General features: G+C 49.2%; 6 protein-coding genes and 2 long non-coding RNA genes across 17 annotated transcripts in view; 4 read left to right on the top strand and 4 right to left on the bottom strand.

Moving 5' to 3' along the window:
* PRXL2A (peroxiredoxin like 2A) overlaps nucleotides 1–12339 on the bottom strand; it is a 20151-nt gene extending 7812 nt beyond the window's left edge. The window contains exons 1-3 of one of the 5 annotated variants that reach the window (XM_077895206.1): nucleotides 12322–12339; nucleotides 9426–9527; nucleotides 1699–1861 (exon numbers count right to left, since the gene is read on the bottom strand). In XM_077895206.1, coding sequence (XP_077751332.1) covers nucleotides 1699–1843 — 145 coding nt within the window. In that variant the 5' untranslated portion in view covers nucleotides 1844–1861; nucleotides 9426–9527; nucleotides 12322–12339. Of the gene's footprint in view, nucleotides 1–1698; nucleotides 1879–6590; nucleotides 6744–9425; nucleotides 9528–12106; nucleotides 12260–12321 lie in introns of those variants that run through there. The other 4 variants (XM_077895207.1, XM_077895204.1, XM_077895203.1 and 1 more) reach the window with 4 other exon arrangements.
* A 24144-nt stretch (nucleotides 12340–36483) lies between these two features.
* DYDC2 (DPY30 domain containing 2) lies at nucleotides 36484–46241 on the bottom strand. The gene is given in 5 exon segments (XM_077895198.1): nucleotides 36484–36996; nucleotides 41007–41129; nucleotides 41484–41640; nucleotides 41970–42308; nucleotides 46094–46241. Coding segments are annotated over 4 exon segments (549 nt in total). The 5' UTR covers nucleotides 41978–42308; nucleotides 46094–46241; the 3' UTR covers nucleotides 36484–36735.
* DYDC1 (DPY30 domain containing 1) lies at nucleotides 46150–61196 on the top strand. Of its 4 annotated transcripts, none has more exons than XM_077895202.1 (7): nucleotides 46150–46165; nucleotides 49996–50151; nucleotides 50629–50730; nucleotides 56561–56653; nucleotides 58180–58236; nucleotides 58694–58798; nucleotides 61115–61196. In XM_077895202.1, exons 2-7 carry the CDS (start codon nucleotides 50005–50007, stop codon nucleotides 61142–61144), a joined length of 534 nt encoding a protein of 177 aa, XP_077751328.1. In that variant the 5' UTR covers nucleotides 46150–46165; nucleotides 49996–50004; the 3' UTR covers nucleotides 61145–61196. The 4 variants fall into 4 exon arrangements, with proteins under 4 accessions (XP_077751328.1, XP_077751325.1, XP_077751326.1 ...); XM_077895199.1 differs by lacking the exon at nucleotides 46150–46165 and adding an exon at nucleotides 46187–46322; XM_077895200.1 differs by lacking the exon at nucleotides 46150–46165 and adding an exon at nucleotides 46347–46499.
* Nucleotides 61197–82947: 21751 nt separating this feature from the next.
* Nucleotides 82948–85066, bottom strand: LOC144312454 (uncharacterized). The gene is made up of 3 exons (XR_013377931.1): nucleotides 84781–85066; nucleotides 83980–84125; nucleotides 82948–83167 (listed from the first exon to the last, which is right to left on the bottom strand). It is a non-coding gene; the product is annotated as an uncharacterized LOC144312454 (long non-coding RNA).
* Nucleotides 84655–101231, top strand: MAT1A (methionine adenosyltransferase 1A). The gene is made up of 10 exons (XM_077895197.1): nucleotides 84655–84928; nucleotides 85012–85360; nucleotides 88834–88911; nucleotides 89687–89809; nucleotides 92148–92260; nucleotides 92522–92665; nucleotides 96832–97050; nucleotides 98060–98242; nucleotides 98492–98625; nucleotides 99377–101231. The coding sequence occupies exons 2-10, from the start codon at nucleotides 85267–85269 to the stop codon at nucleotides 99477–99479; spliced, it is 1191 nt and encodes a 396-aa protein (XP_077751323.1). The 5' UTR covers nucleotides 84655–84928; nucleotides 85012–85266; the 3' UTR covers nucleotides 99480–101231.
* On the bottom strand, nucleotides 89560–96050 carry LOC144312455 (uncharacterized). Its single transcript, XR_013377932.1, has 3 exons — nucleotides 95732–96050; nucleotides 95234–95387; nucleotides 89560–90203 (listed from the first exon to the last, which is right to left on the bottom strand). It is a non-coding gene; the product is annotated as an uncharacterized LOC144312455 (long non-coding RNA).
* Nucleotides 101232–117429: 16198 nt separating the features above from the next.
* LOC144312452 (pulmonary surfactant-associated protein A) lies at nucleotides 117430–121934 on the top strand. The gene is made up of 5 exons (XM_077895196.1): nucleotides 117430–117581; nucleotides 118348–118542; nucleotides 118823–118942; nucleotides 119873–119950; nucleotides 120399–121934. The coding sequence occupies exons 1-5, from the start codon at nucleotides 117518–117520 to the stop codon at nucleotides 120773–120775; spliced, it is 834 nt and encodes a 277-aa protein (XP_077751322.1). The 5' UTR covers nucleotides 117430–117517; the 3' UTR covers nucleotides 120776–121934.
* Nucleotides 121935–127677: 5743 nt separating this feature from the next.
* On the top strand, nucleotides 127678–132006 carry MBL2 (mannose binding lectin 2). Of its 3 annotated transcripts, none has more exons than XM_077895194.1 (5): nucleotides 127678–127831; nucleotides 129385–129560; nucleotides 129926–130042; nucleotides 130828–130902; nucleotides 131547–132006. In XM_077895194.1, the coding sequence occupies exons 2-5, from the start codon at nucleotides 129395–129397 to the stop codon at nucleotides 131918–131920; spliced, it is 732 nt and encodes a 243-aa protein (XP_077751320.1). In that variant the 5' UTR covers nucleotides 127678–127831; nucleotides 129385–129394; the 3' UTR covers nucleotides 131921–132006. The 3 variants fall into 3 exon arrangements, with proteins under 3 accessions (XP_077751320.1, XP_077751321.1, XP_077751319.1); XM_077895195.1 differs by having other exon boundaries at nucleotides 127796–127943; XM_077895193.1 differs by lacking the exon at nucleotides 127678–127831 and adding an exon at nucleotides 128498–128602.
* The last annotated feature ends 7603 nt before the right edge of the window (nucleotides 132007–139609 follow it).

Raw genomic sequence — 139609 nt, 5'->3', positions numbered from 1 at the left:
AGAGATCCTGCACTTTGATCAAAAACACCCTTAACTTTTATTTATTTTTTTATACCCCTAACTTTTAAAAAAAAGTATTCTAAATAAATAAATAAATAGATAAATAAATAAATAAAAGTATTCAATGGGAATAAGTTAACAAATTTTTATGAAAAAAAAATTTTTTTTAAGATTTTATTTTTAAGTAATCTCTACATCCAACATGGGGCTTGAACTTACAATCCTGAGATCAAGAGTCACATGCTCCACCGACTGATCCAGCCAGGGACCCCAAATCGATTCTTTTTTTTTTTTTTTTAAAGTAGAGCTTGAAGTCATGACCCTGAGATCAAGACCTGAGCTGAGATCCAGAGTCGAACACTTAACCGACTGAGCCCACCAGGGGTCCCCTTACAAAAACAATTTTTGATCTAAATATGTTAACTGCGCTATTTACAGAGAGGATAGAGGATGCCCAACATGGCAATGCCTCAGGGCAGTACGGTTCTGCACCTCAAGCCAGGCCGTGGTCAGACAGGGGCTGCATCTGGCGGGCTGGTCTTGGAGACACACCAGCTCCTCCCCAAACCTCAGTTTCCTCATTCGTAAGTGTAAACAGCTGGCAGCTCCACTGTGACTGCAGGGGGCATCAAGGGATGGGTAGAGGAGTGCCCCCCGCGGTGTCGGCTAACACAGAGTTTGCGAGGGCTCGGCAAGTACTGACTCCTACTGTCTTAGCATTTCTCAGAGGAAGCTGTGTTCCTGTGGGATGCTACATGGAAAAAAAAGGAGCAGGCTGGGTCCTGTGATCGAATGAGACCAGGAAACCCTGGGATGAACACAGCCAAACGGGGGTCCCTCCACAGGGCTTCTTCGTCCTCCAGAAGGTGACCTAAGCCCTCATTCTGTGGTCACAGTCCCTGCCTGCCCTTGACAATCAGCTTCCTCAGTTACAGAACAGGTGATGATGGCCTCCCTTGGAGGGGCCAACCTGGAGGCCCCTTGGGTCAGTGAGCCCCAAGTTTCATCAAACTCATGCCAACTCTATCCGCACCACTGGCATCCCTGAGCTACCAATGCCACAAGCACACAGTGGGGCAGCAGAGGAACCACATGCAAACCTGTGGCTCTCAGGTGTCCACCAGGGACTCCAGGTGGGCTCCCCAAGAGGGAGACAGGTAGGTCCATTCTCAAAGTGTGACCTTGTGCTCCCCACCCCGCCGCGTGTGTGCGGCAGCACAGGTGAGGAGGGCTGCCCAAGGCTGTACCGGTAACAACCCAGACACTGCACTTCGGTAAGCAGGGGCCTGTGCTGAGCATCAGGAACGTGGAATTGCATACAGTGATTCTCAAACGTAATGGACCCAAGAGCTCCCTTTTTATGAAGATCCAGGAAACAACAGCAGATAGTGAAAAATGCTTTTGATAAGAGAAAGCTAAATGTAAGATACCGTGTCCAACAAGATCACAACTGCATACTGTGTACACATGGAAAGGAATGTGCAAAAATAAAAATGAGTGCTGTGTCCGGGTAACGGGCTTATCAGTAATTTAAAAGATGTTATCAAATCTTTCCTAATGTTGTTATAGTGCCTTCTCAATTAAAAAAGAGAGAGAGAGAGAGAGAGAGAGAGAGGGACCTTTTATAAGGAAAACAATGAGTAAGTCTGCATCCCGGCACCTTGGAAAAGTACTGAGGCCCGTGGGATCACCGCTTACCCTTCTCCAGGGTTTGCAGGTCTATGTCTTCCAGATACTCCAGCGTCGCCTTCTGGGACTTAGACAGAAACACGTCTGTGTTGGCCAGGAGCAGGGCCAAGGCAGCCGCCCCCAAGGCCCCCGCGCCAATGGACCACATGCCCATGCTGAAGAAACTCGGATCCTGGAGGAAAGACATTTCTGGAGATTGAGAGGAAGGAAGATGATGTTACTGCTTCCACGTTGAAAGAGCTGGAGTCTGGTCTCCGTGCAAGTCTCTGGCTGGGCAGCCGAGCAGGAGCCCAGAGGCAGAGGACGGGCGCAGGGGCGTCAGAGACGGGGCCGGACCAGGGCATCTGAGCACCTGCCACTGCAAGAGCTTGGGGTTATAACAGACACGCGGAGGCTCCTGCCCCGAGGAGCTCGCACACGCATCTGAAGTGAGAACAGAGAAACGACAGCCCCCTGAGCCGCCCGGCCTGCCGTCCGTTCTCCTGTGCCCAAGGCCGGGGCTCCAGCTCTGTGGTGTGTCCACGCCAGGTCCCCTGGAGGCAGCCTCCTTCCCTTCCCCTCCCTGTCAGTGGCTGCTTTTCCTTCACAGTCCGGGAGTCTCTGCTATCACCCCCCTTGGGGACAGGCAGCTTTCTCTTCTTTGATCAAAAAAGCACTCAGAACACCAATCACACTGTTTTGTTACCTTATCCTTCTTCCTCTTCCGATTACAACTTTCCTCCCGTACCCTTCCTTCAGCTCCCAGACAGTGCCCAGCAGGCCCTCACTGGTGGGTGGGAGGGAGGGCAGGCAATCTCAGTACTTCCTTGCAACTGAGAATAGCTTTATATTTCATTCATTACACAAATAAAATAGGCTCATATTGAAAATAAAACAAAGGTCAAAAAAGAAGCAATACCGGGCAACCCCAGTGACCCAGTGGTTTAGTGCTGCCTTCAGCCCAGGGCGTGATCCTGGAGTCCCGGGATCAAGTCCCATGTCAGGCTCCCTGCATGGAGCCTGCTTCTCCCTCTGCCTGCGTCTCTGCTTCTCTCTCTCTCTCTCTCTCTCCATGTCTGTCATGAATAAATAAGTAAAATCTTAAAAAAAAAAAAAAAAGCAATATCTAAAACCAGAGTCAATGAGAAAGTAAACCACCCCAAGTGTCTACCAGCTATTGAACGACACAGGTGAACAGCGGTGCCCACCACTGAACACCAGTGTCTAATCTGATGTGCCCCCTGCCATGGCAAGAACTACACAGCTGTCTGTCGAACATAGGGGAGTGGACAAGAGCAGGCGTTACGTAGGAGAGAGCACGCTGCTGGGTATCTGGCACGAGGTGGCTGCGTGGGTCATGGGGCTCTGCAACTCAAATGGGGTTCCAGGCGGGTCCCACAGAGCCCAGCCTTGCTCCAGCTCATTCCTGGGGGCCTCCCTAAGGCTTCCTCTGGTTGGGAAGCCTCGTGCTTCTGAGCGGGAGCTCCTCGAAGCAGCACACCCCTCAGACAGCAGCAGGTACCCCACCTGGCCCTCCTCCTCCTGGCAACTATTGAAAATACCTGTCCCCATGGCCCTCCAGCCAGCCTAGGGTCTTATACCGGAGCCTTCCTTCCTAAGTACCAGCATGACTGCGTGTGGAGATCACTGGGTACAGACCCGGTGTGTAGGTGTGTGGCACACCTAACCAGACATGTGTCCCCTACAGCACTCAGCTGGGGAGAAGATTTCTCCAGGGGATTACGCAAAGGCCCAGAAATCCACATGCCACTGCCAGAGGATGGGCTTTGAGAGATCCTCCACCATAAGGTGGGGCTGGGAGTACCTGGTGGTAAGGACTTTGGGAAGAGAGGGCAGGCCAGGCTTATGTGGGGCCAGCGTGAAAAACTGGAATTTGAGTTAAGAAATAAAAGAAATGGCCCCCCAGGCAGGGAGGTAGGGAGGAGGAAGGACCACATGCAAAGAGCACCACAGAAAGGAATCTGGCATCTGCACGCTAGGGAAGGGGAGAAGCGGAGGCCGGTGTGTGCTGCCAAGAGGGACCGGACTGGAAGTTTCTCGCAGCCTCACTTCTGCCGGCCCAGCAGCATGGGCATCGCGTCGAGGTGCAGATCTCAGGCCTGCCCTCGGACGAGCGAATCATCGGCTGCCTTTCAATCGGACCAGGCAGGCAGTTCACAGGCACACGAAGCCTGAGAAGCACAGTCTCAGCACAGAATCCAGGACTTTCCACTTGGGTGGCAGGAAGCCAAGTACAGGCTGGCTCCCTTCTCCCAGCTCCCCGCGGGGGGTGGCGGGGCTCACGGGGGACACAGCTCCTGCCTCCTCCCCGAACGGCCCGCCTCGCCCGTCCCACCCCCCAGACCCGGGCGGCCCCACCAGAAGGCTTCCTGGGACTCTGCTCGCCTCGCCGCCGCCAGCCATGGCACTGCCCACGGGCCCCACACGAGACACGGACCTACGGGCTCTGACTCAGTTCCCCTGGACTCTGCCCCTCGGTTCGTCTCGGAACTGCCGGGCCCACACCTGCCAGCGTGGGACACGGTGGGCACCTGGAACTCAATGGAACTGAATGATGAGGACGATGACTCATGGAGAGCCCAAGTTCTTGGGCCAAGTGGGAAAGAACCTTCCAAGGTCGGCTTCCAGTTCTTTTGTGAAACAAAGTTACACATTACTGGATTAGAATTCACAGAACAATTAGGGGCATTCATGGCTCTCACCCGCATGCTGTCAACAGGAGATCCCCCAGAGCCTGGAACAATTGCTACACCTTCACTGCAACCCAAACACGCCTGGATCTCCTACATGTGTGCGTGATTCAGGAGCATACAGCGCGGCCTCTGATCACAGATCTGATCATGTTTCTGTGGCAGCACACAAAGACCAGCTTACGCCTACCCTACCCGACACAAGGGCTCGCCTCACCTCCCGAAACACTTGGGTGCGTTGCAGGAAGTCCATAGAGCCTCGCACTCCGCTCCACGTCCTCCCAACACACCACGGCTGCTCTTACCGGCCAACAGGCTCCATCTTCCCACCAACAGCCTGTTAGCCTGTCTGCTCGTGACTCAGGGAACAGGACTCAATGAGACTCAACATTTATTTCCCATCATTGATTCAGCACCAACCTGTTCAATAAATGGCAATCTGGGAGGACGTACAACGGAATGATACCCAATCCTCAAGGACACACAGGCCTAGAGCACAAAGAATAGAAATTCAAGTGGAAAGGGAAGCCACCTTGGGCTGGGTATGAACACAAAGCTGTAGGGGTGAAAGCCAGCTCCATCTGATCTGGAAGCACCCAGAAGGAAGTGGCTCTGGGGCTGCTGTGGGACTCAGGGGCTGAATGGAAGGCCTAGGCCTCGCCTGGGCTGAGTAAGCCTGGGGAACACCAGGCTGGCTGGGGGTGGACATCAGTGCTCAAGGCACCAGGAGATTGCAAGCTTCCATGTCCCAAGGGCCCCCCAAGCCCTTACCTCAAGTTTAAGACAGAATACAAGATGTGGATGTGGCTTACCACCCCACCCCACCTCGAGCTGTGACCCAGGAGCATGGACTTCACTCTCAGGCCCAACAGCACTAAGAGGTGAGAGCGGTATTAGCTCCAGGGGTGAGTCAGGCCTCCCCGTGAACGTGCGCTCCCCGTGGGCCTCTAGCAGCTGGCTCTTCTGCTGGGGTTAGCGGTGAAAACTGACCCCTGCAAACACCTAGAGAATGTGCAGGTCCAGCCCCTCAGCCAAGCCTCCCTGAGCTACGAAGCGATTCCCATCCTGGCGCGTCTTGGAGCATGGACCGCTGCAAACGCTGCAGAGCGAGACTGACCGAGGATCCTGGATCACAGCTCTTCCCACGACAAAGAGAGAGGGGAGGGGAGGGGAGGGGAGGGGAGGGGAGAGGAGGGGAGGGGGCCTCACTCCCTCAACAGAACAAAGCATGTCCACATGGGCCTCTAAGCTACTGGGGGAAATAGGGAAGCCAGTAAATTAGCATCTATTTGGTGTCACTTGACACTCAGGGCCTAATTTCATTCACACAACAGTCTTTGATGCAGGTATTACCCTGTTTTGCAGTTGACAGCACAGAATTCAGAGTTCAGGACTTTCTCCAGAAAGAGAGGGCCAGCAAGCAGCAGTACTGTGGCCTGGACCCAGATCACTAGGGTTCTGCAGCCACACTTCTACTACTGCCGTACCTTGCCACCCCGCGCATTCATTTGTGGGTTTCTGGGGGGTCAAGGGGGATGATCCCCTCTGTCTTAAAGAGCATTAAAACAGACTGACTTGTTTTCCCAGTCATCAAATACAGCCAAACTGTTAAAGGAAATTTACCATATGGCAGATGTCCCTTCTCCGTCCGCCCCCCCATCCTCATCCGTTCAGAAAAAGGTCAATTCTCTGAGAGGCAAGAGCGAAGTCATTTACAGAAGCCAGCCCCCCACCTGACCCGGCTGCAGCCCTCAGTTCCCAATGTGGGGCTTCTCTGGTCTCATCCTCTCCCACAGAAGGTGGTGAAGCATGATAAGACCACAGGCAGAAACAACAACGGTGGCAGCTCAGAGTGGCCGCTCTGGGGGCTGGGGAGAGAGCATGGTGTTGCAGGGAGAAGACCCAGCTGGGCTCCCTAGGCTATGCTGGGGTGCCCCCCTCTACCAGCCTCATTTTCCTCCACTCCAAAATGACAGGGTGGGACCAACTGAATGCTAAGGCTCCTTCAAGCTCCCCCGGTGCCATCATGTGGGTCTATCACTAAGAGCTCCTTCGGAGTCGCCCCCTTCTTGGGTCCCCATCAGAACTCTCCCAGTCCATTCCAGTTTCCACACTGTCTCTTCCCTGCAGCCTAGAGCTCCCCAAGCCACTCCCCACCACGGTCCCTGATCCCCAACCTGGGCAGTTCAACCCTGGGAGCAGGGCACTCACCATCCACAGCGTCCACACTCGCGCTTCTGCTGACAAAGAGGCTGACCCAGCAGGAGCCTCGGGAGGCAGGCTGCCGGGAGGGCTGGGGGCGGGGCTCTGGAGTCCCGCCTCTGGCCTCAAGCTCTCTCTCTCCCACCATGGGCAGGACCTGGCCACCCAGAAACCCTGGGGCTCCTTCAGCTGTGAACACTCAATCTCCAGAAAACATCGAAATGGACAGCTGCCAAGGCCCCCAGCCCTTCAAATAGCTGAACACAGTTTGAGTCATTTGCAGTCATGCAGACTGTAACATTTATCAAGTGCCAACAGACCTTCCCTGCTAGCCTATCCGGCGCAGATGAACCAAGTGAAGGCCTTAACACGGCCCACATGCCACGCTGAGAGCAGTGGGACATGTCCCTCTCGCTGCGGCTCATCGCCCCACACCCAAGGAGTCAGCTGGCACCACCCAGGCCCCCCACCTGCGCTATCAGTTCTTTCCCCTCCCTTTGCCTTCCCTTCTTGCTTCCCCGCCTACGCCTACGTGGCTCCCCTCACCCTCACCGTCACCCCTTCCTGAGGACCTCACCTACCTCCAGCTCACCACTCCCACGCCCTGGTATTGACTTCCAGGTTCTGACTGCTGTTCCTGACTCAGAGTTTGCACTTGGGGGTCCTGTAGGTCAGCTCCTTTGCACCATGTCCAAAACTGACCTCCACCAGAGTCAGGGTTTCTTCCGGAGTTCCCCAGCCGACCCAGGCATCTGGCTGACCGCTCAAGCTAGAAGCTGAGAGACACCACACTCCTTCTCCCTCGCTGCCCACCTCTAATCAGTCAGGAAGTTCAGTCCATCCCATGAAACATGTTTGCCTCCCGACCCCCGGGTCCCTCGTCAGCCTCCCTGAGCCAGGTGGGCCCAGGCCCCTGTCACTGCGCCGGCCAACTCTGAGAACTACAGAACAGGCTTGGCCCAAGCCAGGGCATCTCCTGCTCGCTCTCCAGGCTGCAGCCAGACTCACGGTACAACACCTTGACCTGCTCGAGTCCTCGCCTTGTTCTGGGCTCTCAGAACTCCTCAGCGGGGCCAACGGGGCCCTTCATAGCTTAGCTGCAGGCCACTGTTCTGACACTCTGTGAGGTGCAAAGACTGTGACGTGTCTTGTTAGGCCTCCCAACTGTTGCTGTGTTGTTTCCTTCGCCCAGGATGCCCCTCCCCGCCATGCAAACCATGTAAAGGCCCCGCACAAGCAACACTCTGTTCTCCAAAGTGTCTTCCTGAAAGCCCCAACTATCAGCTGTTCCCTCACCTCTGATGATAGAGCAGGCATGTGGAAAAACACACACACACACACACACACACACACACACCTCTGCACACCACACAAGCAAATGAACTCCGCATGTTTTAGTTACTGGCACGACTTTGTACACAGTGTGGTAGAGCAATCTGAGGGCAGGGGCTGCTGTCTTATTCACTCGTGCACCCCCAGCACTTAACACAGATCCTGCTAATCAGCAGCCCTTCGAGGTCTAATGAAATTATCTGAACATTATCTTTTAAACTCCATGTTGGAACAGACTTGGAGGCACCCAATTTCAGCTCAGTAGCAGGAAGTAATTTTGCACAGGGCTGGCTTGACCTTAAATAAAACACTCAAGCCTGGGGTTTAGGTGATCTTAGGTTGGGTGCTCGCTCCACTGTTCAATGGCAAGGCAATCTGACATAAGCTATGAAGACACTCTGTAGCGACAGAGGAAGGAACTAGCAGCAAATCTATGAGGTTATCCCGGTTCTGACATCCAAAGACTCTAAAGTACCGCACGGCTGCAAGTCCAGGGTTCTGACATCCAGAAAGCCTTGGGGGCACCTGCCACCACCGCTCTCCTGCTGGGTGTGCAGTCTCACTCCCTGTTTCCCCAGGACTAATTCCTGCCTGTTCAAGGAGCTGCCTCTGGGCAGGAACTGATAAAGTCTTCATAAAACAAAGTATCAGCACTGGGTGGGATAATTCATGCCTGAAACAAGTAGAGACAGCATCATATTCTATATACAGAGGGTATATCTGCCCAGCCCAGCCCCACCCAGGGAATCCTCCCTCCCCAGAATGAGCTGGCTTGAGACAGGCCAAAAGGAAGAAAGGGGTGCTGAGGAAGGCAAAGGAACCTAAGAGTGCACATGGGCCTCCTTGCCTCCAGCCCTCAGTGAAGAGGCTGGAGGGACATTTCATCTTCCTTCTTTGCTCTCCTGTCCCCTCTCCTTCCCTTAGAGCTCTGATCAGCCCCTCCGTCACTGAGTAAATGAGGAAACTAAGGCCCAGAGAAGGGGCTGGCTAGTCCAAGGTCACATGACTGTGCTGGGACTCAGGTCTGGGTCTCCCAACCCCCAAACCATGATTATTTATCCTGCATTAGACACTCCTGCAGAAGCTGAAACAGGGCGGGGCGGGGTGTTGTGGGGTCCAAGGTTCAGAAAGACGGGGGTGAGGGGCGGTTCCTGAATTCTGCTCACTGGCCTGAAGAAGGCTGAAAGCAAAATTGCTCCTGAACAGGGCCTGGGAAATCTATGGCTAGAGGGAGCACCAGTCTTTTTCACAGGCCTAGTGCTTTGCAAGCAGCTTACAATGCAAAGCCCATGTTTTTGCCCACTTCGAGCTGAGAGGCCATTCTGCATCTCTCCTCCCCATAGTAACAAGGTCCTGTCACTCCTGGAGGATACAAGGACAGGCTGAAATATGCCAGTTTAGCAGGCTGGTGACCTAGGGCCCCAGGAGCAGTAGAGGATGCATTCCCGCCCACCCTTGTCATCAAGGACCATGGACCTAGCCACATGGAGCCGCAAGCTCTCTCCTACTTGCCTCAGTCTCCAACTTCCTGTTCTGCTCCGTGGGGTGATGGTCTGTCAAGCTCTGGCTCAGCTGTCCTCTCAGATGCCAGAGCCAGGAAGTTCTGAACAGATGCTGAAAGCAGAACAAGAGGACATAATCGGCTACTGAGAAACCGTGAGACAAAGACAAAAATCCTCTCATCAGTGATTGAAGCTACAGAGCCCCCAAAATACGTGGCCATTCTGTCCCTTGCTTGCACAGCCTCCTGACTGGGCTCAGAACACCAGCTCTATCAAGTTCTATGGGTGCTGATGGGAGGGCAAGGGCGGTACCACAAAAGACCCTGGGCTTTGGGATGAAATTCCTGGGTTTCCACTCTTTGAGAGGTCACCTGTCCTTCAGTATCTCCTTCCTAAAAACAAGGGAACTTTAAGGGGTTGTCCAGAAGAATTTACAAGAGCATCATACAACACGATAAAGTACTGCAGGATACTTTGATTTTTTTAGTACTGCAGAATTTGAGGCATGCTCTTTCTCTTCTTTAAGGGGCTCAGATTCACTCATTCTCCGCAGGCAGGTAATTTGAAGAACACAAAACACTGAACAAGTTCTCCAGCTGTGCCACTCTGGCTGTTTTACTGCAGGCCTGCCTCCTGGCTGTACCTCTGGGCCTGGAGGGAACCATGGCTGGTCCCAGGCCCCTCTGGCCTAGCCGTCCACTCTACGAAGCATACTCCCTGCCGTGCCTGTCAACACTGTCTTCCAGACCAACAGCACCAGGGAAGGCAAGGGTACTGTCCAGCTGAAACCTCCTGGGCCAGAGGCCACTGAGCCCAGAGGTGAGGCTGGTTCCCCCAGCCTCTGGACAGTTGTTGCCACACAAGCCTCAGCAGAGGGAGGCTTGGGAGTCTCTCAGCTCCACATTTCACAAAGAGGCAAGAATTTGGCTGGCAGGAGAGCAGTATTCTGAGATACTGACAGAGCCTGGGGTTTCGAGCCCCAGAAATCTAGTTCCTAATCAGTGACACAAGCTGATAAGACAATCATCAGAAATGTCTTCCGTCAGAACATGAGAGACTAACTAACTTCCTTCCTTCCTTCTGTCAGAAAATGAGAGACTTCCTAACTCTGGGAAACGAACTAGGGGTGGTGGAAGGGGAGGTGGGTGGGGGGTGGGGGTGACTGGGTGACGGGCACTGAGGGGGGCACTTGATGGGATGAACACTGGGTGTTATATGTTGGCAAACTGAACACCAATAAAAAATAAATTTGTAAAAAAAGAAAAAAGAAAAAAAAAGAAAAGAAATGTCTTCTGTACTCCTAGGGGACAATGTCTACGATCTGAACGCAATGGCAAGCCCTTGCACAGGGGGACATGGGAAAAAGTCACACCAGGAATAAAAACCTACATCAAATTCCTACAGGTTGTAGAACCTGGACAAGGCACCATTGTAGAACCTAGACTCATGCACCGAATAGTAGTAGATAAAGAGTACCCGTATCTTTGTGATTACTGGAAAATAGTCAATGGTGAACGATTCCCGAATGACCTTCTACCGAGTTGTAAGAATCAGATTAAAGGTACAGATGGTGCCTGGGTCGTGCAGCTGGTTAAGCAACAGACTCTTGATTTCAGCCCAAGCCCTGATCCTAGGGCTGGGGCCCTAAAGTGGGGTTCCAGCTCTGCACACCAGGCTCCCCTCGCAGAGGGCTTGGGATTCATCCTCTCCCTCCCCCCTTCTAAAAACAAATCTTTTGCAAAAACGTATAGATGGTGCTTTGTAAGCTACCTCACTAAAGCGCAACACAAATACAAGGTATAATTCTTGCTTCTAGATTAGTCAAGCATTGCCCCTAAAATGTAGTCCATAAACAAAATGGTAGCTTTCTGATGACTGGGTGTGCATTCAGAATCCCAATTCTTGGGCTCCAGGACTAAGCGAGAGCAGGAGCATCCAAGCAGGTTCCTAGACAATGTTTTTCAAATAAATCCTAGATGATTCTTTTTAACCATCTGCCAAGTTCAAGGGAAAACACACTGAAATAGAAAACTAAAACTAAATCGAAGTCTAAGAAACTGAACCGCGGAAACAGCATGGTCTTGAAGGAAAAAAGGCCCAGAGTCAGCTGGGTCTGAACCCGGGCCAGCCTCGGGCTCCCTCCACCACCCCCCTCCCGGGAGCCCGGGGCCTTCACCCTTTTGCTTCCTCTCCTTCACCTCCCTGCACCTGCCACAATCCGGACAGGGTCAGATCTGCGCCTCGTCCATCTTTTCATTCCCAGACTTCAGCACAGGGATTTTACATGCACGCTTGGGACTCTTTCCAAGCCTGGCAGGGGCGTGTCACTTGTAAAAGGAGGGAGCAGGTGCATGTAAGAAAGAGAAAAAGGGACCCTAAGGGAAGGGGGGGAACTGGGTGGGGAGACATCAGAGAGGGAGACAAACCAGGAGAGGCCCCTGACTCCGGGAAACACACAAAGGGTCGCGGAAGGGGGGGCGGGCGGAGGGAGGGGGTGCCTGGGTGCCGGGCACCGAGGAGGGCACGTGATGGGATGAGCACCGGGTGTTATAGGACCTGTTGGCAAATGGGATTTAAATGAAATATTAGAAGAAAAAAAAGGGAGGGAGCAGGTGCCTGAGATTCCGAAGGAACCGTGGCCCCATAAACCCCGACCCCACGGAAGCCGGTCGCGACCTCGGGGGGGCTCACCTGCGGCTGGCCCGCCCGCTCCCCCGGGGCTAGAGCCCGCTCACTCGGGGCCTGGGGACCGGAGGCGGCGGCGGGGCGGGGCGGGGCGGGGCTGCGGCGCGGGTCCCCCGCTGACCCGGGCGCTGGGGGCGCTGGGGGCCGCCGGGGCCTCGCAGGTGCGGCCGCGCCCCGCGGCTCCGAGGAGCGCGCACCCGGCCCGGCCTCGGTTTCCTCACCTGCGCCGCGGACGTCACGTGCGCGCGTGCACCTCGCCCCGCTCCCCCCGCCCTCCGGGGCCCCGGCGCCCGCAGGCTCCCGCGCCAAGCCCGCCCCGCCCCCGGGGTCCGGCCCCCGCGCCTGCGCCCCTGGGCGCCTCTCCCACGTGACCGGCCCCGCGCCTGGTAGGAGCCCGGCCTCCACGCCACCCAGGCCCCGCCCCCTGTGGGCGGAGCCTCGGCCCCGCCGCCGTCCTGCTGCTGCGGCGCCGCGCCTCTCCCACGTGACCGGCCCCGCGCCTGGTAGGAGCCCCGCCTCCACGCCACGCAGGCCCCGCCCCCTGTGGGCGGAGCCTCAGTCCCGCTGCTGCGGCCCCGCGGCGGGTGCGGCTGGTGCGGCGGGTGCGGGGCTCGCTTTTCCCCCGCTGACAACCCTCGACCCGCCGCTCGCGCGGTCCCTCGTCGCTTCGTTCAGTCCTCCGTGAGCGGTGACCTTAGGCCCCTGACCCCTTCCGTAGGGGCACTGCCGTCGCTGCCTTCCTTGGATCTGAAAGCACCTGCCCTGGAGCCCTGGGCCCAAGACCTTTTCAGCTCGGGGATTTTTTGAGCAGGTTTTTTAGGGACTCTTGAGGAATCTTTCCGACAGATGCATTCCGATGAGGGTCCCTTCAAGCTTTAGGGACGAATTCAGAATTGCTAGACCGTAACTCCATTGCACATTCTCTTCACACACACACACCCATCCTGGCCATTGGGCAGAAGATAGGGGGCGGTGGCCTGGAGCGCGCGGTGGCCTGGAGCACACGGTGGACTGCAGCACGCAATGGCCTGGAGCGCGAGGTGGCCTGCAGCACGCGGTGGCCTGGAGCTCGAGGGGGCCTGCAGCGGTGGCCTGGAGTTCGCGGTGGCCTGCAACACGCGGTGGTCTGGAGCGCGCAGTGGCCTGGAGCACGGGCTCCTGGGATGTTAGTGGACTCCTGGGAGTCTGAGTAACATGGTCTGGTTTGGCCCATACTCCTCTCTCCATTCGCTCATTCTGTACTCCTCATATATTAGGTGTCCACAGTGTTTCATGAAAGAAGGCAATTGGGAGAACACCTTTTCAGAGACAGGAAGAACTGACTCACACATTTAAAATATCACTGGGACAGTGGGGTCAAAACTCACAGTGTTGAATGGAGTAGCAAAGCGGGTGGACAAGCCCCATCTGCCTGCAGGGTCTTCCCCTCATTCACCTAACGCACCACTGACTGGTGTGCAAAGTTCAAAGGCTTCCCTGATTTATCTTGGCCTCCAACTCAATCTCCAGGTTCTTTGTAAACTTATAGACCTGAAGGGCCAACTCAAAAGTTCTCTCCTTTACCCAGATTGTGAGTTCTTTTGCTCATCTGTGGCACCCCAGAGTCTGGCCCAGGGCCAGCAGCACCAGGACATACTTGGGAAGCGTTATGAAAAAGAGAGTGTTTCTAAATTGGGAGTGAGAAGGATCACTTTAGGGGATCATGCAGCCTTCTTGCAGGAGTAGGTAGATATTTAATTCGAAAGCCTGGAAATGAGGAATCCCTGGGTGGCTCAGTGGTTTAGTGCCTGCCTTCCGCTCAGGGCATGATCCTGGAGTCCCAGGATCGAGTCCCACATCAGGCTGCCTGCATGGAGCCTGCTTCTCCCTCTGCCTCTCTCTCTCTCTCCCTCTCTCTCTCGCTCTGTCTCTCATGAATAAATAAAATATTTAAAAAAAAAATATATATATATATATATATTAGAAAGCCCAGAAATATTTGGTATAATTTGGTACAGGGTAGGTATACTCATGAGACAAGACGCACGTTCTCACTCCTACCTCATTCCTCCTCACCCCTTGAGGGGGAGGGGATAAAGGCCCATTATCTCCACCCTGCAATAGGATCATCAACAGTAGGAAGGTTGCAAGGAAGAAGGGCCACTTGGAACAAAACAGGAAGCCATTTCCTTTGGGTCTGGGTCCCCAGAGACCAGCCATTAATGACAGAACTATTCAGGAGTCAGAAGTAGCAGAATCCTGAGGTGGGAATCTCCCTGAGGTTTCAGCTGAGATATAATTAAGAAATGCAAAAAGCCATGATTGTATTTACACTTCTGTAACATTCCAAAGCTCTGAACTTCAAAAGCCAGGCTAGATCTGATAGCTAATTAACACACTCCTGATTTGTCCAAGAAGGCACAGACTGAACTCATTAAAAAACAGTCATCAGACCAGAAGAATAAGTTATGGGCAAGTAGGCACAGGAAAGAAAATTTACAAAGCTCAAGGATTAAAAACAAAAACACCAATCTGCCAAGTTTTAAAGAAAAAAGTAATTCCAGCTTTGTAAAGGCCATAAAATAGCCTAGATTTTGAATTTAAGGGAGTAGACATCAAGGTTGACTAGCTTTGTGACAACTTCTGTAACTTTGGTATATTGTCCTCCTGACGGGGACTAGGAGAGTGTTTTGTCCTTCACGAACCCCATAGGGAAGGCAGAAAACGTTGCTAGCAGGAAGGAGACGTGGGTAAAGACTTGTGATTCTTACAGCATCGCAACTACTTCTAGATTCAGCTAGCTTCGTCTGCTCACTCAGCAGCGATCCATGCCAGCAGTGTAACACAATTTTTAAAGCTGATTGGTCCTGCAGTCTGTCTGGGCTCTGTGAGAACAGTTTGGGAAGCAGCTAGCATTAAAGTGAAAATAAAGCAAAAAATGGGTGCTTGACTTCATCAGGCCTAAATTCTCATTTTGTGGATACATGAAAGTCTTAGCAAGATCGAGAAATATATGAACCACAACAATGTGCACATATCAGCTGCAAATATCTTTTTACTTGCCAATATCCCTGATTCCCACTCTTTCTAGTTTTTGAAAAGTATATAAAGATGCCCTACTTCCACAGTGTGCCTCACACCAAAGCCTTCCATGAGGACATGGAGTCTTCAATAGACATAACCAATGGCTTACCAGGTGGATCAATGACTAACTGGGGGTTGGATGGTGGGATCATTCCATTTCCAGGTTGGGGAAATAAGACTGCCTCTAGTGTGCCCTCTAATCATCGTTTGTTCTATTCTTTGACCTTTATTGAGCCTTCCTTTGGCTGGGCAACTTTGATTTGCAAGAAACAAGAAAACCCAACTCAAACTGCCTTAAGATTGTCCATAATAGACACCAATGTTCCACGTTCTTTAGCTTCTCTGCTTTGTTATTCATGTCTTGGTTTCATGTTTGGGCTGGTTCCTCCTGTGGTCATAAGGTGGCTTTCAATAACCCAGTATGGGGAGGGGGCATTTAGACCCAGGGGTGAACCAAGCCCAGAACCTCACTCTGACTGGCCAATCGCTGTGGCCAGCTACTGCCTCACTCTGCTTGGTCTAACCTGGGTTAGTTTCCATCTCATGCATCATGTAGAAGTGAAATAAATGTGTTAAGGTTTTCCTAAGTCTCACAGGCAAAGTCTAACACTTCTCTATCATTTTTGGACTCAGAGTCACTGATGTTTGCATTTGTCACACAATAGTATCCTTTGGCTGTTAGGAACACTGGTGATGGAACATTTCTTAAACAGTGCTCCACTATTGTCTTCTGCTCAAAGTTGGCAAGAAGTTTTGATAAATAGATTTTTGACATCTTAATGATAGTCTTTCAAAACACATGAATTGATGGCACCACCTCTCATTGCTTTGGAATTTATTTTATCTATTTCAAGAGTTTGAGTAAATTTTCCATTGCATTACAATCCTTTTGCATGTATCCTTTTGCAAAACACGATAGATTTTATTTGGGTGGGGGGGTTGGGCTTTCTTTCGTAGTTTTAGAAAGCTCTTGATCATTGCTTTGCAAGAAAATAGAAAAATGAAGTCATTTCTCTGATGACAGATTTCCTTTACTAATACCAAATTTATGTTCCACTGCTGCTTATATGCATTTCTGCATTCACAATAACTTTTTCACTTCAGTGCCAAATCATCATGTAATGTTTGAGAAGATTTTTATACAGCAATTAAACTTAACTCGTGGAGCATAAACAATGTGCACTTGTAACTGAATGCAACTTAACTAATACAGAATTCAAATTTGTTAAGGACCCTAAATGTCTGAGAGTAGTTATGAAAGATACATGAAAGAACAATGAGGCAAAACATGCCTTACCAAATATCAAAATACATGATAAAGTCATTGTAACTCAAATGAATATGGCTATTGTCTAAAAATCTTGCTTTATCTGTAGTTTCTCAATCATGGTATGAATTTACTTCACCCTTTTTTTTTTTTTTTTTTTGCTTGAATTTAAAAATGGGTAGACCCAGATAGTAACAATGGGATTTAGGGTAAGGAGACTGAGATTGGTCACATGGGCCACCATTCAGACTCACATGATTGAGTCTCAACAAAAACTGTGGACACCAAGGCGTGGGTGAGCTTCTCTGGTTGCTAATACTCTGTATGTGTTGTCACACATCACTCCTGGAAAAGTAACGCTGCTCATGACTCCACAGAGGACAACTGGAAGCTCTGAGTTTGGTCCTTTCTTAAACTCTGCCCTCTGAATCTCTTTCTTAGGTTAATTTTCATCTGTATCCTTTAACCTATAAAAAACTACAACCAGGAACATAAGAGCTTCCAATGAGTTCCTCCAGTGAATTAGCAAACCCAAGTGTGACCTCAGGAGCTCTGAACTTGCAGTTGGTGTCAGAGGTCAGGGTAGTTTGTTTCAAACTCACTGTCCTTGATAGATGTGGGGGTATCTGGGTTATGTTAGCATGGTAAAACTGGTTAAGAACTTGATTCAGTTTATTAAATTCTAGTTTTCTGAAACATCGCTCATTTCAACTAACTTTTAAGATGTATTTATTCAAAGTCGTTCCCTAAATAATTTTCTCAAAACTCTGCCTTATAGAGACTTATGTCCCATTTCTCAATCCAGGTCTCAATTTCTTTGTCACTTTATTTTTCTTGAATTAAACATCATCTTCATCTTTATTACATATAAATATTTATTAAGTTATAGTTGAGGTAAACACATTTTAAGTGTTCAATTTGAAGAGTTGTGACAAACATATACAGTCATGTACCAGCAACACCGCAATCATCATAGAGAATGTTTCTATTTCCCCCTATAGATCTCCCATAGCCTTTGGTGGCCAATCCCCTTCCCCAGGCCCCTGGCCCCAGGAAACCACTGATCTGCTTTCTATCACTACTGTTTTGCTTTTTGTAAAATCTCATATAAATGGAATCACGCAGTATGTCGTATTTTACGTCTGGCTTCTTTGACTTAGAATAATGTTTTTGAGATTCAGCCATGTTGCAGTGTGCATCAGTATGTTATTCTCTTTAAAAAAAAAAAAAAAGATTTATTTATTTATTTATTTGGTAGGGGTGGAGAGAGTGAGAGAGAGCATGAGTGGGAGGAGGGGCAGAGGGCGAGGGAAAGGGAGAAGCAGACTACCTGCTGAGCAGGGAGCCCAACTCTGGGACTCTAACCCAGGACCCCGGGATCATGACCTGAGCCGAAGGCAGATGGTTAACCAACTGAGCCACCCAGGAGCCCCAGGATGTCATTCCTTTTTGTCACTAAGAAGCATCCCATTGTATAGATATGCCAAAATGTATTTATCTATTCACCAGTTGATGGATATATTTGGGTTGTTCATAGTTTTTTGGCAGTTGTGACTAAAGCTCTTATGAACATTTGTATGCAGCCTTGGTCTGGAGATATGCTGTCATTTCTCTTGGATCAATACCTAGGAGTGGTTATATGGTAAGTGTATGCTCAACTTCATGAGGCACTCAATCTGTGCTCCCAAGTGTCTGTATGATTTTCATTCCCACCAGCAACATATAAGAGTTCTAGTGCTCCACATCGTCACTAATATTTGGTATTGTCGATGGCCTACTGTGATTCCCTCCGCTGTTAGCACACCTGCCCTGAGACCCTGAAGCCACTCTCCGTGGTTTGATGCATATGGTTCAGTCTCTACAAAGATCCTGCAGGAATCCAGAGACTGAGAGGACTCAGACCCTCCATCATGTTGGGTGTCTCTAATCCCATCGCTCTGTTGGTCTTAGAAATTGCAACATCCCAATGCACCTGGCTTCTCCAACCTTTCCTCCCCTCGTATATTGGCTTGTTTTTCTTTTTTTCCCTAAAGAGATACTCCAATAGGTCAAGGTCCTTCTCTCAGTTGGCTGGAAACAAAAACTCTTGCTCTTCTTTCTGTGTTCACAGGATCCTACCTCTTCAGATTCCCTGTCCTGGGTGAACAAGAAGGAATCACCGCCACCAGATAGGTCTCTAACCCTATCTCTATCCCAGTTCTGGTTCTGTCTCTCTGTGTCTACACCTAGCTATGTAGGTCTGTCTCAACCCACTGACATTGTATGTGCCTCGAACCAGGGTCTCCTCCATGCAGGTTGCCATCAAGTGGTACCTATGCCACTGCGATGCAATACCTTTCTCCATCCTTGGCCTTAGGCGCTCAGGCCCACAGGGCAAGCTGTGGCTTCTCTCTGGTCAGACAAGGTGGACACCCAGGGAGACCAGGAACCTGACTGGCTCTGCACTGGGCTCCTGGTGGGAGTCCCTGTGGGTAATGTGGCCCTGTTCTGGAGCACCCACCCTTCATCAAGAGGGCCTCATGTGTCTTAACCTCACATGCCATCTGTTACTCAGCCATACTGCCATTCTTACATGTTTCCAAACAGTAGGACATCTCTGCACACATGCTGTTCCTCTAGCCCAGATGGCCCTTCCTGCTGCTTTCCTGCTTAACCCTCCTCTTCATTCTTCACTGCCCAGGTCAAATATCATCCATGCAATGCTGCCCCACGCAGTCTGCCTGAGGTAGCTGCCTCTTCTGAGCTCCCAAGGTTAGTTCCCTCTTCTACTACCACAGCCCCTCCCTCTGCCTCCCCCACTGGACCAGCGTATGCTCTTCATATCCACCCTCCCAGACTGGGGCTTGGGGTGGTTATTAAGGCTTGGTTCTCCCCATATGTATCACCCCTGAGACAGGAATTCTGATTATGGAAATGAACCCAGCCAAAGAAGTTTCAATGCATCAGCCAGGTTTCGTTACAGTTTTCTCTAAAGAGGATTTGGGGATTAGTGACTGAAGTTACTTCTGTACCACAACCAGCAGGCACACCTTTGCTAAAAAATTAATCATCTAACAAACACCCACCACCCCACTGAGTCATTGTGCTGGAGGGGCAGGTTCCAATATTTAGGAACATTGCTGCAAGCCTGATCCTTGGCCAGACCTTTCAACCGTGCCATTTAGGAGAGAGAAGCAAACCTTTATTTCAAAGGAAAATATATGGATTCGAAGTGTTTTTCCCCTGGGGGTACAGTATACATGACCGAATTTGAAGGATGTTTTTCTGCACAACTGGCATAAAACCTTCCATATTTTCGCAACAAGTCCATGCATGACTCATCCAGCAAATGATTTATATTAATAGATACCCATTATCCGTAGAAAGGGTTTTCTGGATAATGTTGTGACCGAAGTTGATAATTATGCTACGGAATGCCAGGACTCTCTCCTGGAGTGGCCCAGACTTAGGACTGTCCTCTCCTCCCTGTGGCGCAGCTTTAGGAATTTGTTGAACATCAAAATATTACTTTTGAGTTTCCAAATGTCCTAAAATAAACTTGCCCTGCAGCATCTGATGTGTTCATTTCAATTTGTTCACTCTTAAAGATATTCTGTGTTTTGGGGGTATTTTTTCTTGTTTGTTTTTTTAAATAAAGCAGTAATAAAACATGCAACCAGACTTGTTGCGTCTTAAGCCTGGGAGTCAAGCAGAGTCTCAAAAAGATATTTGCACACGCACTTGTATACCAGCATGATTCACAATAGCCTGGAGTTAGAAGCAACCCAAATGTTCACCGATAGGTGACTGGGTAAACAAAACTTACCATATATATATATATCGGAATATTATTCAGTCTTAAAATGGGAGGAAATCCTGTCACAGGCTACAACATGGATGCACCTCAACGACATTGTACAAAGTGAAATAAACCAGTCACAGAGTGACAAATATTGTATGATTCCACTTATATAAGGTATGCAAAGCAGTCAAACTTCTAGAAACAGAAAGTAAAGTGGTGGTTACCAGAAGGGCAGGGGAGGGGTGGATGTGGAGAGTTGTTTAATGGGTATGAAGTTTCGGTTTTACAAAATGAAAACGTTCTGAAGATCAGTGGTGCAATGAGTGATGTGAGTATACAGCATATTGAAGTGCAGGCTTAAAGATGGCTCAGATGAGAGATTTTATGTCTTGCAATTTTTTTTTTTTTACCATGATAAAAAAAGTGGAACAGCAACAACAGCAAAACAAAGTCTGAAGGCTCTTCAGGATCACCTGGTCTGTCCTACTATTTTACAGATGATACAGAGATCTACCCACAGCTGGCCACTTCCTGTGCTCCAGCAGCCTGCCTTTCCAGCAGTTCTGTTGAGTTTTCCTCCTCGTCTATCAGGGAAAGGAGGGACCCAAGGTCCTGTGGTGCTCCCAGGGCAGTGGGGAGAGGGCCTACAAGGCACTTGATTCTCACCACTAGCAGTTTGTTTGTTTTTTTTCTCATACGACCATCAGCCTCTTGGGTGGTTCATTTTTACTGGGTACAAGTGTAGATAACTGTGGAAACAAGTCACATGCCCCTTTGAGTCCTGAAGAGGAGAGAAACCCAGAGTATTGCCAAAGAATGGCAGTGTGAGCATACCCAGTACCTGGGAAGCCTTTCCCTGTGCCCTGGACCTGGAGTCCCACTCCCAGCAGACACCGCCCTATACCAAGTCAGAGAGTTTCTGGCCTGTACATTGGGTTGTTTGTTGGCTTGAGTCTGCATGCAGACCTTTCTGCTCAGGCTCACAGAGGCTCTGCTGCATCTTTACAGCCTCCAAAATGTTCTCACTGCAGAGCTTTAGCACCGCTGAAGGTCACATGCTGCTAGGTATTCAAGGCCATCTCTGACCGGACCCTAGTGTACTTGTCCAGTCATATCTCACTGGAAGCCAGCACTGCATAACGGCTTTAACTAGGGATTGGGGTCTGGGTTGAATTCCAGTTTTAACAGCCTTTAAGAAACCTCTCTTAAAGAATAGAGATGATAGTATTTAGTGTGCGGGAGATATGATGAGGTGATGCATTCCAAACCTGAGCCCGGAACCCTTAAAACAGAAGCAGTCTTTGAAGCTCCTGGAACTGGAGCTCTTGTCAGGGCCACAGGTGTCCTCTGCTCCAGCAAAATAGGCACATCTAGACATGGTCTGTGCATTCCCACCTCTGCTGCTGTCTTATTTGCTCTTCTTCCTTCCCGGGCCATCTTCCCCAAATCTCACCAAGGCCCAGATCAATGCCACCCGCTTCTTGAAGCCTTCACTGACCTCTCCAGGAGGCAAATGTCTGTAGTAGTGGTTGACTTGTATGGCTCCGGGCTATAATTAGCCATAAGGAAACCATGTTACCCGTGTTATAGGGTCTTGCTAAATGCATCTACAGGGGTGGTGGAATGTAAGAAGTTCCAGCACCGGAGATAAAGGCTTAATCTTTCTCTAGGCACTTTGGAAAGTTCTCTGAGCAAATTCCACAGTTCCTCTCTTCACAGGAATTCTGTGAGACCTCAGGGAGGTGCCTTTGTGACACCGTTTGTCAGCTACTGCAACCGTTAGGGAAGATAGAGGCTTTTTGAGTATATTGAATGGAACCTTCTAGATGGCTGCAGGCTGTGTTCTGATTTATTCAGCAAATGGAACACTGGGTGCTAAGGTTGACTTCCCTCTGCACCACCTTGGGTACATAGGGCTGACCTTTCCCCCTGTATTCCCTACCCATGTTTAGATACAAAGGTCTAGGCTAATTTTCCTTTCCTATCTTCACAGCAACTTCTCCTGCTTTGGAGTCTCTGGGGACTTGGGGTTCCTCTCTTGGGATATGATTCCAGTCAGCTTGAGTAATTATTATCTGGTATATGATTTGCTCCTTAATCGGATTAGAAGCACCTTGGAAAAAGGATTATGTTGGACAAATTTCTCTATGTGTGCAGAGCCAAGCATGGTATCGGCTCATATTTGGTACTTACTGGTCTTGTGTTAACTCTTATCACAGTGAAGACAATAGCTACCAGTTGCCATATACTCACGACTGGCCCCGTTCTGCGTTTTACATCCATCATCTCAGGAATCTTCACGTCAGTTCCGTAAAGAAAGCATTACTATTCTCTGAAAGATGAAGATTAGAGAGGTTCAGTGACTTGGGGAAGGTCACAGTGCAAGGAAAACATAGAGATAGGGTATAATTCATTTCCACATAAATGGATAGATGCACGGATGGCCAAGTGAAACACATATTGACACATCAATTTCCACCTCACACCTGAAACCAGCCATGCAAGCCTGAGGACAGCTGGCCTCCTCCAGACAATAAGGCCCAGCATCATGACATGGTCTGCCTGTCTGGGGGCTGTGGTTTGTCCAGACCCAGGTTGGGGATGCCAAATTCATAAGCTGCCGCACTGAACAAGATGATCTGCACTGTGGCTTCCCTGCCTTCTTTAGCTTCATCTTCATAGCTGGCATCAATTTACTCTGTAAACTCCACGAGGGCAGGGGCTTTCTCTCCCAGGACGGTGCCTGCACCAGGGAAGTGCTCAACAAATAGCCGTTATTTGTAAGTTGCTCCTTATATGAGGTCTACTTATATTTTCTTTTTTTTTAAATTAAAAATTTTTTAAAGATATTTTAATTTATTTGAGGGAGAGCAAGCAAGCCCACAGAGGGAGAGAGAAAGAGACAGAGAGAGAGAGAGAGAGAGAGAGAAGGAGACTCCCCACTGAGCAGGGACCCCAACATAAACCTCATGACCTGAGCCGAAGGCAGATGCTTAACCCACTGAGCCACTGAGGCTCCCCTTTTTTTAAATTTTTATTTATTTATTTTTATTTAAATTCATTTAGCCAACATGTAGTACATCATTAGTTTCCGATGTAGTGCGCAATCATTTATCTGTCGCCTATCACACCACATGCCTTCCTTCATGCCCAGTTACTCCATCCCTCCACTCCCCTCCCCTCCAACCACCCTCAACCTGTTCCCCAGAGTTAAGAGTCTCTCCTGGTTTGTCTCCCTCTCTGATATTTATATTTACTTAATGAGAGATTTGGAGGCTGAAGCAGGGGGATTTTACACAAAATAAAGTCGTAAGTAAACTTCCATGGAAACAAATGCAAAAAAAGGCATCCTGTCTGCCATCTATCAAAAGTCTGTCTGTCTGTGCCTGGTTCTTTGTGTAAGTAGCCACGTGGGCCGATGAGCCTCCTCGGGGAGAGGCCTTCTCAGACCACAGTCTGTGAAGTGCTGGTGACACCATCTGGCTGTGAGAGGAAGCACAGCCTGGGGCTTAGGTGGCCTTAGAGGGGAGAAGGGTGCAGGTGCTGGGGAAGGAGGTGGGGGTGCGTCCCCACAGCGCTGACGCTGCTACAGGTTTGAAATTATGTGATGTTAGCCTAACCCCAGCGGGAGGGATGGCAGCAGCCCCTACCCCGGAGGATCTGGCCCCGTGCCACACACACCCCTCTGTGCACTGTCTGTGACTTAACTCATTTCAGTGTCACCGGGGCTAGTGGCAGCCAGAGGTGGGTGATCACAGGTGGAATTAGCAGAGACTGACTTTCCCGACAAGGAGGCCCCTGATGCTCTATGCCTCGCAGAGGACAGTTAGAGCTGTGCTGATGGTGGTTGTGTTAGTGACCGAAACACTGGCTGCGGGCATCGGATCATGGCCATTGCAAAGGCTGTTGCAATCATTCTAATTGGAAGGGCAGCGTTATGACACGAGAGCAGGTTCAGTGGGTTAGACGTGCAGAGCCTCTGACAAGAACTTAGGCTCCCGAGACCATCCGGAGGGCACCAAACAGTGTCACGTTGAATGCACTTCATCTGCCCAGCAGAGAAATGGAACCCCACGACCAGCAGGCACACGACAATCTCAACTGCAGGGAGGTCAGTTCCCTTCCCAGGGGGAAGGACCGTGGAGAAAGCAGCCAGAAGAACTGCGGTCACATTCCAGAGGCTGGTGCACAAGAATCCTGTTGAAACCCAAACACCGGGGAATGAAGCATCCCAGCTAACAGTCACAAAGAAATGTATATTTCAGACTTCTATTTTTTTGAAGATTTTTTATTTACGGAGAGACACACAGAGAGAGGCAGAGACACAGGCAGAGGGAGAAGCAGGCTCCCTGCAGGGAGCCCGATGTGGGACTTGATCCCGGGTCTCCAGGATCACGCCCTGGGCTGAAGGCAGATGCTCAACCACTGAGCCACCCGGGCGCCCCAGACTTCTTAAGGTAAAAAAAATTGAGCTGCTTAGATTCATATGGATAAATTTTACTTTTTTTTATTTTTTATTATTATTTTTTTATTTTTTATTATTTTTTAGATTTTTTCCTAATATTTATTTATTTGACAGAGCACAAGCTGTGGAAAAGGCAGAGGCAGAGGGAGAAGCAGACTCCCCGCCGAGCAGGGAGCCCAACTCTGGGACTCTATCCCAGGACCCCGGGATCATGACCGGAGCCAAAGGCAGAAGCTCAACTGACTGAGCCACCCAGGAGCCCCTAAATGTTACTTGAAAAAAAAATTATTTCCTTAGTGGGAAAAATTGTTTTATTTCTTTTTAATTTTATAGCATCCATGATCATTGTTAAAGAAGTTTAAGTGATCCAGGGAAGCGTTAATGACGCCAACATTGAGCAACGGTCCTATGGCTCGGATGAGCGTCTCTGGGTAGGTCTCTGTGCACAGAGCGCACACACGCATGCACACAGGCCCTGAGATAGCACACCGGCTACGTCCTCACATATGTCTCTACGTTATTGCTTTTGACGGCAGCGCTATAGTCACCACAGAATGTTTTCGCAATGAATTCTGATAACGCCCCTGGTTCTCTCCATCTACCCCTCTGTCCCAAATACACAAACCACTAAACACCAAATCAAAGCTCTCCTTTTGCAATCGCCCTTAAAATGGTCAGTCTCTGCATCTATGTCTCTGCTTTTGGTGTTCAGGAAATGTCCCTCTCTCTGTTTTAAGGAAAGTTTCCACGCTAAGCATGGTGGAACCCGGGATGCAACCCTGAAAAAATTCTGGAGTTTGTTTTGACAGTTTTGTAAAACAAAACCCTTAGAGGGGACTGTGGGGGGCAGGCAGGGCTTGCAAAAGCTCCCTAAACCTGGAGCCCCTCCCCTCCCTCTGTCCCTCCTCCATCCTCTGTCCTGCCTCCCGTGGTAGTGGTGGCGCAGTCAAGCCAGAGGCCCCAAACCCCCATCACGTCCTTTCCTCCTCTTCCCGTTCACAAGGATGCTAAAAGGGCTCTGCTTACGCAGGGGGGAGAAATGATACGAGACAGAGAACCTTTATTTCTAGTTATGTGGATTCTGAGTCTTTTAAAACAGTTTTTGGAATAAGGCAAAAGGCCCCGATCCCTTTTACAGCATCTTTTCAAACCCCTGACCTTTCTCCCACCTCCTTCTCTCTGTCTGTCTCTCCTTTTTTTTTCAATATTTATTTATTTATTTATTTATTTATTTATTTATTTATTTATTTAGAGAGAGAGAGAGAGAGGCAGAGACACAGGAGGAAGGAGAAGCAGGCTCCATGCCAGGAGCCTGACGTGGGACTCAATCCCGGGACTCCAGTATCGCGCCCTGGGCCAAAGGCAGGCGCCAAACCGCTGCGCCACCCAGGGATCCCCTCTGTCTCTCCTTCCGTCTCACACACATACACTGACAGACACACATACCAAAATCACAGGGTCACGCAGACCTGCTACCACGGCCCCCCTGCTTGCGGGCATTCTAAGTGCTTTGGGCTTTTCATTACCGTAAACATATTTTGCTGGACAACTTTGCACATACGGCTCTGTACAGCTTGATACATTGACAAGCGCCTTCTCATGCCGCGCTTCCTTTGCAGGAGCAGAGGAGCAGCAGGAGGCACAGAGTGGCCAGAGGTTCCTTTCCCCACCTCTACCAGAATGCCCCAAGGGCTCAGAGCACTGTCTGGGGCCTACGGTGACGGTGATGGTGACGGTGACGCTTCAGCCCTCGGAGGCACCCTGCAGGTGGCAGGGAGCAGCGACTGGTTGGCCACCTTCAAGCCACTCTTCAGAGAACAGAGGAGGCAAATTCACTGAGCAGGAGAGACCTAGGTGGCATCGTATGTGTGCTTACAGGACATATCACCGGGGATGACACAATCTAGGGAGGAATCTGAACTAGTATGTGGGATAAGATCGCTAAAATATGGGTAATCACTCTCAAGCAATAGTCTTCAGAGGCCATATTGAGCTGGGAAAACATGGCAAATAGCTGCTGTTTATTGAGCACTTCTATGGGTTGCCCCATGGAAACCCCAAAACAACCTTACATGGGAAATCCTACAAGTGTGCTGGTTTTAGGGGAGGCAGCATCTGGGGCACAGAGAGATTAGTAGCTTGCTTGCAGCATGTGGCTAGTAAGCATCAGGGCTTGGATTTGTATGCAGGTCCTGCTGAACCCCAAATTTTTGTTCTTAATCATTATGTTATGTTTCTTTCTGATTAAAAAACAAATTACTTGAGGGGAAAATCAAGTAGAAATTGACCAATCGGGATCCCTGGGTGGCGCAGCAGTTTAGCGCCTGCCTTTGGCCCAGGGCGCAATCCTGGAGACCCGGGATCGAATCCCACATCGGGCTCCCAGTGCATGGAGCCTGCTTCTCCCTCGGCCTGTGTCTCTGCCTCTCTCTCTCTCTCTGTGTGTGTGATTATCATAAATAAATAAAAATTAAAAAAAAAAAAAGAAATTGACCAATCTTACTATCAATTCTTTTTGTTTGTTTGTTTTGCTTTGTCTCCCATCTTCATTGAGCTAAGAAGCTACACACCTCTCATTTTTTCCTTAGGTGCCCAGATAGTCATTTACGTTTTCTTCTGGAGTTTCCAAAGCATTTGAGGCTCTTTTAGTCTTGGTATTTTGTTACGTTTCGTATTGATGATCTATTAAGAAACAGTTTCTTAGGTGACTTCACCATTATTCTTTTCTCCCTTCTTTCTTTTTTTTTTTTTAAGTAGGCTCCACGCCCAACTCACAACCCCAGGATCAAGGGTCAGATGCTCTCTCGACTGAACAGGCCAGGCACCCTTCACCATTACTCTTCATGTCGAAGGAATATCATGTAAGCACAGTCCAGAAGTTAGTCTCCTGTAAAATAACCACTTTTGAGAAGGAATTTGAATCCGAGTGTGGGGGTATGAGGAGCAGTGCAGCTTTGATGAACAGCCTCCAGGGAACTTCTCTCTCATGATGAAACTTCTTTGAAACACTGGTATCTGCCCACTGGCCTTCCCTCCCACATCCACCTCTCCTGGAGAAGCAGTTTGGTAACATCCCCTCCCAGCTGCTGACTTGTCTCTGAAGGCAGACACACTCTGGCAACTTCATCCCTCTTTAAAGGGAAGTCTTTGGGAGTCCTTCTTTGGGTACTTCTCCTGAACGACCTCGCTCTATGGTGCCAGATTTTCATTTTTGTTTGCTGAGATGTTCATCTGAGTCTGGAGTCTTCTCTTGTGAAACCTTTTTTTTTTTTTTTTTAGGTTTTTATTTAAATTCCAGGTAATTAACATACAGTGTAACATGAGTTTCAGGAGCACAATGTAGTGATTCAACACGTCTATACGTCACCCTGTGCTCATTACAGTAAGTGCCTCAATCCCCATCACCTATTTTACTCATCCCCTCACTCACTTCCCCTCTGGTAGCCTTCAGTTTGCTCTCTATAGTTAAGAGTCTGTTTCTTGGTTTCTCTCCCTCTCTCTCTCTCTCTCTCTGTCTCTTGTTTCCCCTTTGCATGTTTGTATTGTTTCTTAAATTCCACATGCGAGTGAAATCATATGGTATTTGTTTTTCCCTGATTAATTTTATTTACCATAATACTCTCTAGGTCCATCCATGTTATTTCAAAAGGCAAGATTTCATTCTTTTTTTTTTAAGATTTTATTTATTTATCTGAGAGAGAGAGAGAGAGAGTGAGAGACAGCACAAGCCGGGGGGAGAGACAGAGGGAGAGGGGAAAGCAGACTCTCCACTGAGCAGAAAGCCCCCAGTGGGGCTTGATCCCAGGACCCTGGGATCATGACCTGAGCCGAAGGCAGACCCTTAGCTGACTGAACCACTCATTCATGTTTATGACTGAATAATATTCCAGCATGTGTGTGTGTGTGTGTGTGTGTGTGTGTGTGTGTGTGTATGTGCATGACATCTTCTTTAGCCTTTCATCATTCGATGGACAACCGGGTTGTTTCCATAATTTGGCAATTATAGATCTTGTGAAAACTTTTGAAAAGATTGTTTTTGAAGTAGAGGGCAAGCAAATTAAACTAAAAGTGGAGAAAATCTTCACACCTTCGTGGACACCTAGAAAGGGGTCATAGAACACGGAGGAAGACTGCCCTCTACAGCTGTGGCTTGGGTAACACTGACTCCAGAGTTCGCACTACTAGGTGACATCTGTGGGACTACGTGGCCCGGATGTGCTTTCCCTTGGTTATCTAGTTTTCCTGAAAAGAGATTAATTGAGACCATGGAACTTTTTTCAGCAGAGGTAATTTCTACAGGAGAGACAATGCTGAGCACTTCTTCCTGATGGGCTTAAGCAGATGGCATCGTGAGCTCAGTGGCAGCTCAGCCTGGCTCTAAACTACTCCCGATTCCTAAAACAGTTGTCTTGGCTATCTTTCTCTAAAGATTTTTTTTTTCTCTTGATTAATGTTTGCCAGGGAACTTCACTGAGTTGGATCCTCTCCACAGATTTTCTGACAGCATATGCTGGGGAGAATTGCCCTGCCTCAAAGTATTCATTACTTGTTCCTCTTCTAAAGAATTGCTTGGGAGATTTTTAATCTGACTAATCTTATACTTGAAACTTTTAATCTCCAGATGGCATTATTTGACCAGACTCCTATACTACTATTTGTGGTGACATTTGCTGAGAAACTTGTTCTTTCTTGGGGTCTTTTTACTCAGTAGCTCTACCCATGACAATGATAATTCTTTGGATATTTTGTTTTGAGGGGATCTGGAGGTGGAAACTAATGTGTCTAAAGTCATGTTCTCAGGAATATTGTCCTGCAGAACCTTGTGGGCAAACCTGCTACTCCTGAAGAGTAAATCCCAAGAAACTCTGCCCAGGGGCTTGCCCTTATACATGGGTTAAATTCCTCCTGATTTCACGATTTACTTAGTTTTATCATTTCTCAGTGATTCAACAAATCATCCTTCAGAGGCGGCCTCTTTTGAGGTTTTGTTCTGAACATTTTGATCTTGGGGCATTATTTTTATGTATGAATTTTCTGAGTGCCTTCCTTTCTGGCCAACCCTATGGGTGGAAGCTTCTCTTTCTAATGCCATTTTCTCTGTAATTATGTCCTAAATGGAACAGTTCTTCCAGACCAGACTTTTGGGGGGAATTTCCTTCTGCATTTCTGCTAATTGGATCCAACTGCTCCTGAATAGACTTGTGAGAGAGCATATCTTTGTCGTCATCTTTTCTGCATGATAGCCTCCCCTGAGGGAGTTGCTTGAGGAGCTGGTCCCAGTCACATTTGCCCACTGATGAGATATCCACTGATGTCACTTAAAGAATATGCCCCAATCACGTCTTTAAAAAAGAGAGAGAGAGAGAGAGAGAGAGCTACGTGCACACACACACACACACACACACGCATGCACACTACTTTAAAAAAATTTTTTTTTAAGTAGGCTCCAGCTCCAACATGGGACTCAAACTCATGACCCTGAGGTCAAGAGTCACATGCTCTACCAACTGAGCCAACAAGGCACCCCCACATGCACTACTTTTTGAAGAGCCTTGTCTTGAATATGTTTATCCAAGGATTCAGGCCTCCAAGGAACCCTGTTGAGCTAATTATTTTGTGGCTAATTTTACTCGTGGAATCTCTTTATTCAGCACCTGGTTTTTGAGGGGTCTCATAAACACTGATTTTTATGTACTGTTGATGACAGTGATGAATATCGAGGAATTTTCCCTTGGCTAACTTTTCTCATAAAATTGCTTCCTATTGGTCATTATTCACAAAGGTTTTTCCTTGGTCAGGCTCATCCTTAGAATTTATCTCTCCTGGTGATAATTCTTGCAAAGTCTCTTCCCAGCTATTTGCATCCATCTAGTTAGTTTCTCCAGACAAATGGTGTGGAGATATTGCATTATGCCCCATTTTGGTTCTGGAATATGTCCCCAGGAGTGACTATCTGAGAGGAGGGGTGGGGATTGATGGCAGTCTGGCTGAAATGGCCATGAGTTTCATCATTAGGGGCAATGCTTTCTTACAAATTTCTCCCTTCTTGGCATGATATGTGGATTTTTCTTTTCTGGTGCCTCTTACAGAGCAATTTTTGCTCCAACGACCCCTATCTATGAACTGTCGTCTCTTGATATTTTTGATCATTCCATTTCACTTTGCCTCAACTTATCTACAAGTGTGATATTTTCAGACAATAGTGTCTTTGGATCCTGTCATCTCTATTCCTAAGAGTTGTCCTTTTGGACATTGGCAACCACAGAATTGTTTCCTTTTCTAAACATTCCTTTGGAACGAGTGTCTTTTGACCATGACTCTAGAGGACACAGACCCAAGAAACCCTATCAGGTGCCAGCATGACTTCTGACCATGACTTCCAAAGGTCTGCTTTCTGGGAACACTAACTGAAATTCTCTTCTTTCTGTGATATTCAGATTTGCCTTTTGCTGAAAGACATCAGAAATTTCTTCTTGAAAAACAGAGCTTGAAAGCAGAAAGACCTAGAGGACTTTCCTTTTACTAATATGAGACATGCAATGTGACTCAGTTGTAAGCCTCCTTGAGGAGCTACTGGCTCAAGCATCTTTTTTTTTTTTTAAAGATTTTATTAATTTATTCTTGAGAGACAGAGAGAGAGAGAAAGAGAGAGAGAGAAAGAGAGAGAGGCAGAGACACAGGCAGAGGGAGAAGCAGGCCCCATACAGGGAGCCCGATGTGGGCCTTGATCCCAGGTCTCCAGGATCATGCCCTGGGCTGAAGGCAGGCGCTAAACCACCAAGCCACCCAGGGATCCCAAGCATCTTCACACAAATCATAAATTTTAATACTGCCGTGCAAATCACTCACCGGTTTTTTTTTATTGACAAGTATCTTCTTAAAGCCACATTCTTGGTTAAAACAAGCTATTTCATTTTCAAATTCTTAATGAATCTGGTTGTGAGATCATAGCTTTTGTATTTGTTCCCCAAAGGTCATCCTTCTTATCCTCTTTCCAAACATTTTTTTTAAAGATTTTTTATTTATTCATGAGAGACAGAGAGAGAGAGAGAAAGAAGCAGAGACACAGGCAGAGGGAGAAGCAGGCTCCATGCAGGGAGCCCGACGTGGGACTCGATCCTGAATCTCCAGGATCATGCCCTGGGCCGAAGGCGGCGCCAACCCCCTGAGCCACCCGGGCTGCCCTCCAAACATTTTTAAAGGGGTATTTCTTTCCCTATAAGATATTATTCCATTTGAAAAATATTTACAATCTATACAGAAATATAAGAATGATATCAATCAGTACTTTTTACTCAAAAGAACATTTTCACTGGAAGACATTATTGTGTCACTGGGAAAAACTTTAGCTGGTGGACTTTATGCCTTTCACGGCTATAACAGCATCCCGAAAGGACCTAAGATGAAATTTTGAAGTATCCTGTTTGGGGTTGCAAATGCTTAGAGCATCGGTTAATTTTGGCTGATAATCAAGACAATAAAATATGCATAAGTGAGCGTAAATGCTTCTGGATAACAATGATCATTTGAAAGCTCTTTGAAGATTTAATTTCATGTAAAGGTAAGAAGAAGACAGTAATTGACTTGGAGCAAAATGTCCATGGACAAGGGAATTAGACTTCCTCTCTCAGTAAGTGGGAGGCAACCCAGCCTGGCAGTCAAGTGCGTGAGCTCCAGACAGGCAGACCTGGATGCCACCTCCTGGCTGTCTGACCTTGGGCCAACCATTCCTCTCTCAGCCTCAGTTGTTTCCTGAGCTGTAACGCGGGGATTATTAGAGTGCCCATCTCGGGGAGCTCAGAGAGCTGAATGAGGTAATGTAATTAAGCACTTAGTGTAGTGCCCGGTATATATTAAATATCCAACATGAGTCAGATAGTTGTCTTGAAAACAAAGACCATGCTTCTTAAACTGTATGTTTCTTTCTTTATCTTTCTTTCGTTCTTTCTTTCTTTCTTTCTTTCTTTCTTTCTTTTTTCTTTCTTTCTTTTTCTTTCTTTCCTGCTTTCTTTCTTTTCTTTCTTTCTTTCTTTTTCTTTCTTTCTTTCTTTCTTTCTTTCTTTCTTTCTTTCTTTCTTCTTCTTTCTTTCTTTCTTTCTTTCTTTCTTTCTTTCTTTCTTTCTTTCTTTCTTTCTTTCCGATTTTATTTATTTATTTGAGAGAGAGAGAGAGAGAGATTATGAGCAGAAGGCCTGACTCCATCCCAGGTGCCACCCAGGTGCCCCTGTATGTGGAATTGAAGAAACAAATAAATGAGCCAAGGGGGGAAAAGAGAGAGAGACACACACACACACACACAAACCAAGAAACAGGCTCTTAACTCTAGAGAACAAACTGATGGTGACTGAGGGGAGGTGGGGGGGGTAGTAGGTGATGGGGATTAAGCGGTGCCCTTGTCGATGAGCCCGGCTGATGCATGGAGGTGTTGAAGGACTCTAGTATGGACCTGAAACTAATACCACATGATATGTTAACTACACTAGGATTAAAAGAAAAACTTAAAAAAAAAAGTATAGAAAGTCTGACTGACACATGTCCTTTGGGGGGAAAGCATTCCATCTTGAACCTTTGCCCTTTGGGAACGGTCCTGATATTAAAGTCACTTCAAAATCAGCCATTATTTTGGAGCAAATTGATTCAGCCCCTTCCTTTCTCCCTGAACCTTTCTGGACTTCTCCTTCCCACTCTCTGTGGAGTGCTCCCCACCCCCCAGCCTCTCCCAGATCCCACTCTTCCCCTGCACCCTGCATCTCTGGCAGCTCCAACCTGGGCACCCCGTGGATGCCCTAGTGAGTTCTCCTCCTGCCTCCGAGCCTTTGTACATGCCCTCCTCCCGGGGAAGTGCTCCACGCGGTGTCTTTCACCTGCTGTCATGCACTGTCTCCCACTGCACTGGACTCGCTGTGGTTGGTGGACATCTCCCCTGGACTCAGCACGGAAACTCCTGCCCATCGCAGCTGCCCATCGGGGGGAGGCCTGTGAAGAGAGCTGCCAACCATGAGAGCTAGTGAGGAAAACGTGGTTGTCCATCCTCGGGTTCATCTTTAGTTGCTCACTGAAAGCAAAGCCAGCTGGGTCAGAGGCAGGATATGTAATGTTACCTTAGGAGAGAGGCAAGAGGGATCCCTGGGTGGCGCAGAGGTTTGGCGCCTGCCTTTGGCCCAGGGCGCGATTCTGGAGACCCGGGATCGAATCCCACATCGGGCTCCCGGTGCATGGAGCCTGCTTCTCCCTCTGCCTACGTCACTGCCTCTCTCTCTCTCTCTCTCTGTGTGTGTGACTATCATAAATAAATAAAAATAAAAAAAATAAAAAAAAGGAGAGAGGCGAGAAAGACCACACACTGCGTGAAGGCCTCGCACTTCCTCTAGAGGACGTGTCCATGGGAAGGGGCAGCCCGGGCATTGGCAGTGACCTCCAGCCACTGCCCTGGGGAGAGGGGAGGGACGTGGCTGTTTTGCTTCGCCACTCAGTCCCTGGGCAAACCTAGCTCTTGGTAGAGCCTATGAGCCTCTGGTCACCCGTCATGACCCAGTGTGTCCTGAGCCATGGACCAGAGCCTTCTTTGCTGGGAGAGGGATGAGCCAGGCCGTGAGCCCATGGCCCTAACCAGGTGATTTCCGAGGCTGCTCCTCCAAGGGCCGTGCCCATGAGTGAAGTCAGGCCCTTGAGGCCTCACTCTGGAACCAAGGTGTTGGGAATTGGAACACTGGCTCTCCCGCTTCCAGCCACGTGGGCTCAAACAGGCTCACTGCCATCTTTTGTGCTTCAGATCTTTCATTTGTCAAATGAGAATATTAATAGTATGTATTTGAAAAACATGTATCTGATTGGTGTCCAGTATCTGGAATATGTATAAAGAACTATACTATTTTCCACATACTAAATTAGCAGAAAATAAAAGTAAAATAACTAGCTCAGTACAGCAAGAGGATCAAGAAGTGGTCACTTTAGGGGGCGCCTGGGTGGCTTGGTTGGTTAAGTGTCTGCCTACGGCTCAGGCCATGATCTCAGGGTCCTGGGATCGAGCCCCACGTTGGGTTCCCCTCTTGGTGGGGAGTCTGCTTCTGCCTCTCCCTCTGCCCCACCTCACTATTCATGTTCTCATTCTCTCAAATAAATAAATAAATAAATAAATAAATAAATAAATAATCTTAAAAAAAAAAAGAAATGCCATTTTTGAATGGTAGTATACATTAGTCTAGCTTTCCAGGTGGCAATGGGGCAACACTGATTGCAATTAAAGATAAAATTTTCTTTTTAAAATGAAAGCTCCAGGATATTAGTGAGATAACTGAGGGTGTTTGAAAATGGAGTGTACATAAGGTGAGAATTTTATCAACTTTTTAAAAATTAAACTTTTTTGGGGAGGGAGAAAGGGAGTCGGGTACAGAAGGAGAGAGGGAGAGAGAGAATCTCAAACAGGCTCCACGCTCAGCACAGAGCCCAACACGGGGCTCGATCTCACAACCCTGAGATCCTGACCTGAGCTGAAATCAAGAGTCAGATGCTTAACTGACTGAGCCACCCAGGAGCCCCTGTTGTCACTATTTTTTAACTCTAGCTATCCTGACCAGTTTGTAGTGACGCACCATGTTGATTTTAATGTGCATTTCCATAATGGTTAATGGAGTTGAACATATTTTCATGGACTTATTTGTCATATGTATATACTCTTCAATGAAATGTCCATTCATTTGTCCCCAAGATGCAAATACCTTTTGATTTAGCAATCCATAGGTAGGTCAGCAGAGGTCTGCTAAGATTTGTGCCCAAGAAAGTGAATTGTAACAACTTTTCAGAAACAAAATAACAACAGAAAAGGCAAACTTGGCAAGAGTACAACAAAACATTAGTAGAGATTTCTTACATTTTCACCACCCAGTGGTATGATCAAACACTAGGGCCAAAGAATGATCAAAGGCAAAAGTATGGAATCCTTTAAAGTGGACAAAAGTTACAACTTACCCCACACAGATTGTGATGTCCAAGAGAAGACTGCCCCCAAGTAGAAGATCAACTTCCCAGACTACACCTTCTTGCTGGGGATGCTGCAGATACCACCCCATCCACCCAAGATGCCCGTGGGTCCTCTAGAAAGCTCTCTTTGCTCCCATGTGTGGGTTTTTGGATCCTCTGGCTTTTTCCAGCTACTCTGGAAAGTGTGGCTGCCTGCCCACCCACCAGGTGCAAATTAGAAGTAAGGACCTCAGCACCCGCCCAGAGCACTTAACCCAAAGACTGAGTGGGTCCAGGCCACTCAGCGTTTCCCAGGTTTGCTCTCTGTGAAAAAGTCCAACTCCATTCTTTTGGTGTCTGACTGCCGACAACTTTTAGACTTCACTGTTCCCTCTTCCCCGCCTCTGGGCAAGCTGATAAACTCAGGTGCTCTGATTTTGGCACAGTGGGAGTTCCAAACAAGACAAGCTTCTCCCCAAGGATAAGAACTCTCCTACCTGGGCCCACTCCTGACACCTGTGCAAACCCCAAACCAGTCTCCTTTCCTCGCTATCACAGGCCATTTTCAAGCCAGCTTGGGAAGCCCATCCTCTTCTTCCCCAAAAGCCTCATCATGGAAGTGATAACCATGTCATACCCTCTTGGTGTGTGGCCACAACACTCTTTGAGCTTTACTGTCATTGGAGCTGTATTAAAATACCTATTGTCAGTAACACAGGGATACTCTAGGACATGTGTAAGCACTCTAGGCCTGACTGGAAAGTTCACCTAAAGTCAAGACATGAACACATGAGATGGATGGGTTTTAACCATCTCAAAAAAAAAAAAAAATCAAAGAGGAAAAAGTCTTTTGATTACTTATTTAAAATACTCATGAGTTTATTTTATCCTATCAGTAGTTCAAATGTTTACATGATTCAAGTGTTTTCACAGCTACTAGAACAGACCTTCAGCTGGAGAGTCCTGGCATGACACCTCCTTCCACAGCCCTCCAATCTTGGTTTAATCCACATAGTTACCATCTTCAGGGCCTATCTGGCCATTTTCTCAGTTTGCAGCTTTGGGAGAAGCATCGTGAGAATCATCCACTTTTTGATAACTTAAGAAAGAAATTTGGAGCCAGGATACATTTGGGGAGCAATTTCATGCTGAAAAGCCTAGTAATTTATTTCTTGCAGAGTTTTGACATTACAGTCAGTCTGGCCAGATGACTCTCGAGGAGGAATCTATTGAGGCATTCCTGGAATCATACTGGAAGTACCTGGCAGAGAGTCCTGTTTCGTGGCATCCTTCTCAAGGGGTTTTGTGTTCTCTTATATGAATGCGGTCTTCTTTGTGGAACTAGCTACAGATATCAGTGGCTAAACAAAACAAAAAAGCAAAAGAGTCATTAGCAGAGACTAAAACACACTCAGCATGCCAAGAACACAACATTGTCATTTTCATGCCCAAGACTAATAACTAAATTGAAACACATCTGCTCTAGCAAAGCATAAAACAAATCAGATAGAATCAAGATGATTCATCAATAATTTTACTGCCTACCAGAACAAAAATCAACACCATTGAAAGGAAACAACATAATCTAGATTCCCTATAGAGTATCATCTACAATGTTCAGCACACAAGTAATAATTACTAGACATACGAACCATATTCTAGAAAAAAAGCATATAATAGAAAGAGACCCCAATGGGACACCTGGGTTGCTCAGTGGTTGAGCATCTGCCTTTGACTCAGGGTGTAATCCCGTTCCAGGGATCCAGTCCTACATCGGGTTCCCTGCATGGTGCCTGCTTCTCCCTCTGCCTGTGTCTCTGCTTCTCTCTGAGTCTCTCATGAATAAATAAATAAAATCTTAAAAAAAAGAAAGAAAAAGAAAGAAAGAAAGAAAGAAAGAAAGAAAGAAAGAAAGAAAGAAAGAAAGAAAGAAAGAAAAGAGATCCCAATGCCTGGGTGGCTCAACCAATTGAACATCTGCCTTTGGCTCAGGTCACGATCCCAGTGTCCTGGGATAGAGCCCCAAGATCGGCTCCCTGCTCAGGGTGAGTCTGCTTCCTCTGTCCCCTACTCCCTGCTTGTGCTCTCTCTCTCTCTCTGCCAAATAAATAAATAAAATCTTAGAAGAAAGAAAGAGAAGAAAGAAAGAAAGAAAGAAAGAAAGAAAGAAAGAAAGAAAGAAAGAAAGAAAGAAAGAAAGAAAGAAAGAAAGAAAGAAAGAAAGAAAGAAAGAAAGCCCAAAATGACAAAGATCATGGACTTGCAGCCAAGGACTTAAAATGGCTATGAGAAATATTTTCAAAAATGTAAAGGAGAAAAAATGGGCACAATGAGTGAAAACGTAGGGTAGATAAGCAAAGAAGATGGAAATTATAAAGGAACCAGATAGAAATTCTAGAATTGAAAAGTATAATATCTGAAATGAAAAAAAAAAATTCACGGAATCTCTAAATAGTATATTGGGCATTACAGGAGAAAAGGTCAGTAAACTTGAAGACAGATCAATAGATATTATCCAAACTGAAGCACAGAGAAAAAAATAAAATAAATAAATTCAGTCTCAATGAGCTACACGTAGTCTAGCATCTATGTGATTGCAGCCCCTGGTGAGGGCGGGGTCTATGGAGCTTAAGCTCTCCTGGTCGCCTGTCCTTGCATCTCTGTGGGACACTGTACAGAGGACACTATTTGCCCATGTGACCTATAAGACCCTCCTAAGTTCAAAGTGCTATGAGTCTGTGCCGCAAATCTATGCATTGACTCCATAAAAATATATTTATAAAACATTTGTAAGGCTACCTTTTTATAAACAAAGGGATTGTTTTCAAACTTAGAATTATGGCTTACTGACTCAAAACTGCCTTAGCTTAAGAAAGAGAAACCAATACAAGGGTGACTTTCACTAGCTTTTTTTTTAGGCCTGACTCAAACGCTACCTCTTCTGAACATCTTTTCTTGATTCCTATAATTGAATATGATCTCTACCACACATGGGGCTGTTTCTACTGCTCTTTTTGACACACCCACTGGACCAGTATTGTTCAATCCGGGGTATTCAAAGACTTTCTAAGGTATATGCAAGCAATGATGGTTTTAAGACATTAAGGGAACTTTTGCAAAGCTTTGAGTATGTACATAAAAAACCCATCAGCAGGCTTGCTGAAATTTTATGCAACCTATCTTGGGCCTATTTGAGACCAGATTTAATAGCACTAGTGACTCAAAATCTGAAAAATGTCCAGTGGCAAGGAATAGTTTGCAATTTGCCTTGAGCCAAGGAGAAATGAGACCTTAGAATCTCATTTTATTTGAGGGACTTCCACTTTTTTGCCCACTAGCCACCTCTTTCCATTTTTACTATGAGAGTAGCTCTCCCTGGCCAGGTAAGCTTTGTGTTAAGATCCCTATTGGGTCTCCCTGATTCCTTCTAACAAAAGGGCATCAATTTGCACACGAATTCTTTCTTAAAACTGAGAATTTGCTTAGTCCAGGCAGCCTGCAGGCTCTCACTCCCATCATCCCTGACAATTGCCTTTGTCTCACAGTTGGCAGAAGAAGGCATACCTTTTACTCATCTAAATCTTGCAAAGGAATATTGCCACAGGGTGTAAAACTCCTGGGTGTAACTCAACGGGAAAACTCAAAACATCAATGTGAGCAAAGTTTTCTTCAATAAAGACTTCATAAAACTAGGGTGGAGTTTTGGGAAGTATTTCCCTGCCTTATATAGAGAGGTATTTCTGTTAACAGGAAAGCTGTGGCCTTAGAAAGGGATGAGAGGGGGCAGCAAGGGGGTGACAACTTCTGCTTCATGACCTCCCCCTACTCTCTTCCAGAAACCGTTCAAAGAATGAATTATTCCTTGGGGAGAGTTCCTTTAGACTAGTGTCAAACAATAGCATGAAACTACCTTTCTTTTGACTTAATTTACCTACCAAACATCCAGACTCAAAAAATAAATCTACGGGGACGCCCGGGTGGTTCAGTGGTTGAGCATCTGCCTTTGGCTCAGGGCATGACACTGGGGTCCCAGGATCAAGTCCCACGTAGGGCTCCCAGCAGGGATCCTGCTTCTCCCTCTACCTATGTCTCTGCCTCTCTCAATCTGTTTTCCATTAATATATAAATAAAAAAATTTAAAGGATAAATAAATAAATAAAAATAAATCTATGAATTATGAGGCGAGCTGAGCATAGTGGCGTGAGTGTATATAAGCCAAATAGTTTCATGTCTCTTCATCAAAGTCACTTTGGAAACTAGCAAAAGCTAGAGAAGTGTACAAAAAGGCACTGACGATTTTAATGCACAGGATACAGTGATAGCTGGAAGGATGTCAGATATCAGGCCCTGTGAGTCAATTCCCTATCCAGGTATCATGCACTTTGTAGAAAGCACAAAATCAGCACAAGGTGTTTTTCAGAAGGTGGTGGTAAAAATCGTGGGAGATAAAAGATATGCTTGTCAGAATAATGAACACACAGCAGTTTCCAACTACAAGAAGGTAATACTTTACCACCAGGATTACGGCATCACAGAGAAGGCATCTGCAGCTCGATAAATAAATAGCAGACGGTAACTGAAACACTTAAGTAAGTAGTATATAATAAATAAAATGATATATACTGAAAACCGTATTTGGTTTCTGAAATACCGAATAACTTTTGAAAAGGGTTCCAAGGTGGCACCTGGGTGGCTCAGTGGTTGAGTATCTCCCTTCAGCTCAGGGCGTGATCCCAGGATCCTAAGACCCAGTTGTTCCCAGCAGGGAGCCTGCTTCTCCCTCTACCTATGTCTCTGCCTCTCTCTGTGTCTCTCGTGAATAAATAAATAAAATCTTTTAAAAAGAAAAGAAAGGGGGCAGCCTGGGTGGCTCAGCGGTTTAGTGCCACCTTCAGCCCAGAGCGTGATCCTGGAGACCTGGGATCGAATCCCACGTCAGGCTCCCTGCATGGGGCCTGCTTCTCCCTCTGCCTGTGTCTCTGCCTCTCTCTCTCTCTCTCTCTCTCTCTCTCTCTGTGTCTCTCCTGAATAAAGAAATAAAATCTTAAAAAAGAAAAGTAAGGGTTCCAAAGATCCTGTAAGGAAATATATTATTTCCAAATGACTTAGATTTTTACAAAATCCAATTTTTTAAAACCAGTAACATCTAAAGTAGTTCCTGAAATCTAAAATGGATTTGCCTTTCAACCTTTCCTCTTTTCGATCACCAGGATCATCAATACAATTGATTTACAGATAAACATAAGGAGATAGAAGGATGAGCAAGGTGCAGAGCCTCAGTGTACTGTGCGCTGTGGCCTTGCTGGCCCTTGGATTTCCCAGTACCCACCACTGGGGTGTCACCTGCCCGCTGCTGGGTTCCTCTTCCCACCTTGTGAGACTTCTCACTCTTCTGTTGAATCTGACACTCCTCTTGCTTCAGCATTTCTGTCATTTCTGTTTCTTTGAGGCTATTACCATATTCTTCCTGCAGCAGGATCTTCGCTTGGCTCTCCTGGGGTGAGGGGAGAGCTGAATCAGGCCAGCCCCTGGGAAGCCTGGACAAATGGGCCTGCCCTCACTGGGACAGACCACAGGCCCAGGCCCTGTGGGCCTCCCGAGTTTGCTCCTGTGACCAGCTTTTGCTGGCTAGTGGCTCCAAACCCACCAATCCCACAACTCCTCTGAGCTGGATTCCTTCCTCACCCCCAGACTCCCTGCACTTCAGGAACATCTGGGCCGAAGGGATCTCACAAGCGGAATAAACCAAGAACCTTTCTGGGCTAGGCCTGGAATCCTGCTTTGGATTTCAAATGACTGTGAGAAAGCTAGAAAGCCCTCCCCAAGACAACTCTGTGCATATACACACCTCCTCTTTTACTTTAGCTATTTTCCTGTAATGATAAAGCCAGTGAGCCAGGTACTCTATAGGGTCACTGGGCCGAACCTTCGCCACATCCGCCAGCGCCCGGCTCAGGCAATTTCCAAAGCACTTCTTCAGGTACTCTGTTTCCATTCTTGTGGACCTGGAAACATCATAGCAGAGTCACATTACTTTATACAGCAAATCTGATTTTTAAAATAGACACATTCTAGGCAATTTGAATTCATTTCAGGATAAATATGAGATACTTCGGGATGCCACCCTTCTCCCAAAAAACAACAAATACATACTTGTCAATTACTCTTACTGATTCAAATGGACTTTTTTTTTTTTTTTTTTTTTTTTTTTTTTTTTTTTTTAAGCTCTCCAGCTATCTTGTGTTCTCAGATAATAGGTCCTGGGGGCTCATGAGGACTGAGAGGAGCTTGATTTATCAATTGGTGGTTAAGGGTGGCTAAGTTCTCTACTTACCCACACATCTCTACCCTTGAGTAGGGAGGAAATAATTGAGCAGGTGGGAGGTCCGAAGAGGGGCTCTAAGGACCCAGCAAGCTGTGCTATTTTGAGGTTGGAAGCTACAGTCATCTGTGACATAGATAAGACGGGTGCCCAAGCAAGAAACTACAGGAGGTTGAGCTGATGCCCTGGTGTTTACTATTAGCCAGATCTCAGGAGCTGGAGGCCATGTAGCCTGAGTTAGAGCACAGGTTAGGGGTGGCGGTGAAGAGCAGCAGCCTGAACACGCTCCAGGAACAGATGGACCGAATTCCAATCCTGGTGCTTGGTCTCTCTGAGCCTTGGTTTTCTCATCTGTAGAACAAAATAATAAATGAATGTGCCTCATAATTGTGGGGATTAGAAGAGATAACAAATATATGTAAAGCACTTAGCCTGGTACATGGTGTTTTATAAATATTAGCTATTACATTGGAGACTGTGACATAAAATGAACTAACACCCAACCTGTTTCTGACCAGCTCCATATTTCTTTTTTTTTTTTTTTAATTTTTATTTATTTATCATAGTCACAGAGAGAGAGAGAGAGGCAGAGACACAGGCAGAGGGAGAAGCAGGCTCCATGCACCGGGAGCCCGATGTGGGATTCGATCCCGGGTCTCCAGGATCGCGCCCTGGGCCAAAGGCAGGTGCCAAACCGCTGCGCCACCCAGGGATCCCCCAGCTCCATATTTCTGAAGTTTATGTATTTTAAGTCCAAAAGAGCTAATAATAAAGTGACTAATGAAGGTTCGATTCCAGTCTTAACATTTTCTGGAAGTGTTTTTCAGTGTAAGGAAGGAAAGATACATAGATATGCATATAGAAAAAGAATACCTCCTAGCTTTTTCCATTGCAAAAGCCTAGAAGTAAAAACATTTAAGTGCAATGAACACGCTGAGCATAGGGAACTTGATCTGAAATAGCCTTTGTCACTTAAGAGCAATCAGGGCTCCTTAGAGAAATGGTGAATTCCAATGTTGGGGCAGGGAAGGCCCAAGAAACCTGGAGCATTATCTCATCCATGTTAGAAAATAAATGGTTTAAGGACACAGGAGCCAGCTGGAAGAGGGCTGCTACTAGTCCAATCAGGGGCAATTTAGACCATTGAAATAAATAATGACTATAATGGATTATAACGAATTGAGTAAAATTTTAAAATCTGTGAATCAATATAAGAACAGATAGGTGAGTGAGAGAAGGGGAGAGAAGGCAAGTTCTTAAGGTAAAATGTCAACTAATAAACATGAAAGAATAATGGATTTTTTTTTAAGTCAACATTCTGTAACCATTATAATATAACTGCATCAAGCCAGAATCATCAGTGAGTCCTAAAAATCAATGAATATTTGATAAAGAATAGGATATTCATATAGTCTCAAAGTTTCTCCCCATAAATTATGTATCGATTTCAAGAGAAAATACAGGAACTTTACAGTGTTGAGACCTGCATAACCTCAGTTAAGCCATCTAAGTAAACATCACTAATCAAGGGACAAAATGACATCATGTGTCTCCTGGTGGGACGCACTTCTTAGCGGGATGAAATATATTTCTGTGGAGTCCTGCCAAAACGCAAAACTTGAGTCTAATTGAGGAAATAACGAACAAAGACAAGTTGAGACAGTTTGCTACTGGCCTGTACTCTTAACAAATGTCAAGATCATGAAAGACAAAGAGGAGGAACCATTCCAGATCAAAGGAGCCTAAACAGGCCTAAAAATGCATGGAATACATGATTCTGGATTGAGTCTGAACCAGAAAAAAGAATTTTATAAAGTGTTATTGAGGAAACTGAATGTGAATTGTGTATTACATAATAGAAGTGTATCACGTTTGGGCCATCTGGGTGGCTCAGTCGGTTAAGCACCTGACTCCTGATTTCCGCTCAGGTCATGATCTCAGGGTCGTGAGATGGAGCCCCCCCCACCCCCCAATCAGGCTCTGTGCTGAGCATGGAGTCTGCTTAAGATTCTGTCCCTCTTCCTCTGCGCCTCCCCCTGGTGGGCTCACATTCTTCCCTTCCCCCCCAAAATAAAAAGTGTGTCAAGGTTAAATATCCTGATTTTGGTCACTGAAATATGAGTATGTAAGAAAATGTAATTTTTCTTTGGAAATACACAGTGTGGTAGGGCTGAGTAATGGCTCCCCAAAGTGTCTAAATCCTAATACCCGGAACCCATGAAATATGTTACTTTGTATGGCAAAAGGGACTTTGCAGATGTGATGAAGTTAGGGATTTTGATTTGGGAAGATGATACTGGATCATCAGGGAGGGACACTGTAATCCCAAGGTGTCTTTATAATCGGGACACAGTAAGGTCAGACAGGGAACAAGGAGATGTGATGGTGGAAGTTGAGGGAGAAAAGGTGATGTGATCCAGGGTCATGAGCCAAGGATTGTGGGTAGCCTGTGAAGCTGGAAAAGGCAAGGACATGCATGCATCCTCCCCTAGAGCCTGCTGAAAGAACCACCTCTGCTGACACTTTGGTTTCAGCTCTGTAAGACTTATTTTTGATTCTGGCTTCAAAAAGTACAAGAGAATAAATGTGTTTAAAGCCACTGAGTTTGGGATAACAGTGGAAGGTGGGGATGGGGGTACATGGTATGCTTCTGTGAACCTGTGGCCCACCTGAACCAGTGCACTGGTATGAACAATCTTCTGCACCCCTTTCACTCAAAGTGTGGTCCCTGATGAGCAGCATCGCATTACTTTGTGGAAATGCACATTCTCAGGTCCCACCCCATACCTCCACAGTCAGTCTGCATTTTAACAAAATCCCCACGTGATTCAGTTAAAGATCTACTTTGCCTTTATGGCAGGAGAACCGCCCTTCCCAGGGAGCGGAATCCCCACTCTGCCACAAGCCTCTCCACTTTCCAGCCCCTGAGGGCCTGCTCTCCTGTGTAGGCCGCAAATCCTTTCTGGAGGAAGCATCTGCTCTAAATTGCACGTTTTCAACCATGGTCTCTATGAATTTTGGAGCCTGACGGTTTACTAAAACTTGATGCAAAGACAAGAGAGCCAGAATGACAGAGCCACAGCTCAGGGCCAGGAGAGGGAGGGGCCAAAGAGGTGCCTTTTGCAGCCCTCTCTCCACAAACTGAAGGGCACACTTAGCAGAGGAGAGGGGCCTAGTTTTCCTAGAGCTCCTCTGGGAGTCCTTCACACGCCCTCCCTGTTCACCGCCTAGCAACCCAGGAGGCAGGCTGGGAAGCACAGAGGTGGCCTTGCCACACCACACTCCCAGGGCTAGGCGCACGGTGGGTGCTCGCAAGTATTTTTTGACTTAATCTCGGAAGGCTCTGGCTTGCTGGCCAGGGCAAGAGCCTCCGCTCCTTCCCAGCTGTCAGCGCCCACTCTGGTACTCCTGGCCTTAACCGCCGGGGCTGAGGCCGCTCCTGCCCAGCACCGCCCAACACAGATTAATCCAGAACCTGGGAAATGCTAGCAGAGGGTTGTCCACAAAACACTAGGTCAGGGAAGACCTGCTGCGGTGGAGGCGGGGCCTTCCGGAGGCAGGAGCACCTGTGCTGGTCCCAAGAGGGGCCAGGCGGGGTCACCAGCAACCGCAAAGGTGCGGAGCCGGCAGGGGGCCATGGGACTTTCCCAGCCTGGGTGGGCAGGCGCCCTCTGCGGCCTGTCCCACGACCCCGCCGCCCCGGCCCTCCCAGTGCACACGGGCCTGCCCGCCGCTGGCTCCGTCCTCCCAGCCTGCAGGTCGCAAGCTCAGCTCCGTCCTGCCTGCCCGCCGGCTCCGTTCCATCCTCCCTGCCCGCAGGTCGCAGGCCCTGCTCCGTCCTCCCTCCCGCAGGTTGCAGGCTCCGTCCTCCCAGCCCGCAGGTCTCAGGCTCGGCTCCATCCTCCCAGTCTGCACGTCGCAAGCTCAGCTCCGTCCTCCCTGCCCACCGGCTCCGTTCTATCCTCCCAGCCCGCAGGTTCTAGGCCCTGCTCCATCCTCCCAGCCCGCAGGCCGCAGGCCCTGCTCCGTCCTCCCTCCCGCAGGTGGCAGGTTCGGTCCTCCCTCCCGCAGGTCGCAGGCCCCGCCACACCCGCGCCCGGTCCTCCCCGCCGCCCGCCCGCCCCCCGCGCCCCTACCGCGTGCAGGGAGCCACCTGGGTCCGGGGCGCGCGCTCGTTGCCTAGCGACGGGACGCGCCTCGCGGGGCCGGTAGGTGCGCGCGTCGGGTGTGCGCATGCCCAGCGCGGACGCCCAGCGCCCCGCCCCGCGGCCGGTGCTTGGGGGGGCCCGCGGCAGCCGCGGGTGCGGGCTCGGCCTGGTGAGCCGGGGAGGGGCCCCGGCGGCGCCCGGGCTGCCCGGCTGAGAGGTTAGTGCCGAGCCCTGGCAGCGCCGCCGCCTCCGGGCCCGCCCCGCCCGGTCCTCCCGGGCCACGCAGGGCGGAGGGGGAGGGGACGCGGAAGGCCCGAGACCCCTCTGCAGACCCAGGATGGGGAAACCATGCAGGCTCCCCAGGTCGGAGGGTGCCAGGTAAAGCCCGGCACAGGTGAGCTCCAGGTAGACGACGAACCAGCTGGCTTATGCTGCCCTGTGCTAAGCGTTACTCCCTGTTTCTCCAAAATTCATATTGACCCGGGCATCCTATATATATATATATATATATATATATATATATATATAGGATATAATGTATATATATTAGATTTTATTTATTTATTCATGAGATTGACACAGGCAGAGACACAGGCCGAGGGAGAAGTAGGCTCCCCGAGGAACGTCTGATGCGGGACTCGATCCCGCAACCCCAGGGTCACGCCCTGAGCCGAAGGCGGGTGCTCCACCACTGAGCCACCCAGGGGTCCCATCCGTATTATTTTGTGCCGCATCGGGCAACTCCACCCGAACCCCCTCCCCTCCCGCCAGGCTGGCCCCCCCCCCCCCGGCAAGGGACCTCTTTGTATCTCTTGTTCGGCCTCTCCAGGCTTGAGGGAGCCGTGTCTCTGCGAAAGGCCTTTCTTACCTGGAGCCGAGATGAGATGCCTGTTAGTGTGTCTGAAAAATAACAACCTGTGAGTTGGGTTTTATCACCATTTCGTGGACAGGAAACCAGGGAAGCCAAGTAAGGAGCTTCCTGGGCTCTGCTATCCCGTGCCCAGGAGGATTCGGGATCAGATTCTACTCCTAGCCCAGAAGTTTCTCCCTTGGGGACATGGTCCCTTTCCCGAGTATTATCCTTCTGGAACAGCAGCACGAATCTGTTCTTTCTTTTATGTTTCAAGTGACATTGAGATGTCACTGTCGTCATTTTTGTCTTTTTGAGTGTGTCGCGTCGAAGAAGCACAGTGAGGATGCTGCGTCTCACACTCGCTGATACTGTAATTCTTCTCTCCGTGTGGTGAAGACACCAACGCCAGCTTGAAAGGGAATTCGGTTCATTCGTGCCAGTTCGCAGAGCTTAAGTTTTTATGACCACGTTTATGGGCACACATACACACATTCCTTTCCCCACTGCTTTCAACAAAAGAGGTGGCTTACTCTATAAACAATTTCTGCACCTTTTTAATTCGCTTTGCACCGTGTCCTAGAGATCACTCCCTATTTTAAAGATCTTCCTCGTGCCTTTTATATAATATATATGCACCGTCATCCATCGTGTTGCTGTGTCTCATCAGTCCCTTAATGATGAGCTTTTGGATGAGGCTCCAGTTTGACTGTTCTAAGTAATGGAGCAAAATAACCACATGCACATATCATCGCTCCATATTTTTGCAAGTTAAGATCCGACAAGTGAGATCAATGGTTTAAAGGGTAAATACTTACGTAATTTTCTAGATACTGCCAAATTCCTCTGCGCAGGGGTTATACCATTTTGTACCCTCACCATCGTCAAATGAGAGAGAGCACTTTGGGGATTGAAGGATGAACCTCAGGAGGTTGTTGTTTCTGAAATTTTATGCAGAACGTTTGGTGCATTTGTCCAGGGACAGGCCTAGACATGCTGGCATTCTGTTCTCTCATGTTCAGCTCATACCTGACCAATGATGCGTATAGTATATATTTACTGAATGATGAAGACATTTCATTAGATTCTTAGAAGTGACTGGTTTCCATAAGGGTAATTTGAGAGTGATAGTTTTTTTTCAAAGCACCGGAAGTACAGTGTTTGCTATATTCTTTCCTCCCTGCCTCCTTCCTTCTTTCCTTCCTTCCCTCCCTCCTTCCTTCTTTCCCCTCCTTTCTTTCTTCCTTCCTTCCTTCCTTCCTTCCTTCCTTCCTTCCTTCCTTCCTTCTTTCCCTCTTTCCCTCCCTCCCTCTCCTTCCTTATTTCCCTCCTTCCCTCCCTCCTTCCCTCCCTCCCTCTCCTTCCTTATTTCCCTCCTTCCCTCCCTCCTTCCCTCCCTCCTTCCCTCCCTTCCTCTCCTTCCTTCCTTCCTTCCTTCCTTCCTTCCTTCCTTCCTTCCTTCCTTCCTTCCTTCCCTCTTTCCCTCCCTCCCTCTCCTTCCTTATTTCCCTCCTTCCCTCCCTCCTTCCCTCCCTTCCTCTCCTTCCTTCTTTCCTTCCTTCCCTCCCTCTCTCCTTCCTTCCTTCCTTCCTTCCTTCCTTCCTTCCTTCCTTCCTGTCTGGTCTAAGATTGTTCCTGTCCACCTTCATAACTGCATAGACTGGGACATTACTGGGAGGATGGAGGAAGTCTTTCACGTGCCTCCACGGAGAGCCAGCACGCCTGCCCTGTGATTAAAACACACTCCTTGAGGAGCTGGAGGAGCTTGTCTTCTAGCAGGAGGACAGACATGTGTGTACACACACGATCTCGGCGTGCATGACAAGTGCTGTGTGAGTCGCTTGGAGAAGGTGGGGCTTCTTTGCGTTGCTTGGGAAAGTCCAGGGAATGAGAGAGGGCCAGCATCTTGCAGGCGAGGAGATGTTTCCTCAGCTGGGAGATAGAGAGAAAGCGTTATGGGCAGAAGTCTTGGAGATGGCGGTGTGCAAGGCGTGGCTGTCAGGATGGCAGACCGCTGAGGGTTGTCAGAGCCCAGGATATGCTGGCGGCAGGGGAGAGGTCTGGGGTGAGCCTGAGAAGAAATTGGGGCCAGGGGATCCCTGGGTGGCTCAGCGGTTTAGCACCTGCCTTTGGCCTAGGGTGTGATCCTGGAGTCCTGGGATCGAGTCCCACGTCGGGCTCCTGGCATGAGCCTGCCTCTCCCTCTGCCTGTGTCTCTGCCTCTCTCTCTCTCTGTGTCTATCATGAATAAATAAATAAAATCTTAAAAGAAAAAAAAGAAATTGGGGCCAAAGTGTGAGGAGCTTCATATGCTATTCCTCGAAGGTTGAATTTTTTTGTTTACTTTTTTGTCCTTGGAGATTCATGGACTTTTGGGGTTTTTTGTTTGTTTGTTTTTATTTTTGAGGTAGAGTATTATGATATTATGGGTATTATGATTTTCTAAAACTACCCTCGTGGCTTGGGAGGAACATCTGGGTCACAAAGATTATGACTCTGGAATCAAGAGTTGGGTACGAATCCCATGTTCACCACGTTGACCTACGCCCCTTATGCCTGGGCTTCCTCACCCGCACAGTGGGCTAATGACACTGATTTTTGGCCCCTGTTGTGAGGATTGAGTGAGACATGCCCTGATTGGCACATGGCCGTCTCACAGTCATGACGGTACCCTTTTTTCTGACTTTTTTTTTCATCTTTTTTTGTTTAGTTCCTTTATCATTTATTTCTGCTCTAACCTTTGTTACTTTCTTCCCTTTGCTGGTTGGGGGTTATGTTTGTTGTTCATTTCTGAATCTCAACCTTGAGATCCTACAGGATTTTGAAAGTGCTTCTTAGTAGTGGTAATTGTTGTGACATCGGTGGAGTCCTTTTGGAAATTGTTAGGTGTTTCACCAAGCCAGCTTGCTAGTGTCGTCCTTGGTGGGAGGTGCCCATGACAGGATGCAGTGCTCCGTTGGCCTCACTGGACTCTGCTTTTAGTGTGACTTACTGAACATTTCCTGCATTAATGCAAAAACATTTACCTTTTTGAAATCAGGGGGGAGAAATGGAGTCGACATATCTGCAAAAGCACCTTGGGACATGTCTAACTCAAGGTCTTGCAGAAGTGGCAAGAATTCGCCCAGTGGATCCAATAGAATATTTAGCATTGTGGATTTATAAATATAAGGAAAATGTGACCATGGAGCAACTGGTAAGTAGGGATCTTCTTTTAGAAAATTAGAAGAATAAGATAACTGGTCCAGTTTGTCTACTTTTTTAATAAAAAGTTCAATGTTATTTCTGTTATAAAAATAGTAAGTATGTTTATTATAGAAGAAACTTGGACAATATGAAAAAAAAAACAGAAAGAATAAAAAATACCCCAGAGAAGATTTCTTTTTAGATTTTTAGGTATTTTCTTCTAGTCTTTTTTCTGTACATTTCCTATGCACTTGTAGATTTTTTTTTTACATAATTATGATCATACCCAATGTATAATTGTAATTTTATGCTCTTTGTTCAAATAAAACACATATCTCCCCAAATTATTGCACCTTTTCTAAATGGTTGAATAAAATTTGCTTCCCCTTTTCCCTGTCATTGGTGATTAACACTCTTTCAAGATTGTTTTTACAAATTATTCTGGCTCAAATTAGTCATGTGGTAATTGCTTTTAAAACCCTGCTAGAGACAGAAGGAAATGGCTAACTTGGAGCGGGAAAGAGAACTAGCTGAGATTGAGCAGGAGATGATGGAGAGGCTCAAAGCCGAAGAACTCCTGTTTCAGCAGGTGAGACATGCATGGGAGTTTGGGGGACACTGGAGTGAGCTTTGTCAGCCTCAGTGTGGTGCAACCCAAATACTGAAAACCTCCCCATCTCTAATTAGTTAGCAGTGGCTCTCTTCTATCTTCGTGTTCCTGTGTTTCTGTATCTGTGTCTTCTTTGCCGGAGAAGCAGCAGCAGTGGAGTGGGAGGAAAACCCAGGGAGTGTGCTCTCATGAAGGTCAAGGGGAGAGACCCAAGGGGTCAGCCATGCCTACTGTTGGTTGAGTGAGAGCAAGACTGCAAAGTGCTCATTCAAGACCATGGTGTGTGAGGGGTGGGATGTAACAGGGAAGATGGTGAGTTTAGGTGATGCTTTCAAGGGGATTTTTCAGAGAAGGAGGTTGGGTTTTTTTAAGAGCAGAGGGGCAGGAGGGGGTTGATGTTAAGAGGGAGAGGATGGTCTAGGTACATGTGGGTATATAGGTTTTATGGCACGAAGTTTAAAACCGTTTCTTCATGACTCTTTCTTCTTTATGAAGTAGGGATGATGATCATCTTCCAAGAATGAGGCGATAAAATGGCAGGTGCGGGGAGAGTGGTGATGGTTTTGAAATAGTAGCTTTGTAGAATGGTAGCATTGACTGGGAAACTTAGCATTACCTGGTAGCATTGAGTACCCTGTCAGAGTTAGAAACCAGGCATATATTTTCTTAAAGATTATTTATTTATTTACTCATGAGACACGCAGAGAGAGGCAGAGACACAGGCAGAGGGAGAAGCAGGATCCCTGCAGGGGAGCCCGATGTGGGACTTGATCCCAGGACCCCGGGATCATGCCCTGAGTCAAAGGCAGACGCTCAACTGCTGAGCACCCCAGGCGCCCCGAGACCAGGCATTTATAATGTTGCCAGCTAGTTTGGTTTTATGATCCTGTAATTTTTCTTCACTTAGGCCTGAAGGCCTGAGTGATGATGTGCAAGGGGCAGCGCCTGTGACTGACGTGGGTTTAGGGTAGCACGTTGGGGAGCTGAAGGTGCTGGGAAGAGAATGGTTTCAGGGATGAGTCATGGATTGTAAACTAGAGAGGGGAAGGTTCCAGAGTGGCTTTTGGACTAATTTAATTTATGGACAGCTTCTGAACTAGATCTAAGTTATTCCTATTGTTCTGCCACACGGTCCTTAACTCCAGGGTCTCGACTCCAGTCTAGAAGCCTGTTGTTTGGGTGTGTGAATAGAAAGGAAACTATAGATGTGGCGAATAGCTTCTCTGCCTAACCTGTCACCTCTGCTACTGGGATAGAACATTCTAGGCACCCGAGACAGATAAGGCTATTGAAAACTTCACTGCTCCTGAATCTTCATTTTTCAATCGTTTGGTTTATTCTTATTTTTTTTTAATCTTTTTTTATTTTTTTTAATTTATGATAGTCACAGAGAGAGAGAGAGAGAGGCAGAGACATAGGCAGAGGGAGAAGCAGGCTCCATGCACCGGGAGCCGGACGTGGGATTCGATCCTGGGTCTCCAGGATCGCGCCCTGGGCCAAAGGCAGGCGCCAAACCGCTGCGCCACCCAGGAATCCCTGGTTTATTCTTATGTGGAAGTTGCAGAGCGTGGAGCCATATATCAAACAATCATCCAAATGGGCAAACATTCTGCTGCAGAATTGCCCCAACTTTGAGTGAGAATCTGCTCTTCCTCTTTCAGCTTCTACAACTAGTATCTGTCCCCTGTCTCTCAGACTGAGGAGAACATCTTCCTCAAGACAATTCCATCACAAATGTGGGGGTACTTAACTTTCTTTGGCTCTTCTACTTACCTTACTTAGCGAAAATTTGGCAATCCTAGAAATCAAGCACTTCTCTAGCTGTATCCTGTTGATGGGTGTGAAGGGATCCACTGTACACTGAACCCTGAGCATTGTGTTGGGATTGGAAGATAACAAGAACGTTCTGCAGAAGATTTTATGACCGTTAAAGAAACAGCTTGGTGGCCAGAAATAGACGGGAGAAGGAAAGGGAGCCTGTGCAGAGAAGGTCTACAGGAGAAGAGCTTAAGAGAGAGTGAGGCCGAGATGCACAGAAACAGAGAGACGCTCTGAAGTCACCGTTGAGTCAAGTGAGCCTGAGTGTCAAGACTCCGGTCACCTCCATGTTGTTCTCATAGTCAGTGCCACTGGGTTGAAATTCCTTGAAATTTTTGGCACTCTCCAGTAAGCCCTGGGCCCTGTGAACAGGAAAGTGCATTGACTGCCATTTTCAACCTAAGAGCTCACTTAGGAGGTAAAACCTTTTTATTTGTTTGTTTGATCGATTGATCAATTTGTTTGAATATCTTTCTAATGGTTTTACTCCTATGTGAAGAAAGGAATTGAGTTTTGAAGTTTTCTTGAAAACGTTAAGAAACTGGTTCTGTTGGCCAAGGTGGTTGGTATTTAACAACTGTAGTTTGCATTGTTGTTGAGAGATTAGTTATTTTACTTCCTCTGCCAGTATCTGAAATTGGATTGCAAGCGATGTTCTTGCACTTCCGCAACCTATCTCATCACTTTTTTCCCAGTGTGGATAATACAGGGTTACCAAGAAATTCCCTTTACCAACCCTCTGTAAATAAAGAATAACCACTGTTTATTATCTATTTATAAAAATATTATCTTTAAAAAATTCATCTGCAAACTGTAGTTTTAAGATGCTCTTAATGGGATTGGTATGTGTTATGATATATTATGTAGACATAGCAAGAGAGAACACATTTCCACAAATGTTCTATCGATGAAATAACATTTAAAAAAATAATTGAATACAATTTTCCTTTTGGAATATAGGCTTACTGCTTAAGAGAATTAAATTATATTTTTAGAGATAACATTTCATTTAGTTGGAGTTCAAAGTTAATGTTCCCTATCATCAAAATTGCTTAAAGACATTTATCTTTTAATGGTGATCTGTAATGAGATTTCAGTATTTCATCTTTGAAAATAGCTGAGAAATTGGTCCTGCCAAATGCTGATATCAGTCTGGGTGCATATAATTTTGACCATATTTATCTCTTGGAATGCATTTGTAGAATTCTATTAGATTTTTATCTTGTTTTGCTTTTGGCATGTCATTACCTTCCAGATTAATCACTTCCAATTGAGGGTTGGTAAAAGCTTCTCAATTACACAGTTAAACAGATTTGGTGATATGGGAATTTCATTTGCACTGAAATCCAGGCCACCAAATACTCTGGGTCTGTAGTTTGAGCTCAGGAAACACATCTGCTGCAGATTTGTGCGGGAATGAGGGGATCTAGTTTCTTGTTTTAGGTTTTGATCACATGGGGAGTGTATAAAGCAGTTTGACATGGTGATTCAAACGTTAGCTGTTGAAATGGCTTCCTACAGTGTTAAGTTTTACATATTAAGGGCTGTTTTGCCCTGTAAGCTTAGTTCGAATTGATTTAAAAACATTATTAAGTCTGCAACAGGGATCCCTGGGTGGCGCAGCGGTTTGGCGCCTGCCTTTGGCCCAGGGCGCGATCCTGGAGACCCAGGATCGAATCCCACATCGGGCTCCCAGTGCATGGACCCTGCTTCTCCCTCTGCCTGTGTCTCTGCCTCTCTCTCTCTCTCTGTGTGTGACTATCATAAATAAATAAAAATTTAAAAAATTAAAAAAAAAAAAGTCTGCAGCAAAGGCTTATTTCCAAAGCCATTTAAAGTTTGATAATAGTGATTGAGAATGATTCTTCTCATTCCGAAAAATTTCAGCCTTGGTCCTAAGCCCAAAAATGCACAATAACACATTACCACTGTGAAGCCATGCAACTGCTGTGTGCTAGGGCAAGCCAACATTTATTCAGTTTCAATTTCTGACAAAAATTCACAGAACTGATGATGGTTGCATTCATTAGAGTGAATGAAGGAACATTGTTGGCACTGCTGGCTCAATGGCACATGACAGATTCAAACATTTTCTGCAGAGGACCTGCTGTTGAATAATATAAAGAATACTCATAGGCTTTCAACACTGCATTTTCACGAGCTTTGTAAATTTGTCCAACTAAGCTTCTTTCTGTTCCACACACATTATTATCACAATTGATTGTGACATATCTTAACAGATTTCACTGCTGATTGTACTGAATAACGTTTCTCAATTTCTTTGGAAATATTTCTTGGGGCATCTTGGTGGCTTAGTGGGTTGAGTGTCCGACTCTTGATTTTGGCTCAAGGTCATGATCTCAGGGTTGTGGGATTGAGCCCCAGGTCGGACTCCACCCTGAGCATGGAGCCAGCTTAAGATTCTCTCTTTCCCTCTCCTTCTGGCTTCTCCCTATCATGTGCACACACATTCCCTCTCTAAAAAGAAAGAAAAAGAAAAAGAAAAAGAAAGAAAAAGAAATTATTTCTTGCCTGTACAGGCTGATCTTTCAATCACTTAAAACTCAGCATTGATACCAGTAAACAACAACAACTGATCAGTGTTGGGAACATTTGTCTACCCATTAAGAGCCAAGGAAAATCGCTCCAAATAATTTGCCTTGTTTTTAATTGACTGTTGATGTTGCTCCCAGTGTCATCAACTCTTTGAGCAACTGTTTTCACCAAAAGGCTAGTAATCTTAATTCATTTTTTTCTGGACACTGAAATCAAACATGTTTTAATTAAATCACCATTGGGAAATGAACTTGTTTGCTTGGCTAACAAATGAGCCACTTGCAAACTTGCTTTCGTTGCAGCCTCATTTTTATTTTTAATTTTTATGAAGAAATTCTACTACGGTGAAATAATTCTAAGCTCTCTAACATTTCTGACCTTTATTTTCATGGGAGTTGAGAATATTGTGATGATAAGTATTTAGTCTGGTAATACTAAAGTTTATTGAATTCTTTTTGTGAAGTATCCTTGCTTAAATAAACACCATACTTTTTTGCCATTTAATTTGATAATAAAATAATCTATTCTCCACTGTATCTTAAAGGGACAACATTTAAAGTCTACTCCTTTTCTTGTTATGACATGTTGGGTATACACCGATTTAAAAAATGTCATGGCATAGGGATACCGTAGTTCCAAGAACTATTGAGATAAACGATGCCACTGTGATTTGTAGCATGCTGGGGAGCAATCCAAAGTGATGAGAGCGCCATCTATGGTCACTGTTGCAACCACTCAACCAACTGTGCTATTGGGCAAAAATAATCACAGACAATAAGTAAACAAGTGAACATGATGGTGTTTCAATAAAACTTTATTTATAGGAACTGAAATTTAAACTGTATATAATTTCCATGTATCATGACATATTACCCTTTCAATATTTTTCAACCATTTAAAAATGTAAAACTTTTCTTAGCTCATGGGCTGTACTACAAATACAGAATTGAGTCAGATCTGGCCCACGGAATTTAGTTTGCTGACTGTTATTCTAGTGTGGCATGTATGTTGATTGGGACCAATATATTTTTGATTATCTATGGTTTTGGATAATATACTTAAGATTTTCTCATCCACTCTTCTGCAACGAAGGTTTGGCTACTTGAACACCCATCTATGCTTGGAAAGATTTTTATCTGAAAAAAGTACTGCAGTCTCACTTGTTGCTTCAAGAAGAACAGAGAAATAACTTGATTTTGTACGAATTTTGCTTTTCTACAAACTAGAAATTAAGGAAGCTTCCCTTTTTGTGTTAGACTTCAGGAAATACTTGTAAAAGCAAAAGTATTAGGTGGCTGTGATCATTTATTCTTGTAAGCTTCTGAAATTTAGGTAGGTATAAACTTAGTTATCCTGGGACATTTCAGAGTGATTAGAGTTAATTCCTTGCAATTGATCTGACTCTAATATGACTTATTTATTTCTGAATATTCAGCAACAGCTGGCATTCCAGCTGGAGCTGGAAATGCAAGAAAAAGAGAGACAAAGGATAGAAGAACTACAGAGAGCTCAAGAACAATTAGAGAAGGTAATTTGAAGTTTTATGGGAAAAAAAGTCTACTTTATTTAAAACCTTGTAGAATCCTCAGTCTGTTTCTTGCCGCTGTTATAACGTGGGATTCAGAGACATGCCACACATTAGCTATGTGACTGAGACAAATCTTACAACCTTTTCGATCTCAGTTTGCCTTTTTGTGAGATAATGTTACTGGCCGTACCTCACTGGCTTGTTGTTAGGATCAGCCCAGATCGTATATATGGACATGAAACTGCTTTGTGAGCAGCAGAGTTCTCTCATGGGGATATTAGCCACATTCTAGTCAAGGCACAGTTGTTCCTAACTGTGACAGCTGATGTTCAAAGTCGAAGTCCCTGTAACATTGAGGGTATTCTAATCTCTGAGATAGTAGCACATCTCTTCCTCGTGTTAGATGTATTATCAACAATAAGTTACATGAATGCTTCCTATGTTTCACTAAAAAAAATTATGCAGTAACATGTTAAAAAGCAGTCTGTCTCCATTAACTGTGTCTATATATTATCAGTTCTCTAGTTTGACCAGTGTTTCCTGGTATCCAAAAAGTATGTGTATGTCATATAGACCAAACTTCTAAATGACTGAGTTATACTCTTATACTGGATATTTCATATTGTATATTTATAATCAGCCAGCCTCTTTCTTTTTTTTTAAATATTTTTTCAATTTAATTATCATTAGTATTTTTTATTTGAGAGAGACAGCACGAGTGGGGAAACAGGCAGAGGGAGAGGGAGAAGCAGGCTTCCCACTGAGCAGGACGCCTCACACAGGGCTCGATCCCAGGGCCCTGGGATCATGACCTGATGCTTAACTGACTGAGCCACCCAGGCGCCCCCAGCCAGTCTCACTTATTCAAATGTGACTCCTCTATTTATCTATAACTAAAATAAAAAACAGAAGTAGGTCTTATAGAATATGTGTATTCATGGCTTAGATGAGAGCATCATTATTTAAAGCACTTTCTGAAAAGTTGGAAGAGTGAATGGAATTAAAAAATGAGAACCTTAAAAAGATAAATTCAAAGCCCTATACATGGTTTAAAAAACACATAGTTAACAAAACCACAGATGCCGAGCTTATCTTAGTCTGAGTGCCATAGGGCATGGAGACATACACATATGTTCACATGCCCATAAATACACGGAGATACAGACCCTCTTTCCCTTCAGTGAAGATTCAGTGATGTAAAATGAGAGAAGAAAGGTTTCTGTTTTGTCACTTGTCACACTGGCTAACAATTTGGCTTCAGGTTTAACATTTCGGATCACTTCATTCTTTAGAGTTGTGTTTAATTATAAATAAAACATGGGTTTCTATTAGTAGCGAGTGTCAAATGAGACTACAGGCTACAGTCTTGTGCTAAATGTATTCAGATCAACCCTGTAAGAGTGATGACCTATTTGCTGTTAAATTGATCATAGCGTTGCATAAAAATAAAATCTCTTGAAAATGAAACGTGGAATCAAAATGGAAAGTATGTTCAAATACTTTTCTTCATGTTTATCTATTTATAGGAGATGAGAATGAATATGGAAAATATAGCTAAGAGTGAAGATAGTTCACATGCAGAGGTGAGAAGGAAAAGTTATCCTGTGTTACGTGAAATGCATGAGTGTGTGCATTCGGAGCTAAACTTCTCAATAATGAAATTATCAAAACTGACAGTCTACCTATGTGTTCTGGTCACAGCAGTTCACAAGTACAATGTGCTTTAAAGCAAAAATCTCAAAGTGGATAAAAATTAGACATTCATTTGGTGTTTGTATTTAAAAAAAAAACAATGTTGTGAGATATTTATTGACCATATGTTTACTTACAGTGATAGATTTTAAATTTCTGAATGTACTTTTTAAACCAAGTTTCCAGCATTTATCTCTAGAACTCTTTCTCTGGGAACGGGTATTGGTTCAGTCCATTAATGTTGAATTTCAATGTTGTGATTCCAAAACTTCTTATCCAAATCAAAAGAAAATTCATGCATTCATTTTTAACTCATTTAAAATTAAACATGAATTTTAACAATTGTAGGATGTAACATCAGACTCAGGCAAAACACTAGCTGAAATCAGTGATCGATATGGGGCCCCTAACCTGAGCAGAGTGGAAGAACTTGACGAGCCAATGCTCTCTGATGTGAGTATCTTTTAAGAAAGTGTTTTGTAAAAAACAGACTTTTTTTTTTTTTACTATGGGAAAGCCTAGTGCAAATGAGGCCTGGGATGGTTGGCAAATGGGCCTTTTGTATCATAGAAAGAAAATCAGTTCCCTGGGTTCTGACCATATATTCCTGAGAGGCCCTATTGTGATCATGTGCTGCTGGCCACAGGGGTCAGGGTGGGCACATGACTGGCTCCTTGCAAATGTGTCAGCATGATGGGAAAGTAGCTAGAAGCTAATGTTGAGGTCATGCTGTGCCCCTGTGTGGAGGGTGATTTCTGTACTTTAGAGTTAGGCTTTGAAAAAATCTCAAAATCTCTTCAAAATATATACTTAAGATCATTTGGTGAAATACGTAATCTTTAAGTTAAATTTTGGGGGCCAGCTTATTGATTCTCTGTGGCAAATCCATTCTAGCTAAACATCCTAATGAAAGTACCTGCTTTTATAGTATAAAGTACACTTGCTTGTTTAATCGACATACATGTTCTCTATGTATCATGCACTGTGCTTGATGCTGTTGAGCATAAAACACATTGTTATTTACCTTGCCTGGGGCGGGGGGCAGACAATTGGACAAGCAATTAATAGTCACTGCTAGAGTGACCAGGTGATTTATTGGCCAGAGCAGTAAGTAGGCTTTGGGAGTGAACAGGGGAGCTGTTAATAACTAAGCCAGAACTGTGGGTATAGACCAGAACTGTCTCATCAAAGGGTATATTTAGTGACCTAACCATGTGCTCTGACAAAGTGGGGAAGACAGCCCAGTGGAGGAGCCCTAACAGGGAAGGCTTCCTGAAGGAAGTTGGTGACTGGTTACTGGGGGGTGGGAGGTCTGAGAGCACAGCCAGTATGAGACTCCCCACCAGGGGAGAGTGGGGTGTGTGGGGCAGGGAGGGAGGAGAGACCAGGCAGGGGAGAGAGCAGGAACCAGGCCATGAAAGGCCTGGTAATGTCGATTTTATCCTAAAGGCAGTGGAGCTGATGCAGTCAGCGATCAGCATTTTAGAAAGGCATCTGTAAGCAGCAGGGAGCACAGGATGGAGAGAGACACATGAGGACACCTGTTAGGTGGCCAGTGCCGTAATCCAGACTGATACGGTGTTGGTGGTCTATTTGGAAGGGGGAGCTAGAAGGGCTTGGTGCTAATCAGTCAGTAGAGACGTTTTTATTAAATGTCTGCTGTGTTTTGGTACCATGTGGGGAGCCAGCGAATACCAATGAACATAACAGATGGGGTTCCTGAACCCTGCTCTCTGGGGCTCTGGGGGCTGTGGGCCAGGAGCAGGTGTGGAGAGACCTGGTCTGGATGAGTCTTCCTGAGGAAATGATGCTTGAGGAGTTAGCCTGAGCTAAGCACAGTAGGTAGAGAGAGTGAGGTGCCCTCAAGGAGCTGGTGTGGTCCAGCTCAAAGGCTGGGTTGCACGGAGCTCAGAGGTGGCATGACTCGAAGCTGGAGAGGTGGCATCATGTGCTCTGTATGACAAGTGCAGTGGGACTCATTGAAAGGGTCTATGTAGGGACTTCGAGATGTGGCTTTAGAGGAGGGAGAGAGGATTTGAGTGGGCAGGTGTGGAAAAGGGAGACCACTTCAGAGGTTTCACAGTTATCCAGATGCAGGATGACCAGGGCTGGGACCAGGGTACAGACCACAGTGAAGGGGAGAACCAGGTGGATTCAATACTGGCTGGGAGGGTAAGGCACAGAAGGAAGTCACGGTGATGCCCAGATTTCTGCCATGGGCACCTGGACTAAGAGCTTCACCATTTGTTGAGTTGAGTAATGTAAGAAGAGGAGGTAGGTTTTATGAAAATGATGGCTTCAGTTGTGAACACGTTGAGCTTCAGGGGACCCCAAGATATGCAGATGTAATTGACCAAAGACCAGTTGATATGTGGGGTACAGGTCCAGACAACAGGGGAGAGGTCCAGGCAGGAGATGGGAAGGCAGCAGTCATAGGCATAGGTGCTACGTAGGGATAGGAAAGGAAGCAAGGTACCTAGGAGAGAGTGCAGAATGTGCAGGACGGGGCTCGGGTAAATGCATTAGAAATTCCATCCTTAAGGAGTGGATCCAGGAAGAGGACCCTTTACAAAAAGAATAAGGATAGCAATAAGAAAGAGGAGCAAGAGAAGGAGAACAAAAGATGGTTGATAAAAGCTTGAGAACACAGTTTGTTATTATATCAAGTGTGGATCTTACTTGAAATAATTTGAAACTAGCAAAAGCTTCATTCATATCATCACATTTCTAATTGTATTAAAGCATGTTTACTTTTTATTTTGCTTTTAGGTTGCATTAAACATTGATCAAGATTTGTAGGATCAACCAACCTAAGAGCAATAAATTTTTCTGCTTATTTCAAGTTTCAAAATATGAGGTTTCCAGTTGTATTTTTTTCCTCCAAACTTGAACTCAGCATTTTTTCCCCTTCTAAAGACAGCTTTATAAATGAGCCTCAAGGATAGCCTTAAAAGGTAAAGGTTGTTTTGGGATCCCCAGTGCAACTGGTTATCCATAGGATTCCTCTGAGAGCAGGAGAGAGAGTTTGCCCAAGCAACCAAAAGGGACAAATGAGAAATGAGCCGAAAAGAGCGTGTGTGTCTGCATGAAAACAAGATTGTTGAGGTAAAAGTTCTGATCTGGGAGGAGTGAGAGGGGCTGAACTGTGCAGGGCTCGGGAACGTTCACCAGGCTTTACATCCCACATTCCCCCCAGAAGTGGGCCTCAGAGATTTCTCCAGTTTGCTAGGCAATGATACTTTGTAGGACCATTAATTTCATGCTTCCTCATGGGGCTGGATGGGGAAGGATGCCAAGTACTGGGGTACAGAGAGGCAGCCTCTCTTCTGAAGCAACCAATGGGCAAAAGTACTGGTACTGCTGTTGGAGGGAAGCTGTCGCTGGACACAGGCCATGTGGGGGGCTTCCTTGAGTGGGTGCTGGGTGGTCCACAGGCCCTGATGGCTCTCCTGGCCCCTCAGAAGTTTCAGGCCTAGCTTTGAACTTTCTGTTTTTTAAGGAATGATATAGACATGGAAACATAAATGCCAGGAAGAGGCTTCTAAAAAAAAAAAAAAAAAATCTGCTTTTGGTTATCACATACCTTTCCTGAGGCCTAGTTGTTTAAATCAGAAAAGGGGGGGGGGGTGATGAGGAATGCTGGTTTCATTAAAAAGACATTATCTTGTCATATCAGTTCTGTACATTTTTTAGAAGTCTCAAGTGCCCTGGAGAGATGGTTTCTGGGTCATGGAGGCCACCAGACACTGTGCCCCCCCAGTATGGATGAACTGCATCTGTCCACCCAATGAGCACAGGGTCCCCCAGGCTCAGGCTATGAGGGCACTCATAGAGAGCTGGGGGTGGAAGGACAGGCTCAGAGGGCTCTGGCGCTCAGTAAAGCCCAGGCCACTCTGGTGCTGGGGCTTGACAGCAAGAGTCTGTGAGTGTCGGCTAATCACAGGGGGAGTTGCTGTGGCTCTAGGGTGGGGAGCAGTCTGGTTTGGAGCACTCCCCACCAGGTCTGGGCACAAGAGGGAAGAGGTAGAATGGGGTGAAAAAAGAGATGAAACTTTTTTTCTCAACATTTTTCTAGGCCTGGTAATTTTTGGTTAGATGTGAATTCTATCTTCTTGCGTGTTGGATATTTTTATTCTTATAAATATGTTTGTGCTTTGTTTCTGGACGTCATTTAGGTGCTTGGAAATAGTTGCATCCTTTCCAGTCTTGCTTCTGAGAAGCTTTGTTAGGTGGGACCAGAAGAGAGTGGGGTCTAGGGCTGCTAGATTTGCCCCACCATCAAGGCAACACTCTCTGGGTGTACTGCCCAGTGTCAAGTGAGAAAATGATGAGAATTTTCGTTTTGGTTGTGGAAAGATACATTTTTAAATTGTATTTTTAAACCACTTTATTGAGGTAGGATTGGCAGCAAGAGAAATCATTCCCCTCTCTCTTCAAGCCATGGGTAGGCCCTCTCATTATTCCAGAGACTCTTACCTTAGCTTATCTCTTCCTCATACCCAGGCATTTATTACTCAGCTGAAGACTCAGGGGGACCCTCCCGAGGTATCTCTTGACTCCCAGCTCCTCCTCCTTATTCAAGGGCTTCACGTATATTCTCCCTCCTTGCGATGTAGCTTGTAAACAGTCGTGAGGCAGTGCCCAGGTGCAGCTGTAGGGAGCACCCTGTGTCCGGTTTCTCAGAGCTCACTGTGCTTTGCTGCCTTATGTTCACGGTCCTAACGCTTATTGTTTTATGTGTTTTGTGCTGGTTTTTCACTGTTTCACATGTGAGGGTAAGTCCTGGCCTTCTAGTCCATCTCTGCCTGAAACCAGAGTTCAAACGCCACAGACTTTTTCTCATAAAAATAGTGGTTCCTTTTTGCTTTCTAAACTTGCCTCATTTGGTGAAATGTAATGTGATTACCTTCTGAGAAGAATTTGGGAGGTTCTGGAGGTATCTGATGACTTCTATCTGTTACCTGGTTTGGAACCAGGCAGAAGGGGCCAAGTGAGAATCAAGGAAATAACTTTATAGATGCTAAAACTACATCAGAGAGGATACTTTGGACACCAGGCTGAGGCTCAGTATCCTATTCCTTTTGGCTAGTTTGAAGCAAAGCAGCTGGAAGACCATAGTTGTCTGTGTCCGCTGGACAGCCTGCCTGTTGGGCGTCTCATGTGGAGGACAGAGGCATGGTGGGGCTGTGGCCAGTTCTGATCCCTGAGAGTTTCAGGAGCAAGAGCTCAGAGGCCAGGTTTACCCCCAACCTTCGTTCTCTTGGAATAACAAAGAGAAGGGACAGCAATTGCCTGGCTTCCTCTTCTGCTTCACCCTTCTCTCCTGGGATATGACACCATATCAGCATTATTTTGGCTGAAATACATGACTGAAAGCCCTGGCTGGGAAGAAGCTGACAATACTGATCCATTGTCTCCCATGAGAAGTCCAGAGAATGGGCAGCCCACAAACGTGATCAATCAGGGCTCCCTCCCTCTGGGCTCTGCCTTTCTACTTGCCCTTGGGTTCATCCTCAGGCTGATCCTAGTGAGGCTGCAGTAAATAATGCCAGGTGCCATATTCCAACACAGCAGCATCTTGTGGAAGTAGAGGGGAGAGTCTTCCTGGGGTTTTTATTTATTCCTAGCACCTCCCTGGCAGACTTGCCTTCCTGTCTCACTGATTGTGATTGCGTTCGACACTTATCTCTAATTTCATTTACAGCGAAGATAAGGAGTCATCACCCGAAGTACTTACACTGTCATCATCTTACTGATTCACTGATTTATAGATTCATTTATTTTCAATCGACACCAAAGGGTCACATGTGGTTACCAGGGTGGGGCTAGTGAGGCACCTAGGGTGCCAAATGGAAGCGCAGGTTCTTCAGTTGACAGGAACCTGAGGATGAGAGCCTCTTAAAAATTTTGCTACCAAGGCACCCTGTCTGCCTTGCCCCAGTCCTGGCCCTGCAGGACTTTATTTACTGTGGGAAACAAGCATAGGGCCTGACCTCTGCCCTGCAGAGCTTTTGTATAGTTGGCAATCACATACTATAGGCACTAACTGGAAGTACAAATAGAAGCTAAGAATTTAGAGGAGAATATGACTTGAAAAGGAGAGCATTTCAAAATAAACTTTGAAGGAGAAATAAGAACACATAAAACCCACAGAAATCTGAAGGAAACTGGACCAAAGAGAGATGGCTAGGAACCGGGGAGGGCTTGGTCACGAACCTCCCAGGTCTGGGCTTGAGACCAGGAAGCGACATGTGGGAAGAGACTCGAGATGGCTTTTGGGACTCTTCCCAGTTTCCATTATGGATGTGGAGGTGAAATTCAGGTTGTGTGGTTAAGGGTGTGGGTTTTGGTAAAGGAAGGGCAGGAGATTGATGTTGTCTTTTAAAGGAATTTGGTGATGAAGAGAGAGTGACCTGAGGGTGTATGGCCGGGTTGCACAGGGATTCTCTCCACGGGAGAAGTGAGGTTCTGCTTATGCTCTGGCAATAGGAAAGCTGGCAAGCCGAGACGTAGAGAGTGGAGGTGGGACTCAGGAGGGTCCGAGCAGGAGTCCAGGAGTACGAGATGGGGGATACAACTAAGAGGGAGAAGAACACTTTCAAAATGGTGTTTTCTTCCAGGAGGGGGAAAATGGAGAAAAAGATATTTTAAGCAGAAAGGATGGACATGTGGGTAGGGGAGCAGTGCGCTGTCTGCATTCTCTCCTTCGGATCCTTTCAGTAAAGGAGCAAAGGGCAGAGGTTGGTCAGGTACTTGAGTGAGGGTGCATTTAAAACATGTGCTGGGGGAATGGACCCCAAAATGACTGTTGGACAACTCTGTGGGCCCACTGCAAGTTCACTCATTCAAAGCACTTGATGGGTGCATACTGTACCTCTCAGTTCCCTCATCTGGACCATAAATATAGTCCCCTAATAGTGCCTGCCTCTTAGGATTGTTCTGCAGATGACATGACTTAACTCACTGAAAGCTTTCTCAGCAGTGCCTCGTACTTAGTAAGCACTCAGAGAGTGAAGTTGCTGCTGTTGATGCTGTCTCGCTGTCTCGCATGCCAGGTGCTATGACAGTAAGGGCGATCTTCATCAGAGTTCTTCAGTCCTGTTCTCCAGGGGCCTGTAACAAACTCAGAGGGACAGCAGCATCTGTGGGCAATGGAGGCACCTTAGAACTGAGGATTGGTAGACTGTCACAGGACCATGGGGGTCTGGGGTCAAGCGTGAGCAGCAATGGAGTGTGTGGCTCTCCTGCTCGCCGTTCATTGAATGACACCACTTCACTCTAGGTGAGAAGTCGAGTGACCTTGTTCAAAAAGCAGATTCCCAGCCAGGGAATGGTGGGGGATCGGGAGGCTCAAGGTAGGAGAGGAGACAGCAGGGGCCATAACTCATGGGAAATGAGTCTGTGAGAGTTTGGCCCAGCCAAGAAGTTAGTGTTAAGGAAGGGCTGTGGCCCTAACAAGGAGCTTGACTATAAATTAGGAACGAGGTCAATGCCCATTGTCCAGGTTAGGCACCTACTTACTATAGAGACTGGAATAAGACAGAAGGGGGCTTATTACTGGGTGGGAAGGGGAGGGGACTGACAGCACTTCTTCATGCCAGAAGCTCTACCGAGAGTCCATGGGATCATGGGGGATTAGCCTGGGTTTGAATGTGTGGGGAAACGAAGTTTCAGGAAGTAGCTGTTCAGAATTATTCATTAATGAGCCTTGGGGTGGGCCTTGTTGCCCAGTGCTGTCTGACGTAACTGCTGAAGGTATTTGGGTAGAGTAAGAGCTTTGGAAAATAACCATGTCTAGAATAGAGTTGACTTTATTCTATCCTCTATCTATCTATCTATCTATCTATCGGAGAGAGTGTGAGCACAGGGAGGGGCAGAGAGAGAATCCCCCAACCAGGCCCCATGCTCAGTGCAGAACCTGATGCGGGGTTTGATCCCATGACCGTGAGATCATGACCTGAGGCGAAATCAAGAGTTGATGCTCTACCGACTGACCTCCTCAGATGCCCCGACTTAATTTTTTTAGAAGCCTTTTCCCCCTCCTCAGTTATTTAGTATGAAAGGTAGCTTCATTATTGTCCAGGTGCCCAATCTATAATGTGGGAGTCATCCTTGACTCTTCTGTGGTTGTCATACTTCAAGCCCAATATATGGAGCCTGATACTTGCTCTTTTTTCTGTCATGTTCCAAAGCCATAGGTAATAGGTTTCTTAGTCACTTTGCAGGTGTCACTGGTATCCACTAACTTGTCAAAATATAAAAGATCAACTTATATAACATTATTCAGAATCATGTGCCAGCTACCTCCAGATTAAAGATTATAAGGATTTATCCCAGTTGCAATTAATGACCATGCACCCTTTACCTAGTTCTCCCCATTTCGACAAATCTGTTTGACCTAGCTTCCCATCTGAGGACTTAGCTAGTTTCTGAGAGCACAACCCAATATGAGAAGAGGGCAGTGCCTTTGAGAATCGCTCTTCCAGATGGTGAGCCCAGGGTATAGGCAAGAGGGTAAATAAGGATGTAAGCTCCAAACGACCAGTTTGGTAGGCTGTTGTATTAACTTCTTACACAGAAGTCACTTAGAGCTTCACAGATGTGAAAGACTCAGAATGAAACATACCCACAAAAGAGCAAAGATATAGAATTGATGGTGGGTGGGCAGGAGGAAAAATGTGAGCAGAGCAATGAAGACAGGAATGCCTGCAGGAAACTTGAAGAAGAGTAGGTCTGAGCAGGGATCTAGAGAGAGGGAAGTTCAGGGAAGCCAGTTTGGACCGGGTCGTGAAGCACATTAAATCCCAAGCTAAGTGTATTCCCAAGCGTATGGGAATGGAAATGAGATCTGGAAGGAAGAGCTTTGCTGGGAACAGGGTGGGGGGGGAGGGGGTGGGAGGGGGGAGTGGCATCTGTCACAAAGCAATGTCTTAAATTGTTTTAAGTGATGGTGTTTAAGATGCTTTAGACTTAGGATGCTAATTTTTTTTAATTCGATTTGCCAACATATAACACCCAGTGCTCATCACAACATATGTCCTCCTTAAGGGCCTAGGATGCTATCATCATAGACTAGGCCTAGGGTAATGAAGGCCTGAGCCTGGTTTGTGGCCATGGAAAATCATTCTACAAACATTTATTAGGTATCTATTTTTTTAAAGATTTTATTTATTTATTCATGAGAGACACAGAAAGAGGGAGGCAGAGACACAGGCAGAGGGAGAAGCAGGTTCCCTTCAGGGACCTGATAAGGGACTTGATCCCAGAACTCCAGGATCACGCCCCGGGCCGAAGGCAGGTGCTAAACCGCTGAGCCACCCTGGGATCCTAACATTTTAATTTCTTAAGAAAGGGACCTTCTTTTTCTTTTCTTTTTATTTTTTTTAACTTCCTAGGAAATTTAAAAAAAAATAGTCAAGGATGGACCACTGAGAGTACAAATCAAACAAAACCACAAGCTTTTAACATTTTGTGAAAGTTTCACTAAACCAAGAATTCCGATATTAGCCATATGCTGAATCAAGTTTGTTTCTAATTGTGTACTAAATTGTAACTTTCTGCTACCACTAGATGTCACAAAGATTCAGTTTTTAAGAGCCCTACCTCTTGAAGCTTTAAAAGATTTCTTTTTTTTTTTGTGCAGAAATAAGGTTTTCTAGTATTCACAAGTATAATGAGCCTTAAAATTAGTATTATGAAATAATTTAAATATGCACAAGAGCACACAGAATAATACAAGCAATATCTTTTACTCCAACTCAGATTTAACATATGTTATTTATTATTTATTCTATTTGACAGGTTTTTTAAAATAAAATCTTACTTAGAGTTGATGTGGTTTGTCCTCCTCCACCCCATCCCACCCTCTCATTTCTTTTGCCCACAGATAACCATTATCATAAGATCAGCAGATGTACTTTCCAGCTATACACCCCTGATATTTTCAGACAAAAGTTTATGTATTTATCCAAAAATAGCGTAGATTTTGGGTGAGATTTTAACTTCATGTTAAATGGCATCATGATGTTAAATGCAGTCATTCTGCAACTTGCTTTTTCTCACTCAGCATTATATTTTCAAGATTTATCCCTGCCGATCCATGTGTATCTCACGTATTTCAACTGCTGTATAATATACTGTTGCACCTACTCACTTACTGGCAACTGTTTACACTGTTTTAAATGCTTTATTTTTTTATACGGGCATCCTGTACACATCTCGCTGGGCAAATGTGTGCATCTGAGGAAATTTCGGAGGGTCTGCGTACCGCCCCTTGACTGTCAAGGGTAAATTCTGTCCTAGTAAAGCCCAGAAATGTCAGGCCACCTCCCCAGAGAATGTATCGAGAACCATGTCCCCAGTGCTCTGGCCATGGTGTCCCATTGAAACAGGTGAGAGCCGATGGGTGAGAGTTTCTCCAGGGCGGTGGTTCTGGAACAGGAGCATGCATCGGAATCTGCTGGAAGCTTCTTCAAATGCACCCCGAGCTCCCTGGCAGTGCTGCTGCCCAACAATCACACGCTAGACGACACATGCTTGGGCAGCCGAGGCCAGCCTGTGCTCTTCCCAGTGTCCCCTCCCCAGCTCCCAGACAATGCCGGGTGGCTTTCCGAAGTGGCCACGTGAGTTGCCTGCATGCTCCTACTGGCGGGGCAGGGGGGCTCCCCTTGTGCCATTTACTTTCCAGTCACTGGTAACGTCACCTTGAACGTGTCTGGCCATCACAGCTGCCTAATATGGTAGCTCCTTGACGGTCAGCTCGTGGTCGCCCTGATTATTAGTGAGGTTGCAAGCTTTTCCGTGTTTATGAGACAATGGGCTCGCTCTTCTGGGAATTGTGTGTTCATATTATTTGCTTCCATTCGCTATTGATTTGTTTGTCTTTTTCTTATTGACTTTCTTTGTTGGTTATATGTGTTGGGAAATCTCTCAGGTGGTGGGTTGTCTTTTAACTTGGTTTATGGTGTTTATTGTTGGGCCAAAATGTTATGTTTTTCTTTCAGTTAAATGAACCACTCTTTTCCCGCTTATTTTTTGTGCTTAAAAAAAAAAAATCCAAAAAAAAAAAAAATCCTAAGAAATTAATGAAACATTACTCATTCCAGACTGATTGAAAGAATCATCTTTAAAAATTATTTTCAAAAAGAGTTTTCAAATTAATTTCTCTCAAGTATAGTTAGTAATCAAACTGGCAACCGAAAAATAAGGTAAAGCATGATTTTACCATTTGTATTGAATAATAAAAACAATTCTAGTTTTCATTACTTGTACTTGGTGATAATGCAGACATGATATTTAAAGTGCTAAGAACGAACCGATTGCAACCTAAATATCACAACATACTTCTCCTCCAGCTAATGTGTTTGGCCTTTTAATTTAATGATTAAACACTTTCTTCAAGGAGATAGGAAGAAGAGCTTTTTGGTCAGAAGACTCCAAAGTCTAATTAATTAGCACAGGAGACGTTACCAGGTGGGAGGTGTGCAGCGAGTGACTTTCAGCACAGCGAGGCTGATGATGGTGGGCAGATGCGATTTTATGAGTCGTAAGAAAGGCTGACTCACTTCAAAATATCTCCCTGGGCTCCCCCTGGCTAGAGCAATATCAATTAAATATTTATTTGCATCAACACTATTTTGAAATTCAGTTAACTGCCATGTGATGGCTCATTCGTTGTGTGCCACGCATGGTATGCAAAAAAATACTTAGCACTATGTCTAATCCCTCCATAAGGTAGATATTATTTCCACTTTACAGAAGCCAAAATAGATGTTTAGGGAGTTATTTAAGCTTCTGAGGTTCTCACAGCTGATCAGTTGAGAGAACTGATAGGCAAACCCAGATTTTTCTGGCTTTAAAATTGTTCTCAGTACCACTGTGTTCTGTAGGTATCATTAGTTATTCGTATTTTAGGGTAAAGTAGCCTCAGCCATTTTTGCTAAACCATGAAACTAGTGGAATTGGATATGCTAGGGGAATAGCTGTGCAGGTGGGCTGGTGCTGGAGGCTTTGGACTTGGCCATAACACCTTCTGAGAGCCTGAAGAGCTGGTACCTTCAGACAGCCCCAGGGCGGGGGTGGTGGGCAACCAGACGAGAAGTTCACATGCTCTGCCCCTTTTTCCTGGGTAGTGCTTCCCCCCCACCCCCCAGTTTTAATTTCTTATAAATTACTCGAGAATTTTGTAAAAGTATAAATTCTAATTCCTAAATCAAGGGCGGAACCCCAGATTCTGCATTTGCTAACAAGTGGGCAGGGGATGCTGAGGCTGCTAGTTTGGGAACCACACTGAATGTCAAGGGCCTAGCTGGTACTTCGGAGTGTGTGGTGGAGGATGTACGGGAGAGGAAAGGAGAAGTGGTTAGCCACTCGGAGGGCAGAGCAGCTGCACAGCAGTTCTGAGGAAGGTGGTGGAGGGCTGCGTGGGTGGGAGGGTGGGTGGGTGGTGGACACAGTGTGGCCGGCAGTGCCTTCGGCTCATGCTGTGGATTCTGAGCCCAGGCAGAAAGCGAGCAGTGTCACCTTCTCCTTTATGGCATCTGATGATTGATTCACTGGACACAGAGCTGCAGTGCTCGTGATCCTTATGGCTTCAAAGCCACACTGAGGAGTGGAGTTAGGGATGTGTTTGCTGCATCATCCAAGGACCCTTTGGGAATAGTTCTGGAGCATTCAGTAGCAGGCTTTCTGCAAATGAAGCAAAGAGAGACTCTTTTTCTAAGCTCGGGCAGCAGGAAGCATTAGAGTAGCTGGCAGCAATAAGTAACCACAATTTGTTGGTTATTACTTTTTATTATCTTGAATTAGGAAAAAATACGTATGATACGGCTCCCATTCACATTGCTGGCCGTGAGTTGGCCTAGGTTATTTGACTCAATATTTTTCTACTTTAAAAATACTCAAAGTCATTCTACAGCAAAGCTATTATTAACCAAGTAGAGGATTCCGTGGAAGTATCCACAGTTGGTGATTTCCATCTAAAGACAGTTGGGCTTGTGTAATCCACCCCTGCCTTCCCCGCCACCCCCGCCCCTCAAGGTAAGTCTATGTTCAGAGACAAACTAACCAATCACATGCTGCCCTTCCATCCCACCCAACTTCTTGCTTTGTCCTCTGACACTACTGGCTAGTTTTAAACACACCCACGTTGGCTCCATTTTTACTTCGGTTGGATATTTACCTTGATTAGCGTGTTTGCTTATGTTTAAAATGAGTGCTGTTTATTTAGTGATGACAGCCTTCAGAATATGTATATTTAATATAGAATCCCATATTCATAGAAATCCTCAGAAATTGCTGCATTTATCAGGGTCTGGGACTCTTTTCGTATGTTTATGTTTATAAACAATGCCTACTTTCAACTTTCTGGATGCTCATTAAATACATCCTGACCTGTTGAGCAAGACGTTTACTTGGAAGAGGCCTGGGGAATGCACATAAAAGGCAGTAGTAGTATTTGGAGGGTGGGGGATTAGTGCAGGGCGCTGAGAGCACCCAGTTCTCCAGAGGGCACCAGCACCCATTCACCTGCTAGCAGTGCCTAAGACATCCTGGGAACACACCATGTCATCATGACTCTGCCCTGGCATCTCGCCCACTCCCCCGGGGCCAGAAACTTGGATAACAGCCTGGAGTCCTCCCACCACCCGGCTTCCTACAGCCAGCATGGTATCAGGTCCCGCCTCCGCTTTGGACTATGCCACCCGGTCCCCGATGCCAGGGTGGCTCGACCTCGTCCGCTCCCCACACGACAGCAGCAGCAGCTAGCAAAAACAGTTTTGGTAAAAAGCCTACACATCCATTACACGCCCCATCGCCACACACTTTGCTTGAGAATCTTCCCTGGCTTCCCCCCGCCATCAGGAAAACGTCAGATTGTCCTTGTAGGACCCACAGAGCAATGTGCCACCTGGCCTTGGCCACCTACCACCTCCCGTCTTCCCTCTTAATTGTCCATATTCTGGCCTCACTAACCACTTGAAATGTCATGAAGATTTCCTGCTCTCCCGAGCTTATGGGCTTCAGTAAATGTCCTTCCTGTTGCCTGGAACATTCTCTGCCGGCGTCACGTGGGACATTTGTTCTTGTTATTACTGTGGAGGGCCTACTGTGTTCCTGGCATGCAGTAGGTGTTTACTCTAGGGAATGAATGAGTGGAATGTGAGGGTGGGGGAGTGGGTGCATGTGTGGACCCCTGTATGACTAGGGTGCCCCTGCCCTACCTGTGTGGCCACCGCCGAGACAGCACCCAGCAGGGCATGATGCTTCCCAAACACCCCTTGTCCCCCAGCAGGTCTGCCTCACGGGGAGCCGGCGCAAAGCCTCAACCAAGACTCGGGGCAGTTGTTCTGCTCCAGCCAAGAGGCTGGGCCTCCTACTACGAAATCAGCCTTATTTGGCTCCAGAGCCAAGCCTTATGCCCCTCTTTGGAGATCCTGCTCCTTGGTCATCAAATCTGCCAGATTGTACAGTCTTCAGCTCAGGCCTTTCACTTCTCACAGATTTTTCTTCCATAATGAAGACTCAGGAAGATCATTTTTAACTTTGCAAGTGCCAACCTCTTCCTTCTATGGCTTAACAACCTCTCACTGTTGTTTGTTACATTTTCCTCTGTGCTATACGCTCCCTGATGGCAAGAATCATAGCGGGTTTTCTGTGCTCTTAGTATTTCCGGAGACTAGAGCAGTGCCTGGGACATAGCAGGTGCTCAGTAAACAGTTCAGGGAGTGACATGAATGAATACAGGCATGAATGGGGCAAGGCAAATATTTCATTGTTTTTTTTTAAAGAAAAAAATTAGAGTGGTTTTACATTTACAGAATTATTACAAAGATTGTACAGAGTTTCTGTATACCCTGCACCCAGTTTCCCCTGTGATTAACATCCGACAGCGTCCCGGGGTCTTTTTCCTGAGCTCTGTCTGTGGTCTTTCCAGTTGTTTTCCATGCTGGGACTCCGCTTTTCGGTCCTTTGTCCAGGCAGGTGGGTTTCAGGTATGGACTCTGCTGTGCACCTTGCATGACTGTGCCTGCATCTGGGGCCAGGCGGCGGGAGGCACAGCAATGGGGATCATTTCCCACTTTCTTGAGAATCACAGCTCCTCCAACCAGAGGCAGAGATCCCCCTCCCTCAGAACTTTGGGTGCTTGCAGGCTCCCATGGCCAACTTTATCACCACTGAATTATCTGGGAGCTGGAGCTCAAGAGAACAGAAGAAAAGAAAAGACAGAGGATTTCCCTCCACTTTCTCAGAAAAAAGTGCTCTGCAGTCAGAGAAAGAGGGCCCCTCCTGGAGCTTTATCTGTGTGCCTGAGTGCCCGCAGAGCTTTCTCTTTGGTTTTGCACACCTTTGGGTCCAGGATATGGGATTAAAAAAAATGGGAACCTCACAGCCTTGCCAATGGTACTGTGAATTTTGGGCTTCTCCTCTTTGCCTATTTTTCAGAGTCCTCAAGTAGCTACTCCATGCATGCTGGCCAGGTTTGATGGCTGCACTCAATGCCAGAGGCAGGGTGGAGTATGCTGTGCTTATTCCATCCCATCTGCAACTGCGACCCTGCAAGTCTAATTAACTTTAAAACCTGTATCTCAATAATACATACAGGCACTATACCTACATAAATGTGTGGATATATTTCCTTTGAAAGAAAATACACCATGATAATTATCTATGAATAGGAGGATCATAGTATTTTTTCCTCTCTTTTTCAAATTTTCCCCACAGTTACCATAAATTACACCAGAATAAAACCTAGTAAATGTTAATTTTTTATTTTTTTTAAAGATTGATTTATTTATTTTAGAGAGAGAAAGAGGGGAGGAGGAAAAGAGGGAGAGAGAATCCTAAGCAGACTCCCTGCTGAGTGCTCAGGCCATCATGGGGCTCAATCTCATGACCCTGAGATCATGACCTGAACCAAAATCAAGAGTCAGATGTTCAACCAACCGAGCCACTCAGGTGTCCCTAAATGTTTTTTTTTTTTTAACGAAGCCTATTTAATACAATTGAACATTATAGTTAGAAGTTTATAGCACCATTTAACACAAAACATTTTTCTTTTGTTTCTATATTAGAAACCAGCCCTAGAAAATGCAGAGGTTTGGAATATTCTATTGTTTTCCCCTTTGGGAAACATTTTGCCAGTATCAGATACTATTTTGATGACTATAGATTTTTTTATTTTTTTCAAGATTTTATTTATTTATTCATGAGACACACAGAGAGAGGCAGAGACACAGGCAGAGGGAGAAGCAGGGGAGCCTGATGCGGGACTAGATCCTGGAACTCTGGTATCACGCCCTGAGCCAAAACCAGACAGGCTATAGCTTTCTTTTTTCTTTTTAATTTTTTATTTATTTATGATAGTCACACAGAGAGAGAGAGAGGCAGAGACACAGGCAGAGGGAGGAGCAGGCTCCATGCATCGGGAGCCCGATGTGGGATTCGATCCCGGGTCTCCAGGATCGTGCCCCGGGCCAAAGACAGGCGCGAAACTGCTGCGCCACCCAGGGATCCCAGGCTATAGCTTTCTAGTATGTTTTGAAGTTGGAAAATATGAGTCCTCCAACTTTATTTTCCCTTTTCAAGATTTTTCTGGTTATTTGAGTTCCTTTGTAATTCCATATTAATTTTAGGATAAACTTACATTTTTGAAGAAGAGGCTGCTGAAATTTTCATAGAGATTGCATTGAATCTGCAGATTACTTTCTGCAGTATGTCATTTTAATATTTCCTAACAATCCATGAATATGAGATGTTTTTTTTTTGTTTTTGTTTTGTTTTTTTTGAGATGTCTTTTCAATAACTTTGGTTTTCTTCATTTCAGCAATGTTTTGTAGTTTCTAGTGTATAAGTCTTGAACCTCCATAGTTAAGTTTCCTAAGTATTTTATTCTTTCTGATGCTATTGTAAATGGAATTTTAATTTCCTTCTCAAATTGTTCATTGGTAGTGTATAGAAATCAACTTATTAAAAAAAAAAAAAAGAAATCAACTTATTTTTGCGTATTGACTGTATATATACCCTGAAACTTTGCTGAATTAGTTTATAAGCTCTAATAGTTTATTTCCTGTGGATTCCTTAAGATTTTTTATGTACAGGATCATGTTATCTGCAAATAAATAGCTTTACTTCTTCCTTTTCAATTTCAGTGTCTTTTATTCTTTTTCTTGCTGATTTGCTCTGGCTAGAACATATGCTATAGTGTTGAAGAAAAGTGGTGAAAATAGGCATCCTTGACTTGTTCCTGGTCTTAGTAGAAAAGCTTTCACATAGTTACCATTGAGTATGATGTTAGCTGTGTGTTTTTCATAAATGCCCTTTATCGTGTTGGGCAAGTGTCCTTCTAGTCCAATTTTGTTGAGTATTTTTATCATACAAGAGAATTGTATTTTTCAAATGCTTTTTCTGTATCAAGTAAGTCGTTTGTCCCTCCCCTCCTTTATCCAATCATTTATAGAGTATTACATTGATTTTCAGATTTGAACCATCCTTGCATCCATGGGATAAATCCTCTTCGGTCATGATGCGTAATCCTTTTAATTCATTGCTGAAGTTTATTTGCTATCATTTTGTGGAGGATTATTTCATCTATATCCATAAGAGATATGGGTCTATCATTTTCTTCTGTTATCTTTGTCTGACTTTGGTATCGTTATAATTATAGATGTCCTAATAGAATGAATTAGGAAGTATTGCCTCCTCTTTCATCTTTTGGAAGAGTTTGAAAAGGACTAGTGTTAATTCTTCTTTAATTAAATACTTAGGGGAATTCATCAATGAAGTCATCTGGTCCTGAGATTTTTGTTGGAAGGTTTTGATTGCTGATTCAGTCTCTTGACCTGTTATAGTTCCTTTTAGATTCTCTATTGATTTTGAGTCATTCATATTGTGTGTGCTTCTAGAAATTTGTTCATTCCATGTAGGTTATCTAATTGGTATGCAGTTGTTCATAGTATTCTCTTATAATCCCTTTTATTTCTGTAAGGTCTGTAGTAATGTCATCACCTCTATTTCTGATTTTAATGAAGTCTTCTTTCTTTGGTATCTTTTGGTCCATTGAGCTAAATGTTTATCAGTTTTGTTGACTTTTTTCCCAAGAACCAAGTCTTCATTTTGTTGATCTTCTTGTCTTTCTATTCTCTATTTCGTTTATCTCTGTTCTAGTCTTGATTATTTTCTTCCTCTGCTAGCTTTGGGTTTAACATGTCCTTTTTCTGTTATTTAGGTATAAAACAGAGTTAACATGTTCTTTTTTGGTCTCAGTTATTTAGGTATAAAACTGAGTTATTGATTTAGGATCTTTTTTTTTTTTTAAGTATAAGCATTTACAGTTGTAAATTTCCCTCTGAGCACTGCTTTTGCCGCATGCCATAAGTCTTGATGTGTTGGGTCTTAATTTTTCTTCACATCAGCGTATTTTCTAATTTTATTTGTGATTTCTTTTTGATCCATTTTTGTCCAAGATTGTGGAGGTTAAGTTTTTTATATTGTAAATTTTCTAGGTTTTCTTCTGTTACTGATTTCTAGCTTCATTCCATTATGGTCAAAGAAGATACTTTGTATGCTATCAATCTTTTCAAATTTATTGAGAGTTTGTCATATGGTCTACCCTGGAGAATGTTCCATGTGCGCTTGAGAAGAATGTATATTCTGTTGTTTGGTGGAGTTTTCTATATATATCAGACAAGTCTAATTGATTATTAGTGTTGTTCAAGTCCTCTGTTTCCTTATTGATCTTCTATATATTTGTACTATCTGTTATTGGAAACAGGATATTGAAATCTCCAGCTATTTCTACCTTCAGTTCTGTGAGTTTTAACTTCATATATTTTGGAACTTTGTTGTTAGGTGTGTTTAAAATGGTTATATCTTCTCAACTAATTGATTTTTTAATTAACAGGTAAAGCCTTTATTTCTATCTTATAATAATTTAAATTCTATTTTGTCTGATATTAGGGGTAGCCACCCTGGGTCTGGTTACTATTTAATTGGAATATCTTTTTCCATCCTTTCACTTTCAAATTATTTGTAGGTTTGGTTCTAAAGTGAGTCTCCTGTAAGAGTATTTAGTTGGAGTTTGTTTAATTTTTAATCCATTCCACCTTTTAATTGGGAGAGTTTAATCCATTTGAATTTAAAATAATTGTGGATGGGAAAGGACTTCTGCCATTTTGCTGTTCATTTTCTATATGTTGTATTTTTTTGTTCCTCTAATTCTCCATTACTGCCTTTCTTGTGATTGACCTTTTTTCCTCTTGTATGATTTTTATTCTTTTCTTGTTTCTTTTTCTGTATATATTTTAGTTTTTTCCTTAGTGGTTACTCTTTGGATTATAAGTAGCATCTTAAAAACTATCAAGCTTGAATTAAAACCAACATAGTCTCAGTAGTATATGAAAGCACTGCTTCTTTATAGTTCTGCCTCCCCAGCATGTTGTTATTGTCCCAAATTACACATTATATACAGTGTGCCCATTAACAAAGACTTATAATTGGTTCGTACATTTGTCTTTTATTTTATTTTATTTTATTTTTTTATTTATGATAGTCACAGAGAGAGAGGCAGAGACATAGGCAGAGAGAGAAGCAGGCTCCATGCACCGGGAGCCTGACGTGGGATTCGATCCTGGGTCTTCAGGATCGTGCCCTGGGCCAAAGGCAGGCGCTAAACCACTGCGCCACCCAGGGATCCCCGTACATTTGTCTTTTAAATAAAAAGAGAAGAATTACAAATTTTTAAAAACCACAATAATACTGTGTTTTATATTTACCTATGTACCTATGCATGTACCATTATTCTTTCTTTGTATGGCTTTGAGTTACCCCCTAGTGTTCTCCTGCCTGAAGGCTTTCCTTTAACAGTCTGCATGGGGCATGTCTACTGTGACAAACTCCCTCAGGTTTTATTTATCTGTGTGTCTTAACTTTTCCTTCATTTTTTGAGGGATAGTTTTGTTGGATACAGAATTCTTGATTGACAGGGTCCCCTTCAGTGCTTTAAATCTGTCATCCCATTGCTTTCTAGCATCCACAGTTTCTGAAGAGCAATCACTGTTAATATTATAGAGGATTCCTTGTATGTGTTAAGTTGCTTCTCTCTTGCTGCCTGCAAGATTCGTTGTCTTTTGACAGGTTCACTATAATGTGTTTTGTTGTGGATCTCTTTGATTTTTTTCTGCTTGGAGTTTGTTGAGCACCTTGAATGAGTAAAGTGATGTCTCATCACATTTGTAAAGTTTTTAAGTACTATTTCCTCCAGTAGTCTTTCTGCTCTTTTCTCTCTTATCCATCTGGGATCATCATTATGCACATGCTGTTACATTTGATGATATCCCAGATGTCTCTTTGGCTCTGTTCCTTTTTCTTTATTCTTTCCTATTTCTGCTCTTCAGTCTAAGTAATCTTCATTGGCCTGTCTTCATATTCAGTGATTCTTTTGTCTGCCTGAATCTGCTGTTGAACTCCTCTAATGAATTTGTCATTTCTGTTATACTTTGCAGCTCCAAAATTCCTAATTGGTTCGTTTTCATAATTTTTGTCATTTTATAGATATTCTCTATTTGGTAAGAATCCATCCTCCAGGTTTCCTTTAGCTTTTTGTCCAGGGTTTCCTTTATATCTTTGGGGATGTATAAGACAGTTGACTTAAAGTCTTTTTTTTCTTTTTCACTAAAAAAAAAAAAAAAAAAAAAGGCTTGGGCTTCCTCAGGAACTGTTTATATGAGTTTCTTTTTTTCCCTCTGCAAATGGACTATGCTTTTTTTTTTTAAGGATTTTATTTATTCATGAGAGAGGCAGAGACACAGACAGAAGGGGAAGCAGGCTCCCTGCCAGGAGCCAGATGCAGGACTCTATCCTGGACTCTGGGATCACACCCTGAGCCGAAGGCAGATGCTCAACCCCCGAGCCACCCAGGCGTCCCTATCCTTTTCTGTTTCTTTGCATGCCTTAGTAGGTTTTTGTTTTAAAAAAGACACTTTGAATATTTTAATGTGGAAAACTTAGAAATCATATTTTCCCATTTCCTTGGTATTTATTGTTGCTATTTGTTGTGGGTCATCATTTAATATTTTTCTGAGCTATTTTGTTTTCTATATATTCCATGTGTGGCCAATGAAATGTGTGGCCAATTCCATTAACTTAGTAATTAGCTAGCATTTTGACAAAGTTTTCTTAAACACCTGCAGACAAGAAAAGAAAAAGAAAAAAACCCCCACTCTTTTAGTTTCTGCAGAATGCCTCTGTGTTATGGCACTCTTCGTGCTTAGCTGAGCCATCTATAACTCTGCCTTTCCCTTCACTTCTTGTTTGCAGGAACCTGAGACTCAGCCATACGTCTTCTCAGGCCTTTCCTGAGCATCTGTCCAGCCCTGGTCATGTGCTTGGTCTTCTTAATTCCTTGGTATACTTGGTAGCTTTTAAAAAAAATCTCATATTCCCCCATGTATCTCTTTCCGAACCTCTTTCTTTCCAGGCTTTTTGGTTTTTTATTGCTTGTCCCATGTATTGTCCTTTACCTTAGTCTGCTGTGGCCAACACATTTGCCTTGAAATGTTTTTTTAAATATTTTATTTGCTTATTTTAGGGAGAGAGAGAGAGAAAGAAAGAAAGAGCATGACTTGGGAGGGGGAGAGGGAGAGGGAGATAGAGAGGGAAATAAGCTCAGCAGACTCCATGCTGAGTGCAGAGCCCAACATGGGGTTTGTCATGGGGCTGGATCTCACGACCCTGAGATCAGGACCTTAGCCAAAACCAAGAATCAGATGCTTAACTAACTCAGCCACCTGGGTGCCCCATGCCTTGAAATGCTTTTCGCAAATGGCAACTGGGAACCTGCCCCAGCTCTGGGAATGCTGAGTCTGGCAAAACAAAAGCCATCCCTTACACCATCCTTCAGGGAGCTGCTAGACTGGTAAACAAGCAAACAAACAAATACAACCTCAGTTATTTGAGAATAAGGTTTGTTTTGTTTGCTCTTCACTAGCAACCTGCATTGGGAACATGAGCTACTATTTTCATGTACACCATTGGTCTGGAGAGTGTGGAATGAGGTGGGCAATTTAAAATGTAAAGCATTCTCTGACTGCAGTGTGACAGCAATAAGTCTCAGTAATTGCGACAGCCTCTTTCTTTATTAAGCTTCCTATAAATTCTTGACTAGATTCCAGAGTGTTACAAAAGTTGATTCAAAAGATTTTTTTTCCAGGTTATTAGTTGATTTTTGTGGCTGGATAGAAGCTTTGAGTTTTCTAGTCCACCATTTTCAGTGATCTCATTTCCTACTTTTTTCCTTTTTGAATCTTATAATGGATCTTTATATATTCCCAAAAAGTATGTGTTACAAATCTTATTTTATTTTTATTAAAAAGAGATTGTAGGTTATCTTTTGGCCCCCTTTTCACCGAATACTGTTTAAATTCATCCATATTTGTGTGTGTGATGTTGTGGTTAATGTTTTGACTGCTGAATGGTATTCCAGCGTAGGAGTATTTTCAGGAGATTGTTTAGCTCTTACTGTGTAAATATTTTGTTTGCACGCCTTAATTGAGATGAGGTAGTGTAGGAGATGGCTTGTTTTTCCAGGTACCAACTAGCAGGCCATTTTAAGGCACCTAGTATGTGCAGCATGGTACCGGGCTCTGAAGGGTATGTTGGCATGGGAGGGTAGGCCCAGCTGGTGCCTAATTCAAATGTGAGATAAGAAAGGTGGGTACAGAGGTGACTATTTGTGAACACAAAGATGGAAGGAGAGAATTCCAAGGCACCACTGACAAGCTTTGCGGGAAATTAGAGATGGATGGTAAAGGATCAGAAATTGAAACAACCTCTCAGGATCTCAAGTCTCAGAAGCTGGGGTATATGTGTTTGGGGGAAAGGATGATTCTGGGAAGGAAAGCAATGGAGTTTTGGAAAACAACAATGCACAGCAGGATTTACATCGTATGAATGTTTCAGGCTACGTTGTTCTTCAGGTTACTCCTGGATCAAGGTGGAAGTTTTACCTCTTCTCTCTGATTTTGGAATGCTTTTCCTCTAGAGTCTAGCTTGCCTTTTCCTGTCAGGTGGAAACCTTCATTTGCCTCTCTGCATGGCTCCTTGCCACCCTGAGTCCCAGCTCCTGGCTCGCCTGCTTGCCCAGCCCTCCCCACTCCCTGCCCAGGTACCCTGCGCCTCCCAGGTGAAGTTGGGGCAATGCTCCTCTGCACCAGCTCCAAGTCACACCATGTGGCTTCTTGGCTGGTAAAGCCCCCATGGCCTTACCATCTCCTGCTGCCTTTAAAATGCTGGAATTCCTCTGGGGTCCAGCTCAGGTTCTGCTTTCTCCCGTGAAATCTTTCCGTATCCCTTTCTTCCTTTCCAGAACAGCTGTCATATCTGGAGAACTTATTGGGATTTTGTACTCAACCAAAGTCACATATTGTTGAAATGACCTAAAATCTTTAAAAAATGTATAACCTGAATCTATTTATCTTTCTTCCATAAATAAGCTATTCATATTCTAGGATAATATCTGAGGGAAGAGTTTGTGCTTAAATTATTGAGGGCAAAAGCAGTAATCCTGTTGAAAATACTCCATGTGGTTACTCTGCCATTTAAGTTAAGGGAGTTAAGGTTTAGAAATGTTTGCACTTAAACAGCATTTATGAAGTGAATGTGCACTCGACTTGTGTATCAAGAGTTTGAGGTCGTCAAAACTGCCCCCTCTCTGTTGCCTGAGGCATAGCTGTCCGGCAGGGCAGTTGCCGGAGCTGGCCAAGGGCACTATCCAGCCAGGTGCTCGCCACTAGGTCTCTGGGGTCAGGTGCCCTCAAAGCCCCATCATGAAACTGGTCACTGTGGCTTACACATGCTGCTCATTGGAAACATAGCCTTTTGCTTGGTATTTTGCATTCATCTGGTATTTTAAACCAAAGCCAAGTTTCTTCAGAGGCTTGTCAGCAAAGCTTCAGAGTTGAATGTTGCTGCATGGCAGTGAAATCAACTGTGGGCCTTGGACACATCGAATTGGACTTATGTAATCAGTGGGGCTGGGGGGACATTAGGACAATTCATGCGTAAAGCACAGTGTGTGCGTAAGGCAGGGTTTGTTTTTTTTTTTTTCTTAAATTTTATTTATTTATTTGAGAGAGAGAGATAGAGAATGAGCAGTGGGGGGGGGGGCAAAGAGAGAGAGAGACATGCAGACGCCCCGCTGAGCAGGAAGCCTGATGTGGGGCTCGATCCCAGGACCCTGAGATCACGACCTGAGCCTAAGGCCGACACCCAACAGACTGAGCCACCCAGGCACCCCATAAGGCAGGTTTTAGTTTGAGTTTATGAAGGCAAATTAGAGATACAAAGTCCCTGTTGGTTCAGTTTTCTGAGTAATTACATCTTTGCCAAAGTCAGCCAGTCCTCTCCGAAGGGGGTACAGGGAAGCCACTGTTTTAGCTCTCGGTGCAAATGCAATTTCTTTTATCTAACTGGTTAACATTCGCTACCCGAGGGGAATCTTTTGACTCATTCAGCATTCCTACGGCCTTGCATTTTATCTTTTTACATAAGAAAATCGTCTTTTATGTACACGGAAGGTGCTTAGGTAAAATTTTATTAAAACCTTATTGCGCATCCCCGGTGCTCCATCCTCATCCCACCTGAATGACCACGTCTGTTGCTCACAGTGATGCTGTGGGGTGGGCAATCGTTTAGCCTGCTTTACAGATGAGGAAGCAGGAGCCAAGCCATTAGGAAGCCTGCCCCAAGGTGGGTTCGCTCGGGGGAACCAGAGGGCCGTGCTCCCACGTGCTGCACTTCTGTGTGCTGCCAGTTGACATCTATCTACTGAAAGAATAAAAGGTGGCCTAGATTTAGTGGGGATGTCCTCTGAGACCCACACGTAAGGGTACTGAGCTTGGAGCTTCCAGATCCTTCCCTCGCTCTGAATTTGTGTCCAGACTGCAGAAGCCTCCTGCTTGTTTCTGAAAGCACCACTCCTCTGCCTAGGACATGGCCCTCCAACCCCGCGCTTCCAGTCATTCTGGAATTCAGAGGGCAGTTAGGCAGCTCTGCTCTCTGACTTCTTGCCAGCTCTAGGACCTTGGTGAGCACCGGCTACTTGGGCTCCGTCCTGCTCTTGAAGCCGAGTTAGAACATAATGGCTCCAGTTCTAGCCACAAGCCTAACCTAGGTCTACAGTTCACATTAAACATTAGCTCGCATTGCCTCCGGGTTGGAAACCAGTGTACCCAGAAGAAATTTACAAAGAGACAGATGTTGAAATATTCTGTGTGCTGTGTGCGGACAAGGACAAGGCTATGTTGTCTAAAGTCCCTATTCGATCCTCATTTTTTTTCCATCCCGTCCCAGTGGCCTTTTCCTCTCTGGCCCTTCAGTAACCTTATGCCCGAGCATTCCAGCTCCCTCTTTCTTAAATGCCTCTGATGAAATATGTATACGTAAAGTCTCTGACTTCATCCCCGAAGAGGTCGCTTTAAATGTGGTTTCATTCCCTGGAGGGATGGTGCCGCTGCTGACGACCAGTTGGCAAAACTCAAGATTCGGGGCACCAGAAAAAAATGCTTTTAGATGCTCATATGCCGAGTCCAGAGGGGATTTGGTCAGCAGAATTGTTAACTGGGGCCACCGCATCCTACCTTTTGCTTCCCACAGTCGAGTATTTGGTGCACGCGCTTCTTCTGGATGCTTGTGTTCTATTGCTTTCTAGTGGGAACGGGTTTCTCCACCCCTTCTCACTGTCTGTGATCTCGGTTCCCTACCGTTCCACTGCCTGCGGGTGCAGCTAGGTCAGAGAGTGGGAGAGAATGAAGAGAGAGAGGGATGCTGTCGTTTATTGTATGCATTGATTTAGGACGTAAGCCTGTCCACTTTTTTCTTGGTCAAAGCAAAAAAAAAAAAAAATGCAGGAGTCACGTGAGCAGGGTGTTGATCAAGCATACAGGACTGAAAAGGTAGATGTCTAATTTATCATATGGAAGCTTTGGGAAACGGGACTCTGATCATTTCCCTGTAATGAATCCGTCTCTCAAGAGACCTTTTGCCCCAAAAAGCGTTGTCTTCTGTAACCTGTCCAGATGCATTTTAGCATCTTGCTTGTCGATGTGACTGCCAGTGTCTTAGAGACATTGACAGTTTAGGTGATTTCTATTAGCAGAAAAATATGGGCTGAATCGCTTTTCTTCTTAATGAATGTGTTGTGTAACATCCAGGCTGACTCAGAATACAGGTGCATGCTTTAGCTCTGAGAAGGGAAAAGAAGGGGGAGAGCCCAAGCCCGACAAGGTGTGGGGAGCGGGGGGGAAGGGCAGCACCCACCAGCCCAGACCACCCTGTGTGGCAGTCTGAGCCTAAACCCTCTCTCTGGGAAAGAGTTCCTTGCTGCCTGTTTGTATCCCTGAGTAACCACAGACCCCCGCCCTCCAACGTGGGATGTTAACCTTGGAGCAACATGGAGATTAGCTGCAGAGCTGAAGCAGAGTCCCAAAGGGAGCTTGAGTTTTGCGGAGTCTATGCAGCCCTCTTTACCATGCATTGACCGGACACGAGGGCTCGGGACGTCCGAGCCGAGGACTGGAATACTTCAAGGTAGGAAGAACCCCCTCCCAGGAAATGGACTCCTCCAATTTTCTCACATGATTATTCAGGCACTTTCACTTTTCCATATATAGGAGTCACTCAGGAGCAAGCGGTGACCAGTCGGAGGGAGTGACACATCCAGACTTAGGCCCTCCCTCCTCACCATCCTCACCTTCCTCTCACGTGCTCGCAGGCGTTCGGCAGGAGGGAGCCCTGTGGCTCTGCCAAAGACGAGCCTGTTGGATTTCTAGAAATAAACAACAGCAACAACAAAGCCACAAAACAAACCTCAGGCAAAGTCACAGCATTGAAATTGTTCCCTTGAAGAGACTGAGAAGCGTGCAAAGATGAATGGCCCGGTGGATGGCTTGTGTGACCACTCTCTGAGCGAAGAAGGCGCGTTCATGTTCACGTCGGAGTCCGTCGGAGAGGGACACCCGGGTAAGTAGGTGACCGTGACCATGGGTGGATGGCAGCCTGTGCCAGGGGAGTCGGTTTACAAGGGGCCTTGGAAACAGTCTGGGTTGGTTTCTATGCAGGACATCTAGGTGCACCCTACGAGGCACTTCTTTAATTCTATTAATTGGTAGTCTTGTAGGACAGTCACTGAGTATGAAATGAGAAGTTGTCAGGTAAGGAGGCCGTGCGGGCTGGGCTGCTGCCTGCCTCCAGCATCTCAGCACGATGAGGCTACAGCAGAGAACACACAGTGGGTTGACTGAACGTATTATACGTTGGACACGTATCATCAGATAATCAATTTGATGTATATATATATATATTTTTTTTTTTTTTGGAGGGGGAGATAAAGCTTTATTATCAATGAGTGACTTAAGTCAACAGAGAATGTTGGACAAGCCCCAGTCACTAAGTTTTGCACATAAGGCCTGTGTAGTCTAGACATGAACAGCACATTCCAGTAGCCTCTGAGAGATAGCTCACCAGGTCCTGAGGACCTCAGGTATGTTACCCGAGACAAGTACAGGTGACCTCCTGGAGAAGAAGAACATCCGAGCAGGTTTTGGTGATGTGGGGACATGAGCGAGGCTCGCACGTGTGCCAGTGAGGACAATGATCAGAGCCTCAGGTCAGTGGTTCTCAGACCTCGGGGAACATCCCCACCACCCAGCGGGCTTGCTAATGCAGAGTGCTGCGCCTCCCCTGGAGTCTCTGATTTAGCAGGTCCTGGGTGAGGCTCAAGGTTTGCATCTTTAATAGGCTTTCAGGCGATGCTGCTGCTGCTGTGGGAACCACACCCTGGGAAGCACTGTCCTAGAAGGATCCTGGGGGCTAGACACACTGATTTATGTCTTTTAAGCACTTCTTCAAAATTCATCTGAGTATTTGAAGTTTTGGTAACTTACCACCAAGGCTACCTTTTCTTCGTCTTCTTCAACCATGTACTTTCCTGCCTTGTAACTCAGCTTTCGACATCTCGCACCACTCTTTCCATATGCTTTAACCAGTGGTTCTCAACAGGGGGCTGTTTTGCTCCCCTAAGGGCATTCCGTATTGTTGGAAAACATTTTTGGTTGTCGCAGTAACTCTGCCTGCCATGAGGGGTTGGGGTGCTGCCGCATTTAATGAACAGCAGCCAGGTGTGCTTCTAAACATCCTGAATGCACGAGACCCTCCCCCCACAACAAAGAATTTTCCAGCCCCAAATGTCAATAGTATCGCTGTTGAGAAACCTTGGCTTAAATTGAGTTTTGTATGTGACTTAGCTCATTTCAAAGCAAATAGCCTCTTTCACTGTGCACAACTTTATGTGGTCTCTAGGTTTACCACTCTCGTAACTTTGGACTCATTGCCATGTCTCACACATGAAGACTATACATGGGTTAGGAGAAAGATTTTTTCCACCTGGAGGATGTGGCTGCTCGGATGCACAGTGGCCAGCGGTCTCCTCGTACCCCTAGCAGTGTGCTCCATGGATGGAGAAGATAAATTCTAGCCACCAGTTGGCTGTTTTGTCTACTAAATGATAGCCTTTCAATTTGTCCGACTCTCCTTTCACTTGCCGCAGTCGATTAAGTGTCCATGTAAGTCAGCTTCCCCTAAGGCTTGGTGCTGTCTTGCTTACTGTTCCAGTGCTGACTACATCTCCACCAGGAGAATTATATAGATGCTCTTTTGGCTTCTCAGAAAACCAGCTATTGGCTATCTTAAAGCTACTGAATGATATTGATAGAAATTCTGAAAGCCTAAAGACACAGTTCAGAAAGGGCCTCCTTAGGCATTTCTTTAGTCTGTGGAGCTATCTTAGCACTCTTGCTTGGCTCCAGCTTTATGCCTAATACCCCTTATCCCACCTTCCCATGTGGACTGGGGACGTGTGACCCGCGTCCTTGAAACAAGCAGACTCATTCGTGGTCGGCCCTAGGAGTCCTGATGGGTAAGCCTAAAGTGGATATTTTAGCAGCAGACCTTCCTTGGTAGGAAGTGCAGAGGCAGTGGCCTCAGACAACCTAGCTTTACACTCAGGATCTGCCACTGGTGATGGGTTGAATAGAAAGCCTCAAGGTTTAGTAGCAGTTTCTGGAGGAGAGTTTAGAGAATTCCCCTTGAACGGCAGATTAATATTTTAAGTTACATTGATGTTTAGCATTTTAAATGATGCACTTATGAGAGCAGAACCACTTGGTTCTGGATCTGGAATCTTAATTTAAAAACTGAAAAACAAAAAACAGAAGGACATGAGGAAACTCTGGGAGGTGACGGATATGTTTATTACCTTGTTTATTGTAACATAACAAAAGTGTATTCACGTGTTCAAACCCCCCGAATTGTTTAATTTTGTGCAGACTTTTTTTGTACACCAATTATACCTCAATAAAGCCGGGGGGAAAATGTATTAATCTGTTAAGAACAGGGTGCCTGGGTGGCTCAGCGGTTGAGCGTCTGCTTTCGGCTCAGGGAGTGATCCTGGGGTCCTGGTATCGAATCCCACATTGGGCTCCCTGCAGGGAACCTGCTTCTCCCTCTACTTGTGTCTCTGCCTCTGTGTCTCTCATGAATAAATAGATAAAATCTTAAAAAAAAAACTGTTAAGAGCAAACCCCATGGGGATTTTGAACATTAAATGAGATGCAATATATGTAAATAGATATCGCTTTTACTTCTGAGTCTGGGAACATTGACAGTTTGCACAACCCCAAGGCCAGAGTGGATTTTTCCATAGTGCCATGGCAGGGTCTGCAAACTCAACCTTAAGACGAGTAGTGGAACAATAAGATTGAAGCCCAGTTCCTGTTGAGCTGTCATAAGTCCCACCTTGACAGAGATCTAACCCAGCTCTTAGGACATCTAGCCTACGGGAGGCAGTGTGACCATGGGGGTGACCTGAGAGCTGCTTAGGGAAGGATTCTATAGAACAGCAGTGGTGTGTGGAAGCTCTCTTCTAGAATTCCTACAGGTGGGGTGGTGGATCTGGGCCTGGCGCCGTATACACAGTCCATCGCAGCAACGCATCTGTTTGCTCCATCTGATTTTCACATGTTGGCACCTCATCTTACTGATGTTATTAGCCAATTTAGGTTCTATTTCTAGGAGTTTTCTAGACTTTAGACTTAAAGGGAATATCTTGAGGAATGACAGACTTTTTAATAGGAGGATGTGTGTGTGTGTGTGTGTGTGTGTGTGTGTGTGTGTGTGTATGAATTGCTTTAGTCTCTTAGGACTTATTTTGGAATGTATTTCTTTTTTTAGGGAACTCTATGAGTTTATATAATAGAAATCACCCACAATTAGGCGGGGATGGGAAGAAATAAAAAAATTTTCAAAAAGCTCCCAATTTTTTGTATTAGAAAACTATATTTGATATGTAAACCTACCAAAATATCTGATTATTTTACCATTTCAGCTGGCTATACCTAGTACTTCTGTGATTCATACACATATTCATTCTTGTCCAGATAAGATCTGCGACCAGATCAGTGATGCGGTGCTGGATGCCCACCTGAAGCAGGACCCCAATGCCAAGGTGGCCTGTGGTAAGAATCACCCGCTCCCTCCCTGCTTATGACCTCAGTGGGCTGAGCTTGAGGCCTTTGCCTGTGCCAGGGCACTTGGCATGGCAGAGAGTCAGGGGCCCAGCGCCTGGAGGGCCCCCGAAGGTACCATCTGTGCCGCTCAACCAGGGCCTTGGCCAAGGTCATGGGGCAGGGGTGCCCCACGTGGAGACCAGCACCCCCGTCCTCATTCAGTACCACACAGACTGTTCCCTCCTTCTCCAGTGCCACCCCAGCCCCTGCGTTGGGCGCTGTGGGGACCCGGGCCCTCTGAGGGTGGACCACACCTGGTGTCCTTGTGGATAGCCAGTGAGAAGGTTGGCCCGCCTCCATCTCAGGATCTCAGCCTGGCCTGGAGCCTTAGCATTGAGGGGCAGGAGAGGTGTCCTGGATGCAGGTGCGCGTCGACCGTACTCTTTAGGATAGCCCAACGCCTCACACGGATCCACGCGGCAGTCCAGTGGGACTATTGTCCCCAGGGAGCAGCTGGGGAAGCTGATTGAGAGGTGAAATAGGTGGTTCAAGAAGACACAAGCAGGGGCCCTCGCTGCAAGGGAGGTGTGACCTGTCCTGTCCAAAGTGTAGCTCCCCAGGCAGCATTCACGCATGCTCGGCACAACTGCTGGGCTTTAGTCTGTTTGTTAGCATTATTCTTTTATTTCTGGAACCCGGGCTTGGGAAGACTCTGGGCGGGAGGCCTGGGAGTGGGGCTCCCCCGCACGGGCTCACAGCCGCTGACATCCCCCCTCCCTCACAGAGACAGTGTGCAAGACGGGCATGGTGCTGCTCTGCGGCGAGATCACGTCCACGGCCACGGTGGACTACCAGCGGGTGGTCAGAGGCGCCATCAGGCACATTGGCTACGACGACTCTGCCAAGGGTGAGGCGGGGCCTCAGGCCAGAGCCCCCTGCAAGTGTGAACACCGCCGGGGTGGGGGGCCATCGCTGGGCCTGCCTGGCCGGCTCGGGGGCGAAGTCTCCAGTGACAGTGTGGTGGTGCAGGTGACAGCGCCCAGCTGAACTACCCGTGTCACCCTGGAGCAGGCAAAGGCTTGCGGGGAGAGACGCACCCGGGAAGGGTGTGTTCTTGGCCAGGGGATCTTGCTGTGCTTTGCAGTCGCTTTGCAGTCACTCGTCTCTCGAGGCCTTCGGCTGTGCTTCCCCCGCAGATGAGGAAATCCAAGCACGGGAATGTCACTAATTTGTGTAAGGTGACAGCCCACGAGTGGCTGCCTGTGTGGACCCCTGTGCCTTCTGCTCCACGCGGCTTCTTGCTATAGACAGAGAAAAAGGCGACTCGGCCCAGAGCTGGTACTCCGGGCAGGTGAAGGAGCCGGGCAGTGCGGGAGCCCGCAGCCCAGGGAAGGGGCACAGGCACCAGCGGGACTGGGGAGGAGCCCCGCGGTTAGGTGGAGGCGACAGCTTTAGGGAACAGAGGGCCCCAAAGCCAGCCCAACGTCTACAGCCAGGCCCAGCCCGGAGCAGCATCGGAGGACAGCCTGCGGGAGCCAGATACCATGGGCCTGGGTGCGCTGGCACCCCCTCCTGGCTCTGGGGCGCCGTGTGCTGCCGCTTGCGGGTCGGGGTCCCCGGAACGATGCGCTGCACACGTGAGTGACGGCCTCTCGCCCCCGAGGCTCAGACACAGAGGCTCGGTGCCCCTGACTTCTGAGCTGCCCGGAGTCCTCGCTTGAGCACATGAAAGTTTAGGGGGCTCTCGGGAATCAGCGGGAGCAGAGCCAGCGAGCACGGGCTGACTTCCCAGGCGGCACAGCAGGGTGTTCCTAGAGGCCACACGCTGTCCCCGAGCGGCAGCCTCCCGATGTGCTACTGCGCAGGGCCTTCACCCCGCCGCACGAGGAGGAGCCCATTGCCTACCTACGGGTGGACCTCATTCAAAAGCAAGTCTTGTTCTGCACGAGGCAGAAGGCAGCCTTCCCAGGAGGCCACGTCTCCTAGAGAGAGAGCAGTGAGAGCCCAGCCCTGCTGCTGGCTGCCAAGGACTCCCCAGTTGTGCATTACGCCTTCTGCATCTCTCCTGATCACTCTACGAGGTGCAGTAGGAGGTGCCCAGCGGGGAGTCGGTGGCACAGTGCAGTGAGGGGAAGGGGGAGGGAAGGTCCGGGGATGTTTAACGAGAGCCGGTGGGATTTGGGTGTGTGTGGAGATGGGGAGTTGGAGGAGGAGCATTCCACCCGGGGTCCAGGTCCGCCCTGAAGGCTGCACCGCGAGGCTGGAGCAGTTCAGCTGGGAGGGGCTGCGTGCAGCGGAGGGGCCTGGTCCTGCTTCATTTGGCAGCAGGTCCCACGCGAAGCAAGTACGGAACCAGTAGACTGGTTGGGTGGGTGGGCGGGTGGTTTTAGTCAGCTCCTGCTGCGGTAGGGAGAGCAGCCTGGCGAGAGAGTGCGGGTTGCTCAGCTTGTCACTAACACTTGTCCTTGCGGTGGGGCCGCTCTGGGTTGCAGCCCCTCATTCACGCAGCCCCCATGGCCAAGCCCAGCAGGGCCTGAGGACCTCCCGGGAGAGGAGTGTGTGGTATGGGCACCGAGCCCCTTGCAGGGCCTCCTTGGGCGGGGCTACCGCCGGCCAGACCCCCATGGAGGGTTCCCAGCCTGTGGCACCTCGCCTGGGGGGCGGGGGTGCAGCCTCCATCTCCAGGCCTGAACCTGGGGGATGGAGACACAGCTTTTCCATTCTGCTCCAGGCCCTCGTGCATAGCCTGGTATCAGAGGACTCTGGGTCTGGGAGCCCCTCTGGACAGTTGCCGTGTGCTCTCTTAGTTCAGTCTAATTCATACCCGCGTGAGGCATACACCTGGGCTTCTGATCTATAGGGCTGGAAGGTGATTTTCAACCCAGATCTTAGGAGGTGCCTAAGGGGGCAAGACCATGCATCATCCATCCGCTCTTCAGCCAGAGAAGCTGTACCTCTTTATCTGATTTTTGTGTTGCAGTTCTGTGTAGGATATATATTTTTGATCTAGGCATAACTTAATATAGTAAAATGCACCATAGAGGATTTTCTTTGGCCAGAGTTCCAGATGATCCTATGGGAAGGATACATGGGCTTCCCCATCCCTGGGCCTCAGCTCTGAGCCCAGACAGACCGTAGCTGGTTAGAGACCACCCCCGCCCCCAGCTGAGCAGCCCACCAGGAAGCTTGCAGACCCCTCTGTCCGACACAGGTCCCCAGTAAGGCCCACATTCCCTCCTGCCTAGGCTTTGACTTCAAGACCTGCAACGTGCTGGTGGCTTTGGAGCAGCAGTCCCCGGATATTGCTCAGTGTGTACATCTGGACAGAAACGAGGAGGATGTTGGGGCCGGAGACCAGGTGAGCAACGTGGAGCAGGGGTGCACGGTGTTGGGGGGTCAAGGTAGTGTTGTCTGTCTCCGCCGTGGCTGGGAGCCCTGGGGAGGAACTAGCCGAGGAGCTGGGGAGCTGGGGAGCACCGGATCGGGCTCACGCCCACGGGGATGCTGCGTGCACCAGGCACCCGATCCGTGCCGGAGCACCAGCCGGGGTTGAGATTTGAAGAACGTTGTCCCGTCGTCTAGAGCGGGCCTTGCTCAGTCGGCCCTCTCCCCCGTCCAGGGTTTGATGTTTGGCTATGCCACCGATGAAACGGAAGAGTGCATGCCCCTCACTATTATCCTGGCTCACAAGCTCAACGCCCGAATGGCAGACCTCAGACGCTCGGGGGTCCTCCCCTGGCTGCGGCCTGACTCCAAAACTCAGGTGAGCCTCCTCCTCTCGCCTCCCGTGGAGCCCCAGACACACACGTCCACACACGTCCGGCACCCACCCGCCCCCCAGGTCCTCTTGATCCCTGTCATTATTAAGATCCAAATGCTCGGTCTGGGCACTCAGAGAATTGCTGGTCATGAAAGGAACTATTTGTGTGGAAACTCTTTGGGTCTCGATGTTTGCTCCCCCAGTTTTTTTATTTATGGGAAGTTTGTAATATACAGAAGATTGGAATCAAGAGTTCTAGAAATTTTTTTTTCTTTTTTTGGCCCTCTTAGCGTATGTGCACTCGGGTCATGTGATTCCCTGGTTCCTGCCACGTAGCGCTTACTCGGTTTCAGGCTTTCGGCCACTGCCCTTCCACCTCCACAGGTCACCACACCTTGAGCACGGTGCTGTCTGCGCCTCGCTGGGGCCCTTTACCCTGGTTTCTCATAAAAAGGCTTTCCCTCTGCTGTTTGGGACTGTCCCCCACGGGCCCTGCTCCATGCAGTGGGGAAATCCTCACCCAAGTCCACATTTGAAGGTCGATGCTGATGCAAGTGCTAGCGCACATGGAGGCACCCTGTCCTCGCCCCCTCGCTGCCCTCTTTGACCCTGGTGACCCCGCTGGCCCCTTTCCCGGGGCTCCCCCCCTCACTGGTTCCTCTTCCACCTCCACAGGTCCTTGGCACTTCTTGCACACTCTCTCCCCCTCCACCCGTGCTCACGCACCACTTCCACCTTGTCCCACTGACGCCCAAAGCTTCCACCTGCTGGTGTCTGAATCAGCAGCTGTGTTTCTCATCCGCCCTGCAAACACATCGTGTGCAGCCTCACCGTCACCTCCTCCTCAGCTCAAGGGAGTGCGACAGACCCCCTCCCCCCCAACAGTGCCCTCTCTGTCTCCACCTTGTCTTGCTGCTCCGGAGCATTCCCTAGAGAACATCTCTTCTGCTCCAGCCCAGTTCCCAGCCCAGTTCCCAGGCCAGGACCAGGATCCACATCGTGGCCCCCCAAGGGCTCTCCCTGCCTGGAAGCTCCACTTAACTCCCTTTGGACTTCTCACTTCCTAATACTTGCTCAGACTCCTCTACACCTTTCTGCTCCCTACAGGGGGAGGCGGGGGTGGGGTCGGGGACAAAACCCACCTTCGAATGCTTATTATTCCGGCATTCAAAGCCTTTTAGGATCTCCCGGTTTTACCTGCCTCTACCTCCCCTCCCCTAGTTGTTGCTTAATCTGGCTTATTGCACTCGGGTTCCCCTTGTTTCTTGGAGCTTAGCCCCTGTGCTTCCACCCTTCGCCTCACCCAGAATCTTCTCGGGTTCTTACCTCCCTCCCCCGGTCAGTGGCCAGCGGCGCTCCCACCTCCTGTGGTTTTCCCCAGTGACCACCACCTGACGGGGCCTCTCTGGCCCCCATCCCGTTACCCCAGCTGCACAGAGGTGGGTCCTCAGCCCAGGTGGGAGGCTGCACAGGGCAGAGGCTGAGCCCAGCTGAACATGGGGCAAGGAAGTGCCTTTGTGGCCTAAAGAAAACAAGCCCTTCCCGGTGCTTCCCCCGGGACCTCCCCCCCTTCCATGGGGAGTGGAATCGGCAGCCCTCCGCAGGTGTTCTTGGAGGGTGTGGGCCAGGGGAGCTAACATACAAAGACCATGGTGGCAGCAAAAGAAAGGAGCACATGGATGCTGGCACGCCCAGCCCCGTCTGGTGCCAGAGTCGTACTGTGATGGGAAGTGGGGTAGAGATTCTAGGAACAGAGAATCCTAGAACAGGAGTGGGAGGAGGTGGAGCCACAGGGCTTTTCCCTTTCCTCCTGCAACTGTGAGGCCCAGAGGCACCCCCGTGGGACCAGCTGAAAGGGGAAAGGCCTGCATCACCTCGCATGGTTGTTGAAGTCCACAGCGGAGATTGTGGGGTGAGATGTGCTCTTCTAGGGGTTCCCTTCGTGCAGGGCTCCACGGAAGCCACTTACTGTGACCTTGGATACCAAAGCCCACCTGGCTGCCCCGCTGCCAGGGGGCCGAGCCCCTGGCCTCACAGAGCCCTGGGTACGGGGCCGCCCGAGCCGTGCGAGCGTCCCTGCACGGCTGCCTCACGGTGAGTGGCCCTGTGCCACGACCAGTCTCTAGGCCGGCCCCATAGCCTGTTTGAAAGGAACCTTCATCATCTAACCAGAGTGTTGACTGTGAACAGGATGAGTCTTTCCACCTGAACAAATTCTTGCTGCTGATACGGAGAATCGCGTGGCATACGGGTGGCTATTTTTGTACCTGGTCAGAGTGGTGTTTTCCACGGTGTATTTTTCCCCACATCTTGCTGACACGATGAGATAAGAGGCATACTTGGAACCCTCTGCTCCGCCACAGTTGTGTGCTTCCACGCGCCTGTTGCCCGGGGCCTATGCCCGGCCGAGGGGGACGTCCAGGGAGTGGCAGCGTGGGGGATCCCGGCCCCAGCAGCTCCTCGGGGCGCCAGCCTTCGCCTGAGGCCTGATGCTCACACAGCGGGTCCGGCCCCAGAGCCCCCCACCGGGCCTGCCCTCCTGGGAGCCCCCACCCTCCCACCCGGTCGCACCTGTGTGTACATAGCCCAGCATTTAATGTTGCTCTCGGTACACAGATGTCAGTGGGCACCTGCCCCTCGCACCAGGACCGGACATCACCTGGGCAGGGCTCTTTCTCCTCCTCCTCCTGGACTCCACCCTCTTGTTCTTTGAACCAGGCAGGACCTGGAGTAGGAGTTTGAAACAGGCCCAGTGTTTGGTGGATACCTGAGGGGCCTTGGGCACAGTCCCAGGGGGCACCGGTTGCCCTCCGTGCCTCTCAGGGCCCTGGGCTCGGGAGTAGTGCTGTGCCCGCCAGCCAGCGCTGCAAGCAGGGACACGTGGCGTAGCTGCACCTCCACAGGCCCCACACACCACAGGCTCCCTCCCACGCTGCTCTGGTGGGTGCACACTGCCTCGGTGGCACCGGGGCCTGTGGCTCCCACGCGTAGCTCCGGGGCAGAGCCCAGCTCCGTCGACATTGTGCTCCTGACCCAGGTACTTATGGTCAGAAACCTCAGCTCTCCTACCTTTGAGACGGGGCTGGGGACAGCTTCTCCGGGCTTTGGGCATGGCTTCTAGCGCACGGCACTCTGCTTTCCCAGCCTCACCTGCCGTCCTCACCGTCCCCATCCCCCTCGCTCTGCAAGCCTGGCGAGCACAGACTGCGGTCCTTTGTCACCGCTCAGATCCCGCCACGACGTCGGGCTCTCGGGCTCACTGACGTGTCAGCGTAGCACAGGGTCTGTGCTGCTGTGGGAACGACACCCGATTTGGGATTGGGCAGCACGGGGGATTGGCTCTCCGGCTTTTCACTGACTGCTGTGTGACTTCAGACACGTTGCTCCGCTTCTCGTAGCCTGGTTCTCATTCTGTAAAGTGGAGATGAGAATGCCTCTCTCGCTGGGGTGGCTTAACTATGACTTGCTAATGCACAGGATGGGCACAGAATTGACCCCATTGGGTAGAAGTGAGTAGGAGAACTGCCCCTGTGGCTGGACATGCAAGGGTCCGGCAGGCGGGCTCCTTCCCTCCACGTGCCCTCCGCTTTTCAACTTCCCTTAGCTCAGACACCCGGAGGCTGGACATCCAGAGCTTGCGGCTCCCTCAGTTTCAGCCAGCCTGACCTGAGCTCCTCTCACCCTGTCCCTACAGCAGGCAAGTCCCCTGGCCCCATACGCTTCCAGAGCCCCTCCACTGAGGGGCTGGGGCAGGCAGCCTGGCCCACGGACATCTGTGCCCAGGCCGTGGAGGGTCAGGAGAGGGCTTTGGCTAAGGGGACATTCGCTGGCACTCAGAGCCCTCTGAGATAGAAGGGGAGGCATCTAGTTGGGTCACAGATAGAGAGGAAACTCTGTAACCCTGAGTCTCTAAGTGGCACTAATTGTGGTCATGGGTGGGAGCAGCTTACGCTTCATACCCAGTCGTCCCATAACACAGGGCAGTTGCTCCAAGATGAGAATCTGTCAGATTAACTTTCCTGGAGGCCTTTGGAGGACAGGAGGCCCCCCACCCTCATTTGGCTCCTGGGAGCCCTGCCTGCCTCCCAAGGGTCTGTGTCTGGCAGCGATGTGTCCTCAGCTCAGGGCAGGGCCTTACAGCGTCTCCTCCTGCCCCTGTGACCCAACAGGTGACAGTTCAGTACATACAGGACAATGGTGCAGTCATCCCTGTGCGCATCCACACCATCGTCATCTCCGTGCAGCACAATGAGGACATAAGCCTGGAGGACATGCGCAGGGCACTGAAGGAGCAGGTGATCAAGGCCGTGGTGCCCGCCAAGTACCTGGACGAAGACACCATTTACCACCTGCAGCCCAGCGGGCGGTTTGTCATCGGAGGTCCCCAGGTGCGCCCTTGCCTCTGAGCAGAGTCCCGATTTGTCTCTGTTACTCCCTGAGCAGGAAGGACGAGGTAGCTTGGTGTGGCCCAGCCGTGTGTGGCCCTGGCCCCAGCATGAGGTCAGCTGGCGCCCCGTGGGGCTGGCTGTGTGTGCGTCAGTGCACGAGGAATTTGGGACGCGTCCCCAGGGACTCTCCCACCTTGTGCAGCCTGGCCCTCCCCCAGTCGTCGTAGCCCAAGCTGCTGCCTTGCCCTACTGAGATGCCAACCCACCGCTACGGAAACTGGCCTTTCCCGGGCGGCACTACGGGGCCCTGGTCGCAGGTTACCTTCAACCCGTGTGAGGGCAGGTGTTTGGATGGGGACCCCCGTGGCCCCCTGTACCTCAGGAGAGAGGACATGGAGGTTCACTGAGCTCCCTCAAGAGGTGCTGACCTCTGCCTGGAGCGCCTCAGCTGGGGAGTCCCCGCAGTGGGTTCCGTGACCAAATGTAGGGCAGAAACACTGGACAAAACACTGTTCCTTGGGGGGTTTCTCAAAGCCCAGATGTGCTGCTAGTGGGATCCGTGGATCTCTAAGCAGCGGGATAGGGTACGTAGTCTTTCCCCGAAGCACTTAACCTGGAGCCCCTGCCCTTTAAACATTGTGATGCAGACGCGTGAGGAAATGGGCACTGCGGCGCCGGTCGGGCGCCACCAGCGCCACCAGCCGGGGCCGCAGCGCAGGGTGTGTCTGTCCCCGTGCAGTTCCCTCCCACAGCTGGATGTCTCCAGCCTGACAGACTCCCCAAGACAAGAGACGGGGGTAGGAGGAGCTGGCCGTGATTCCAGAGAGCCTCCGGCCCATCGTTGGCACCTTCTGACGGGGCGCCGGCAGGTCACACCTGGCTTCTGTCACTGTCAGAGACTGTGCTGGGGTTAGAGCCCAAAGCGCCCAGCTTTGGGGGGACGGTCTCTGCCTCCCACCCACCCTCTGGTTCTCATCCCCTCCCTCCCTTCCCTCGTGTCCCCCTGCAGGGCGATGCGGGCGTCACGGGCCGCAAGATCATCGTGGACACCTACGGCGGCTGGGGGGCGCACGGCGGCGGGGCCTTCTCCGGGAAGGACTACACCAAGGTGGACCGCTCGGCGGCGTACGCTGCGCGCTGGGTGGCCAAGTCCCTGGTGAAGGCAGGGCTCTGCCGGAGAGTGCTCGTGCAGGTGGGTGGGCCCCGCGCTGAGCGCCCCACCTCTGCCCCAGCGAGGGCGCGTGCACCCTGAGAACCTGGGCGGGGGGAGGTCTGCAAGGCGACAGGCTCATGCGGAGAACGCTCCCTCTGAAGGTGGTGGGGGGTTGGAGGCAGACGAGTCGGCGAGCAGGTCGGGCGGGTGACGGGTGGCTCCAGCTGCCCCTTCCCGAGGACGTCTGCACCCAGGCTTCTGTCCCCTGACCCTGGTCTCTCCTGGAAGGTTTCCTACGCCATCGGTGTGGCTGAGCCACTGTCCATTTCCATCTTCACCTACGGAACCTCTCAGAAGACAGAGAGAGAGCTGCTAGATGTGGTCAATAAGAACTTTGACCTCCGGCCAGGGGTCATTGTCAGGTAAGAGTGCCACCACTGTCACTGCTGCCCGGCCCTTGCTCCTCCCTCGCCCAGAGCCTCGGCTCCCCTGGAAGGGAAGCAGGGGGAAGGACTTTGAGCCTCCCCGAAGCAAGAGGGCCTGCGGCCCCTGGCCCAGCACAACACACACCCCAAATGCAGGATGTCTGCTTTTCGGGCGGAAGGAGGCTGTGTAAGGTTCCTACTAGCCCAGAGACCCCGACGCCAGTGAGGCCATCCTGGAGCAGGTGGGGGATCTTAGGAAAGTCACCAGAGGGCCGAATGCTGAGAATTGAGCCGGCTGGTCCGGCCCAGCTGCCCTTGCTTCTGATGCCGTATCCCCACTTTCTGGAGCTTGGCGACACAGTTGGTGTGCTCCAGGCCGGTGGAGTGGACGGAGAGGAGAGGAGAGGAGAGGAGAGGAGAGGAGAGGAGAGGAGAGGAGAGGAGAGGAGAGGAGAGGAGAGGAGAGAGGCCCAGAGAGGCCAGGGCTCAAGGTCTGGGGCCTGGGGTGTGTGTCTGATCGGACTGTCTCCGAGCCTCTGAGCCTGTTTCCTTCGGGCCGGTGGTAGTTCCTGCAGAAGATGTGGTGTGGTGTAGACAGCAAGTTGATGGGAGATCGCTCAGAGTAGTGACACTCCACGTGGACGAAGACCATCGCACACTGTTAATTATTCCTGTGCCCAAAATTGAGAAAAACTGTTCCTTTTCCCTTTTCCTTTTAAAATGACCCTTTTCTGTGCTGACTGTGCAGGGATTTGGATTTGAAGAAGCCCATCTATCAGAAGACGGCGTGCTACGGCCATTTCGGAAGAAGCGAGTTCCCATGGGAAATTCCCAAGAAGCTTGTGTTCTAGAGCTGGTGGGAGTGGGGCCTGGGCTGCCCCTGAAGGCATCTGGGTGGCCTGGTTCGTCTCCTTTGGGGTCCCGGCTCCCGGCTCTCACACGTCCCAGACTCAGGGCCCCGACTGCCCTCCCAGGGAGTGCCTTCCCCCCATTACCCGGTCCTGGACCAAGCCACACCCCCAGGGTTAGCCCTGCGCTGTCATCATCGCTGTGAAGGGCAGGAGGCTTGCTGGTGCTGGGGGGTCACACCTCAGGAGGGTAGTCACGGTGTTCCCCTGCTTTTCCCTCTGACCAAGGCCATGTTAATTTAGTGGGAAATCTACCCCTGTTGAGAGTAAACCCCCCTTACTCCCCCCTGACCGCCCCCCCCACCCCATCAGCGATCCTGGGTAGTAGCCTCCCAGGCTAGGCATCTGGCCGGGGCAGGAACAGGTGCTGACATCTCCTAATCGTCTGCACATGTGCCAGGGACCCATGAGCTAATTACTGACGTCATTTCTTCTTCACTGCAACACGATGAGGTAACACCTCGTGCCCACTTCTATGGGGGGAAACTGAGACACAGACTGCCTAGGTGACTTTCCCAAGGCCCCACAGCCACACACATCAGGACCTAGGAGCTCTGACTCAGGAACCCCGACACGCCCCACACCCCCAGCTCTGTTCCCATCTCATGCCAGACACAGACCTGAGCCATGACAAAGCAGATTTGCAGCGAAGCTGTGTGGCCTCTGCCCTGAAACCCTGTCGTAGCTGTGACTAGGGGATTAACCCCTGGCTCTCGTGGTGAGCCGTGGGCAGTGGTATGTGAAGTCGGGACAGAGAAGTAGCTTGCCCTAGCTCAAGTGGGCAGCCCTAGACAGGGGACCGGGAGCCTGTGTGCTTCAAGTCCTTGTCTCTCTTTGGCCTCGTTGTCTGAATGCTTTCAGAATGTGTGGGTGAGCCCTTCCACCGCCCCTCCAGAGAGGCCAGTTGTGAGGCAGAGCTGAACCCCCCGGGGTAGACAAGTTGGCTTGGATGTCCTGAGGAAATTCTGGCTTCACCAGATGGCTTCTGGGCCATGGTGCCCAATAGGCCCGCGTGGCCCTTGGTGTGCTGGGGCCTTGGAAGCCACACGCTCACCTGCCCTCCGCCTCCCACCCCTGGCCAGCACCTCCTACCCCACGTCCTCTGCCTGCGCCTCTGACAGGGGCACGTTGGCCTTCTCCCTAGCAGCCTGGGCCACAGGCTCCGGGAGGGGCCTCCACGGGCCCCACGAGAACACTGGAGACTGGGCTTCCTTCCTGGGCGTGTGGTGCCAGTTCTGGCTGGACAGACAGCCCAAGGAGCCTCATCTGGGGAGCAGACAGCCAGCACCTGGGCTCTAGGCCTGACCCGCTTTCTGTCCTGTAAAAGGCAACTCCTCAGGGGAGAAGAAGGAGCCTGGAGCCTCCATCTCAACCTGGAGCTTGTGTCTGCTCTGGAGGCTCTGATGTGTCTGTGGGCTCCGGTCACCCAGCAGGTCTCAAGCTCCTTCCAGGAGAGGGAGGCACAGGTTTGCAGGCGGTGAGTTCCTCTCACTCGGGGCGTGTTAGAAGTCAAAGTTCACAGCTGTGTACTTTCCCCACCCTCTAGAGAAGCAAGATATTTTTTGGGGGGGGGGGAGGTCGACACTGTTTATAAGAAACTAGAACCTTTATTTGTTAATAGTTCCTGCTAGGACAGGATAAATAAAGCCGAATAAACAGTCCTTCAGTGAACCAACTGAAGGAACAACTACTCTATGCTTCTTTAAAAGATTTTATTTATTCATGAGAAACCCAGAGAGAGAGGCAGAGACACAGGCAGAGGGAGAACCAGGCTCCCTGTGGGGAGCCCAATGCGGGACTCAAACCCAGGACCCTGGGGTCACGACCTGAGCTGAAGGAGTTGCTCAACCCCTGAGCCCCCCAGGTGCCCCTCTGTGCTTAGCTTTTGTCTGCAAACCTCCAGACACCGCACCTTCGAGGAGCAGCCCCCAGCCCCTAGCGAGGGAACTGTACCCCCTGCACCATGTTCCCCCACCCAGGGCCCCCTGTCCCGGGCTGGAGGGGCTTCTCCAGCATAGTTTAAGGTTTCCTTCCCCACCAGCGACCTCAGTCACCATATTTCCATATTTATTCCCCACCACATTCCCCGGGGTTTCCTGGGCAGAACCTGAGGCCCAGAGGGTGAGGGTGTGACGAGGCACCCGGCTGGCGAGGGGGTCCCCGTCTCCTCATGCTCCGTCACTGCACACTAACCCCCCCACCCCGCCGCCGGGGCCTGGTCTGCCCTCCCTGCGAGTTACCTGCAATAAGATCATCGTGAGGGGGGCCCTCGGGTGGTTTTGTCCCGGGGCCGAATCACTGAAGTCAAATGAAGGGAGTGCGCGAGGGTCCGGTCAGAGTCGGGCCTTTAAATGGGTTTAAATGGGCATGTCTCCCCCCACACACTGTGTGAGAATTAACAGGTAGCGTTTTTTATCAGAAGAGTGTGGGGGCCGAAGCCCCCCTGAGAGGCAGTCTCAGAGGCTGGGGGAGCAGGGGTGGGACTTCCTGCACCGGTTCCCACAAGCAGGCCGCGGGGAGAGGGACCTGCTCCCCAGAAACGTCCAGGTCCGGGCCAGGAGGCTGTGCGACAGCGGGCAGCCGAGTCCTCGGAGCAGGGCCAGATGACGGGGAGAAAGCCAAAGGCCACGGTCCCGTCTGAGACAAAAATCTGTGACTTGAGCAGCCACTACGTGGGCCGTGCAGTGACCTTCTCCTAGAACACAATCCACGTCTTGTAGGAACACAAGACACCCGTGAAACATTGGCGTGCTTCCTGCGAGGGAAGGCGCCGAAGGAATGGGCTTTCTGGGCATCGAAGGCCAAATGTTTAGCGAGCAAGAGGGAGAAGCCACTTGAGAGCCGCGAAGCCCTCGCATGTCAGTGTGTGGAAGTGGTGAAGGACACGGGGCAGGGTGGCCGGGGGTAGGAGGAAAGCCAGGACCGTGGGGTGTCCTTGGAAGCCAAGTGAAGACGGTGTGTCTGAGGCCAGGGAGGACTCCCCCACGTGAAATGGTACCGATGGGTAGATGATGGGAGGCCTCAGGAGTCCGGTGACCAGCGTGTGGAGGTGGGTGGTGGCTGGGAAAAGGAAGGCGAGTCACTAAGATGTGCATACGGCCCCATCCCCCACCCCCCTCAGGAGGCATGTATTGGGGAGGATGAGGAGGAGGAAAGAGCTTGGTCTGAAAGGTGTCTCGGAGTTGGCAGAGGATGGAGGAGTAGGGAAACGAGAATGAGAAAGAATTGGCACCTCAGCAGTGGTTGGTTGGGGGTGAAAGTCTCGGAGAGGGAGATTTATTATTTTTATTTTAAAGATATTATTAGATAGAGGGCAGGAGTGGGGGCGGGAGGGGCAGAGGGAGAGGGAGCCACAGACTCTCCTTGGAGCAGGGAGCCCGATGACTCGGGGCCCGGTCCCAGGACCCTGAGATCATGACCTGAGCCGAAGGCAGAAGCTTCACCCCTGAGCCACCCAGGCACCCCTGGGGTGGGGACTTTTTAAATTTTGTTTTGGGGGTGTGGGGACTTTAGAAGAAACTTTTGCCTGTGACAGTTTCCCCAGAGTACGTGTGACACAGGCACAGCGTGAGCAGCAGTGTGACACAATAGCCAAGATATGGAAACAACCTAAGTGCCCATCAACAGACCAACGGGTAAAGAAGATGTGGTCCAGACAGACAACGGAACGTTACTCAGCCGTGAGGAAGGGCGGCCTACCACGTGCAGCAACTTGCACGAACCTGGAGCGCGTTCGGCTAAAATAGGTAAGTCAAGCAGGGGCGCCCGGGCGGCTCGGTCAGTTAAGCATCCAACTCTTGATTTCGGCTCAGGTCATGACTTCGGGGTCCCGAGATGAGCCCCTGGTCCCTGGGCTGTGAAGTCGTCTGTCTTCTTACCATGATACTTTCATGAGAGAGGTTTTGAAGAAGTTAAGGAAAAAGGACTGTGTGCTGGGTGCAGCTCACGGCAGCCCTTGGTGCAGAAAAATGTGGGTCGATAAACAATTTAGCAGGGAGCAGAAAACAACCCCAGGAAACGGTGGAGTTTGCAACCCCAACATCCACATCCAGAAGTGTTGGGTGTCCCCGAAAATAAGGAGGTGACATGAGAGCCATCTGACGCGGCTCTCACGAGACAGTAGGAAACTCAGAGGTTGTAAAAGGGAAATAACTCACTAAATCTCATTTCACAAAGACGACACTTCCATGCCAAGGGAGGAAACACAAAGGTCAAGAGATGCGACAAGTGAAAATGTAGCTGCAATTTCAATGGTCATGGAATCAGATCAATAAGAAGTGACAAGACCCCAGTAGTAAATGGACAAATTATAAGGACAGGAGTGGGGATCCCTGGGTGGCGCAGTGGTTTAGCGCCTGCCTTTGGCCCGGGGTGCGATCCTGGAGACCCGGGATCGAATCCCACGTCGGGCTCCCGGTGCATGGAGCCTGCTTCTCCCTCTGCCTGTGTCTCTGCCTCTCTCTCTCTCTCTCTGTGTGTCTGTGACTATCATAAATAAATAAAAATTAAAAAAAAAAAGGACAGGAGTAAACAGATGTAATGAAAGAAATAGGAAAAACCACAAGAAATGAAAGCTGCTCATCTATATGTTTCAAGAAATTAAAAAAAAAAAAAACCTTTTTAAAAACCGCAATATTGTATTTTTGGCAAACAGATGGCTGAAAATTAAAATGTTCCTAAAATCCAGAGCTGGCAATGCTGGAAGGAAAGGGGCGTTCCCAAATACAGCGTGACTTTGGTTCTTTGTTCTAAAAATATAAATGTCCTGTGTGCTTGGTTTGGGTCAGGGGTTGCGAATGCTTTGCAGGATAGGGTGGGCCAGGTGGTCGCACCCGGGGCTGAGGAGGGCAGGAGGGTGGGCTGGTGGGCGCTGAATCCAGGTGAGGGTGGGAAGGGGACTCTTGGGGAGAAAGCCCGGCTCTGTTCCTGGCCACCCAAAGAACAGGGCTCCCCTCCTTGCACCAAGGTTGTGGGGGCTACTGTGGGGTGTTGCGGGAGGCCCCACGGGATGGCCTGGGATGCAGGGGCCCAGAAGAGTCCCGCTCTTCCCAAGCCACGGCTGCAACTGCCAAGCCAGTCAGAGCAGCCTGAGAGGACTATGGAGCTGCAGAGGAAGAAGCCAGTTGAGGCCACTTCTGAGGACCACCCCCCGCATTCAGTAAAGGGCAGACCCTGTCCCAGGGCAGGACAGGAACCTCGGACCACGATTCCCCTCCGCTGCGCTGGAGGAAGCACCTGGCCTGTGGCCCATCCAGCGGGGCCTGGTCCTGCGGCTCCAGGAGGGCTCTCCCCAGGGCTGGGAGGATCCTGAGGCCCGGCCTCCCTTCCAGTTATGAACCGTGCTCATTCTCTAGCAGGGGGGCAGCCCTGGGACCCCAGCTCTTCCTAGGCTTCCTAGGAGGAAGAGAGGGGGCCCCAGCCTCTCCCTGAGTCCCCTGGCCCACCCATCCCATCCACGACTCCCAATTGCAACCACGCACCCGCCTCCCTCCTGACAGGTGGTTGATCCGGGTAGGGTGGAGGCCGGTCTATAACTATGATGACCTAAGGCCAAGGGGGCTATTCTATTTTCATCCTTGAGCTGAGGGACCCCTAAGACAGCTGCAGAGGGCTGATCTCGGCCAGGGCTGTCCCCCTAATACTTCCAGGCTGGGCCCCGCCCCAGCGGCACTGTGTTCCCTCCACCTCCTCGCACCCAGCTCCGAGGGGCAGCTCTGAACCTCCTTCCAGAAAGCAAGGGAGGGAGGGACGGAGGGAGGGGAAACCTCACCTCCTCAGCTCTTGGACTTCAGCATCAAAACATTCAGAGTCACTGACTTCCGAGCTATTTCGATTTGTGTTCGATCTCCTTTCCATTTCTCTGCCTTCCTTCTGTTTCATGTCCCGTTCCTAACTTTCCGAGCCGCGTGTTGGTTCCAGTGGCTTCTAGATCCAAACTTCCCTCGAGGAGTCATAAAATCTCCACGTGGTTGGTTGTCCTTCAGCTGTGCCACTTGTTTCTAGTTCCAGCCACAGGCAACGACAATCATCTCTGTCGTTTGTGCTTCTCAAGAAGTGCTGTGTTGAGGTTTCCACCGCAGTCCAAAAAGGGGAACTTGGCTTCCCTGGGCCTGCTGGTACAAACCCCCAATCACCGTGTAATCTCTCACCTGTGTTCAAATGTGCTTTTTTAAAAAAAAATTGTCTATAAGATTTTATTTATTTATTTGAGAGAGCAAGCACGCGCACACGAGTGGGGTGAGCAGCAAAGGGAGACCATCTCAAGCTGACGTCCCCCTCAGCGGGGAACCCAATGTGGGCTCCAAGCTACCGCCACGGAGATCACACCCTGAGCTGAAACTAAGCGTCAGACGCTCCACCGACTGAGCCACCCGGACGTCCCAAATGTGTTTTATGAATATTCTATGTTTGTTTTAATTTAAAAAAAAACACACTCTTTTTACATAAGTTTTATAAGCTCATATTTTTCTCAGCTCTTACTTTTTCTCTTATAAATAGATTCTGGACAGTATTTTAGTAAATAGTGGTTATTTAAATTATTATATTATCATTTCTAGGAAATACAAGGAGTTAAATTTAATGGATTGACATAATTTGATATTTCTTTTTTTTAAAAAAAGATTTTATTTATTTATTCATGAGAGACACAGAGAGAGAGGCAGAGACACAGGCAGAGGGAGATGCAGGCTCCCCATAGGGAGCCCGATGTGGGACTCGATCCTAGGACCCAGGGATCACGTGCTGAGCCAAAGGCAGATGCTCAACCGCTGAGCCACCCAGGGGTCCCGCTAATTTGCTATTTCTTAAACAACATGCTATCATGTGAGGATAGTTCAGCCACCGGAGACATTAGACATCTCAGAATACTTTCCCTCTGCCGATGCTTGTGTCCCTGTGACAAGAGAACAGTGGAGGTCACATCACGATCTCCATAAACAGTAGTTGATGACAGCATGCCTGGGCTCTGCTGATTGCACAGAGATCATGTGTGCGGAGCAAGGGGCCCAGGGGCTTTCCTGGGGCTCCGGACCCAGCAGAGACACTGCCTTGTTACCAGGGCCCTGCCGGGGGTGAGCTGAGCTCAGCTCCTCGGGGCAACAAAGGTGAGTACAGGCTGGGCTTCTCAGCTCTGCTCTACCTCCAGGTAGAGAGGCATCTGGGCCACTGGGGCCCTCAAGAGTGAAGAGCCTGCCGCAGTGTCACCACCATCTGTATAGTGCACGTGCCAAGGACCTTGGTGGCAGCCTGTGCCAAACTCTGCAGCCTTGACACTGGGGGTTGGGTGTGAGTTGTCGCGCCCGGCAGCCCAGCTGAGCCAGGATCAAGCATGTCCAGGGCTGGATGTAAATTATGGCCAAAGAGCAAAACCGGAGTCTCTAAGTGATGCCGTGAGCAGTCCTGGGACCTGAGGCTGGGGCAAGGTCCGCTTTGCAGAGTAATAGCCCCGGCAGGGCCTGTCCAGGGCCTAATCCACCGCTGTGGGCATGGAGGGCAGAGCAAGCGTTGGGGTAACCATGCTTAAGATACTCTGGGGTCGGCTGGAAAAACGAATGAACCAGGTTCCAGAACTTCCAGGCTGTGCCGCCTCGGGTACGTTCCGGAACATCACTGAGCCTGCTTCCTCCTCTGTTGTAAGGGAGTGAAGACCCCTTAGGAGGAGGCCCCTCCCTCCAGTGAGTCTAGGGGAGACATTGGTAGACGTCGAAGGCCTGGCTAGTCCCTGGTACCTGGCAGTGGCTCCGGAAAGAGCCGTGGTTGACGGGAGGCTCCTCCGGGGTCATAGCCTGAGCCAGCCTCTGTGGACAAGCAGAGATGGGACAATTAGCCCGCAGAACCCTGACAAAGGGAGGCACGCAGGGCAAATTCTCTGTACCCGTCAGGCTAGCACGCGGGAAAAGTGGGGGAAGCAGGGGAGGATTGCACGGATAGAGCCTGGGGCTCAGAGCAGTAAACGGTGTCCCCTGTTCTCCCGTGGCACCTGGACTAAGTCGCCCTCTGTGAAAGTGGGGCGAAGAACGGAGGGGGCGATGGGTGACATTTGCCTGCAAGTCCCTCCCACGGGCTGCAGTTTTTCGTGCAGCCACCAGAGGACAGGGCCGGCTCACGCTCCCTTCTCTGGGCCCGGGGAGATGATGGGGCTGAGGGCTCCCCCTCTCTCACCTCCCTCTCCTCCCTCTCCTCCCTCCCCTCCTTCCCCTCCCTCACTGTGGATCAAGACTCGATTCAGAGCCCCTGAGAGGTCAGGACGCCCCTCCCAACATTCCATCTCTAGAACCCGGTGGTCAGGTTGAGGCAGATGTTTGTGTATCAGCCCAACCAGATTTCTCAGGGCTTCGGTGCCCCTGTGCCCCCTCTTCTCACAGGCAGTGCTCCCCATTTCTCCTTTCTTGGATTCCTTTTCTCAAGGGGGGAAGGACTGTGCACATGGGTGCTATCCCATGCAGGGCTTGCGACCAGACCAGCGTCCATCAGCCAGGACCTGTCTTTACGCCCATCTTAAAGGTGCTCCGACCATAAAGGTCGTGGCTCAGTCGTTTGAGCATCAACTCCTGGTTTCAGCTCAGGTCATGATCTCAGGATCCCGGGGTCGAACCCCACATTGGGCTCCAAGCTCAGTGGGGAGTCTGCTCAAGATTCTCTCTCCTTCTGTCCCTCCTCCTCCTCCAAAATCAATCAATCCTACACCAACCCATGGCCCCACCATGGCGTAGCCTCTCAGTCATGGGGTGCTGTAGCTCCCTGTTGAGGATTGACTTGACTGCCTTGACCGCAGAGGGGCGTGTAGGTGGCTGCTGGCTGCCAGTGCACCCCCTATTGTTCCTGAGCAAGGGAGAAGCTCAGAAGTAGCCAGGTGGCATTCCTTTTTCTGGGGTTAGTGGCCGCCCTAGGGAATTGGCCATTTTACACCCACAGAAACACGTGTACACACACACACAAACGCACTTGGACGTGACACACAGCCACACACTCCTGCACCAACACAGGCAGAGACACACACGGACAAACACACGGTTGATATGATACCTGTGTATCGTAACCCTAACGCCCCAGACATGAAAGTCACACGGACCTCACAGTCCTGTCCACAGGACACGTCCTAGGGACAGTGCTGCTGAGTTGCCTGGACAAGGCTTTTTGGTGGAAGCACATGTGGCCAGTGGCCGGTGTCCCAGCAGTGGTCGCCTGCCACAGTTGCAGTCCTAAAGGCCGTCTCCCAAAAGTCCCTCCAGGCCTGGCTCCTGGCCTCGCGCAGCGTGGGATCCATGGCCCCGTGTGTCCCCTCAGGTCTCAGGCGGGGGCATGGCCACGTGGCTTGGAGGCACAGTCACGGCTCTCGCAGAGGCCAGAGCCCACGCTCAGTTTGCAGGGGCCGAGTCCCCCTGGCTCAGGCCACATAGGAAGCATACATTCAGCTTTTTATATTTCTATTCCTATTCTTATTTTTTTATAGTAACAGCATTCCGCAGAGAACCAAGGGGCGTCGAGTCAAGGTTGTTTGAGGTTAAGTGTTGATTTGAAGCTGGATCTGTGTTTGTGGCTCTCCCTGGGCCAGTGACTCGCAGCCCGGACACCCACCTGCAGGCCCCCCTGGCAGGAGCAGGAGGGAGAGCAGTGGCGACACGCAGCGGCTGGTCCCAGAAGACCCTGGTTAGGAACAACACAGATGCCAGGGAAGCCCCGCTCTACCCCCTTCGACCACCCCCACCCGCAAAAGGCGAGCCTTGGGCCGGTGTGTGGAGACACGACCCCTGACACTTGGTATGCGTGGGGCAGATTTCCCCACACCTGTCATCCTGCCAGGGCCTCGACCCGAATTTTCACCACGGGCTACCTCTTCAGCCCAATGGGTAGAGAGTCTTGCCACGGCCACTTTGTAGACGAGAGTCTGAGTCTCCGTGCAGCTTAGGGTTGGGCCAAGGGGCCCCTTCCGTCTGCAGAGCCTGCTCCTGCCACCTGAGTCCTTGTCCCTGTCCCATGCGGCTGCCCTGCCCTTCCTGTGGGTTTTGCACCCAGGCTGGTACCAGGCAGGTGCTTGAGAAATACGGGTGGAAGCTTGAACAATGAAACAGATGAAGTCCATTGGGCCTAGAAGGTTGAGGGGGGCCTTATTTCAGAATGAGAGTGGTGGGAATGGTCAAGCCTTCTGGAAATCCAGTGTCTGCCCCTCACCTGGCTGTTTCATCCAGTTCCTTGACTTGTGAGCACAGCAGAAAAAGAGGCGACCCTTCCTAGGAGATGATCTCCCTCAAGGTAGGCCTTTGGGACATGGCCCTGAAGGCTTGGCCAGAGCAGCCAGGGAGAGCTAACCACACGTCACTGCGGCCACCGGGCTCGGGAGGGTGGTGGCGGCGGCAGGGGGCCTCTGACCCACCCCTGTGCGCATCCCAGGGGGCAGCCAGGTGGGGCCGCTCGTCTCTGTCTTCAACGCTTTCTTTCTCTCTTCCTCTCATGAGGGAAAAGGGGCTTTGCTGAGGTGGACTCAAGATGTAGACCCTGCTGGTGGCCAGAGGGAACCTGTGCCCGGGAGATGCCCTGCTTCGGGCCTCAGAGGCAGGGCCCCTCACCGCGTGCTGGTGCTCCCAGGGATGAGGGAGAGCCAGCCAAGGGGACCAGGAGAGCACAGGGACTGGGCCCCGGGCAGAGGGCGTGGGGAGTCTGTGCCCGGGAGTGTAGGGAGGACAGAGCTTTCTGGAAAGGGGGCCACGGCCCGACGTGCGGCGATGCCGACGGCCCATGATGGGAGGCCTGGGCACTGCCCACTGAAGCATCACCGGGCGGTTGTTGGTGATCTGGGTAGGGGCAGAGTGATTTAAAATAAGCCTCTATCTGATTCTTCTCCTATCTGACGCAACAAGCTCAGTTCTCCTTCCGAAAATGATCCAAGTCCCCCTGCCCTGGCCAGTGCCCACCTCTCTGCCCTCATCCTGGGTTCTCCTCTTCACACACCACACTCCAGCCACCCTGCTCTCCTTCTGTTTCCTGTTCTAGGACCTTGGCACGCACCATTCTTTTCACCAGGGACGCCCTTCTGCTCCGTCCAAATGGCCACCTGCCTCTGGTCCCACAGGTCCCCGCTGAAATGTCACCTGTTCTGAGGGGACTCCTCTCCAGACTCCCTTCCTAAAGTGGGTCCTCTAGTGTTATTTTCTTCCCCAGGACATTTTAGCTTCTTCCTCAGGGGCCCACACAGCCGTGTCGTACACCTGCCCGCTCGCCCTTCCCACAGCCCCCTTTCCTGAAACCCCAGGCTTCCTTGCACCGGGCTCCTCGCTTTTCCAAGTCGGTTTAACGTCACTTCTTGGAAAGATCTTAACCACCCTGACAAATTGAGCCCAGCCCCAGCTCTTGCTTGTTGACACTGTAGGGGTTTCCTTTCCAGCAGTTACACAGGCTGGAATTCCTATGGGGCAACATGAGCCTGTGTGTCCTCTGTCCTCTCCACTGGATCCCAAGGATGCCCCCTTCTGCTCACAGGTTCTGTGTGCCGGGCCTGGCTCACAAGAGGGACGCAGGTCATCTTTTAGAAGGAAAAAGTCAATCATCTGTCTCTCTCTCTCTCCAGCATGGGCAGCAGATCCCCTCTTGGGAGAATGATAAGGACTCTTCTTTGCCTGCTGGACCAGGACTCCCTGCCTAGCTCATATGCCCAGAGAGAATGTGGATTACATTCTTTCAACAGAGATCTTTTTGTCCTTAGCCACAGAGATTTTTCTGTTTCTTCCCTTAGTAAAGGGCTCCTCTCTGTGCTCTTGTACATTGGTAGGTTCCTTACTGGGGGTTTCTATTTCTCTCACACCAGAGAGGACAAGAGATGGCAAAGTTGCATTCGATCAAATATTTCAGGAGAAGCTGATCTCAGAGGAGGAAGGTGTGGAAGATGGGGCGAGGGGAGGTGTCTGGGTTTTATTTATTTATTTATTTATTTATTTATTTATTTATTTATTTATTTGGTGGTGTCTGGGTTTTAAAGGAGGTTCTTGACAACGGCCAGTTTGGAGCTGGGAGTGGGCCCTCCCCCAGATCATGCCAGGTTCTTTTAGAAAGGGAATAGCTGTCAGGAGAGAGAAAGGCTGGCCGCTCTAGCTACTCAATGACTGGACACCTCCCTTCCTTCCTCAGGATGTAGGTGGTGACTTCAAGATCTCCAAGCCAAGGGGCTATGAAGTTCAGTCTTGGTCAACGTGATGGATGCCCTGCCCCAGGCTGGGCCAAGGTAAGCCCGGTGGACCTTTGCTCTCCAGGACCATAGCCACCAGCCACATGTGTCCAATGAGTGCTTGAAATATGGCCCATCCAAACTGAGATGAGCTACAAGTGTAAAATACACACCAGATTTTAAAGATCTAATAAGAAAAGAAAAAAGAATGAAAAATAGGTGATGTATGATGATTATATACTGATTATATGCCAAAATGATAATATTTCGAAAATTTTTTAAGATTTTATTTATTCATGAGAGACACAGAGAGAGAGGCAGAGACACAGGCACAGGGAGAAGCAGGCTCCATGCAGGGAGCCCGACGTGGGACTCGATCCCAGGACTCTGGGGTCACGACCTGAGCTAAAGGCAGACGCACAAGCACTGAGCCACCCAGGTGCCCATAACATTTTGAATGTAACAAGTTAAATAGTATTTAACTTCACATTTTTTTAAAATGTATTTTAATGGGGTTGCTAGACAGTTTTAAATGAGCTTCATGGTTTGTATTTCATTTCTAACAGGGACTGTCTACGGTGTAGGCAGCCGGGGCGGCACTGTGGGCTCAGGGCCCCCCGCGGAGGGTGGGCAGGTGCCAGGAATGGGAGCAGCTCCCCTGGTGTGGTCAGGAAGCCCATGCCTGTGGCCTGGCTGCCCTCCAGGGGGCTGTGAGGGACTTCCTGCCCCATTCTTGAGCCACTTGATGCTGAAAGCTCCAGAGAACTTCCTCTTGTCTCAGACATCCAGGTGTTTTAGAAAATGAAACCTGGACTGTAGCCAATATTTGTCCCAAACGTGGGCCTGAGGGGGACACTGTTCCAACACCCCAGAACCCCAGGGACGAGCATTCCACATGTCTACAAAGAGAGGCTCTGGTCCCTTCGGAAATGTTTTCAGAGTCTAGGCCGAATGGGCCGGGGGCGGGGGCTGGGGGGTGGCTGCAGTGCATGGCCAGGGAGACGGAGGGGCGCGCCAAAGGCCATCGCACACAGATGACCGGGACACAGCCCAGCCCAGGGCCAGGAAGAGCAAACCCCTCCCGACAGTTCTGCGTAGACGCGCCGTGGGCCGTGGGCCGGGTGGCAGCGCGGGGCTGAGCCGGGAGGGGCCCGATGTGGGGAAGGCTGCAGCCCAACTGCCCTGAGGAATACGGGTCGGGTGGAATGGGGAATACCCGCGATGGGAAAGGTGCCTTGGGTTCCAGAACAGACACGAGGCTGAATCAACGGGAAACCGGCAGATGGGTCTCTAACTGCCCCCCCCACGGGGCGCCAGCGCAGCCCACCTGCGGCTTTGCTGGGGCGACGGGTGGAGGCAGATCCCTAACCTAGTAGCTGCGGCCCCGGCCGGCCCTGCTGGCTGCCCGTCCACACCGCTGACCCAGCTCGGCCCGGCCTCGCCTTGCAGCCCGGTGCGAACAACCCTTGGTGCCACCCTGGGGTCTCGGCTCCGGGCTCCAAAGCGGTCTGGAGCGGCCGTCCCAGGGAAGGGACGGCTGGACCCGGAGCAGCCCCTGTCCGTAGTGGCCATCCCCGCTCTGATGGACGCTTGTCCCCGGCAGGCTGCTCGAGGCACTGCAGCCGCACCCGGTGCCCCCGCGCTGTCCTGTCCTCCTTACCCTGCTTCCCTCGGTTGGCCCAGGGCAACCTCACCAGCGCCCAGGAGAAGACTCCGCAGTCGGGGCGCAGGCCGGCAACCGAGCCATGAACATAAGCGAACCCTGAGCATTCCCGCTTCCGGCTGCCGGGTCCCCTGCCAGCCTCCCGGAGAGCGGGGTTTGTGAAATACCAGCCTCGTCTATGCCCTACGCTCACTCATGCTCCGGAGCCCCTGCTTACCAGCCACACGGCGCTCGGGAGAGACCCTTCATCCCAAATGTGAGCCAAAGATCAAGTTTAACGATGTGGTCCCAAATTACACATCATTACACGACAGGAGGCCAAAGGAGGTCTCTCCTTCCCTACCAGAAACCTCTGCTCGTCCACGCCTCTCTCTACAGGTAAGGCTGCCAGATAAGATACAGGGTGACCGGTTACATGGAAACTTCAAATAAACATGAAAAAAATTTTAGTACAAGCATGACCCCAATATTACATGTGACACATTGCTATTTAAAATGTTATTTGTTCCCTGTACATTTTTAGGATTATAAATGGGTCTCGCCGCTCTGGGAAACGGTATGGGGTTTCCTTGAAAACTTAGAAACAGAACTACCGTAAGATCCAGCCATCCCACTTCTGGGATGAAATTTCCTTTGGAAATGGAAACAGCTTCTCTGAGATGTATCTGCACTTGCCCGGTGATTGCAGCATTATTTACAAGAGTCAAGACACGGAAACCACCTAAGCGTCAATGGATAAATGGACAAAGAAGGTGTGGTTTATGCATACAATGGAATATCATCCAGCCGCAAGGAAAAAGGAAATCCTGCCACTTGCCACAACAGGGCTATAAGGCGTGATATCACCTATATGTGAAATCTAAAAAAAACAAAACAAAACAAATTCATAGACACAGCATAGAGTAGTGACCACCAGGGCCTGGGAGATGGAGGAAATGGGGAGATACTGGTCAAACTGTACAAACTTCCAGTTATAAGACAGATAAGTTCTGGGGATCTGATGTATGGGATGGTGAGCATCTAGTTAATGATGCTGCATTATGTTCTTGAAGATTGCTTAGAGAGTAGATCTTAAATGTTCTCACCACAAAAAAGAAGTGGCAAATATGTGAGGTGACGGAGATGTTAGCTGGAGCTCCGGGGGCAATCATTTCACGATATGGGAGTGTCTCAACACCTAAACTCACACCAATGTCGTATGTTGATTATATTTTGATAAAGGCTAAAAAAAAAAAAAAAGAAATTGCCTAAAACATGATGTGCTTCTCTGGTGGCTAGAAGGGAAATGCTCAGGGCGGAGCGAAAGGCTGTGTTGATACAGTGTTGTGAATTTTTAAATAGATTGGCATTTTTAGGTGATAGAAAAAGCTTTAGGGCAGCCCGGGTGGCTCAGCAGTTTAGCACCGCTGTCAGCCAGGGCCTGATCCTGGGGACCCGGGATCAAGTCCCACATCAGGCTCCCTGCATGGAGCCTGCTTCTCCCTCTGCCTGCGTCTCTGCCTCTCTCTTTCTCCTCTCTGTATATTCTCATGAATGAATAAATAAAATCTTTTAAAAAATAAAAAAAAAAGCTTTATTTACTATGCAATTCTTCTTTTAATCAAATGACATTTGTTGGTGAGGCACTAATGTAGTGCGTGTGTGGGTGAGCACGCGTGTGTAATGTCTCCGGGGACAGCTTGAATTCTCCTTCAGCCGTTGGGCTGCCCGCCCCACAGATTTCTGAGATTAGACCTTAAACTATAGTTAACTAGCAAATTAGCTTCTCTATCTCTTGGTAACCCGCCGAATAAGCAGGCTGCTCCAACTGTGGGCATATTATGGCCGAGGGTTTAACACAGCTAAAAGGAGGGGCACCTGGGTGGCTCAGTGGTTGAGCGTCTGCCTTCGGCTCAGGTCGTGACCCCGAGGTCCTGGGATCGAGTCCCACGTCGGGCTCCCTGCAAGGAGCCTGCTTCTCCCTCTGCCTGTGTCTCTGCCTCTCTCCCTCTCTCTCTGTGTGTTAGCAAAGACACAACCAGAGGGAGAAGCAGGCTCCCCGCAAGGACCCCAGTGCGGGACTCGATCCTGGATCGATCAGGACCTGAGGTGAAGGCAGATGCTCAACCACTGAGCCATCCAGGCGTCCCTAAATATAAATTTTAAAACTGCCTGCAGTTTTTCTGTAAGTTCGATATGGCTACAGAATAATAATTTAAAAAAGAAAATCAAGGCTCAAAGACTTAAATAACCTGACCAAGGCCACGTGGATAACAGGTGGCTGCTCCAAATTGCAGCTTGGGGGTATCCGAACCCCAGATCTCCACCCTCACCCACGTGGCCCTGGAAGTCCCAGCTGCCTCCCCTGAGGCCCTGCAAGTCCACCCAAGAGGACCCCTCCTCCTGTTCCTTCACCTGCAGAACAGTCCTCCCTCACCCAAGCCATGTTGAGGGCCTCTTGATGGAACTGGTCCCCCACCAGCCCCAGCTCCCCCTCCCGCCTGGCCAGCACCCACCCTGAGGTGGTGGCAGGCAGCAGCAAGGCTCCAAATGGACCCTGGCCGGCTCCCTGCTCCTAGGGGTGGGGTTCTCTTAGCTGAACCCCCACGCTCCAAAAAGTTCTCTCAGTCTCCCCGAGGATCTCAAGATTTTTCAGACCACTCACAGGTCAAGATGGTGGTTTTTCCTGCCTTAGTTCCCTGTTGTTACCATCCCTACGGAGAGAGTCCCCCCTAGTCAGGGGGCTTGAGCAGGGACTCTCATCAGTCAGGGCTTTATGTGCTTCTCCATCATTTAAAGGAGTCAGCCCTGCAGGTTACAGACCTCACCCATAGCCCAGATGAGAAACTGCTGCTGTCCTGTGACCTTCCAGGTGTGGCCCTGCCTCCTCTGGCTCAGCCAGAGCAAAGGGGGGCGTGCAAAGGGTTCACCTGAGACTCTGAACCATGTGCCCATCAACGTAGCTGTGGGCTCCGGAAGCGGGGGCCGGGAGGCCGGGGAGGGCAGTAGGCAGCTCAGTGGTGAGATAAGCCCCGTGACCCATGGCTCGTCCTAGCTCCACCTGGCCACCCTCGGCCTAATCCATGGCTTCTGCATGGCCTGGAAGCAAAGGGCACCCCTTCCCAGAGCTGAAGAGGCTCTGGAGCTGGAACAGCCCCAGGAAGGGGTCACATGGAGACCTCCCTGTAAGGTGTTGATCTGTCCCTTTGCTCTCCCGGGAAGAGGGTGCAGCCCCGCTATATTCACTCCTGCAGGTGGGCATGTGGGGGCAGGTGGCCGTGGTCCCGTGCAGGAGTCAGCAGCCGGGCCCAGGCCGAGGCCGTGTGCATCCGCCGGTGCCTGGGCATGTGCAGTCACCCTTCACGGCCGGGGAAGCTGGCAGGGGGAGCGAGCCCCCCCTCCCCGCCGTGAGGTGTCTCCCTGCTTACGGGCCTGGCATTGCTTTCTAGCAATGAAACGCCAGGACACCTGCACCCCAATGTTTCTAGCAGCAATGTCCACAATAGCCAAACTGTGGAAGGAGCCTCGGTGTCCATCGAAAGATGATGGATAGAGAAGCTGTGGTATATGTATACAGTGGAATATTCCTCAGCCATTAGAAACGACAAATACCCACCATTTGCTTCCACGTGGATGGACCTGGAGGGTATGATGCTGAGTGAAATAAGTCAATCGGAGAAGGACAAACATTATATGGTCTCATTCATTTGGGAAATATAATAATATAATATAATATAATATAATATAATATAATATAATATAATAATATAATATAATAAATTGTGAAAGGGAATAAAGGGGAAAGGAGAAAAAATGTGTGGGAAATATCAGAAAGGGAGACAGAACATGAGAGACTCCTAACTCTGGGAAACAAGCAAGGGGGAGCAGAAGGGGAGGTGGGCAGGGGGGTGGGGATGACTGGGTGATGGGCACTGAGGGGGGCACTCGATGGGATGAGCACTGGGTGTTATGATATATGTTGGCAAATTGAACATCAATAAAAAATAAATTTATAAAAACAAAAAAGAGCCCTAAGTGCCCCTCCAGCCTGAGTGCCCTGTGAGGGAATGTCGCTGTGTAAATAAGACAGCTGCTTCCTGACTGGCCCTTCCGCGAACAGAGGCCCTCGTGACAGGAGCCTCTCTGGGGTGGAGAGGGACCCGGGAGCCTGCAGCCGCATAAATGGTGCTGCCGGCCTCTCCCCTCTGGCCTGAAGGCAGAGATCCACAAGGGCTCTGTTGTCTGGGTGAGTTTACCCCATCCCTGCTGTCTTGCTCAGTTGACAGGTTGCAGGCCGTGAGAGGCAGCCCAGTGGTCACGAGCCTAAAAGGGCCAGACTGGGAAGGAGGGGGCCTCCCCATGGACCACTGGGAGTCGTTCCCAGAAGCATAACTATGGATGCAGGAAGGTGGGCTTGAGACGTCCTCAAGCCCTGCTGTGCTCCTCGGCCAGGCCCACCCTCCCTGGGGACTCTGCAGAGCCTGCCAGTGAGGAAGAGGATGGCCTGCCAAGGGGAAAGGGACACCCCAGTGGTGGGGAGGGGATGGAACACCCCATTGCTGGCCCTGGTCATCTCTTATTTTTCCTCAAGAGCATGGTCCCTTAGACCCTGCAAGTGAGGGTAGCTGAGGGTAGAAGGACAGAGGGAGGGAGTGACCCCATCCCTCCTCCCAACAGCCTGGGAAGGACAAGTCAGGGTTGTCTCCAGGGCACAGAAGTCAGGACAGGAGACGTGAGTTCCCACTGTCACACCACGAGGTGTGAACAGAGACTGCATCAGAAGCCAGGCCCTCTGACCAGCTCAGGTACACGCCACCTCCAGCCCCAGAGGTGGGGCGTGAGACCACAGATGATGCCAGGGGTTTCTGAGGATAGGTTGGGTCTTCCCCGAAGTCCTGTCCACACCTGCCCTGACCCTCAGGCTCAGCTGTGTGCCTAAATCTTGACAAAGCACAGCAAGGGGGAAACTTTGCAGATGCTTCAGATGAGCCAGTGGTGCTTTCTTCCTGCAGGAGGAGTCACTGGGACGGAAGCCATGTGGCTGCGCTGTTTGGCCCTCGCCCTCACCTTGCTGATGGTTTCTGGCATCGAGAACAATACGAAGGACGTCTGTGTTGGAAACCCTGGCATCCCTGGCACTCCTGGGTCCCATGGCTTGCCAGGCAGAGATGGGAGAGATGGAGTCAAAGGAGACCCTGGGCCTCCAGGTACTGGGTGAGACCCTACCCTCAGCTGATAGAGTGACCTGTTTCCAGGAGGCCCACCTGTCCAGGGCTCTGGGCTGGGTCCCACGGTCAGCGGGATGGCAGGGTATGGTGGGAGGTGTCTGAGGGCCTTAGACTGGAGCAGCCCTGAGGAGTTTACCCTCAAAGTGCCCATGGGGTGACAGGTGAGTCGGTTACACTGATAAGGGAGGTCCCTTCACATCAGCCCCAGCCCATCTGTGGGTGATAAATACCACACACCCATGTCCCCTTCTCCCTGCAGGCCCCATGGGCCCCCCTGGAGGAATGCCAGGCCACCCTGGGCCTAATGGGATGACTGGAGCCCCTGGTGTTGCTGGAGAGCGTGGAGAAAAGGGAGAGCCTGGCGAGAGGGGCCCCCCAGGTGAGCAGGACGGGGCAAGCCCGTGGTGCCAACACAGGCCCTGCATCCGCGTGGCCAGTTACGTGAGGGATGACGGGGGTCAGACAGCGCCATGGAGGTCCCCAAAGGGCATAGCGCTCACCTAAGTAAGAGCAGACGAGGCCGAGGGGAGGAGTCAGAGATGCCCAGGTGCAGGCCATGGCGAGGACTGATGGGTGTTGGACACGCTCCACACATCACGACTGCTGGTGGCACACGCAGGGCATCAGGTGTGCCACAGGGACAGCGCTGAGAGGCAAGGAAGGCCCTTCCTTGGGCTGAGACCCGGGGGCACTCTGAAAGGAGCATGGGGTTAGATGGGGTCGAGGCAGGTGATGTGAACGGGAGCCCCCCACGCAGACGGGAACACCAAAGCTCGGCCAAGGTCCACCAGGAGGGTGCAGAGAGAAGCACGTGCTCTACCCCTCAGTCAGAGCAGCCTCCTACCTCAGTGTTTGAACCCAGGCCTCCTGGACAACTGCCCACTCCTGACTGAGCTGCTGGCTGGCCAGTGGGGGGGTGGGTGAGGTTGAGGGAGGATGATGGGTCAGGACCAAGGGTAGAGACCACGGTGCAGGCCTGTTGTGCAAGGCAGGTAGGTGATTCCCCGGCTCAGCCAGGCCAGAGAGAGAAGACAGGTGGAGGGGACCTTGCCTCCAAACCAGAAAAACCCACAGGAGCGGGCAGACAGAGCCACCGAAGAACAGGGCAGGAAAGTAGAGGGGGAGGCCCGGCAGGTGCAGGGTGGACAAGGGTGTAGGCAGTGTGGAGACACACTCCAGGGCCCGAGCAGTGGGCGTGCAGAGGTAAAGGCAGGATGCCAGGCTTGCCGCTGTCATCGGGCCTGCTTGGCAGCAAGTGGGGATCTTGGTTGGCTTGCCCCTTATCTGGGGGGCGGGGATCTCTTGACAGGACTTCCAGCTTCTTTAGATGAAGAGCTCCAAACCACACTCCACGACCTCAGACATCAAATCCTGCAGACCATGGGAGGTAAGGGGTTCTCCAGGGCCGTCTAGCACAGAGGGCCCCCCATAAGTACCCCCATTCCCAGCGTCGGGCTCCGGAACCCAGAGCCTTGGCAAACAGGCAGGGATGTGCAAGTCTTGGGGGGAAAAGAATGATCCTTCCCTTTCCTGATGCCTTCGCGTGGCCCGGAGCAGAGGTAGAAACAGATCGTCTCCCTCAGTCAGCGGAGCATAAGCTCTCGGCTCTATCTTGCTTTCTATGGAGTCTCAGGAAATTGGAGTTTCTGGCACATGATAGAGAGTCACTAAGTAATAGTTAAATGCATGAATGAAGGAAGAAGATGATGAGAGCACGGAGGGGACTTTCGGGAGGCCCGGGTGGGCAGGGGAGGCGAGGCAGCAGAGAGGGCACGAAGACAGGGACAGGGACTCTGAGCCAGCGGCGGGGGCCTGACTGGGTTCCTGTGCTGCAGTCCTCAGCTTGCACGAGTCCCTGCTGGTGGTGGGAAGGAAGGTCTTCTCCAGCAATGGGCAGTCCATTAATTTCAACGACATTCAAGAGTTATGTGCCGGGGCAGGCGGCCAAATTGCTGCCCCGATGAGCCCAGAAGAGAATGAAGCCATTGCAAGCATTGTGAAGAAGTATAACACTTACGCCTACCTGGGCCTGGTGGAGAGCCCCGACTCTGGAGACTTCCAGTACATGGATGGGGCCCCTGTGAATTACACCAACTGGTACCCCGGGGAGCCCAGAGGTCGGGGCAAAGAGCAGTGTGTGGAGATGTACACAGATGGGCAGTGGAATAACAAAAACTGCCTGCAGTACCGACTGGCCATCTGTGAGTTTTGAGCAGGCCTCTAAGGCCACAGGAGAGATAGGGCCCTGCCTTGCCTTTCAGCCTCCATCCTGCAGATGCACCCCCCCCCCCCGCCGCCCCCAACCGATCTCTGAGATGCTATAGCTCCATTCCAGCAAAATGGATCTGTGGCTGGCTATCAGAGCGGGAGGCATGCTTAGCCACCCCGCTCCCCGGACAGGCCCTGAGTCCTCAGCCACATCAGCATCGGGAATCATGCTGACACTCCCCCTGAGCCCCCTCCCAACACCGCACACCCAGGGCCACCCCTAACTTGGCCCTTTGGCAAGAGTCGGAGACTTCCTTCTTCCTCTTCTTGCCCAGTTCCTTCTTTTCTAGATGGCAGCAGTGAGGCCCTGGGTTGGAACTCCATCCCCCTACCCACATCCCAGATCACACAGGTGTCTGCTTCCTGGCCCCCTCTACTCTCACTCTGCAGGCCACCCCGGGCCCAGCCTCATCAAGATTTGGCAGTTCTGGTCAAGTATGATAGAACAGGTGGGCCTAGGGAATTCCAAATGTGTGGCGCTACGGAGGCATGGGGCATCATGTGGCCTCCCTCCGAGGGCACATTTGGTCGGTGTCTCCATGAGGTCAGAGGGCCGGCTGGTGCCGCAGCATGGTGGAGGCCGGCCTACCCTAATCATTGGCATGTACCATCCACTGCCTTGAGTCTCGGGTTGCCTCTCATCTCCTGACCTAAAAGCAGCCAGTTTACACCCTAGGGAAGATCTCACCCCCGACCTCAGACATAATCCAAGTAATTTCCTGCTGATGGACATGTCCCCACACCAATCCGGATCTCAGTGAGGTGTTCACATCCCTCACCCCACCACTGGCTGTTTACTGAGCACGTAAATAGCGTAAGTGTCCCAATTCTATGTACGCAGAACCTTGCCAACACTCCTAATACATTTTATGGAATATGATTCATCTTTACACAATGCCATGGGCCCAGCCTGATTTTCCCCATTCTTATGTGAGGACCCAAACTTAAAGAAGTTAAATGTTTTGAATTTTATTCCTTGGAGCAAGTGGCAGAGGCTGTGTTCAAACCTATCTGCCTGGACCTGAAGCTCATGCTCATAACCACCTCACTCACCTCTGACTGGACAGAGATGATTTAAGTGTAATAAATCATGACTGCGTTAACGTGAGTTTTCATTGCTTTGGTTTCAAGAAACAACATATTTCTTTATTTCCAAAAATCAAATTAACACTGGCTCCCCACTTACCCGAAAAATGGAAAATTCGATCTCAAATAATGTCTTCTTTTTGGGTGGGAGGGGCAGCCCGCTTTCCACCCCAAGTTGTAGGAACGTATGGCAAGCTACAGAAAACATCTGGAAGAATGTATGGGCATCCGTGTTGATGGCTGGCTTCAAGATCACTCCCAATCTAACTCCACATGGTTCATCTGTGGGTGGGAATACAATGCCTTCCATTTTCCACGTAGCCACCTGAGTTTTCCGTGGCCCAAAGGTGGTAGCATTCAGGGCCCTGTCCCAGCCTCTGTGAGCCACCTCAGTCTCCTGTCCATGTGGAAGGGGACCATGTCCCCATGCCCCAGGGATGTGTGGGGATCAGACCATGGTTCTACTTGCTTGAGGAGGCAAGGAACACGTATGTGTCCCTCCTCCAGGAAGGTCTCCCCTCTTTTCCCATCTTTACACCTTCAAATGCCCTCCCTCACTGCATATACTTCTTTTCTTGGGCAAAAGGAGGTTCTGGATCAAACCCCACAAATCCGGGTGGGAGTGAGCAGAAACATTTCTCATCTTTCTCAACATTAAGCTTCAATCTGGTCACCCTGCCACATGTGCTTAGGGCCCAGCCAACAAATTACTGAGTCTTCCCCCAAATTCAAAAAAAGCAAAAGTGGGCAGAGTCTTTTCATTGTTTTATAGGTGAGCAACCTAAGCCTCTGACAATTGATGTCTTCTCATTTCTTATTCGCTTTATTTTTATTTGATTTATGGTTTATTTACTATGGTTACTGTATTATTTGCATCACTTGAAACTAATCATTCCTGGTTTGTAAGGAAACCATTTATTTTTTTTAAGATTTTATTTATTTATTTATTCATAGAAACAGAGAGAGAGAGGCTGAAACACAGGCAGAGGGAAAAGCAGGCATCATACAGAAAGCCTGATGTGGGACTCCATCCAGGGTCTCCAGGATCACGCCCCGGGCCGCAGGGGGCGCTAAATCGCTGCGCCACCAGGGCTGCCCAGGAAACCATTTATTTTTGTTGATCTTATCTACAACCGTCTTTTGGGATTCTCATTTTTCCCTTAATATTTCTATTATAATTGATTCTCTCATATTTTGTAAATACTATCTATGATTATATTTACAAATCACAGAAATTGTCCTGTTCCTTTTAATATTTATTTCTTATATGCCATTCTTATCTCATTATACAGCAGTCTGAGAGGCCCTATATTTTGTTGAAGACCCTCAATAATAAATATCTTTTTGGGGCACAAAGTGTATAATGGGAGCCATTGAAAAGTTTTCTCCAAAAAAAAAAAAAAAGAAAGAAAAGAAAAAGAAAAGGGTTTCTCCATTGAAAATGTTGCTCGTAAAAAAAAAAAAAAAAAATTGCTCGTTTCTGATAGATACCTTTCTGTTTTTTTGAAAGATACCTTTTATCGAGGTAAAGAAAGTCTTTTTCCCAGTTTGCCGAGATTCATTTTAATTGTGAATGGGTATTGAATCGTGATTTTATTTTTAACATTTTCTTTAGTCTGTTAACATCTAAAGGGTGCCGAGCATGGGTTAAGTCACTTCCCACAGTGATGTACTGGCATCTAGAGCTCACAGGTGAGAATAAGAGGGTCTAGGTGCCTCATCATGTAAGGCTGGAGAGATGTCTCAGGAACCAAATCGTGGAACCTGGAAGGAGAGGGCTGTTCATGGTGGGTGGCCTAGTAATTCTTTCTCCTTTGGTCGGTATCAGGAGGACTAAAGAGGGCAAAGGAGGATGACCCACCTTGGGTGACGTGTGCACTTCCATAGTGGAAATGATCCTTTCCATGGGGATGGGGAGGGGACTGTCCTAGTATCTTCCTAATCTCAGCAAGCACAGATGCCCAAATCGCTTTGCCTTTCCCAATTAAGTCACTAAGGCAGGACTGAGGCATAATTTCCTGTTCTAAAGTTGCTCAAGTCCTGAAGCAGCAGAGGGCCTCATCTTGCTGGGGAGGGAGAGGGCACAGGGAGGTGGCGATGGGGGGGGGGGAGGGCGGAGAACAGAGCTGTGAGCAGGAATGTTCTAGGGCCATGTGGATTGCCATCACCTGGATGGAGCTTCCCAGGGGCTATATGGGTGTCCATGTCGTGGAAGCTGGCCAGGTTCAAACACTGCTCATGAGCAGGTTGCTCCTTGGAACACAGGAACTTGAAGACCAAGAATGGAAATATCCATTCTCCCGATGTTGAGGGTGAGGAACATGCAGCTGGAGCCTCTCACAGAGTCCTGTAATCAGTCATACAAAAGGACCCAACAAGCAATCAGGGTGGGACAACAAGCGGCAGTGTCCCCACTGACATGCAGTTCCTCCTGCGAGCAGGTAATGCCCATCATTCTCTCTATCCCCCTTCACACACAAACATGCAAAGAAACAAGAGAGAAGACCACTGCCCACCCTTTACTTCCAGAAACCCCACCAACGGCCAGGGTGGTAATGATCAGAGACGAAATGGAGATCAGATCCCAATGACAAAACTCATGGACAATAGTCATTTGTTTGGACCATGTTTTAAATCAGCCTTAGAAGGTTTACAATGCAGGGGTCTGGGGAAAAAAATGTATGAAACACTGTGAGTCCATGTATTCATTTTGAGAACAGGGTGAGCATCAAGCTTCCAGATTGTACATATTCACTTTAAGACTCTTCATCAAACTTGTTACATGTTATATTAGTGAGTGACATGGATTTATTTTTTGATATTGAACCGTCCTTTCATTCCTGGAATGGATCCTCCTTGGTCTAGCGGCTGATGCTCTCATCACACTTACCATATGCCAGGTACTACACATACTAACTCATGTAATCCTCATTGACCCTATTATGTAGATGCTATTTTTGTCGCCAGTCTACAAATAAGAATAGTGAGGCCACATAGAGATTAGAGTGATTTGTCAAAGCCCATGCTCATGCAGGGACCGGGCTATGAATACACAAAGTCAGATTCCAGAGGCTGTGCTACTGACCACGGATGGTGGCTGGACTTTAATACCTACCTTCGACCTCTGGCTTTCAGGTGGCTTTGTGTCTGCTCCACGTTGTTTAATTGTTTTGATATTAGCAGTAGTGGAGATATATTCTTCCCATGATTGGAAAATCCAAAAAGAGGCTGGGTTAAACCTGTAAGCACATGTAAAGCTTCTGCTCCTTTTGTGTCTGCTCATGGTCACACGGTCAAGCCGCCAGGGGGAGGGATGCATGCAGAGTACCCCGCACATCTCTAGGGGCAGGCTCTGTGAAGTACCATGGGGAAGGGCATGGATTATTTTTTTTTAAGATTTTATTTATTTATTCATGAGAGACACAGAGAGAGAGAGAGGCAGAGACACAGGCAGAGGGAGAAGCAGGCTCCCTGCGAGGAGCCCGATGCGGGACTCGATCCCAGGACCCCGGGGTCACTCCCTGAGCAGAAAGCAGACACTCAGCTGCTGAGCCCCCCAGGTGCCCTGGGCATGGATATTTTATTCTATGATATGGAGAAGTAAAATCTCAGGAGCAATGATCCAAACTTCTATGGTCAGATTTGCCAAGTTTATTTATTTTGTTTTTGCAGGGTTTTTTAATATTTTATTAGTAGCTTTATAGTTATGTCCTTATTTGCCTCATTAATTTCATTATTTTAATGTCTATTCTTTCTTTGCTTCTTTCTTTCTTATACTGGCTTTTAAAAAATAGCAATTTCTCTGTTACAGAGAGTCAGCAGTCCTGGGAGGACTCCTACTGAGGCTGGCTGTATTAGCGTCCACGCTGCTTATTTCCTACTGTGTTTGGTCATTTTTACAAAATTTTACAAGGGGAACTCAAACTTAGCTGATCTTTATCTGAGGAAATCCTGAGGCACTATGGTGCACCAGGGTATGATGGGTGGACACACTTGAAAACTATTTTTCATCTTGGCATAAGCAGCAAAATTCAATAATATCTATCTTAGCAAATAATAATAATAGCAGGCATTAAAACTCAGATCTAGGCGAGGACAGGCTGAAGAATGTGCATCTTCAAGGGAAGATCTCTCCCCCAGCAGAGTCAAGTCTTTCTCATTGTCCCTTTGCTCATCTCGCCAGCCTCCTGCAGTGTTGTCTCCCCTGCTCCCCAAGCCACTTTCTCTCTAGTCTGGAGGATAGAGGGTCCTGGCTTATGTAATCCTCTGTTTCAAATTCCCATGTTTCTGGGACGTCTGCCCATTTGCTGCGTGGGTCGGATGTTCTTTGTCCTCTGGGCCTGGGGCCCTTCAAAGTTGTGTCAATGGCACCAGGAAACCCAGTCCTGAGAGGGGTCTTCTGGCCAGGGGGCCCCAGGAATCTGGAAAGGCTACCGGACGGTGCAGAGTGACCCTGAGTACACAGAGATGATGACCCTTGAGACACCAGAACACCAATCCCAAGGCAGGTGGAAGGGAAGTGGCCCCACCCCGACTCCCCACCAGGGTAAAAGCAAACTTCTCGAAGCTGTTTGGTAAGACTAAGTGTTTCAAAGGGTGAGTGCAAATTTGGAGGAGGGCAGGAATCAAAGGTCAGGTCAGGGGCTTGAAAAAGGCCACTTGATCAGGTTCTGGAGATAAGAGGCGGACGCTGCTGGAAACCAGGTGTGGAGGCCCCGTGGACTTGGTCTGCTAGCTGTTCCAGACACCCTTGAACCCTATGTATGCCGCCCAGCATACAGCCGTTCTGCTCCTGCTCTCTGCTTGTCCCCCCACCCTCGCTCTCTCAGGGGACCCCTCCTGCGTGCCCAGCCCTGGCGTGCATCGTGGAGGCAAGCCTAGCAAACGCGGCTCCTGCCCTAGAAAAGTAGCTGGGAATGTGGGCACCGATGCCAGCTCAGGCTGGAGCGACATCAGGGGAGCTGCCCCGATGCAGAAGGGCTCATTCATTCTCTAATTGTTTGCCCAGCCGGGTGACTGCTTCCAGGCACCCTCTGGGTGCGGCCAGAACAGCTGAGAGCAAGATCCCTGACCTGCAGGCGTGCTTGTCCTAAAGGAGGGCGGTGGGCAATGAATATGCAACTAAAGAAACAGGGCGGTTTTGCCAGGAGGTCACTTAGAGGGAGAATGACTGACGGAGTGGCCACTGAAAACTAAATGGTAGAGGAAAGCCCTTGCCCCCAAGAGAGTATTTAAGCTGCGATGGGAATGACAGCAATGACGCAAAGATGAGGGAAGTGTCCCCGGCTGGAGCAGCTGTGGTGCAAGTGCACACGCCCAGCTTTGAACTTGCGTCACCTACAAACACTTCCTCCCCTGTGCCTCGTCCTGGGACATCTGTGCCTCATCCAAAGAGGACATCTGATAAATGTCAGCGTTTAATCCCTGCTCCTTCCCCCACAACCATAAACCAAACACAAGTGGAGGGGTGAACTAGTGAGAGCCACGGACACAGGGGTGAGGCTGTATACAGTGGCGTGTGCCGACGGGTGTGTGCTCATGCACGAGCGTGTGTTCGGTAGCATGTCTAATCGTGTCTCTTCTAGAAATAAATATCTGGAGGGAACTATTGCCTAGACTGCGACTCTGGAGGATCAGAGGGGCAGAGCTGTGGGGAGGGATGTGTGGGAGGGAACAGCAGAAGGAAGACTTTTAGGGTGTTTAAGTAACCAGCTGCCCAGCACTGGGCCAGGGACCCCGGCCGCGGCGTTGGACAGCCGCCCAGCATACAGCCGTTCTAGGGACAGTTGTTTATTAATCTGGGGTTGAAGGCCAGTCCAGCACTGTCCCCAGTCACCAGGTTAATTAGGCCTGACATCCCTGGGCTAGAAGACCTGCTTCCCTGCCATAGCCTCCGTGCTTTGAGGAGGCCCTAGTAAGTCATTTCTGGGGGACGGAGGCAAAGGCCCAGGCCAGGGGTCCAGCGGGGGTTTTGGTGGGGTGGTTGGGCCTGCTCAGGGCCTGTCTCCGTCTGACCTGGGGCATTTGTATCCTTCCAAGGTCCGCTTGGCCCTTCTGCAAACTAAAGGGTGGTCTTTTCAGCCAAAAGGAAAAATGGAAGTGGGCCATATATGCCAGCAGCATGTTTAAGCCCTGAGCTTGGCTTCTAGGATGATTAGGGGAAGTTAGGAAAAAGGAAGGAAGGAAGGAGGGAAGGAAGGAAAGAAGGAAGGAAGGAAGGAAGGAAGGAAGGAAGGAAGGAAGGAAGGAAGGAAGGAAGGAAGGAAGGAAGGAAGGAAGAGGCTTGCATGGCCCTCCAGGGAAGCCTGGAGGAAGGAAGGAAGGAAGGAAGGAAGGAAGGAAGGAAGGAAGGAAGGAAGGAAGGAAGGAAGGAAAGAAAAGTGAAGAAGTATGTGATCAAGAAAGTTCTCCTCCAACTTATGACTTCCCACTGTGTCCTGGGGGAAGGGAAGGGTTAAGGTAGCTGACAGGCCAGGGAAGGCAAGGCCAGATGCAGTGGTCAGGGAACAAGGGCCAAGGACGCTGGGATTAGAGGCCAGAGAGGCCCGTGGGGGCTGGGCTGCCCAGCTCCTGGAAAGGAGGCCAGCTTGAGCAAAAGCTGGATGGGACGCGGAGCCAGGGAGACATCTGGGCAGCATGCAGAGGATCCTGCCAGGAGAAGGAACAAGAGCAGACAGCTGGACAGGTCCAGCGTGAACAGAAATTTCGGGAGCCCGGGTGCTGGCTGGCAAAAATGACCTCTCCGCAGAAAATCTCAAGCCAAGGGAAGGAGGAATCCGTCTCATCCAGCCAGGATCAAGTGCCCTCGGGAGCACTCCGGGTCCTGAGCCCCACTCCCACCCCCACTCCCACCCCCAGCAAGGGCCTGTCACACAGTAGAGACTTCCTACAAGATGATTGACAAGCTGCCTGGGAAACAGCTGAGGCTGATCCTGAGGGCAGATGGAGCCTGGAATAAGGGCTTTTTAGGTGAAATGAGAGAATGGATGCCATAACCCAGGCCCGGCCATGAAATGAGTCTTGTGGGGCCTCGGGCTACCTGCTAGAGTTCAGTCTAACTTTAGGGTCCGTAGGAAGCAGAAGAGGGAAACTGAGGCACCCTGGGACCTCGGGAAGAGAGTCAAGAAGGAGGAGCCGTGGCCACAGCTCTCACAGGCGGTCAGGGCCCAGGGGAGGGCCAGCTGCGATCGCCAGGCCGGGGGGTGGGGGGGGGGGGAGCACGGGCCCTGGCCTGTCTCTCCTGCGTCAGCGGCTCTGTTGGAGTCCCTCTGTTTTCGCATCCCTAAAGCACCTCTGCACTTTTCATGTGTCCGCGTCCCCAGTAGCTCGGGAGTGATGCCAAGCCAAGAGTCGCGATGGCCCCTGCTGGGTCTGCTGCCCAACAGGGCCCAGCACACACAGGAGGTGGTGAAAGCCAATGAGGCAAGAGGGGACACAATGATTTTCCTTGACTTTCTCCACTCGAAGGTTCAGGACCATGTTCTTGTCTTCGTCACTTCCTGTCCTTCTTCTGTGTATGATGACAGCGGCCAGCGCAGAAAAAGAAGCCTTGGGTGAGGCCCAGAGGACATGCCCGGTGGTGACCTGTGCCCTCCCGGGCAGAGATGGGCGAGATGGACTCAAGGGAGAAAAGGGCGAACCAGGTACGGGACAGGCTGCTCTGACTCCTGAAGTGTCTACGTGGGTAGCAATTCACTCAGAATTGTCCCTGCAATAGGTCATCTTCTCCAAAACAAAGATGCTTCCCTGGTCCTCAGGACCCCACATCTCCACACGGGAACCCACGAGGGGTGGGCGCCTGCAGAGAGCAGATGTCCCGCCAGTTCAGGGAACTGGCCCTTGGAACAGGCTGTCCTCTGGAACACAGGATGACTTTTTGGGGGGAGGGGGGTGGGGGGTCACCACTGGTTCACTGAAGGTTTTCAGGCTCAGTGTAAATTGAATGGAATTTCTGGAAAAATTGAATGAGCCGCAGCCCCTGGATCACTTTTCCTTCCTCTTATAACAGGGCAAGGGCTCAGAGGCTTGCAGGGCCCTCCAGGGAAAGTGGGACCTCCGGGAAACACAGGGGCTCCCGGGGCTCCAGGACTAAAGGGCCACAAAGGAGACCGTGGAGACAGTTCAGGTAAGGAGCTCACCCCAGCGTAGCGTGGGCCCAGGGGACTCGCGGGCCGGAGCCTGCTGCCGACCCAGGACACTCGTCCCCCTGAGCGTGTCGCCAGAGTGCAGACTTCCAAACCCTGCCATCCCCTCCCCAGGCCTCTGTGGGAGACAGGCCCTGGCTTCATCCTCAGCGGACACGGTCTGCGTGGGTCTCCAGGATGGTGGGGAACAGCGGTGTCCTCTCTCCGACGCCGGGTTTCTGTCTATTGTCAAAAGAAAAGCATGAAAATATTCGGTTTCCTAGGCCCCCTGAGCCATGGGCAACCCCAGGACAATGTAGTTCAGAGTCAGATGAAGTACATTGACCTCTTGTTAATATCTGCCAGCTGGCCCATCAAAATCATAAAAATATTAAAAAGTTGGTCTGGAATAAGAAATGAGAGAGAACGATTAAGAATGATGTTCGAGAAGGAGAATAAACAGTTGGGCTTTTTCTTACAAAGGATTATATAATCTTGCAACATTTAAGCAGGATGTGAACAGAAGGACCCAGAGCCATAATGTATGAGTTATTTATCATCATTGTGATTATTATTAGTTCAGAACAAATAGTTTACGAGAGCTGCTAGGTGTATCTCAGAAGCAGGAGTCCCGAGGTTTTCTTCCTTTTGCTGCTTCTCTGTTTCTTCTTTGTCCACAATAATCATACTCTTCAGCAAGCTTTATCCCTCCCTTCTGGCAAAATACTGTCCTCTCCAATTGAGAGTCTTCTTCTCATTAAACGCCCTTCTCCCTCTCACTTTGCAGTTGCTGAGACCAGGCTGGCTAGCCTAGAGAGGGAGATAAGGAGCCTGAAATCAGAACTGGGCCACATCAAAAACTGTAAGTTTGTTTTCTGCCCTGAATGTGGCCTTGGCTCTCACCTTCCTCTTGAGGGCTTCAGGTTTCGGGGAGGGTGGACACAAGCTAATGTTTAGGAACACTTACTGTACCCCCTGGCCTGGGTGAGGTCGGCATTCCCTCATTCCATCCTTTCACCGGCCCCACCTGTGGGGACGATACCCAGGTTATTTAGGTGAGAAGAAACAGGTCCAGGAAGTGTAGATAATTCATTCGCTGTCACACATCTAGGAAGTAGCAGAGGAAGATTCCACCCGAAAGTCAGCCACTTGCAGCATCTTGGCTCTTTCTGCAGCAACCCCTGCCTTGGATAGCTATCCATCCATGCCTGGTACCCAAGCCTGGCAGGGCGGCCTGAGCATGCTTCCCTGTGTCCCCCTTGCGCCGGTACCGTCTGTAACAGATGTTTGTGTCGAGGGTGGGATCACCCAGAAGGGTGTGAACTTTCTGCCAGAGTCCTGCCCTCTGGCTGAGGAAGGAGGTCTTCCTTACTAGGATCTGACCTGCTGGTTGAGAATGGGGCTCTTTTTCAAGAGGTCTGGGGACTCCTGGGGGAGGGCTTTCTCGCCTACTGTCCTGGGCTGAGTCCAAGCCCAGTCAACCTCTCCCACCCATTGCAATTTCAGTGCAAACCTTCTCCTTGGGCAAAAAGACCGGAAAGAAGCTCTACGTGAGCAACGGCGAAAAGATGTCTTTTTCCAAAGTGAAGGCTCTGTGTGCCGAGCTCCAGGCCACTGTGGCCACCCCTAAGAGTGCTGAGGAGAACAAAGCCATCCAAGATGTGGCCAAGGAAGAGGCCTTCCTGGGCATCACGGACAAGGTGACCGAAGGCCACTTCATGTATGTGACCGGAGGGAGCCTGGTCTACAGCAACTGGAGGAAGAATGAGCCAAACAACCACGGCTCGGGGGAGGACTGTGTGATCCTCCTCCAGGATGGGTTCTGGAATGACATCTCCTGCGAGTCCTCCTTCCTGGCCGTCTGTGAACTCCCAGCCTGATGAGGCAGCTTCCTCAGCCCCCTCCCGGCATTCCTGCTGTGCTCTCTGCTGCCCTGAAAGAGAATTCATGGTCCCCTTTCCCAGGCCCTCCTGGTGTTGGCTCATTCCTTCAGGGGGGTGGGAGGAAAAGTGTTTGTGGGGTGAGGAAGCGAGAAGAGGCTGACAGTGGTCCAGTTGGTAGTGCAGAGCACTGCACCTGGTCAGAGGTGGCCATGGAGAGGGCCGGGTGAAACCCCTCCATCTTTAGTGAGTACACCATGGCCCACCAGGGACCAGTGGGGACCCCATCTGTGTCAGAGCAGTAGGCCTCAGCCTCCAGGAGGTGCAGATGCTTGCCCCTCTGGATGCCAAACATTCCTACCTTCTGTGCCTTCCCATGGCTAACCAAGCCCTGTCGATGACAAGGGTACTGATCCTAGTTGTTCACGAGCCACACCACAGAACCTGGCACCACCAGACCATGACACCCAGCAGTCTCCCATGTAGGTCACAGGGGTTAGCCCCAGGAGTCCCCTTATCCTGCCCAAGTGGCTGTGGCCTCCCTGTTACCACCAGGGTGATCCCGAGGACAAAGGGCAGCCTTTCCCTCCTGCAGACTTTTGGCTATGGGTGGATATGGTGATGAAGGCCAGCATCACGGGAGGCTGTGTCCCTCTCTCAATCCCTCCATGCTCAACATCCCCTTCCTCCTGTGACATCTTCATCCCAGCCTCGGTTGACAGGTCCATTATGATAGAGACAAGAGGTAAAACTCCCCAAAGGTGAGTTCACACCCTGTCAACTGATGCAGCATCACTCAAACTCTGGATGTCACCCAGTCAAATGATGCAGTGCCACCCAGTTAGCAGATAAGACACCCCCCCCTCCCCCCCGCCTGAGCAGGGTTTTGTTGTTGCAGCCTTGGCCAGCAACCCTGCTCAGGACCAGGGATGGTTCCCTGCCACCCCAGCGCAGGTGGAGCTGAGATTTACATAGGGCCCATGCAGCCAAGCGGGAGAGGAAGGTGAATCCCAGCTTCTATGGTACCACCATTCACAAAATGAGATTAGGAAATATTCCATGAATGGAACGCGGGCCGCTTTCACCTAATGAAATACTTGTGTGGAAATCCGTTTTCTCTGCAACTGAATTACCAGAGAGAACCCCTTGTACTTCGCAAGGGTTTGGTGAGTATCTGTCGAATGGGTAAGGCGAAGAATCTCCAAATAGATGAGTGGGTGGGACGCGGAGGGGTGACTAGAGGGTGAAGTTCTGTCCCTGGCGAGCTCCTGCTGCAGGACTCGTGCTGGAGGCGTGGGCACGGGCAGCGACACGGTGGCAGGACCTGCATCCTTGGCCTCTAACACACCCAGACTGTCCCATCGCTGAATTCTCCGTGAGGCCCACCCCTGGGCACGTGCCTGGGCGCCGCGAGACAAGTGCTATAGTGACGCAGAGCAGAAGGGCTCTCTGTTTTCTTTTTTTTTTTTTTTAATGTTTTTTTAATTTTTTTTATTTATTTATGATAGTTACAGAGAGAGAGAGAGAGGCAGAGACACAGGCAGAGGGAGAAGCAGGCTCCATGCACCGGGAGCCCGACGTGGGACTCGATCCCGGGTCTCCAGGATCGCGCCCTGGGCCAAAGGCAGGCGCCAAACCGCTGCGCCACCCAGGGATCCCCGGGCTCTCTGTTTTCACTCCCAATCCCACTGCTTACCCAGGGCTTGGGAAAGTGCTTACAGCTTAGGGGCACTCATGGAGCCGTAGGTATGACAGCTGGGAAAAGGGAAGACCGGACGCTTTTTAGAAGGAAAGAAGATACACGTATGACAACCCCGGGCAAGAGATTTTTCTATCAATAAGCATGAAAGGTGCACCTGAATTTTCTCCTGGCCGAGACAAAAATGAGAAAACAGATGCCCACCAGGTATTTCCTCCTGATTTATGTGAGAGGGAGGGGTCACGTCTACCCCTGGTTTATACTGGGTACAAAGGAGAGTATCTCTAGCTGGAAAGCAGTAGAAGGTACAACTGTGCATTGCACGTGGGCTCGTTCCCCAGGATGCACGGATTGGCTCCTAAGCCAGGGAAACGCAGGAAAAAAATCTACAGGACAAGCTCAGGTTCTTCCATTGTCCTTTCAGGATTCCTCTTGGCTTCTTCCCTGATCTAGAACCTGACCATCTTTCCAGGGCTCCTCTCTCTAAAGAATCCCCTTGCTGCCGTTCTTCCCTCAGTCTAGACCTGGGCCCCCACCCGCCCTCCCCATACCGTGCGTATCAGCAAGCAGTGGGGCGCCGGCAGGCTGGCTCCAGAGGAGGGGGAGCTGATCTACAGATACAGGATCTCACGAGAGTCCCAAGATACAACTTGCACTTCCTCCAGGCTCCCCAGGACCTGGGACAAGAGGGAAATTATGGATTCGCGGTGACTTGCCCGACAGTCTCTCTCAGTCCCCCAGGGCCGAGGGCCTGCAGTTCCCCTTGCTCCGGGGCAGGCAGTGACTGGTATCTCCTGCACAAAGGATGTAACGAAGCGAGGCGCTCCAGGGACAGACTTTTAGGGGCTCCAGGGGGCACATCCTCGTGAGCCCTGTTGTTTGTTCTGATGCAGCGGGAGTCTCAGCCATAGCATTCCCCAGGTTGGCTTTTGGGACCAGGGAACTGGGAGACCTATCCAAGCTGCAGTCGTCCTTTGCTGCCTCTTGCAAACAGTAAGAACCTGAAAATCAGGCCTCAGAGCATTCCCGGAAAGGAGGCTGGTGTCCAAACCTCTGGAGAGCCCTGGCTCCGAGGTCACACCCAGGGGAAGAACAAGGCCTAGGTCTTGTGCTGTTGCGACTGCAGGAGAGGCGCCTTGGCGGGTGGGAAGCTCAGGATTTGCAAGACAGAGACTGCGGTTTGAGGTTAGTTCCCTGACAAGGCGCTGAGGGGTCAGTTGGCTCTCTGGGCCTCAACCTCCCTATCTGTAAATTGGTCTGTCGCGGCTTCTTCTCTTTGAGTGTTGTCTGAAGCAAAGGTGACATAGGGATTCAGCTCTGCAGCACCGATTTCACGAGCAAAGCTGCAGGATCGGAGAACCGTTGTCAAGTTTTGGTTTCGTGTCAATCACTTTTGTCCAAAAAAAGGACACAAATCATGGCCTGAACGCTTAGCACCTATTTCTCAAGTCCTTAGAAAGCCAGTATGAGTGAGTTAGAACAGCAACTGGTCCTTGTTCTCAAAATGGGAACTTTGAATCTAATTTACATCTGCAGGTCAACGGTGTCCGGTGGAAGCATAGACGCGGCCAATGTAATTGCACTTTGCTTCCTGGGCCTGCAGGAAAACAACCACCAAAGCTCACACGTGCAAGGCCCGGGCTTCAGCCTGAGTTTGGCTCCTGCAATTTCAGGGCCTTGTTCCTGCAGGACGATCTTTCTTTGGAGTCCCACAGCTCTGCTGGTCTCCCTCCAGCCGTGCCCCAAGCCAGCGGAAGGGGAACTCGGGGTACCAGCTGAAGGCCTGGCTTTGGCATTTCTCAAAGCCCCTTCCTGCCTGGAACCAGCCCGCATCCCTTCTCTGCGGCTGTCAGAGATCCCCCAGCGGCAAGGGTCAGTCAGACCACGTGGCATGCAGAGAGCCTCTGACCTGGAATGTTGTTTGCTCATGACTGTGAACTGATCCGGGGTTCAGAACTTGCCAGGAATCAGGGACTTCCTTCTCATTAACCAGGAATGGTTGACTGTCACTGTGGGCCTTGACCTTGGAGAGGTTGGGAAGTGGATTGTGCAAAAGCGATGCTGCCCTGGGACCCTGAGTGGCTGATGGAGTGCTGGAGAGATGGGAGGAGCTCCGGGCTTGGAGTCTGGGAAGGAGTGCTCGCCACCCGGGCAGCAACCTGTGACAGGAGGAGACAGTGTCTCCAGCTGTGGACCAGAGGTTTGTCCAGGCAAACACAGGTGTCATGCTCTAAAAAAGTGGGTGCAAAATACATTAATTAATTAATTAATTAATTAATTAATTAATTAATTAATTAAAAAAATAAAAATAAAAATAAAAAAGAAGTGGGTGCAAGCAGCCATTGATTAGCTAAACCAGCGCCTTGGGCTAGGCTGGCCACTGCCACCCCGGGGTCCGGCAGTGTGTTTGTGCCATGTCGCGCAGCCCTTCGGAGTAGTGACCAGGAGAACTGCCTGGGATGCTTGACCAAATCATAGGATCTCAGCTCCACCCTGGATGAGGTGAATCAAACCTTCAGGAATCTGTCATTTTCTGGAGATCCCAAGCAAGCCACGTGAAACCACTGGCCCTAGAAATATGGTCGCTTATGGGGCTTTCTGCCTGCATCTCACCTTTGTAGGGAGGCCTAGAGCCAGGAAGCCAGGACTTCTCCATTCCGTGCAGGCCCTTCATGAGGTGGTGATGGTGGAGTGGGGGGCACTTAACTCCACACTGTCAGAGACCAGATAATGTCCCTCTGTGATCAATGCCCCACTGGTGAAAAGCAACTGCTGACCCAAATCCTTCCCTATGCATTTCCAGAGCCCGACCTTCCAGGGTGCGACTTCAGGGAGTGGGTCTGGGCCTGGAACGGCTCTGAGGAGCCTCAGAGAAGGTGAGGCGCTGGGCAGGTGAGACTCTGTGTACATGGAATTGTGTGTACGTGGATTGGGGGGTGTTTATACTTATTTTTGTGCCTGTGTGACTGTCTGTATGGAAACCAACAGACTCAGTGTTCGAAAGCCCCGGCATCCTGCCATGAGGGAGCTGGGCCTGCCCCCGAGCCTGTGTCCAGGCCTCTCTCTGCACGCCCCTCACTAAGGAGCATCAGCTTGGGGTGGTTCCAAGGGCTCTAAGTGAGGTGTGTGGGTGCTCAGACATGGACAAAGGGGTTCATGAGTGGCCCTGGGCTGTGCTCAAGAGAGATTGTCTGGGTGTAATGTGATCCTGCTCCCCGGCCAGGATTTGGATGATTTGTCACCATTATCCCCCACCTCCCTGCAAAGTCCTTACCCGACGACTGAACCTAAGTTTGCCTCAAACCCAGGCACCATCACAACACTTCATTTTTATTTTCTTGTTAGCAATTCTAGTCACCTGAAATCATCTCATCCATTTACTTGTTCAAGTTCTAGCTGTGAAGCGGGTGCCTGGGTGACGCAGTTGGCTAAGCGTCTGCCTTTGGCTCAGGTCATGATCCCAGGACCAACGATCCCACGATCGAGTCCCATCTTGGGGAGTCTGCTTCTCCCTCTGCCCTTCCCTCCTGCTTGTGATCTCTCTCTCAAATAAATAAATAAAATCTTTTTATTTATTTATTCATGAGAGACACAGAGAGAGGCAGAGACACAGGCAGAGGGAGAAGCAGTATCTCCGCAAAGAGCCTGATGCGGGACTTGATCCAGGACTCCAGGATCACTCCCTGAGCTGAAGGCAGACGCTCAACCTCTGAGCCACCCAGTGCCCCAAATAAAATCTTTTTTTTTTTTTTTTAATTATATCTGTGAAGCAAAACCATTAAGACTTTGGATTCAAACCCTGGCACTACCACCTTGGAGCTGTGTGACCCTAGGCAAGTCACACACATTCTGAGTCTGAGTTCCCTTCTGGTAAAACTAGGATACTAACTGTGGCCACCTCACGGGGTTGTTCGGAGGGATAAATGTACTGATGCAAGTAGGGCACACAGGGCGGCCCTGGCCTGCAGTCACTGCCATGCAAACGTTCATTCCTGCTGCAGTTGTGACTGTCACAACACTGGACCATTCCCGCTCGCCGTCCCAGGGCCCGGGAAAGGGCTGGAAAGCACGTACAGTCGGTGGCTGTTGAATGAACAAGTGAATAACTGAATCTCAGCCCTGCCCCAAAACGTGTGACCCGACCTCCTGCCCTGGAACTGGACTCCAGAGAGAAGCAGCCAGACTTGGTTTGAAACATGGCTCTGGGCCCACAGCCTATGGCCGCCTGCTGCCCTCTGCTGTCTGTCCCTAAGAGATTCCTGGGCAGCAAAGAGTGGAGGGTGGTGTGGGGTGTAGGTTAGGCCCCTTAGACAAAGGAGCCCTTTGTCTGCAACTTGAGGCCTCCTCCGTCTGCCCTTCTGCTAGGCCTTTCCTAAGCGCCTCTACCCTTTCCGGCCAGATCCCGACGCACACTCCCTCCGGGTGACCAGGGTCCAGCAAGCCCTTGCACTGCTGAGATTCTCCGCTGCTTGTCCCTCCGTCTATCCCATTCCCAGACCTGCCCGGGAGTTCTTCAGGGCAGGACCCGTGTGCCACCCCCTCCTTGTCTGCCCACCTCAGATGGCTGCGTCCAGGGCAATTTCAGGGACAGGACTGCATGGCTCACCCTTTTGAGCCTGGGTTTGTGGGCCTCTCACCGCTCCCCATGGACTTTCTGGGTACCTCCTTCGAGTCCAATCAGAATCAAGCCCAGCATTGGGGTTTTTATTCCCCATCCCCTGGGCCAGCATCAGCAAGGAGGTTCACCTGGGATTTGGTGAACAAATTTGTGGTGGTGGTGACACCCCGCCCCCCATCCTCAGGACTGAGGATTCAGGCTGAGGATCTGTACCTCAGGAGACTTGAGAGACTGCCCGGGGACCCTTGGGCACCAGAGAGGGCCCAGCACATGGGCCGATGGGGATGCCCTGTGGGTCTCAAAGGGAGAAGGCAGTGCTGGGCTGCTGCCGGCCAGTCCGTGTGGTAGTTCGTCCTCCTAAAGCTGGAAGCCAGGCTCGTGGGAGCACAGAGCCTTGCAGGGGTCCCCGAAACCCTGGGGGCCTCCTCCGTGCTGCGCTCCCTGGGGTCCTGCAGAGCCGGGCCCTCCTATGGCAAGAGGGGAAGCGCCCCCCTCTTCCCCTATGTCTGGGGAGGACAAAACCCTTCAAGCACGTCCTACTCAGCCCGATGAGACCCTGAAAGCCCTTGGACCCTGCTGTTACTACCCAGGGATCTGGACGGTGTGTGGAAAGGCCCGACTGTCCGCCCCTGCCCGGTGCTCCCGACAAGTCCAGCTGCCTGTTCGCAGAAGAACCTACGGCCTCTGGGCAGAGCGGGGGGCTCAGCCCGCCTTCAGCCCAGGGCCTGATCCAGGAGACCCGGGATCGAGTCCCACGTCGGGCTCCCTGCGTGGAGCCTGCTTCTCCCTCTGCCTGTGTCTCTGTCTCTGTCTCTCTCTCTCTGTCTCTCATGAATAAATAAATAAAATCTTTAAAAAAGATTTTTTTAAAAAGGTCAATTGTATGGTGCATGCTTTTTTTTTTTCTTATTTAAATTTATCAAGATGTATTTTTCTCATTCGGCTTTAAGATATCTGGTTTCTCCGTTAATTTCTAATTTCTATCATTTTTATTGATTTTGTATTTCATTAGTTTCACTTTATTTGTTTTGTCCTTCCTTTGCTTTTTGCTGTTTGAAAATTTTGTTTTAGAAAGATGAATATTTGGTTCGATTATTTTCAGTTCACACATAAAAATTTTTTTTGTAATAATGAAAGTAAAGTATATATCCCTTGAATATAACTCTCGTCCATAGATTTTGGGACACTTGCTGTTGTTAGATTTAGCTTTTTTAATTTTTATTTTCTTTTTTAAGATTTTATTTATTTATTCATGAGAGACAGAGAGAGAGAGGCAGAGACACAGGCAGAGGGAGAAGCAGGCTCCGTGCAGGGAGCCTGACGTGGGACTTGATCCCGGGTCTCCAGGATCAGGCCCTGGGCTGAAGGCGGC

The sequence above is a fragment of the Canis aureus genome, chromosome 4, assembly GCF_053574225.1.
Source record: "Canis aureus isolate CA01 chromosome 4, VMU_Caureus_v.1.0, whole genome shotgun sequence".
In the NCBI taxonomy this organism is placed as follows: Eukaryota; Metazoa; Chordata; class Mammalia; order Carnivora; family Canidae; genus Canis; species Canis aureus.
The sequence above is the reverse complement of the archived record's forward strand: the minus strand, read 5'-3'. Positions and strand labels throughout refer to the sequence as shown.

Bases quoted from the DNA above. Each gene is read 5' to 3' on its own strand.
- DYDC1 (XM_077895202.1), top strand. From the start codon at position 50,005: ATGGAGTCGACATATCTGCAAAAGCACCTTGGGACATGTCTAACTCAA. The intron at 50,731-56,560 runs GTGAGACATGCA...CTGAATATTCAG, and splicing joins AAGAACTCCTGTTTCAGCAG to CAACAGCTGGCATTCCAGCT. The intron at 56,654-58,179 runs GTAATTTGAAGT...ATCTATTTATAG, and splicing joins CTCAAGAACAATTAGAGAAG to GAGATGAGAATGAATATGGA.
- MAT1A (XM_077895197.1), top strand. From the start codon at position 85,267: ATGAATGGCCCGGTGGATGGCTTGTGTGACCACTCTCTGAGCGAAGAA. The intron at 98,243-98,491 runs GTGGGTGGGCCC...CTCTCCTGGAAG, and splicing joins GCCGGAGAGTGCTCGTGCAG to GTTTCCTACGCCATCGGTGT. The intron at 98,626-99,376 runs GTAAGAGTGCCA...CTGACTGTGCAG, and splicing joins CGGCCAGGGGTCATTGTCAG to GGATTTGGATTTGAAGAAGC.
- MBL2 (XM_077895193.1), top strand. From the start codon at position 128,520: ATGGGACGCGGAGCCAGGGAGACATCTGGGCAGCATGCAGAGGATCCT. The intron at 129,561-129,925 runs GTACGGGACAGG...CTCTTATAACAG, and splicing joins GGGAGAAAAGGGCGAACCAG to GGCAAGGGCTCAGAGGCTTG. The intron at 130,043-130,827 runs GTAAGGAGCTCA...CTCACTTTGCAG, and splicing joins AGACCGTGGAGACAGTTCAG to TTGCTGAGACCAGGCTGGCT.
- LOC144312452 (XM_077895196.1), top strand. From the start codon at position 117,518: ATGGTGCTGCCGGCCTCTCCCCTCTGGCCTGAAGGCAGAGATCCACAA. The intron at 117,582-118,347 runs GTGAGTTTACCC...TTCTTCCTGCAG, and splicing joins ACAAGGGCTCTGTTGTCTGG to GAGGAGTCACTGGGACGGAA. The intron at 118,543-118,822 runs GTACTGGGTGAG...TTCTCCCTGCAG, and splicing joins AGGAGACCCTGGGCCTCCAG to GCCCCATGGGCCCCCCTGGA.